The sequence below is a fragment of the Primulina tabacum genome, chromosome 13 (genome assembly GCF_025594145.1).
Source record: "Primulina tabacum isolate GXHZ01 chromosome 13, ASM2559414v2, whole genome shotgun sequence".
NCBI lineage: Eukaryota > Viridiplantae > Streptophyta > Magnoliopsida > Lamiales > Gesneriaceae > Primulina > Primulina tabacum.
Window position 1 is genome coordinate 28,470,901 of NC_134562.1, and position 125,881 is coordinate 28,596,781.

General features: G+C 35.5%; 2 protein-coding genes, 1 long non-coding RNA gene and 4 other non-coding genes across 7 annotated transcripts; 4 read left to right on the forward strand and 3 right to left on the reverse strand.

Moving 5' to 3' along the window:
• Positions 1 to 24,340: 24,340 nt before the first annotated feature.
• On the reverse strand, positions 24,341 to 24,446 carry LOC142523552 (small nucleolar RNA R71). Its single transcript, XR_012814743.1, has one exon. It is a non-coding gene; the product is annotated as a small nucleolar RNA R71 (small nucleolar RNA).
• An 18,064-nt stretch (positions 24,447 to 42,510) lies between these two features.
• Positions 42,511 to 43,290, forward strand: LOC142523182 (uncharacterized). Its single transcript, XR_012814594.1, has 3 exons — positions 42,511 to 42,819; positions 42,910 to 42,979; positions 43,077 to 43,290. It is a non-coding gene; the product is annotated as an uncharacterized LOC142523182 (long non-coding RNA).
• Positions 43,291 to 55,146: 11,856 nt separating this feature from the next.
• Positions 55,147 to 55,253, forward strand: LOC142523512 (small nucleolar RNA R71). The gene has a single exon (XR_012814702.1). It is a non-coding gene; the product is annotated as a small nucleolar RNA R71 (small nucleolar RNA).
• A 7,286-nt stretch (positions 55,254 to 62,539) lies between these two features.
• Positions 62,540 to 62,646, forward strand: LOC142523513 (small nucleolar RNA R71). Its single transcript, XR_012814703.1, has one exon. It is a non-coding gene; the product is annotated as a small nucleolar RNA R71 (small nucleolar RNA).
• A 7,278-nt stretch (positions 62,647 to 69,924) lies between these two features.
• LOC142523514 (small nucleolar RNA R71) lies at positions 69,925 to 70,031 on the forward strand. The gene has a single exon (XR_012814704.1). It is a non-coding gene; the product is annotated as a small nucleolar RNA R71 (small nucleolar RNA).
• A 21,935-nt stretch (positions 70,032 to 91,966) lies between these two features.
• Positions 91,967 to 92,988, reverse strand: LOC142522521 (putative calcium-binding protein CML15). Its single transcript, XM_075625960.1, has one exon. The coding sequence runs from the start codon at positions 92,793 to 92,795 to the stop codon at positions 92,307 to 92,309; it is 489 nt and encodes a 162-aa protein (XP_075482075.1). The 5' UTR covers positions 92,796 to 92,988; the 3' UTR covers positions 91,967 to 92,306.
• A 10,241-nt stretch (positions 92,989 to 103,229) lies between these two features.
• On the reverse strand, positions 103,230 to 104,945 carry LOC142523237 (uncharacterized). The gene has a single exon (XM_075626930.1). It carries the CDS (start codon positions 104,553 to 104,555, stop codon positions 103,479 to 103,481), a length of 1,077 nt encoding a protein of 358 aa, XP_075483045.1. The 5' UTR covers positions 104,556 to 104,945; the 3' UTR covers positions 103,230 to 103,478.
• Between the last annotated feature and the right edge of the window lie 20,936 nt (positions 104,946 to 125,881).

Genomic DNA, 125,881 nt, shown 5'->3' on the forward strand with positions numbered 1-125,881 from the left:
TTTTTTATTCCAAATTTAATCATTTTCATCTTTTATTCAAATCTACAATTATTAATTCAATTAAGCACATAATTAGGGATAAAAATATTAGATAAGGGCAAATATTATTAAATAAAATCCCTAAAATCTTTTCAAGATTTGGCCTTATCAATCCCCCCACACTTAACCTTTGTTCGTCCTCGAGCAAATCAAAAGAATAAAAATATTATGAAGGAATATTCAATGATTCACCACACAAAATGACACAATCAACACTTTTCAACCTACCAAATTCTGTCACACTCAATCAAAATATCACACTTTGAAAATCATAAAATTCACACTCGTTGCAACATCCAAATTCAAGCATTCCCTAGAAAAGATCAAGATAATGAGACGTGTGTAGTGTCGAAGTCAAAACTCATATTCCTCAAAGGTGTTTTAGATCAAGGAGTGCTCATATTTTCTGAATTTTTTTATATAAAGAAACTCTCCATAAGCTTGTCTTTCATACCTTTCTCCACTAAATGTTGGAGGAATATGACCAGGTCAATAGGTCTTTTCAAGCTTATAAAGTTAGGCCATGGCTCACGGCTACAATAAAGATAGGGAATTCAAAATGAGAGAAAATAAACAATTTAATCATATAACGCACTCTTTCATCTCTTATCTTCATTCCTTTATGGAATTTCATCATTCATCCACCTATCTTTTTCATCTTCCTTGTATTTTCATTCATATTCCCCCATATTTTCTTTCTCTTCCTCCATTTTTTTTTCGATCTTCAACAACATTCCCTTTTAGGTTTTTCAATCACCACATCATACAACGTTCAATCCTCCTTCTTTTCTTTTATACTTATATATATATATATTTTTTTTTTCCATCAATCCCCTTCTCATTTTTCATGATTTTTTTCAAACTCCTCCAATTTTTCTTATCAATTATCAACACATGGGAGTTATTGAAAATTTTAAAGCGCTAAAGAGTTTATTTCTCTCAAAATTAAGGCAGAGAAATAGTGTATGAGCTAAAATTAGGTAGTTGGTGTGTGATTTTGAAGGAATACGAATGGGGGCTAACTGTATGTCTTTGACACACTCCATTCGATTTTTTATAGGCTCAAAATGGTGTACTAGGGATATAAATGATGCATTGGGTAGACTCGAAAGGTTCAAACGGTCCAACGATCGCCTAAATCATCCCTAAGTCATTCTCCTCCGTATTTTCGCCTCGAAAGATAATCAGACAAGTTCTAGATTGTTTCTTTTCTTTCTCTTTTTTTTCATGAGCTCATATCTTGCTAATTCACAATTAATTCATATAAGTATGACTCAAAGTGCATAGATGATGTCTCAAAACATGATACAAAAGTAGTTTGTGCTCAAATCCTTCGGCTACAACTACTACTCATCTCAATCAATTCTAGGTGTGATTCAATCTCTCGAGTGATCAAAAATCTAGAAAGTCAATTAGTGCGTCATGTAATCACAAGTGCAGTTTCTCAAAGAATAACCAGAAAAAATTTCCAAGAAAAATTTTCCTGCTCGAGGATTAAACATTGAAGCGCATGCTAAGTGTTGTTCAGTAATCCCCCCCCCCCCCCCCACTTAAGATTTACACTGTCCTCAGTGTCATGTCATTTAAAAAGTATATAGAATTTGGATATAAAATAGTAAGAGAGAACTTCCCTGACAGTGTTGCTTTGAGATCCATGAAGTGCTCTATGGGGCTGGTAGAATTCCTCCATGCCTGTAAGATTTTATTTCAACAGTTTAAACATTCCAGAGTGTGAATCATCTTGCTTCATTCCAATACTCCCTACACACACCAAAATCACCGAGGATTAACCTAATAGAATGAAAAAGTAAAAAAAAAATAAAAAAAAATGAAACGAAATAAAATAAATCACTAGGTTGCCTCCCAGCAAGCGCTAAATTCATTGTCTATAGCTTGACTACGGAGAAGCATCCATCAAATAGCGGCTTCCGCCCATAGTAAATATCATACAATATTACATATGGGTCTTGATTATATGTGCCATCAAGCTTGGCATGATATTGACATTGCACACTCGTCGCTCCAACAACACTCGGCAAAGACTGATTATTAGGGGAATAACAATCTAATCTATGATAAAGCTCGTAGAGGATGTAATATTCTTGAGTTTGCATTGATGGAAATAAATAATCTGCTGGTGGAATATATGTTAAGACCATATATGAGTTCAAATCCTTCGACTTGTGTTCTTCTACATCCTCCAACTTCTCTTCTGCCTCATCTTCGCATAGGAATTCCTCGAAGAATTCTTCTTCCTTCAAAAATAAATATTTTAAATGAGGAGGAAGTGGTTTGAGTTCGAGGAATTGGGGTTCTTCTATGGATGGTTTAAGTGATTTTGGTATATGTCCAAGCTTCCCAATCTTCGAATTCACAGATCTTGGCAGAGGCTTTGATCCTTCCAAGTAGTTCATACATTCCTCCACCTCTTCTCTGTCTGATTCCGTGGACTTTGGGTTCACCAAAAGCATCTCCAGTGGGTCTTCAATAAAAGTATCCTGCACACTACACTCAACAATATCATCAATAGCATCTATTCTATAACAATCAGAAGATCCAGGATATTTCATACTACGAAAAACATTAAAAGTTACCTTATCATCATTCAACCTCAAAACTAACCCACCTTTTTGCACATCTATGAGAGCTCTTCCAGTAGCTAAGAAAGAACGACCTAAAATTAGGGAGATCTCACGATCCTCCTCCATGTCTAGCACAACAAAATCAATTGGAAATATAAATTTATCAACTTTAACCAAAACATCCTCTATAACCCCTATAGGATATTTAATAGATCTATCAGCAAGTTGAAGGAAAATAGTGGTTGGTTTAACTTCTCCAATCCCCAATTTCTCAAAACAAGAATAAGGCATAAGATTTATGCTAGCACCAAGATAACACAATGCTTTGTTAAAATTAGAATTACATATAGTGCAAGGAATGGAGAAAATACCTGGATCCTTAAGCTTTGGAGGTAATTTATTTTGCAAAATAGCTGAACATTCATCAGAAAGCGTAACAGTTTCAAAATCAACAAGTTTCCTCTTTTTAGTCAAAATATCTTTCAAAAATTTAGCATAAGAAGGCATTTGAGCCAAAGCCTCTACAAAAGGAATATTTATGTGCAATTTCTTAAAAACTTCAAGAAATTTCGAAAATTGTTGATCCAATTGTAGTTGCCTTGCTCTTTGAGGAAAAGGAAGTGTATTAATATCAATATTATCATTAGAATCAAATTCCTTACCTTTCTTACATGTCTTCCTGTAGGGGTGGTGTGAGTGTTCTGTTCCTTAGCATCTTCCATTTTTGGTTTTATTCCTCCATCATTCTTTGCCTCCATATCTGTAGAATTCTGCCTCTTTGGTTCCTCTTCCTCGGCCTTGATCACTGTATTCACTGCATTCACTCCTTTTGGATTTTTCTCAGTATCACTTGGTAGTGTTCCAAGGGATCGATTTGCTAATTGATTGGCTATTTGACCCATTTGAGCATCCAACCTTCGTAACATAGCATCATGATTCTGCAGTCTCGTCTCCATTCCCACAACATGTTTCATCATAAAATACTCATAAATTGGTCTTTGATCTTCTTGCTTGAATCCTGGAGGTGCTGCAGGTACCAATAATCCTTGTTGTCTCACTTGTTGAGGAATGGGCAGTGGAAGAATATGTGTTGGATTAAGGGAATTCTCCACATTCTTCCAAGACAAATTAGGGTGATTCTTCCATCCTGGATTGTATGTGGAACTGTATGGATTGGATTGTTGTCTCCATTGATTCCCCACAAAATTCACTACTTCTTCATCAAAGATGGGTTGTTCCTCGATGAATATTCCTTGGACCTGATTTGCTTGATTTGATTTCAGCTGAGAGAATTGATGGGCCAACCCATCAATCTTAGCAGTAAGTGCATTCAACACATCCATTTCAAGAACTCCAGCCTTCTTTTCTCGTTTAATATCTGTCCAACCCGCACTATTTTCAGCCATATTTGAAATTATTTCAAGTGCAATTCGTGGAGTCTTCCTGTATAAGCTACCATTGGCTGCCGCATCTAGCATGGAACGCACGGAAGGATCTACTCCATTATAGAAAATCTGAACTTGCTCAGATGAAGAGAAACCATGTTGAGGACACCTCCTCAACATCTTTCTAAATCTTCCCCAAGCTGTATGTAATGTCTCCCCATCCTTCTGGCGAAAAGATGAAATATCCATACGCAGTTGTGCTAGCTTGGTGGGTGGAAAATATTGATTCATGAACATTTCCACCAAACCATTCCATGTAGTAATAGAGCCAGCTGGTAGATCTCTAAGCCATTCTGCTGCTTCACCATGCAAAAAGAAAGGGAATAGTCTCAATCTTATGGCATCCGTGCTCACTCCATTGAATTTGATTGTGTCACAGATAGATAGAAATCCCTCCAGATGTACATTAGGATCCTCGGTCTGCGATCCTCCAAATCTCACTTGATACTGTATCATTTGAATGATGGATGACTTCAACTCAAAATTATTTGCTTCCACAGTAGGGCGAGTGATGCTAGAACCATAACCTCCAGTGGTTTGTCTAGTGAGATCATAGACAGTGCGATCATCCTCCTCGTTTTCCATTGCTTCAATCTCCGTTGTTTCAACTTTCTCCTCTTGTTTTAATTGTTCTTCCACGTCAAAGTCTGAGGATTTCTCCCTTTGTGCTCTACGTCTCCGTCGAAAAGTATTCTCAATCTCTGGATCAAATGGCTCTAATTCTGTGTCTCCTCTAGCACGGCTCATGCACAGTAAGATAATTCCTGAAAATAAACAAACTTTAAACGTACGAATATGAGTAAAATCAACAAAATTAAATAAAAACCTAATCTCAAGAAAATAATAAATCCTAATATTAAACAATTCAATCCCCGGAAACGGCGCCAAAAACTTGACCGACGATTTCGGTTGGGAATAAATATAGCAAGCGGACTAGGTCAAGTAATAGTATTTGGAGATGAGTCCAGGTATCGTACCCACATAGATCGATATTTAAGTACTAGAATATGAATTATTTTTCCTAATTTAGGTTAATAAAATTCAAATGATGGGAGATAAATTAATTAAAACTAAATAAAACAATTTAAATAAATTAACTAAAGCAAAAATAATCCAAACTATTAATTTAGACGAAAATTCAAATTTTTTAGAAACGACTAAGGCAAACAACGGTACCGAGACAACTTATAATCTATGTGTCAAATTCATATTCATTAAATTAATTATTTAATTCACGACGGAATTCCCAAAATTATTTATTAAACGATTCCTCGAATTAATAAACCTAATTAAATCTAACAGTCCAATTATTCCTAACTGAATTTAATTAGATTCAACCGCATTAGATCGCTGTGAAATTCCAGTTTTTCAACCTAAAGTCGCACACTGAAATAGAATACTATTTCTAGTCAATTTAACCATGTGTTGATTGATGTGTGAAGCAAATATTAATCTATCGCCTTGCGGTTTTAGATTAACCAACAAATGTGCAATTTAATTGGCCAGATTAAAAGAACACGTGATAACGACATCAATCAATGAATAAAATAAATAATCTAATTGAATTAAACTCAAAACATCAAAAAATAATATGTCTCGGCCCTATTATGACCTTAGTCTATAAAAATCTACTCCATAAACTTAAAATAAAAGTCAAAATCAGTGTTTAAATTCAATGAAGAAAACATAGTTAAGAAAGAAGGAAAGAATTCTCAGTGATTTGTAGCGTGCGTGAGGAATTCCTCCAGCTTTTGTCTTCTGTCTTCCTCCCTTCTTTTCCTTCTTCCGCGGTCTTCTGCGCTTCTTTCTTCCTGTACGTTCCGTTCTTACGGCTGCTCCATGTACGCTTCTTTTATCCTTATCAATGGGCCTCTTCCTCCAAATCTTTTTAAGGCCCATCTCAAATAAAAGAAAACGCAGATAAGATCTTTATCAATATTTACATAGATTTTTCAAGATTTCAATATCATCAAAGAATAAAAATATTTTATTTCCTTTCTTTTGATATTTTTTTCTTTGAAGTCTTGTAAATTAATATTTTATTCCAAATTTAATCATTTTCCTCTTTTATTCAAATCTACAATTATTAATTCAATTAAACACATAATTAGGGATAAAAATATTAGATAAAGACAAATATTATTAAATCAAATCCCTAAAATTTTTTCAAGATTTGGCCTTATCACCTTCCAAAATAGAAAAAAAAAGATGACCTAGGAATTTGAGTTTTCCAAACATCCAGAAACAAACATGCGTACTTTCCATCTCCAGTTTATCTAGCCAAGTCATTATTTGATTTGTTATAATATGTTAGTTTGACTTCTTTCCGCAATTATTTGTTAGTTAACTGACATTGTCAACCGAAAATACATAATTCAGTTGTCAACCCAACTAAATTAATTTTAAAGAAGTAGATTGGGTCTAATATTTATTCAATCCTTTTCTAAACACTACAATCGATCCCATAAAGTAGTATCCGATAAAAATTTATTGACTCTGAACATTTCTTTTCAAATGGCTTCATTCATCAGAATTTCGATGTTCTCCAAGAAAGATTTTGATGACTAGAAGATAAGAATGCATGCTCATTTAGCTGTCCATGATGATGACATGTGGTTCGTTATCACGGATAGATCGGTGAAGATATTGAAAGCCAATACATCTATAGTCATTAGTGATAGTGCTCCTCAAATGATAGAAAAACCAAGAAGTGAATAGACAAATTATGATAAGAAGAAAGTCAATCTTGATAATGTGACTAAGGATATTATGTACAAAACTCTTAATAAGAACATATTTAACAAAATCAAAATGTGTAAAACTACTGGAGATATTTGAAAAAAATTGATTCAGTTGTACGAAGGTAATGAACAGACCAAAGAAAACAAACTCTCTGTGGTCATACAGAAGTTTGACAATATCCAGATGAAACCTGGAGAATTAATATCCGACTTTGATGAGAGAGTCAGTGGAATCGTGATTGAACCCAAGTGTACATCAACCAAGATGTGATCTCGAAGGTAATGAGAGGACTTCCAAAATAATGATATGTCAAAACTATAGCAATACGTGAATCCAAAGATTTGAGCAAGATGAAACTTCATGACTTGTTTGTGGACTTAAAAGCTTACAAATTTAAATTTCAAACCAGATAGGATGATCAGTCTAACTCTCAATTGACTAAGGCTCTAACTTCTGTGAAATTGGAGCCATCAACTTCACATGAAAAATCAGCTAAATAACTGAGCAGGGATGCCATGTCATTGCTTGTTAAAAATTTTGAAAAATTCAAAAGGAAGAATCAAGGATCCACTGAAGATCTTACCGAAATAAGGGGTCAATCGAAATGTATGTTTCAATTGTGGCAAGACTAGCCACTTCATAGTAGACTGCCCTAAACCAAGAAAGGATGACAGGGGTCATCTGAGAAGGGCAAGAGATATTTTGACAGAAGAAGATCCAAGGATGAGAAGAAATTATTCAAAAATAAGTATAAGCAGAAGGTGTTAGTGGCCGAGAAAAGCAAGTCAAAGTGGGTTACTCGGACTCTGAGTCACCGGAATCAAAAGAGTCAAGTAGTAACATTGTAGATAAAAAATGGAAGTGCTTGATGGTCAATGATGCTGAACTGGAATTTACCAGTGAGCAGAAATCTGATTTTAGCTCAACTGACTTTTCCCGACATGACATTGTCAATACACTTTATGACGTAGTTAATGAGTACCAAAGACTTTCATAATTATTCGAGGAAGCTAAAGCAAAGCAAATTGACATGCTAAACAAAAAACTGAAAATGATTGTCAACAATCTAGTGAAATGTTGAGTCTAAAGGAATATATTGCTAAATTGAAAATCGAGAATGAAATATTACAGGATGAGAACCCGAGATTAAAATCTAAGAATAAGAAGCTAACTGAACTAGTTTCATCCTGGAACAAGTTTTCAGTTACCCTAACTGAAATGCAAGAGTTGCAAAAGCCTATTAGAGACAAAATTGATCTCAGTTTCAGCAAAAATGAAAGCATTTTTGACACAAGTACTCGATCAAAACTGGATATGTGCAAAGAAAAATACATTCATTTTGTTAAATCCAGTCTGGTATATGTACATCAAGAAATCATCCCTCAAGTTGAAAATATGGGTAAAGTCAGAAAGTTCAGTGTTGGTTACGTATATGAAGTTACAATACTAAGCCAAACCAGTTCGAGCCTTTATGGATCATGAGAGAGACAATCTATTGTTTAGATCTTGATTTTTTATTTTGAAAACATGGATATATCTTTAAGGGAAATCTTAACCAATATTCAAGATGTTTGAAAATCAATTTCATTTTGAAGTTATACACTACGAACCCTTTATCTCTCTCATAAATAAAAAAAACAAAACAAAACAAAATGAATATATACACACAAAATGATAAAAAAAAATATAAAAAGAGAGACATTTTACAAACATAATAAATATTTGGTCGAAGAGCATAACCTAGTTTGATTACATGATGTTATGGATGAAAAAATAAAATTCAAAAGAAGATCGAAAAAATAAGAATGACTAGATTTTGAAATTATAGATTTCATGTCTTATGATTAATTTGGCTCATTTATCAGTCTCATTTAATAAGCATTTTCCTTGAGAGTTTGTATGAATTCATACTTCATAAGAGAAATTGTTCCAATCAAAACATTTACTATCCGTGAGGATATGAAGTTGAGACTTTTATTAGAAATTTCTTAAGGCTATGAATATTTAATTATCTGGAAAGAAGCTTTGAATTGATCAAATCACTTTATTTCATTAGTTATAGTTATATTGATTTTCATATATTTTCGCTGGTCTTCAAATTTATTTTAAACACATGGATTTACATTTTTGTTTAAATCAATCAATATGTCTTGTTTTACTATTAACCCTTAAATTGCTAGGGACTATCAATAAAATGGTTGGAGTATGATAAACATAAAAAAATGTATATTTATAAAATATTTTTATAGTTTAAGTTTTATTAAATATATAAGTTTTAAAAAATTTATAATAATTTGTATGAAAATATATGTTGTTATATACTTGTAATTTTTTTCTATTTTACAGATTCGGTAAAAGAAGAATAACTTTGGCTTTGGAAATGGTTATGATATGATTCTTAAACATGTGAGAAATTGATTTCAATATTACAGTGATGAAATGCATGAGATAAAAATTTTCTCAAAATTGGGATGAAATTAAGCAACAAATAAAAATTGTATCAATGTATTTATAGTTTGATCATACATGAGTATTTTGACAACTCTCAAAATACTTGTTCAAAGAACACAAATTTTTACCATAATTCATACAACACCATTATTTAAAATGTTTGTTTTATTTGTAAGATTAATATCAGATAGAAAGTTGTCGAATGTGAATTGCAAATTTTCATAAATACTTGGGCCATATATGGAGAGTACGTGCTAAAATTATTTGTACAAAATAATATTTTATTTGTTATATTTTTAAATAATATTTTATTTATTGTATTTGTTAGACTTAAATTTGTTGTGGAGATGCTAGTAAAAGTAGAGATGCTAGTAAAAACCAGTAGATGCTGACTTAGTACAAAACCAGTAGATGTAAAATGGCAGAAAAACAGAAACACTTGTAGCACTTGTCAAGTACTGTTTCTTAGCTAAAACCAGAACTAGAAGGATACAAAATTCGAAATATACACTAACAGAATCTTGCGTATCTCAAAGTCTCTAAATATTACCGTTGATCTATTAACGTGACACCAGCATTTATTGCTTCATTAAATGCCATTAAATGCTATACAAGAACATTTAAGACGGTATACCATTTTTGGTATGAACTGCGACTGATTACTTTTGATGTATTCTGCAGGGTCCATTTGAAGCAATAAAGCTGAACCACCAAAAAGAAAAGAACCGTTCAGTTTTTGAACGTTGAATAGAGCCTATATATGGAGATGAAGGATTTCGTGAAGTAGTACGTTGCATTGAACAAAAATCTGAATTGAAAAACATCATTCGAGCATTGTTAGAACTTTCAGTTATCTAAAGAGCTCAAACACTGAAAAAGCAGCACACGCTTCATTGCATACTCTTGATCATTGAGATCATATTGTGCTAGCTATTTTTCGTTATATCTTCTCAAGCTATTCACTTCACTATTTCATTGATAGAAGAATTTGTAACTGGAAAAGAGTCTTTTCCAGAACTTAAAATCATTCAAGAAGTTGAGTTGTAAAGCTAAAAGTTTCAATAGGCGAAGGGTAAGTCCTGTTGAAGTGGGTGTGTACAATTGTTGTGCTGTATTCACCAAAGTCTTTTAGTGATACCTTCTGGAAACAGAAGAAGGGGAGACGTAGAAGATTCATCTTCGAACTTCCAGAAACAAACCTTGTGCTATCTACTGCTTTTCGGCTTTATTATTTTTCACCCACTAACCAACAGATCGTTTTTCACACATTATCTTGTGATCTGCTGGTCTTTATACTTGAACAAGAATCGTTAAAATCTCTAACATGATTTTAGCACATCATTCGAAAGAATTTAATAAGTTGGCCATTGAGTTTATTCAACCCCCCCTTCTAAACTCAACCCGATCCTCAACAAGTGGTATCATAGCAGAGTTATTCTTGTTCTGAAAAATATTTAATAGACATGGCTCATTTCAGCAAAGTTCCTATGTTCTCTAAGGAAGATTTTGATGATTGGAAGATTAGAATGCAAGCTCATCTTGCAGCTCAAGATGATGACATGTGGTATGTCATCACTGATGGTCCATTAAAGATCTTAAAGCCAAATCCAGCTATTGTTATTACCGAAGGTGCACCTCAGATGCTTGAAAAACCAAGATATGAATGGACAAGTGAGGACAAGAAGAAAGACAATCTTGACAACGTTGCGAAGAACATTTTATACAAGACACTCGACAAAAATACCTTCAGCAAAATCAAGATGTGCCATACTGCCAAGGAAATCTGGGAAAAATTAATTCAGATCTGTGAAGGAAACGAAGAAACAGAGGAAAACAAACTGTCTGTAGCCATGCAGAAGTTTGAGAATATGAAGATGAGGGCTGGAGAAACTATGAATGAATTTGATAAACGATTCAGCAGCCTCGTCAATGAACTCTCAGCTCTTGGGAAAGACTTTGGCAATAGAGAAATTGCATTAAAGGTAATGAGAGGTCTACCCAGAGAATGGGATGTCAAAACAATGGCAATGAGAGCTTCCAAGGATCTCAGCAAGTTAGAACTACACGACTTGTTCTCGGATTTAAAGGCATATGAGTTTGAACTTGAAGTTCGAAGTGGAGAAGAGCCCTTAGCAAATCCACCAACCAAAGCTCTCGCAGCTACTGTTAACTCTACTACTATAGTTGCTCCAAGTTCATCTTCTGCTACTGCTTTAGAGAACACTTCTGAGAGAAGTGCTGAACAGATAAGCAATGACGCAATGTCATTATTTGTTAAGAAGTTTTCCAGATTCATGAGAAAGAATCATAGAACATTTCAAAGTCCCAATCGCAATTTCAAAAAGGAATCATCACCTAGTGATATGGCATGCTTTAACTGTGAAAAAGTTGGGCACTTCATTGCTGATTGTCCAAAACCAAAGAAGGATGACCAGGGGAAGAAGGGTGTCAAACGCAATGATAAAAAGACCAGAAGAGACAGGAAGGCAATGGTTGCAGAAGAAAGTAAGTCCAAATGGGCAGACTCAAGTTCTGAATCTTCTGGTTTTGAAAGCCATTCGAGTGAAAGTGATGAAGATGAGATCAAATGTCTGATGGCAAATACTGAGTCAACCTCGACATCCGGAGAGGTATTTGACTTTGACTCTGATGAATTTACACGCAATGATTTAGTCAAAGCATTACACGACATGGTAGAAGAGTATTCTAGACTTTCTTAATCGTTCGAGGAAGTTAAGATCAAAAATCAGGACTTAAAATATCAGAACAGTAAGTTAACTTGCTTGCAAGTAGACAGCTGTAATGATTTACAAGTTGAGATGAGTAAATTAAAAACGGAGAATGAAAGAGCAAAAGCAGAATACCAGAAGATGCTTTCTGAAAACCAGAAGTTATCACTACTAGTAAATGTTTGGAACAAGTCCTCTATTTCACTGGAAAAGATGCAAGAATTACAAAAACAATCTGGAGACAGGAGTGGTCTCGGATTTTGTAATAATGATGGCACTTCTGAAACGAATACTAAGCCAAAACTGGATATGTGCAAAGGGAAGTATATTCACTTTGTGAAATCCAGTGTGGTACAGAAACCAGAAGCACCTACTGTTTCAGTAGAAAGGAATGTAAATCAGATGAACAAAAGGATGCATTATGGCCTGGGTTATGATGAACCTAAGGAAAAAGTTGACCAGAGTTCTAGAATCAGAAGAGGATTCAACTCAGGAAGACAACCTCCTATGAAGGTTAAAAACTACCAGTACTACAATTCTAGACCTGTTCAGAAGAGATACAGGCTAGACAACAGAAACAGAAGGGAAGAACAACATACTAAGATGCACAATGTTAGAAACAACAGACCCTCTGTTGCACACACCTCCATGGATACCTGAAGTATAAAAATTATACAAATGTGGGTTCCAAAAGGACTAATAAGGCTTGGACCCAAATAGATTGGGTACCAGATACTAAAATTTGTGCTTGCAGGAACAGGTGAAGAAAACCAAGATCAGTAGCTCAACGTGGTATTTGGACAGTGGATGTTCAAGATATATGACTGGACAGAAAAGTTTGCTATCAGAAGTAGTAAGTTGTGCTGGACCAGAGATAACCTTTGGGGATAACTCAAAAGGTAAAACCGTGGGTAAGGGTAAGATTATCCATGGTAACATCACTATTAAGGATGTGCTCTTAGTTGAAAATTTTTGTTATAACTTGATCAGTATTAGTCAATTATGTGATAATGGATTTTCAGTAGCATTCCAGAAGCACACTTGCACAGTTAAAAATGCTGATGATTCTACTGTTATAACCGGAGTACGAAAAGGCAACACCTATAAAATCTCATGGAACATAGATCATATCATTGCTCCTACATGTTTAGTTGCATCTCTAAGTAATAAACACTGATTGTGGCACAAAAGACTGAATCATCTAAATTTTAAGTCTATCAACAATCTCAAAAAGCAAAACTTAGTCGATGGATTGCCAGACATAAAATCTATTAAGAATCATATATGTTCTGCATGTCAACTTGGTAAGCAAGTAAGATATAGCTTCAAAAATAAAGGTAGCAAATCATCCTCAAGATGTTTAGAATTATTACATATGGACTTATTTGGTCCAATCCCTATCATAAGCTAAGGGGGAATGAGATACACCCTTGTTGTTGTTGATGATTTCTCTAGATTTACTTGGGTAATTTTTCTTGCTGGAAAAGATCAAACCAGTAACCTCCTGATCAAACTTTTGAAAAAGATTCAAAATGAAAAATCAGTTTCTGTCATTAGAATCAGAAGTGATCGAGGTACTGAATTTACTAACAAGATTCTTGAGATATATCTAGATGAACAGGGCATTCATCATGAATATTCAGCTGTCAGGACGCCTCAACAAAATGGAGTAGCTGAGAGGAGAAATAGAACACTTAAAGAAGCTGATAGAACAATGCTAGCAGATGCAGACATCTCTCAGCGCTTCTGGGCAGAAGCTATTAATACAGCTTGCTACACACAAAACAGAACGATGATCAACAAGAGAAACAATCAAACTCCGTATGAAATATGGAAAGGAAGTAAACCGAACGTATCTTACTTTCATGTTTTCGGTTGTAGATGCTTTGTGCACAATAATGGCAAAAATCATTTAGCTGCTTTTGATTCAAAATCTGACATTGGTTTATTTCTTGGATATTCAGCAGTTAGTAAGTCTTTTAGAATTTTCAATAATAAAACTCTTAATGTTGAAGAATCTATTCATGTTGTCTTTGATGAAGACAGCAGTGTTCCCGAGATTACTAACATATCTAATTTAAGTAAAAGATTAGACAGGATTTATCTGGAATTAGACAGTGAAGATGATGCAGAAGCAAGTGTCAAGGATATTCAAAATCCAGAACCAGACATTCACATTCCAGAACCAGCAGCTGATACTCCAGAACCAGCAACTGACATTCCAGAACCAGCAGTCGATACTCCAAAACAATCTACTGTTTTATATTAAGACAATCTAAATCCTCTTATTTGGAGAAAATCTCATCCTCCATCTTTGGTAATTGGAAATCCAGCAGCTCCACTAAGGACTAGAAGACAGATGATAAATGAATACATGCATGCTGCTTTTATTTCTCAAGATGAACCAAAGAAGATTGAAGAAGCTCTTCTGGATCCCAGTTGGATAGAAGCTATGCAAGAAGAGCTGAATCAATTTGAGAGGAATAAATTTTGGTTTCTAGTACCTAGACCTTCTCACCAAGCTGTCATTGGAACTCGGTGGGTATTCAGAAACAAACTAAATGAGGAAGGAACAGTTGTAAGAAACAAAGCAAGACTGGTTGCACAAGGATTCAGACAAGAAGAAGGGATAGACTATGATGAAACCTTTGCACCAGTAGCTAGGCTCGAAGCTATCAGAATATTCTTAGCCTTTGCTGCTTTCAAAAACTTCAAAGTATATCAAATGGATGTAAAGAGTGTGTTTCTTAATGGTCTACTACAAGAGGAAGTCTATGTTGAACAGCCTCCAAGTTTTTCTAATCATTTGTTACCAAATCATGTTTTTAAATTATATAAAGCATTGTATGGTCTGAAACAAGCACCTAGGGCTTGGTACGACACATTTTCACAATTTCTCATTAATCATGGTTTCACCGTTGGTACTGTAGATAAGACTTTGTTTACCTTAGCCAAAAACAAACACATGTTGTTAGTTCAGATATATGTTGATGATATCATATTTGGGTCAACTAACTCCAAATTATGTGCAAAGTTTGCTAAGTTAATGCAGGATCAGTTCGAGATGAGCATGATGGGAGAATTAACATTTTTATTAGGACTTCAAATCAAGCAACTTGATACTGGAATCTTCATAAACCAAACTAAGTATACAAAGGAACTACTGAAAAAGTTTGGGATGGAAGCATGTGCTGCTGCTTCCACTCCTATGAGCTCATCTACTAAACTTGATAAAGATGAAGGGGGAATTTCAGTAGAAGTAACTCAGTATCGTGGTTTGATTGGTTCATTGTTATACCTTACTGCCAGTAGACCAGATATCATGTTTGCTGTTTGCATTTGTGCTAGATTTCAATCAAACCCTAAACAATCACATTACATTGCTGGAAAAAGAATTTTAAAATATCTTAAGGGTACTCAAAATGTAGGCCTCTGGTATCCCAAGGACTCGTCGTTTAATCTTATTGGATACTCAGATGCTGATTATGCAAGATGTAAACTGGATAGAAAAAGCACAAGTGGTTTTTGTCAATTTCTTGGTGATAGGTTGATCTCCTGGTTTAGCAAAAAAGCAGACTTCCATAGCCACGTCTACTGCAGAAGATGAATATCTTGCTGCTGGAATTTGTTGTTCTCAAATACTTTGGATATAACAACAACTCAAAGACTATGAAGTTCAAGCCTCTGAATCACCAATATTTTGTGACAATACCCGTGCAATTGCTATATCACATAATCCAGTACTCCATTCCAGAACTAAGCACATTGATATCAGACATCATTTTATCAGAGATCATGTGCAAAAGAAGAACATTCGTCTGGAATACATTTCTACTGATCAGCAAGCAGCAGACATTTTTACAAAACCTCTGCCTGAGAATAAGTTTTCTTACTTTCGAAATACACTTGGATTAATAGATTTAAATTGATTATTTATCATCATCTGATATTATGGCTTAACTTTTCCTCTGTGATTATTCAGTTTTTAATTTTGCAGAAGGTAAAAGCTGAACGATAGAAATAATCAGTAGACATAAAATTTCATTAAAAATAATAGAAGCGGGGGCGTACGTTTCTCACTTCTTTTTTAACGTACTCCCTCCAGAATGCCAACCAAGTGGTCAGTTCTCCGGTGGAGGTACGTAGAAACTCCTCTGAAAAAGCAATCTTTTTCAGAGTCTTTTGCTCCTTTAAGAGCATGAGAAGGTAGACGCCATCATCAGAGACGACGTCTGCACTATCAGCACTATGGAGACGTCGATAATATTTCTTCATCATTAACAACTCCTTGGTGGAAGATGCTCGCCCACTCTCGAAGGAGGACTTAAGCTCCTGGATTTTAGTCCAGGTAGCAAGTGTCTTCTTCATCACTTTGTCTTCTATTGCTTTCTTTCTTGCAGCGGTCACCTTCCTCATAAACTTATCAGCCAAATCAGGACTATTATCTCTTGCCATTTCTCTTAAAGAATGATTATCTGGTTTACCCCATGTTCATATTTATAGATGAAAATCAGGCACCAAAGCTCGAGAAAGTCTTGACTACAGTAGATATATATATGAAACATCCCATATCAAGCTATCATCGGTTCGGTTACCAAGTATTTTAATTTAATAATTGCACTAATTTAGGTAGAACTTTATTCTGATCTTCTGTGATTTTGTGTCAGATGCAGAAAGTATTTTGTCTCATTAACAAAACAAGGCCTTCTTCAGTTTCCAGTAGAAGCTATCATAAGACGACTTACTTCCTTCTGAACTTAATCATTTATTCATTTTATTCTTCTAAAATTGAGTTGTTTGCAGAAAGGAATAAAGGAACATCAAGTACTTCAACTGAAATTTCATTAAAAATTTTCCAGTACATTAAACAAAATGAAAGTTACAGAAATCTCAAAACAATCGAAACGTCTTCTGAAATTCTAGACTAATCAAGCTCATGTCTTCAGTAATATCAGGAGCTTGTAGTATTCTTGCAAAGTACTTCAGCAGAAGAAGGGCATTATAGATGATATTAGCATTATCGATCCACCAGCACTCTCTTATTGCATTAGCATGCTTCTGGAAGGGATCGATGCTACATATCAATCTCAATGAAAGCAAACAATCTTTTTGATTGTTAATATTACAACTCCAGGAGTATGATCCAAGGATCATTATGTGCAGAACGAATTTTTCCAACATCTTCTTAGAAATCGCAGCAAGCTGTCTTCTGAACATTCTTGCTGCTGCTTCCGGATCAGTTGTTACCTCTTCTTTCATTTGATTTTTATGTTTACTTAACCTTATTTAACCCTTGCAGGTATTTATAGTGATATTCAAAGGAGATAAGGATCCTTGCGACTGTTCAAATTCAACGGTTTAAATTGAAAGATTGCCAAGAGTCGTTTAGTATTTAATATCCATTACTACTGCATTAATTGAGGGGGAACATCTTTATGGCATTTATATTAGAAACTGATTTGTCTTTTCGATAAAACAGTATACCTACCAGAAGTTGTTAAAAGTGCTGCATTTGTTTCAGCATCTTATCCACTTCCAGTAGATATTATCATAAAATGACAAATCAGCTTCTGTTTATTTAGCAACCGCCTCGGACAGCCCGCCAATTTTTCAAAATTTTTTAAAATGAGTAGAGTAACTGACACTTTTGTCTCTCTCTCCTAACATATCGACACGTGTCCCTATGTTCACTGACGGCTGTATATTTTGCTTTAACCGTTCATTTTTTTTACTACGCTTTACGAACTCAGATTATTTCCTTGTCTCTACTGCTTTTTCGCATCTACTGCTAACATACTTCTATTCTCTTTCAAATTTAGAAATGGCCGCAGCATATACGTTGAATGCTTATCAGGTGAATTTTGCTTCTGTTCTCACTATTAAGGATGAGAATCTTGTCAAGATGTTCAAATCATTGGAAAAGTCCGGGCTTCGAATATTCTTGGAATCACCTGCTGTTATCTACAAGTCTGTTCTTCTGGATTTCTATGCCAAAGCAGAAGTTGTGGAAGGCAAGATTACCTATACACAGGGAGATGCATTGATCTCTATTGATGCTGAACTTCTGGGTTCCACTTTCTTTCTACCGATTTCTGGCCTTTCCGAGCTCTCGGACATTTCAAAGGAAGACATGCCATCGCCTTGACAAATTTTTCAGCCACTGGAGAAGAACTTTCACCCTCTTGCTTCAAAAAGCTACTGAAAATTGAGTACCAGGTACTCGCTGATATAGTAGCAAAAGCCTTGTTAGTCAAGGTTGGAACCTTTGACAAACTAACAAAAGAAAAGGTTCAAGTGATGGTGGCCATCACATCAGAAAAGAAAGTGGATTGGGGACGTTTTCTGTTTCGCATTATGAAGGATATGATTCTCAGGAAAAGTACTGGATTTGCTGTGCAAATCAGTAAAATGTTGAAAGATGCTGGTTTTCCTGGAACAGCAGAAGAGGATGGCTCTTCGGTAACAATGACTGATGCTGATAGCGTGCTTGCTTTAAGACCAAAGCTAACCGTTGGTGAGTTTGTGGCCATTAAGAAGGAAATTGGAGAATCTCAAATTGAGGGGCAGAAGAAAATTAAACGAAAAAGGGTTGTGGTCTTGTCTGATTCTGACAAAACAGAATCTGGAGAATCAGCAGCACCCACTCAGCAAGCTTCACTGCCTCCCACACCAGCTAAGAAGAAGCCTCGCACAACAATCCGCATCAAGAAAACAGCGGTTCTGTCTGAACTGGAGAATGTTCCTCTCTGCCAAGTTTTTCCATCTGTTGTTTCGTCTACCAAAGCCAAACCGATTGAATCAGGGCCCTCACCTGCTCAAAGCTTCAGACCAACTTCTGGTGTGGTCATTAGAGAATCTGCTACTGGTTCTTCTGCTTTTAAACCAGTAGTCTCTGCTACTTCTGAAAAAGGGAAAGAAAATATTACTGAGTTGTCTCAGTCACCGGTGGCAACATCAACCATTCAAACAGCAATAAATCTACATCTGGAAGAAGTTGAAATCTCAACCAGAGAAGATATGAAATTTTTTGACGATTGGCTTAAGGTACGTGTCTACCACCAAATCACATTTTTGAAAACTACTGGTGTTTATGCTCAAACAGTAGAAAATGAGAAAAAGGTTTTTGATGCTGCCGGGACACGAAATGTGATAGAAGCTATAAATCGTCGCAATTACATTCTGGAAAAATTCAAAATGCAGAAGATGGACACTGTTCTGAAAACCTTAAAGTCAAATTTTGACTCTGCAAGTCCTACTGCTTTTCATGACCAGAATGTCATTCAAACTTTGTCGGAGCAGCTGACAATTCTTTCTGAACAAACTGCTAATAAGGAAAAGGCCTTTTCTCGGCCTCCAAAGTTCAGTCTCACTTCTGTCTCCGCAATTTTGAAGAATCAGACAGTTGAGGAACCGACCAAAGCTTCTCCTGAAGTCAAGGTCTCTAGTACTCCTACACCTCAAGAAGTTCCTACTCAATCATCCTCTCTGATTTCTGTTCATGATCTGGCATCGGTTGATGAGGTAATCGAATCGATTATGCCGACCCAAACAGCACAAGATGAATTGCTTCAAGCTATTCCTACTACTACTGATCCTTCTCCAGAATCTGCTACTGCTACTGCAACTGCTGCTGCCAGTGCTACTGTTATGACTACTGCTTCATCGTCTCTTCCAGAGCTTGAGCATTTTTCAGAAGCTCATCAAGCTGAAATGGCAACTTTGTTGCATACTTCACCCTCTGTTGTTGAGCCACAAGCTATATCTGTACCTGCTGCTGTTTTGCAGCAACCAGACGAAGGGCCAACAGATCAATCTACTGCTTCAGAAGGACCTTCTGCTGAACCAGAACCAGCTGTTACGACTCAAGCAGAAGCTGTACCATTCTCTATTCCTTCTTTGCAGTCTCCTGAGCGCATTGCCCGAATGGAGGAAATTAAACAAAGATTGCAAGCAAGGACTCCTTCCCCAGCTATGGAACCATTTGATCTAGAATTCCAAATCGATGCTCTTCAAAGGGATCTTGTAAATCTTTCAGACTTTGTCAAGCGGATATCTTATGAAAATGCCGTCGAATTTCATGATGCTCAATTCTTCCGAGAACGCATGTCTAAGGAAATACAGAACACTGCGGAATCTCTGAGTAAAATGCATGCTGAGACCATCGTCTTTCGACAGGCCATATCCAAAAGATCCAGTCAGATCGCGCTTGCTCAATCTGATATATTTACCAGGATCACCAAGCATGATGAAATGTTTTGATCAATCTCCACCACCATGGACCTGATGGATGCCAAGGTTGATTCTCAATCTCAAACGCTCACTGCTATTAATGATCGAGTTTCTAATCAGACTCCTTATCTGGAGATGCTGACAAATGGAATTCACAATTTATCTGGGCGAATGGATGACTTAATTGCTAGGGTCATTGCCGATGATGCCAAAAAGGGGGAAGAAGATAGAACTGGAGATAGAACTGGAGCGAGTAGCAGCAGACCTCATTCTTCTGGAAGGGATCAAAATCCAGATGAAGCTACTTTCAGAGATATTGGAACAAATTAGTTTTATTTTCTTGTCTTAACTAATTTGTGCTTTACGTGATTTTTCTGGATAATAACTGTTTTTATCTGCTTCGTAATCTGTTTTATCTATTCATCTTAACGTCTAAGGAACATCTAGGTTTTGGCATCACCACAAAGGGGGAAATTGTTAGACTTAAATTTGTTGTGGAGATGCTAGTAAAAACCAGTAGATGCTGACTTAGTACAAAACCAGTAGATGTAAAATAGCAGAAAAACAGAAACACTTGTAGCACTTGTCAAGTACTGTTTCTTAGCTAAAACCAGAACTAGAAGGATACAAAATTAGAAATATACACTAACAGAATCTTGCGTATCTCAAAGTTTCTAAATATTACCGTTGATCTATTAACGTGACACCAGCATTTATTGCTTCATTAAATGTCATTAAATGCTATACAAGAACATTTAAGACGGTATACCATTTTTGGTATGAACTGCGACTGATTACTTTTGATGTATTCTGCAGGGTCCATTTTAAGCAATAAAGCTGAGCCACCAAAAAGAAAAGAACCGTTCAGTTTTTGAACGTTGAATAGAGCCTATATATGGAGATGAAGGATTTCGTGAAGTAGTACGCAGCATTGAACAAAAATCTGAATTGAAAAACATCGTTCGAGCATTGTTAGAACTTTCAGTTATCTAAAGAGCTCAAACACGGAAAAAGCAGCACACGCTTCATTGCATACTCTTGATCATTGAGATCATATTGTGCTAGCTATTTTTCGTTATATCTTCTCAAGCTATTCACTTCACTATTTCATTGATAGAAGAATTTGTAACTGGAAAAGAGTCTTTTCCAGAACTTAAGATCATTCAAGAAGTTGAGTTGTAAAGCTAAGAGTTTCAATAGGCGAAGGGTAAGTCTTGTTGAAGTGGGTGTGTACAATTGTTGTGCTGTATTCACCAAAGTCTTTTAGTGATACCTTCTGAAAACAGAAGAAGGGGAGACGTAGAAGATTCATCTTCGAACTTCCAGAAACAAACCTTGTGCTATCTACTGCTTTTCGGCTTTATTATTTTTCACCCACTAACCAACAGATCGTTTTCCGCACATTATCTTGTGATCTGCTGGTCTTTATACTTGAACAAGAATCGTTAAAATCTCTAACAATATTTTAGCACATCATTCGAAAGAATTTAATAAGTTGGCCATTGAGTTTATTCAAACCCCCCCTTCTAAACTCAACTCGATCCTCAACAGTATTTTTCCCATATTTGCTTATAAATATGTGTGTATTGGGATGATTGATGATATCCCTTATTCTATAAACTAAACTTTGAGTTCATAATTTTTATTATATTTATTCACTTATAAAAAATTATCATGTAAATTATATATTCCTCATGAGTATCTAATTTTTCAAAGCCGATACTAAAAGTGAAGCTCTTGATATTATAACAAAGATAATTATCTTTATGTATATTATTTAATCTTTATTTATTATTTATATTATATTTAATTTATTTTATTTAAACATTATTACATCATAATTATGAGTGAGAGTTTTGATCTGTTTTGTTGTATATTACACCAAATTCTTTATACTATTTAAATGTTAGCTTAGTATTACCAGCCATTTAAAGTCATTATCTTGATTTATTATATATGAATTATAATGTAATATTAAATTTTGGTACCATTTAAATGTTTGTTCAGTGTTACCAGCTATTTAAAATGATTACCTTGATTTATTATATATGAATTTTATCATAATATTAAATTCTTGATAACATGATAGGTGTTATTTTTACCTGTTTTATTGCAATAGTTTTGTGTGTTTGCATTGTGTGTGCGTGCATTTCATATACATTTTGTTCATTTTAGAATTAGCATATGCATATGATCGTGTCTCACTCGTACGTGATGAATTTACAGGTGAAATGGACGAAGAGCTAAAATCGGGAGAGAAATACACAAGCCACGCGAGAAGGAGAAGAACGGGGCATAAAAGCTGCGAGATGTGCTTTTCGAAGACTGGATTACATAGTACTCGGCGCTCGCACAGTATAATATTACCGCTCGAGTGCGAGTACCGCACATTGCGAGAAAAATTACAGAGGAGTTGGCGCTCGGGCAGTAGAATCTTACCGCCCTAGCGGTACTCAATTTGGTAAAGATTTTGAGGATGATTTCTTGCCTTCCGCGGGATGTTGCCAAATGGTGGTCGCAAAAGGAACCCTAAGGGACAAAAATCAACACACTTTACAGCAGCCAATGAGTTGGAAGGAGAGATAAAAGTCTTGGACAAAGCTTGGAGTTGAATATTTCAAGATTTCCGAGCAACATTCTTGGCGTTTTCTTCACGTCTAGTATTTTAGTTTAATTCCTCTTGTTTAAATATTGTTTTGATTAGTCTAATCATGAATTATAGTAGCTAATTTTCATTTTTTGTTGGGATTTAAGGGGATCCTACCCTGAAACCGAGTTTAGTTAATTCATCTATCGACTTTTCATTTATTCTTGATTGTGCTATTATTTTCATTGTGTTGTTGAAGCATAACTAACTTTAATAACGATTTCATATTGCGAGTGAGTTAGAGAGAATAGCCCGTGATAGGAACGAATAGCATAATCCATGGATTTACAATTTACATAGAAATATGAAGTCGGAAACACGTCGATAGTCATAGTCCAGCAGGTCAAAAGCTAGGGGATTTCATAGAACGACATTCAATTCACCTTTGATAAATAATTAAAGAGATTTAATTACTTAACTGCGTTGAATTAGTTTGGCATAGCTTGAGAGGGCGTTTTCAATTGGATAGGAAATCATGTCGAATGCATAGATTATTGTCGACGAATTAAGTAAATTAGCGAGGGGTAGGTGAACCGAGATTCCCAACAAATTCATTTCTCATTGAATCTTTACTCAATCATTTTAGCTTATTTATTTCATCATTTAATTTGTGAATCATTTTGTTGATATTTTATTTAATCATTACAGTAGTAAACAATCATCCGAATTATCATTGCTAAATGTGTAATAACTGAGAATGACAATTGCGAAATACAGTCTCTAGAGGAACGGTACTCGTATTATCCTACACTATATTATTACTTGACATCTTGCAATTGCGATTATTTCGAGCTTGAATATTATTAATTTTTACTAAGGATTTTAGAGTGCAAGTTTTTGGCGCCGTTGCCGGGGACTGTTAATCCACAATTTTATTTTCAGTTATTTACTTGAGGTATTCATCCCGCGCCGTTACACCTTCAATTTCTTTGCTTATATCTCTTTTGGTGCATGCCAAAGTCTCTTGAATCTGAATTTGAGGTATTCGATCCTGAGATTGAAAGAACCCTCTGCAGGCGAAGACAACAACAACAGCTTAAAGACATGATGAACAGGAACGAGCGTGAAGAAGAGCATCATGAAGATTTACGTGTCGAGGAGCCAAGGCGTATACCCATGCTGGGGTATGCAACATCCTTCGCTTGATGGAGCACGTTCGGTTATAGTGCGACCAACCATCAGGGAAAACCATTTTGAGATCAAGCAGTCATTATTCAGATGATTTAGAAAACTGTCCAATTTGGGGGAACTGTGGTAGATGACCCAAACACTCACATCGCAGACTTTCTTGAAATTTACGATACTTTTAAATTCAATGGAGTTTCTGATGAGGCTGTTAGATTGCGTTTGTTCCCTTTCTCTTTACGTGAAAAGCTAAAGCCTGGTTAAACTGTTTGTCTGTAGGTTCCATCACTACTTGTGAGGACATGGCAAGAACATTTCTCATTAAATACTTCCCTCCCTCGAAGACCATGAAGTTGCGCGCAGACATCACTACCTTCGCCCAATTCGAGTAAGAGTCCTTATATGAGGCATAAGAGCGCTACAAAGATTTATTGCGGAGATGCCCACATCACGAACTGCCTCTAAGGTTAGTAGTTCAAAATTTTTATTATGGCTTTCTCACTGCCAATCGTACTATGAAAGATGCTGCTACCTTTTTGAATTTGTTGAGAAAAACTGTCGAAGAAGGATATGAATTGTTAGAGGAGATGACTGTCAGCAGTTATCATCCTCAATCTGAGAGGAACAATCAGAGAAGGAGTGCAAGAGTTCACCAGGTAAGTGATTTTTCTGTGGTTGCTGCACAATTAGAAGCTTTGAGTAGGAAAATAGATAATAGAATGTTGGTGGTACGGCCATGAGAATGCAAGAGATCTTCTGTGATGGTTGTGGAGGTGAGCACTTGACGAAGGATTTCCAGACAAGGAATCTGAATTATGTGCAAAATGAGGCACCAATGAACCATGTGAGAACTCAGAACCATCCTAGAAATGACCACCCATATTCCAACACATTTAATGCTGGATGGAGGCAGCACCCAAATTTCTCATGAGGTGTCAAAACAATCAGGGTCACCCACAAGGAGGCCAACCGTATGGGAAGCAACATATGTATAGATCTGAGCCTCGAGATGAGAAATCTAATTTAGATCAGATGATGAACAATTTATGTCTGCATCGGAAACTGACTACAAAATCAAGATGCAACTCTCAAAGGTTTGGAAACTTAGATAGGATAGCTGGCCAAGATAATTTCGAGCAGAGATCCGGGCACCTTACCAAACAACAATGAGACTAATCCTAAAGAGCAAGTGAATGCCATTGAGTTAAGGAGTGGGAAAACTTTAGAGTAAGAGGAGGACGCAAACAAGCCACTCGCAAGAGGAATAGGTCCAAAAACCCAAGGGTAAGTCTTCTAACTCTACACCTGCACCAACTACACAATCTAGAATTGTTATTCCTCCGCCTTTCCGGCAGCATTGGAAAAAGATAAAATTGATGCGCAATTCGGTAAGTTTCTTGAAGTATTTAAGAAATTACACATTAATATTCATTTTTCTGATGCTTTGATGCAAATGCCTAGTTATGCTAAATTTCTGAAGGACATCTTAACAAATAAGAAGAATTTGAAAGACATATGACGGTAAAATTAACTTAAAACTGCTCTGCAATGGTGCAAAATAAGATCCCGCCAAAACTCAAGGATCCAGGGAGTTTTTATATTCCTTGCATGATTAGTGATGTTGTTTTTCATAAAGCTTTGTGTGATCCTGGTACAAATATTAACCTTATGCATTTGTCTGTATGTAGGAAACTTGGATTGGGAGAGCCTAGCTAACGAGGATGTCTTTGCAGTTAGAAGACAGATCTGTCAAATATTCACGAGTGAAAGTGGGGAAGTTTATATTTCCTACAGATTTGTGGTGCTTGACATGGAAGAGTACAGGGAGATGCCTTTGATTTTAAGGAGACTGTTCCTTGCAACTGGCAAGGCCATGATTGATGTGCAAGAAGGGAAGTTGAGATTGAGAGTGAGAGAGGAGAAAATCACTTTTAATGTTTTTAACGCTCTTAAGCACACACTGCAAACTAATGATTGTTTTATATTTGATTCTTTGGATTCATTTGTGTGTCATTTTGTACAGGATGTTGTGAAGGATTCATTGGAAGCCACTCTCACCACTGAATTGAAGGAGGATGAACTTGATGAAGAAAAATCTGAAAGAGTGGCATACTTTAACACCAACCATTCATGGAAGAATCCAGTAAGGATGAAATTGGAAGATTTGGGGGATCAAAGAGACTTGACCCCTCCGAAGTCAAGCACTGAGGAACCGCCGAAACGTGAGCTCAAACCACTGTCTCCACACCTGAAGTACGTGTACTTAGAGCGTACAAAGCTAGCACCCAACAAGCGCATCACGCCGAGTGAATTCAAAGAAGGTGAAGCGATGCTGCTATACAACTCCAAGTTGCGCCTGTTTCCTAGCAAACTAAAATCAAGGTGGACTGGCCCATACATGATTACCAAGGTGTTCCCCTCAGGAGTCATGACTTTGAGAGATGGGAGGAATGAGCCCTTCACAGTCAATGCTCAACGATTGAAGCACTATTTGGGTAGCACAATGGAGCAAAAAATTGGAGTCGCTCGATTCCAAAACAACCTGAACTGAGGAGAACCTACAGTCTAGCTCTCGACTATAAATTGAGAACTAATTTCTTTCTCTCCCTAATCATTTTTTTATTTATCCATTTAGTGAGTTGAGTTTTTGTGATAGACTTTTGTTTTTGGTTTTTTATACCCCCGCTCTACTTTCAATATGACTATCAGCAGCACGTGGATGCACCTGAGATACCACCGTCGGAACATGACGAGAACGAGCATTGATCAGGGGAGTTCACTGTTTCCCCTTCTTTTCGTTTTTATTTTCTGCTGCATTATGATTTTTTGTTATCATTGTTGTTTCATTATGTCATTCATATTGTTTTTGTTTCTGTGTTATGCATCCCGTGTGTCGTTTATGTTTTTTAGTCTTTTGTGCAACGGGGACATTGCACACACTTAGTATGAGGGGGTCGGGGGTTGTTTGTGTATTGCATGTATTGTCAATTGATGTTGAAACAAGTAGGTTGGTAGTTGATGATATTTTTGGCTTGATGAATTACATGTTTCTTAGTCTTGTCACTCGTTATTAATACCCCTTTAGCATGAACTGTGAATTTTTATATGCACATATAGTGGGTTTTTGTAGTTGTGTGAATGATAGTCGAATTTAAAAATTTGTGGGGGAAACTCGAGAGACGTGAGTAGCGAGTTGAACTTGAATGAATGTCTGTTGAAAGGAGTGACTGCCCAGTAAAATTAACTCGAGTAGAAAACCTTAGTAAACCTGAAACAATCTTATTCCCAATCGTGCATAGAAGCTGGAAATTCGTCCCGAGGCCAAATACACGAACATTCCTTATATTCAGAGCCTAGAGTGTACACATGGGAAAATTATTCACTTATTCATAGAAAAAAAACAACAAAACAAAAAACAAAAGGGGATGTAAGGTGAGGGGGGCCAAAAAGGGATGAAATCATATCCCTAGGCTGAAAAGATGGAGATGTACGGCGTTGAGGAATGTTGAATGAAAATTCTGACAAGTGCATAATGAAAATGATCAAGAAATGTTAAGAACATCTGGATTAAATTCCAAAATGCCAATACCCAGTTTGATGATTTAATAGCCATGATTCAATTTTCCATTAATTATAATGTTCCCTGGATTATTCGATGGGAATATGGACTGCAGGACCTGCCTAAAGAAAAATTTGAAATCAAATTTTCTCCTACTGTATTAATAAGGAAAATTCTTATAAAATGGTGGGGAAAAGAAGACTTCTTTGCAGAAGGCAAAGTTTATGACAGACAAGGGGTAATAGCTCTTGGAGTTGCAAGAGAAACTATGAAGAATTTAAATCATGACACTCCAACACAAACCACATTGCTAAAAGAACTTTTCCAACATCTGGACAAAGATACCATTACCTCTATGTTCACAGAAGTTTTTGGAGAAAAATCAAATATAACCACTCAAGAATCTACCTCCTCAAAAGGAAAGGAAAAAATAGAAGATGATACACCGATGACCGATCAAGATGATCTACAAGATGCCCAGGACCCATATGAGGGTGATGACATATTTTCATTATTGAATGCATGAGACAGTGGAGGTGTGAGCTGGAAGTCACTGATATTGTGGGTCTTGACTAAAAAATCATGTATTATTGGTGTGTATTATTAAGTTTGTAAGTTTATCTTTTAAGTATTACGTGTCATATTTTATAGGTAGAAGGTGGAGCTACTATTTTAGTTTTTTGGTTATTTAAGGAGTGGATTCCCTTTGTGATCCACACACGAAAAACACTACTATCTTTCTATCAATAAAAATTTCAAAGTTCTCTCCATTTCTTCTCCAGCTTTTGAGTTTCGAGTTTCATTAATTCAACAATTATGTAAGTTTATGTCTTATGATTATATTTATGATCCACCTTTCGATTATATCATGCCATCTACAAATTATTTGCTGAAACTTAAAAAGAAGATCAAATTAATAAAATCTCAAATTGAGATTCTTGAAAATCAATTAAAAGATCCAGAAGTTAATCTTGTTTATAAACAGTGGTTCACGTATCCTAGTTTGGAAAGATCCAAAATTACCTTAAAGGCATTCGAGAAGCAGAGCTCACAGCTTGCTGCTTAAAGTTGAAGATTTGAAGAATAATTTTAATTGTTCTACCTTCATTAAGGTTTGTTGTATAAGTGGTATCAGAGCCATTATTCTGAAGAAAATATTCAATAAAGTTTTATTCTTGTAATATATCATATTCTTTTATCTTATTAAAGAAGGCAGTAGCTCTACAAGTCGGGTTCCATAAATCCTGTAAAGCCAAAGGGTAAGGTAGGGGTAAATCCTTAACCGTATCTACTAAATTCTTGAATGGATAAAATAATAAGATCTTTTAACAAGAATAAATCTTCAAGTAGTAATACTAAAAATAAAGAATTAATTATTTCCGAAAATTTTGAGAAAAATATTCAAAACTGGAAATTACCAGTATCTTCTAATACGAAGATATATAAATCTAAATGATTTAATTTTAAATCTGACTATATTATAAAAACTATAGAAGAAGCTATTCCTCTAAAAGGAGGTTATGATTCTTTCAGTTTGCTATCTCAAAATCTAATTAATATTCATATGAAATCTTATAGATTTATGCATTTGAGTATGATTCAAGTAGGTTTAAAACCACTCACTAGATTAGGTTTAAATATTTCGGCCTTAATTTTAGTACGAGATCAAGGCATAACAAATTCGAAGATTCCTTATTATGAATAATAGAGTCCTCATTATGTGAAGAACCAATACATTTTAGTTGTTTTCCTAATTTTCCAATTTCTCTTTCTGATCCAAATATCATGAAAGCTCTCACTTTAAACATAAAGACTGAAGGCTTCGATATGATAGATGGAACAGAAAATGTTGTTCTATTATATAGAATATGTTATAAAGTAATGAATTCTACAATATCTAATTTCAGAATTAATACTAATCAAATTAGTTCTAAAAGAGGTGAAACTACTCTCTTTATTACTGATATTAATAAAAGTAATATTATGATTTCCAAAACAATAAATTGGAATCAAGTCACTTTACCAGAAATATGGAAGATAGAGAATATTGCTCCTACTATAAAGGAAGAATCTAGAAAACTAGATAATATAGTTCAATATGTAGATGGTGATGTTGAAATAAAATTCTCATCTCAAAGACATTTAAGAATTAAACTCCCAGAAAAAAGTAGAAATTCTACTTCTTCTATATCTGATTTTGAAAAAATCAGTATATCTGGTCTTCAAAAGACTAAGGATAATATATCTCAACCAGAATATAAGGTTGATCTTCCTGAATCTAGCACTTCTCGTTTTCAAAGAAGTTATTCTGTTAATAATAGAAAATCAGATTCTCCTACTTTGTCTGATATGAGTTATAATGTTATGGTTATTAATAATAACAAATCTATTCAACAAAGTTTAGAAAAGATTAAAAATCTAAATAAGAAAAAATGGTTTTTAAGTTGTTTAAATTCAAAACAACAAAATTTATATTCTTTAAGATATACCGAATGGGTAGAAGAAACTAAATTAAATTTGGATTTCTTCAAATGGATGGAAAAATTATATTTTCCAGCTAGAAATAAAATATTTCCAAATTTTAAAGATGAGTCTTTTATAAATACTCTTGAATCAACATATAAATTATATGTTCATGAAACAGGAGAAGAATCCTTTGAGATTCATCCTCCATTTACTACTCTACAAATTAAAAAGGGCAATAAAGAGATATTTGCTGCTCCTATAAAATCCGAATTAGGAAATGGTAATTTTGACCATATAATTCAGCAAAATAATTTTACCAATTTAACTTTACATTCTTTAAGAAATCAAACTACAAGAATAGAAGAGATTTTATCTAAATCTAAACAAGAAATTTCTTGTGGAGAAAGTTCAAAAACTTTGATGATAAAACCTCCTCCTAATCTTAAACAAGAAAATTTTCTTTTAAGTTCTAAAAAAGACGAAAATTTTATGGAATGTCTAATAGACCGATTACAAAAAATAAATTTAAAAGAAAAAGGTTCTATTTCAGTTATTACCAAAGATGAACAACTTGAAAATTCTTCAAGTTCTTCTGAAGAAGAAATGCAGATTAATAAAATGCATAAAGTATCAATTGTAAAACCTTTTTATAAAAAGGGAACACCTATTGATCTTCAAATTGAAGAAAAGAAATATTATGTTCAGTTTAATGGTGAAGCCATTACTGAATGGAATAAAGATGGTAAATCTGAATATCAGATTAAAACTGTTATTAAACAAATGTTAATATACTCTTCTGCCGCAAAAATAAAAGGTAATAATGATAGGCAAATTGCTCAAGCCATTATTACTGGTTTTACTGGCCAACTTCAAGGTTGGTGGGATTTTTATCTCTCAAAAGATGCAAAAAATAAAATTATTAATTCTTCTATAATTGATCTTAATGGAAGAGAAGAGTCTGATGCAGTTAATACACTGATTTATACCATTCTATCTAATTTTATTGGAGCTAATGAACTTCAATTAGATAGATCTCAAGAACAATTAATGAATTTGAGATGTCCAACATTATCTGAATTCAGATAGTATAAAGATTTATTTATGACAAAAGTTTTAACTAGAAATGATTGCAATGCAAATTTCTGGAAAGAAAAATTTATTTCAGGACTTCCAGTTCTTTTTGCTGAGAGAGTTAAAAATAGATTAAAATCTAAATCTCCAACAAACTCTATAGATTAGAGTATTCTGACTTATGGAGATTTATCTGCAGAAATAACTGCAGAAGGAATAACTCTTTGCAATGATATCAAGCTAAAAAGACAACTTGATATGCAAAAAGAAGAAAATCGTAATATTATTGGTGACTTTTGTGAGCAAATAGGCTTTCAACCAATACAATATCCTAAAAGGAAAAAGAAAAGAAAAAGATTTCCTTTTAAAAGGAAAAACCATTATAAAAAGGATAGAGAAAAATCTAAAAAAAATTATAAGAAAAGGTTTAAAAAACCTATAAAAAATGATTCTAATAAAGTTCCAGTATGCTGGAAATGTGAAAAAATTGGGCATAAATCTAATAAGTGTTATGTCAAGAAAAAGATTAATAATCTTAATATAAACAATGATTATAAAAGAATCATTGATAAATATTCTTCTTAATAAAGAAAAAAATTTAAAACAAAAAGATTTTTATATCAATATTATTGATAATGAAATCTCTGAATACTCTAATAGTAGTTCAGATAATGATTCTGAAATATCAAAACATAAAATCTGTGAACCAGATTGTGATTGTGATACTTGTCTCATAAATTTTATGGGCTTAGAAATAAATGTTATATCAAATGAAGAAAATTTCATTTTAGATCTCATAGATCAAATAAAAGATCCTATAGTAAAAAGAAAAGCTATAGAACATTATTTAAATATGACAAATCATAAGCCTACTAAACTTGTACAAAATACGGTACAAGAACATGAATTATATTCTTATAATAAAATATTAGAAAAAGCTAAACAGAAGGAAAGAGAACCTACGATATCCGAATTAAAAGGAGAAATCGATCAGATAAAATCTGAGATCAAATATTTAAAAGAAAGAGTAAATACTCTTAGTATTAATAATAATCATATTTGGGAAAAAGATTATACTTCTGATGAAGAAGAAGAAGAAATTTTACCCAAAGATGATAATGATAATGAAATAAATCAAATGATTTGGATCAATAAAATTTATCAGATTATTTCTCAAAAATGGTACTCAAAAGTAACATTAATTATTAATAAAAAATTTAAAATTACGATTGAAGCATTATTAGATATAGGAGCTGATGTAAATTGTATCAGTGAAGGAATTGTTCCTTCTAAATATTATAAAAAGACTACTCAGTTTATAACAGCTGCTAATAAGCAATCTCTCATAGTAAATTACAAATTGTCTGATGTGGCAATATGTAATTCTGGAGTTTGTTTAAATACTACTTTTATTCTTATTAAAAATATTTCTACTCCCGTTATTTTAGGAACTCCATTTTTCCAAATGTTGTTTCCCATTAATAAAATTAATGAAAAGGGGTTATATATCAATATCAAAAGAAATGATTTATTCTTTCCTTTTACAACAATACCAGTTTCAAAATCTATTAATATTTTACAAAAAATAGTAACTAACAAAGAAAATTTTGTTACTTCATTAAAAGATGAAGTTCTTTTTAAAAATATTAAAGAAAAAATAAATTCTGATAAAATTCAAGAAAAAATAAAAATTATTTCAGAAACTATATCTAAAGAGATATGTGCAGATGTTCCTAATGCCTTTTGGAATAGGAAAAAACATCAAGTTAGTCTTCCTTATACCGATGATTTTAATGAGGAAAAAATTCCTACAAAAGCAAGGCCTATTGCAATGGGGCCTAGACTTTTAAACTATTGCAAAGAAGAAATAGATAGTCTTCTTAAAAAAGATTTAATTAGACCAAGTAATAGTCCTTGGAGTTGTCCAGCTTTCTATGTAGAAAATGCAGCTGAAATAGAAAAAGGGGCTCCAAGACTTGTTATTAATTATAAACCGCTTAATAAAGCATTAAAATGGATAAAACATCCATTACCAAATAAAAGAGATCTATTAAATAGATTATTCAAAGGAAAAATATTTTCTTCTTTCGATTTAAAATCAGGATTTTATCAAATTCTTCTAAAAGAAGAAGATAAATATAAAACAGCTTTTACTGTACCATTTGGACATTACGAATGGAATGTAATGCCATTTGGACTAAAAAATGCTACTATGGAATTTCAAAATATAATGAATGAAATTTATAATTCATATATTGATTATATTATAGTATATATAGATGATGTCCTTATTTATTCTGATAATATAGATCAGCATTTTAAACATCTTAATATTTTTATTCAAGTTACTAAAAAAGCTGGTTTAGCAGTAAACCAGAAGAAGGTAAAACTTTTTCAAACTAAGATAAAATTCTTAGGACATTATATTGAAAATTGAATAATGATTCCTATTGAAAGAGCAATTGTTTTTGCTGATAAATTTCCTGATAAAATAACTGATGTAAATAAATTACAGAGATTTCTTGGAAGTCTTAATTATATAGGAGATTTTTATAAAGATCTAGCACAAGATTGTAAATTATTATTTCAAAGGTTAAGGAAAAATCATCAACCATGGACTAATAGTCATACTTTGGCAATACAAAAAATAAAAGAAAGAGTTAAAAGAGAACTCCCTTGTTTATCTATTGCTAATCCTGAAGCATTTAAAATAGTTGAAACAGACGCCTCTAATATTGGATACGGAGGAATACTTTAACAAAAACTAGATAATACATCTAAATAAATTATTGTCAGATATACTTCTGGAACTTGGAATAATACACAGAAAAATTATTCTACAATAAAGAAAGAAATTCTTTCAATTGTTAAATGTATTACGAAATTTGAAAGTGATCTTTTAAATAAGAAATTTTTATTACGAGTTGATTGCAAATCTGCCAAAGATATTCTTTTAAAAGATGTTAAAGTTATAGAATCGAAACAAATATTTGCTAGATGGCAAACCATATTAGCTTGTTTTGATTTTGATATTGAACATATATCTGGAAAATCTAATTCTCTACCAGACTTTCTAACTAGAGAATTCTTGCAGGGATCAGCCTTGGAAGACAGTCAGTAGAACCCACAGCACACACACGAACATATTTTTTGTCCAAATAAAAATGCTAAATAGTGATTTAAAAAGGGGTGTTAATTGAAGTTTTGATGTGACTAATGAGGGTATCTCAAAAACCCATATAGGCATGAGACGCCAGTTGCTGTTTCGCCATCGTTTTGGTTGTTTTGGTACTTTTATTTGGTGTCTTAATTTTGGTATATGACTTATTTTGCTTGAGGGCAAACAAAAAGTCAATATGAGGGGGTTGATAGGTGTTATTTTTACATGTTTTATTGCAATAGTTTTGCGTGTGTTTGCATTCTGTGTGCGTGCATTTCATATACATTTTGTTTGTTTTAGAATTTGCATATGCATATGATCATGTCTCACTCGTACGTGATGAATTTGCAGGTGAAATGGACGGAGAGCTGAAATTAGGATAGAAATACACAAGCCATGCGAGAAGGAGAGGAACGAGGCAGAAAAGCTGGCCCCGAGCGGTAGAATCTAACCGCTCGGGCGAGAGATGTGCCTTTCGAAGACTGGATTACAGAGGACTCGGTGCTCGGGCGGTATAATCTTACTGCTCAAGTGCGAGTACCGCACATTGCGAGAAAATTACAGAGGTGTTGGCGCTCGGGCGGTAGAATCTTACCGCCCGAGCGATACTCAATTTGGAAAAGATTTTGAGGATGATTTCTTGCCTTATGCAGGATGTTGCCAAGTGGTGGCCACAAAATGAAACTTAAGGGACGAAAATTAACACACTTTTCAGCAGCCAAGAAGTTGGAAGGAGAGAAAAAAGGCTTGGACAATGCTTGGAGTTGAAGATTTCAAGATTTCTGGGCAACGTTCTTCACGTTTTCGTCACATCATGTATTTCTAGTTTAATTCCTCTTGTTTAAATATTGTTTTGCTTAGTTTGATCATGAATTCTAGTAGCTAATTTTCATTATTTGTTGGATTTAAGGGGATCCTATCCTGAAACCGAGTTTAGTTAATTCATATATCGACTTTTGTTTTATTCTTGATTGTGCTATTATTTTCATTGCATTGTTGAAGCGTAGCTAACTTTAATAATGATTTCATATTGCGAGTGAGTTAGAGAGAATAGCCCGTGATAGGAACGAGTAGCATAATCCGTGGATTTATAATTTACATAGAAAGATGAAGTCGAATACACGTCGATAGACATAGTCCAGTAGGTCAAAAGTTGAGGGATTTCATTGAACGACATGCAATTCACCTTTGATAAATAATTAAAGAAATTTAATTACTTTACTGCGTTGAATTAGTTTGGCATAGCTTGAAAAGACGTGTTCAATTGGATAGGAAATCCTGTCGAAAGCGTAGATTATTGTCGAACGAATTAAGTAAATTAGCGAGGGGTATATGAACCGAGATTCTCAACAAATTCATTTCTTATTGAATCTTTACTCAATTATCTTAGCTTATTTATTTCATCATTTAATTTGTGAATCATTTTGTTGAGCTTTAATTTAATTATCGTAGTAGTAAACAATCATCCGAATTATCGTTGCTAAAGGTTTAATAACTGAGATTAACAATTGCGAAATACAATCTCTAGAAGAACGATACTCGTACTCTCGTACACGTGTACTTGCGATTATTTCGAGCTTGAATATTATTAGTTTTTACTAAGGATTTTACAGTGCAAGTTTTGCTCGATCATAAAATTTAAATGTTCTTTCGATGTTACCGGCCGCTTAAGGTGGAACCATTTATCAAGTGGATTCCAATAATGTTCATTCATGATAACTTTATTAAAATATCAAGTGTGGATCTTCTAATCTCAACTATTTAGTTAAAATTTAAACACATCATCAAAAAGGCTCAAATGTTAAAAAGAAAATTACAAAAAATACTTATTTAAATGCATTTGTAATTTTCTTATCTTCCATGTAGGTATGACATTCAGGCTCATAAAATTGTACTTCTTGTTGACAACCTGTTCTTAGGTACGCAACAATCAAAGTTGATTTAATTTGTAGCATAAATACACCAACAATCAACATTTGGTACCCAGATCTAGTTTGGTCATGATTTGATTAATCTTTTCGAGATCCACACGTAAGATAAAAAAATTTCCTCACAATTGGGATGAAATTAAACAACAAGTAAAAGTTGTACCAATGTAATTATATTTTGATCATACATAAGTATAATTTTACCACAATTCATACAACACCATTATCTAAAACTTTTGTTTTATTTGGGAGATTAATATCAGATGAGAAAAGTGTCAAATGTGAAATGCAAAATTTCATAAATACTTGGGCCATTTATGGAGACTATCTGCAAAAATTATTTGTACAAAATAATATTTTTTTGTTGTATTTCTAAATAATATTTTATTTGTTGTATTCTCCCCAAATTTGCTTATAAAAGGTGTGTCTTGTGATGATTGATGGCTTATAAAAGGTGTGTCTTGTGATGATTGATGATATCCCTTATTCTATGAACTAAACTTTGAATTCATAGTTTTTTCTCTTATTTATTCACTTATATAAAATATCATGTTAATTATTATATATTAAAATTTCTTTATTTTCATCATTAGTATCTAATTTTTCAAAATCGAGATGAAAAGTGAAGCTATTGATATTATAATAAAGATAATAATCTTTATGTATATTATTTAATCTTTATTTATTATTTATGCTATATTTATTTTATTTTAATTAAAAATTATTACATCATAATTATGAGTGAGAGTTTTGATTTGTTTTGTTGTATGTTAAACCAAATTCTTTCTACTATTTAAATGTTAGATTAGTATTACCAGCCATTTAAAGTCATTATCTTGATTTATTATATATGAATTATAATGTAATATTAAATTCTTGGTACTATTTAAATGTATGTTCAGTATTATCAGCTATTTAAAATGATTATCTTGATTTATTATATATGAAATTTATCGTAATATTAAATTCTTGGTAACATTTAAATGTTCTTTCGGTGTTACCGGCTGTTCAAGGTGGAACCATTTATCAAGTGGTTTCCAATCAAGTTCATTCATGATAACTTTATTGAAATATCAAGAGTGAATCTTCTACTCTCAATTATTTAGTTAAAATTTAAATACATAATAACTAAAAAGGCTCAAATATTAAAAGAAAATTACTAAAAATACTTATTAATATGCACTTCTAATTTTCTTATCTTCCCTATGGATATAACATTCAGGCTCATAAAATTATACTACTTGTTGACAACCTGCTCTCAGGTGTGCAACAATCAAAGTTGATCAAATTTGTAGCATAAGTACACCAACAATCAACATTTGGTATCCAAATCTAGTTGGGTCATGATTGGATTAATCTTTTCGAGACCCGCACTTGAATTAGCTTAATTGGCCTATCAGTGTATATATTCAAAAATGTTTGAGATTGTGCATAATCATGTGTAGTTGTGTGTTGTGTTCTCTGTCTCACCGGATGTCTAGGCCTTTCATCTCTACCATTTACTTTGTATCTCTTTTGAACTGACTTGTAATAATGGGATCGACTAGATTTACCCTTCATAGATTTATGTATGGCCGGACTAGGTTTTTTGCAAGACCGACTCGATCTGGTTTGATAACCATAACTAGTTGGGCTTTGTCAACGCTTGAGCCATGTCTGGCTATGCTTAGAACTATCAGGTTTAACATAGCCAAGTCCTCTATGCTTAGCATTGTTGTCATAAAATATAGCTTGGTTGGTTTTGAATTCATGCTGATCATATTCATATTTCGTATTGTAACAAATAAAGTATATCATTTTAGACTTCTCTTTTTCCAAACACGATCAAGTACTTCCATGAGAGAGATTGAATTCATTGTTGCTAAACTCTAAGCCAGTTCTATCATCATATGGTTTTTGCATCTCATGCATTTTCTCCACACAAGTAGAATATTTGTTCCAAGAATTGATTATATGCGTCAATTGTTTATTTTAATTGATAGTTAATTTGAACACTCTATGAAAATCATCATTCTCAGCTATTACCTTAGATTATCCAGTTCTTTTTGTTACATGCAATTAGAGTCACTATAATTTTTTGTAAGGCTTTTTTTTTCAGATTTTACTCCTCGACTGATTGCGAAAGTATTTTGAACTCATATATCATTCCATGCAGTGCAATGATAAGATTCTCTAGTATAAATTCACTAGAACTGAAGTCGAATACCATGTCATCAGGATTATCCTTGCATTCTTCGTCTCAATATCAGTTGTAAGGAATTGTACTTGTTCTTCCTCACTCTCACTGGATTAGGTTTCCGATCTGAATGGATCCAAACGTGACTCTGCTCTCTTGCATTTGATTTCTCACCAACAAGTGTTTTCTGGTCTTTCTTCTTCTTGAATGATCTCTTGTCATCCATCAACCTCCTCTTCTGATAAGGCTTCTTTTTATCTTTCTTGGGTCTATTGCATTCTACAATAAAATAACTCTTCTTTCCACAGTCAAAACAAGCTTGAATATCATCAAATTGATCTTTTTTGTGATAATAATTAAATGTAGGTTGATTCTTTCTCATAAATTTGTTGAATTTCTTGACAAATCTTTTTCTGTTATGATGCACAACTCAAATTCATAGGTTTTAAGATCTGTAAACAAATCATGAAACTTGTGCTTTTTGAGGTATTGGCGAGGTTGACTTTATTTTTGTCTTTAGTGGTTCACTCAGACCGGTGCTTTTGCAAAATTTGAGGTGCATCCTCAGAGATAGCTATAACAGTGTTGGCCTTTAAGATATTCATTTGATCATCTCTGATAAAATATACCACATGTCAGCATCATGGACAAATAGATGTGTCTGCATGCGAATTTTTCAGTCATTATAATCTTCTTTAAAAAAATATTAAAAAATATTGAAATCTTGTTAGATGGAAAAATTCTTCTCTGTCTCCTGTTTTTCCATTCAATGAAGTAATTCACTAAAAGACTTTGGTTTTACCATAATTTGTATCAACTCACTTCAGCAAGGAATTATCGAATGAATACTATGAAAATCATAGTATCTCTACAACACAATCACAAAAGCACCATTGTATATTGAACCTTGGGTCCAGATAGAAACCAAACGCAACTATCTTGAAGAGATATCTTGAGCTACTTCAGTTGATAGTGCAGCACAGATAGATTCTTGATGATCAGATAAGAACAAAAAATATGTTTTATTAAGAAACTTGAAGATATGTAGATAAAAAAGTGCTCGAGATATTTGATAAGACAAATTATGATAGCTTCAATATTCTTCTTTAGTTTTGAATCCACCTTTAAATACAAGAACCCTTTCAACGGTCAAATATTCAATAAACGGGTACTTGTTCTGATATCCGACACAAAAACAAGTTGTTTTTTGTCTAATGTCTGTTCATATTACGTCTCAATAAATACACATTGGCATGTATCCAAAAATATAAAATATCGGCTTTTGAAAAGTTGATACATTAGAAAGAAAGCATGTGTGTATCTTTGTTTCATTGGGAGCCATTCTTGGACAGCTCTCTATGTCGGATAATGTTCATTGATCTTCTGATTTGTTGAGCTGGTATGCAGATATGTTGTCTTGATGCATGAACATGCCAGCTAGAGATCAATATACAACTTGATTTTACATTACAACAATAAATGGCTATTGTGACACTTTTTTGTAGACGGTTTTAATTAAATTTTGTTACAAATACTTTATAATGACACTTGTAAAAAATTAATAATGTGTAAAATAAAAAAAAAACATATTAGATTAGTTATCCTGACATTTTTAATTGATGTCATTTTTATATGGAGGGAAATAATTATCTTCCCTCCTCTAATATTTATCCAACCCAAATATTCCCACCTTTATTTTATATTTTTCTCCCCAATTTATATGTGTATATATATATATATGATTGGCTATAATTTTTTTCAAATTTTTAAGTTTTTCTCTCATTAATTTTTAGTGTTATTTGCTACTTGTTTCTCAATATTTTACCATTAGCCCATCACTTTATTTGCTCTGGTCCATATATGGACTTGGCTTACAATTCCATTTATATATCGTAAGAAAGAGAAACAGGCGCAAACCCTATCCAACGCGTCACCTCTCTTCCTCCTCATCGATCTGTCCACTGCGCCATCGAGAATCAGTGCTCCGACCACCATGGATTGCAGCTGAGGTCCCCGCGACTTGACCGGACAGGTCGATCCCCGTAATTTTCGCAGTGGTAAACATTATTCGTTATCGGTAACTAAAACGATGCTATTAGGACTAACAAATAAAAATAGAAGTAAAATTTAGGTTATCTCATTTTTATACATGATTTTTATTTGTTTAAAATATAATGATGTATGAATAAGTTTTTTGTATTTAAGTTTTTTTTATTTATTATGTGGTGTTCTCTTATAAAAATGTTGGGAACTCAAAAGGTAGTTAAGCTGCAAGCTGAAAGTTCATTGCAGAAGCCAAAAGCTAAAACAAGGTTGAACTCAAAAATAGTTTGGAGATCCAATTTGATGTATAAAATCAAATATTCATCATAGATGTACAAGTAAATTAACACAAGGTGACATTTATCTTTTTAAAAGTAAATGTGATTACCACTGTTTGCAAAATAAGATGGCCGTGGGAGTTTATAACTTTTTCTAATTGTGGACACACACTATTTATCCTCAAAAAAGAATACCAATAGATCGTTGTATCCTTAAATTAACACAAGGTGACATTTATCATTTGTAAGCTATGTTTTGTGTGAGCTTATAATTATCTCGAGTTAGCCATTTATTGATTTAGATAGTATATTTTGGTTGAGAATATATATTACATGTATTTTTGCTTTCATGAGTTAACTAATTTGAATGATCACTACAACAAAAACGCTATATGACAACGGATAAAATCTATTGTCGTAGGCACTTTTACAACTGTTGTAATTGGCGGTGTTGTTGAAAGTGCGTTCTACAACAACGGTTTTAAACTGTTGTCGTAGCTTCAATTAGCGACGGTTTTTTACATTCAAAACCGTCGCTAATTAGCGACGAATTATGGCTAAACCATCTAAAATATTAGTGACAGACTATGAATAACCGTCGCTAATTAGCGATGGATTTCGACTAAACCGTTGCTATAAGTAGCGACGGTTTAAGTAATACCGTCGCTAAAATTAGCAACGTTTTATTACAAACCGTCGCTTTCACAAAAATGTCGTCAATTAGCGTCGGTTTTAAACTTAACTGTCGCTAGTTTTGACTAATAACGTCACTAATTAGCGACGGTTTAATCATAATCTGTCGCTAATATTTTAAGTAAAATAAAAAAAAAATTACGCGTATTCATGAACATCCACATCCGTCAACAAATGAGGATTCTCTTTAACATGTTCAATAACAATTTCTAGCAAATCGTCGTCGTTGTACCAAAAATTCATAATCTTAAATAAAAATTTACCAAGAATTGAAACGAAAAAACATACCTTAAATCGAAACTAAAATGGTACCAGAGAGGAAAATGTATTGTAGATGTGGGAAGAAATGGACCGAAAATGCGAGTATTTATAGACAATTGTGCGACGGCTTTTGGTATAACTGTCGGTATTGGCGACGGTTTTCGGTATCATAGCGAAAGTTTTTTTTATTCATCGCGCATAGCGATGGTTTTTTAACAGTCGCTGATTTAAAATAGCTACGGTTACAAAATCGTCGCCAATTTACAATAGCGACGGTATAAAAAACCGTCGTCGATATAAAATAGCTACGGTTTCAAAACCGACGTCGATTTACAATAGCGACGGTTTTAGTACGACGGTTTTTGTCAAACCGTCACTAATTTGAAATCGACGACGGTTTGTGAAAACTGTTACAATTTTAATGTAGCGACGATTTATGTTTTAAACCGTTGTTTATCCAAAAAAAACGTCAATCCACAACGGTTTTTATAAAACCGTTGTGGTATCCCAAAAAAAACACGTTCATAGACAACAGTTTTAAAAACCGTTGTTGTAGCCCAAAAAAACACGCTCGTAGATAAAGGTTTTTAAAAACTGTTGTTGTATCCAAAAAAAAATCGCTCATAAACAACAGTTTTTAAAAACCGTTGTCGTCGACATATCTAGGACAACGGTTTTTAAGAAATTGTTGTCTATGAGCGGGTTTTTTGAGCCTACGACAACGGTTTTTCTTGAAACCGTTGTTTAAAGATAAAGCACAACGGTTTTTTATAAAAAAAAATCGTAAAAAATCGTTGTCTTTGACGTGTTGTTGAATTAAGATTTTCTTGTAGTGGATGTTTCTTTATGCTTTTTTGTTTTCTGGCTAGCTGGACATACTCATTGGCATAATGGTTGTTGATGATTGTACTTTATAATTTTTTTTTATCAAAACCTTCTCTTTTGCACTTTCACGTAGATTGGATGTTCTGTCTCAATAAAAAATATATTTGACTCGACGAAAATTGTGGCAAAAGGAGTGGTTCGCAGCATGGATCCAAATACCGAAGTAGGAAGACAGACGTTGGGACCAAATTGGTGTGAAATACAAGTTCTAGTTATCCTAGAACGGGAAGAGAGTTTGATTAGGCCATATGATCTTTTACAAAAGGTTGGGGATACACTTGGAGGAGTGATAGCTTGGCCTTGTCATTTGGTATGATATTCAACTTTTCAATTAACTAGTATTTATTGTTATGGCCGTCATGTTAGTATCTTTTTAAACCAATATAAATTATATTTGCAGTTGACAGTTAATGAGCAAGATTTCTACTAGGTGCATTTGGATAAATAATAATTTTGCAGTTTATCATTTGGTATGATATTCACTAGTTTGAATTAAATTTTAATCTCTTTATTTTGTGCTTCTTTAATTTTATTTCATTCATACAAATATATGAATTTTTATTGCAGGTAACAAGAATATTGGATTTTGATTAAGATGAGATTGTTGAAAAATGAAGATGTATCACAAGTTTGCTTATGTTTTGTTTTACAAGACTTAATTGTTTGTTAGTTCTTAAACTAAATACATTTGGTACATTTTTTGGGGTATAGATATTTTTCGAGGTAACAAATTTGTCAGTCTTATACATTAATGATTGCAAAATTAATGACAATTATTGATTAGCAATTTAATTTCTATTTTAAAATTTTTTATTTTTATTTATGTTAATTTGTTATATCCTTGAATATTATATCATGAAAATATTGAAAGTCGATGACATTTCATAAAATATGACATTTTTTTATGTCACAATAGAACATTAAATCATGTACATAAAAAATGTCATTGTAAAACTCATATGGAGACATTTCAACAAGTCATTATAAACTACTATTAATGACAATTTTCAATGTCCTTATATACGAGTATAGAAGACATTTGTAAGTGTCATTACAAATTATATAATGAGATATTTTAAATTAACCTTATAACCTATCATTAGTGACATTTTTTATTGTCACTATAAATAACATACACGACACTTTTATTTGTCATTATAAATTATTTTAACTGACATATAAATTTGTCATTATTACTATAATAACAAGGAATGTATAAATGTCTTTAAAACATGAATTTTCCAGACATTTAAAATTGTCATTATATGACTAATTAGTAACACATATGAAGTTGTCATTAACATCTTATAATGACATTAAAAAATGTCAAGAAGTTTAAGACGACATTAGAATAGAGGGCATTTATTGGAGATGTCACTAAAACTTAAATGTCACTAAATATTGAATATGATGATATTTATGAATGTCACCATAAGCATTTATTCTTGTAGTGATAATAGAATAGACCAGCGAGAGTCTTGAACGCAGCTTGGTCTGTAAGATAGATAAGCAACCTGACCGTATGAAGTCTAGCAAAGAATATATCCAGTTCAACTAGAGTCTTCAAGCGATCTGACTAGAGTTCAAGATATCCATATTAATACCTATACATACATTAAAATAAAAGTAGAATCTTGACACAGTTTATTATCGTCAAAATTCACGAATTATCTAACAAACAGCTTCAAGATCGATCAGAGTTAATAGCAATCTAAGAAAAGTATTTACAAGATCAAGAAAACGAATTATTATTAAGCTCCATTGACATATTAAATTACGGCTATTCTCAATTAGGCAAAAAACTTTTGTGAGACGGTCTCAAGAGTCGTATTTTGTGAGATCTCTTATTTGGGTCATTCATGAAAAATTATTACTTTTTATGCTAAGAGTTTTATTGTGAATATCGGTAGGGTTGACCCGTGTTAGAATTAAATTTATTGTGGAGATGCTAAGGAAAAACCAGTAGATGTTGGATTAGTACAAAACCAGTAGAACCAGTAGATGTTGTAAACCAGAAGTACTTGTATCGCGCTAAAACCTGCTTAAATAATTTCTTAGCTAAAACCAGAACTAGAATGATACAAAATTCGAAATATACACTAGCAGAATCTTGCGTATCTCAAAGTCTCTAAATATTACCGTTGATCTATTAACGTGATACCAGCATTTATTGCTTCATTAAATGCCATTAAATGCTATACAAGAACATTTAAGACGGTATACCATTTTTTGCATGAACTGCGACTGATTACTTTTAATGTATTCTGCAGGGTCCATTTTAAGCAATAAAGCTGAACCACCAAAAAGAAAAGAACCGTTTCAGTTTTTGAACGTTGAATAGAGCCTATATATGGAGATGAAGGATTTTGTGAAAAAAAATGAAGTATTGAACAAAAATCTGAATTGAAAAACATCATTCGAGCATTGTTAGAACTTTCAGTTATCTAAAGAGCTCAACACTGAAAAAGGCAGCACACGCTTCATTGCATACTGTTGATCATTGAGATCATATTGTGCTAGCTACTTCAGTTATATCTTCTTAAGCTATTTATTTCATCAATTCATTGATAGAAGAATTTGTAACTGGAAAAGAGTCTTTTCCAGAATTTAAGATCATTCAAGAAATTGAGTTGTAAAGCTAAGAGTTTCAATAGGCGAAGGGCAAGTCCTATTAAAGTGGGTGTGTACAATTGTTGTGCTGTATTCACCAAAGTCTTTTAGTGATACCTTCTGGAAACAGAAGAAGGGGAGACGTAGAAGATTCTTCTTCGAACTTCCAGTAACAAACCTTTTGCTATCTACTGCTTTCCGGCTTTATCATTTTTCACCCACTAACCAATAGATCGTTTTCCGCACATTATCTTGTGATTTGCTGGTCTTTATACTTGAACAAGAATCGTTAAAATCTCTAACAGGATTTTAGCACATCATTCGAAAGAATTTAATAAGTTGGCCATTGAGTTTATTCAACCCCCCCTTCTAAACTCAACCCGATCCTCAACAAGTGGTATCAGAGCAGAGTTATTCTTGTTCTGAAAAATATTTAATAGACATGGCTCATTTCAGCAAAGTTCCAATGTTCTCAAAAGAAGATTTCGATGATTGGAAAATCAGAATGCACGCTCATCTTGCGGCTCAAGATGATGACATGTGGTATGTCATCACTGATGGTCCATTAAAGATCTTAAAGCCAAATCCAGCTATTGCTATCACTGAAGGTGCACCTCAGATGCTTGAAAAACCAAGATATGAATGGACAAGTGAGGACAAAAAGAAAGCCAATCTTGACAACGTTGCGAAGGATATTTTATACAAGACACTCGAAAAAAATACCTTCAGCAAAATCAAGATGTGCCATACTGCCAAGGAAATCTGGGAAAAATTAATTCAGATCTGTGAAGGAAACGAAGAAACAAAGGAAAACAAACTGTCTGTAGCCATGCAGAAGTTTGAGAATATGAAGATGAGGGCTGGAAAAACTATGAATGAATTTGATGAACGATTCAGCAGCCTCGTCAATGAACTCTCAGCTCTTGGGAAAGACTTTGGCAATAGAGAAATTGCATTAAAGGTAATGAGAGGCCTACCCAGAGAATGGGACGTCAAAACAATGGCAATGAGAGCTTCCAAGGATCTCAACAAGTTAGAACTACACGACTTGTTCTCGGATTTAAAGGCATATGAGTTTGAACTTGAAGTTCGAAGTGGAGAAGAGCCCTTAGCAAATCCACCAACCAAAGCTCTCGCAGCTACTGTTAACTCTACTACTACAGTTGCTCCAAGCTCATCTTCTGCTACTGCTTTAGAGAACACTTCTGAGAGAAGTGCTGAACAGATAAGCAATGACGCAATGTCATTATTTGTTAAGAAGTTTTCCAGATTCATGAGAAAGAATCATAGAACATTTCAAAGTCCCAATCGCAATTTCAAAAAGGAATCATCACCTAGTGATATGGCATGCTTTAACTGTGAAAAAGTTGGACACTTCATTGCTGATTATCCAAAACCAAAGAAGGATGACCAGAGGAAGAAGGGTGTCAAACACAATGATAAAAAGACCAGAAGAGACAGGAAGGCAATGGTTGCAGAAGAAAGTAAGTCCAAATGGGCAGACTCAAATTCTGAATCTTCTGGTTCTGAAAGCCATTCGAGTGAAAGTGATGAAGATGAGATCAAATGTCTGATGGCAAATACTGATTCAACCTCGACATATGGAGAGGTATTTGACTTTGATTCTAATGAATTTACACGCACTGAGTTAGTCAAAGCATTACACGACATGGTAGAAGAGTATTCTAGACTTTCTCAATCATTCGAGGAAGTTAAGATCGAAAATCAGGACTTAAAAGATCAGAACAGTAAGTTAACTTGCTCGCAAGTAGACAGCTGTAATGATTTACAAGTTGAGATGAGTAATTTAAAACGGAGAATGAAAGAGCAAAAGCAGAATACCAGAAGATGCTTTCTGAAAACCAGAAGTTATCACTACTGGTAAATGTTTGGAACAAGTCCTCTATTTCACTGGAAAAGATGCAAGAATTACAAAAACAATCTGGAGACAGGAGTGGTCTCGTATTTTGTAATAATGAAGGCACTTCTGAAACGAATACTAAGCCAAAACTGGATATGTGCAAAGGGAAGTATATTCACTTTGTAAAATCCAGTGTGGTACAGAAACCAGAAGTACCTACTGCTTCAATAGAAAGGAATGTAAATCAGATGAACAAAAGGATGCATTATGGTCTGGGTTATGTTGAACCTAAGGAAAAAGTTGACCAGAGTTCTAGAATCAGAAGAGGATTCAACTCAGGAAGACAACCTCCTATGAAGGTTAAAAACTACCAGTACTACAATTCTAGACCTGTTCAGAAGAGATACAGGCTAGACAATAGAAACAGAAGGGAAGAACAACATACTAAGATGCACAATGTTAGAAACAACAGACCCTCTGTTGCACACACCTCCATGGATACCCGAAGTATAAAAATTGTACAAATGTGGGTTCCAAAGGGACTAATAAGGCTTGGACCCTAATAGATTGGGTACCAGATACTAAAATTTGTGCTTGCAGGAACAGGTGAAGAAAACCAAGATCAGTAGCTCAACATGGTATTTGGACAGTGGATATTCAAGACATATGACTGGACAGAAAAGTCTACTATCAGAAGTAGTAAGTTGTGTTGGACCAGAGATAACCTTTGGGGATAACACAAAAGGTAAAACCGTGGGTAAGGGTAAGATTATCCATGGTAACATCACTATTATGGATGTGCTCTTAGTTGAAAATCTTTGTTATAACTTGATCAGTATTAGTCAATTATGTGATAATGAATTTTCAGTAGCATTCCAGAAGCACACTTGCACAGTTAAAATGCTGATGATTCTACTGTTATAACCGGAGTAAGAAAAGGCAACACCTATAAAATCTCATGGAACATAGATCATATCATTGCTCCTACATGTTTAGTTGCATCTCTAAGTAATAAACAGTAGTTGTGGCACAAAAGATTGAATCATCCAAATTTTAAGTCTATCAACAATCTCAAAAAGCAGAACTTAGTCGATGGATTGCCAGACATAAAATTTATTAAGAATCATGTATGTTATGCATGTCAACTTGGTAAGCAAGTAAGATCTAGCTTCAAAAATAAAGGCAGCAAATCATCCTCAAGATGTTTAGAATTATTACATATGGACTTATTTGGTCCAATCCCTATCATAAGCTTAGGGGGAATGAGATACACCCTTGTTGTTGTTGATGATTTCTCTATATTTACTTGGGTAATTTTTCTTGCTGGAAAAGATCAAACCAGTAACCTCCTGATCAAACTTTTGAAAAAGATTCAAAATGAAAAATCAGTTTCTGTCATTAGAATCAGAAGTGATCGAGGTACTGAATTTACTAACAAGATTCTTGAGATAAATCTAGATGAACAGGGCATTCATCATGAATATTCAGCTGCCAGGACGCCTGATCGAGCAAAACTTGCACAGTGAATAATCCCAAAATTTATTTTATAAATGAAAGCTCGATTTAAATATCGCAAGTGCACGATAGTCAAGTTATAATAAACGTAAGTCAATACGAGTATCGTTCCACAAGGACTGCGTTACACTATTTTTATTTTCAAGTAAAATTTCTTTAGCAACGATAAATTGAGTTGATGATTAAACTAATGTAAAGTAAACAATTAAAATAATTAAAATGCAAAGAAAACGTACTCAAGAACGCAATGATTAATTTGGATTAAATCAAATGAGAAATGAATTTGTTGGGAATTATCAGTTCACCTACCACTCGTGTTTAAATAATTACACTCGACTTTTACTCGTGCGTTCGACGGAATTCCCTAGACTAATTAATATACTCTGTCGAGCTATATTAATACTAATAAAAAACATGCAGTACTCAAGTGTCCTCAAATATTTAACAGTTCAAGATTGCATTACATTCTATGGAATCCACTAGCTTTCATTCGGGTGAACTATCACTATCGACACGTACCCAATTCCGTATATCTACTAGAATTGTAAATCCGTGGTTTATACTATTTGATCGTATTGTTAATTATTCTATCGAAATCATTAACAACATGAAATAATCAAAGGAAGTTAGCTAGGCTTCGATTGAAACAAGAAATAACAATAGCATAAACAAATCACTAATAAAAACGTCGAGAAATAATGTTAAACACCGAGTACGGGGTAGGATCCCCTCAAATCCCAACAAATCTAGAGTTTAGCTACTGAAATTCATGATAAAAACCAACAATCAATGTAAGAAATAAAATACTGAATAATGAAAATACTAAAGATGACGATGGATGACGGCCACGACGCGTGGAAATCTCGAGGTCTTCGAAATCTCCTTTGCTCCTAGCCTCCTCTCCAAGAAAAATGATGAAAAGTCTGATAAAGTGTGTCAAAAACGGCTGATCTCGTGTGTTAGGTCTTGGTGTAGGATAGAGTCCCTCAAAATTTGGAAAAAAATCTTTCTCAATCTCGCTTCTCGCTAGGGCGGTATATTTTGACCGCCCTAGCGAGAGGTCCTCGAATAAGCTTCCTCGAGCATGTCTCTGGTTTCGCTGGGGCGGTCACTTTTGACCGCCCTAGCGAGACACTTGCGCAAAACAATCCTCGGCCAGACCACAATGCTCGCTGGGGCGGTCACTTTTGACCGCCCTAGCGAGACCTCTTCGATATTATGCCAAAGTTTCTCCCACTTTTTGGTTCAATTCCTACAAAATAACCACAGAATACACGAGATTAGTCAAATGCTCAATAATGCTAAAAAAAATGCAAAATTCAACTAAAACAAACTAATATGATGCATGAACGCGACTCAAAACCAACACTAAAAACACGTAAAAACGAGTCCTATCAACCCCCTCATACTAACCTTTTGCTCGCCCTCGAGCAAAATAGGTTAAAGCACGAGATTCTAAACAAACGAAACAAACACAAAATACTCAAACAGGAAATAACCAACACAAGTAAATGTCAATGGTGAGTTAACAACTGTTATGCTCATGCCTCAGTGAACTTTCCCACATACAAATTATAATCAAGTCAAATCACAAACGAATACTCATTCTCATCTACACATAAATCTCGACACTAATTTGAACGTGTGTGTGTGTCATGATGGGTCTAGTCATTCGTACTTCAAATATATCAATCATCCGATCATGCGAGTCACTCAATTAGCACTTCAATACAAGTCTCACTAGCATGCACCCCCGTGTCCATTTATCACTAACCATAATTTGAACTTTATTCGATTCTTAAGTGCAGAGAAGGGTGTCGAAAAGAAGGAAAATAAGCTCAAGTGGCTAACAGTCAGGAGTACACCGATCATTTTCATTGTGCAATCGTCAAGACTTTTCGTCTGACTTTCCTCGTCTCCTTACATCTCCACTTTTTAGCCTAGGAATAGAATTTCATTCCTTTTATTTCGGCTCCCCCTCACCCTACATCTCCACCATTTTTTTTCTCTTTTTTTTTTGAATGCACAATTTTCACACATGTACTCCTTAGGCTAAGAATATATAACTTTGGATTACAGCTGGTTAGGGGTATGATATTTTTATTCAGTGCATTGAAAAAGGGGTATATGTAAAGTTCAAGGCAAATCACAAGTTCTCATTCAAGGTCCCAATTAGTGACTTATTTTCACGTGTTTACATGCTAAATCAACTCATAAATGATGCCTTTCAAGTTAACCACACAAAACCTTCAAATTTCACCATTATTCCTACAAAATTCTAGTCCCCACACATATGTGCTCAAAAAGTTCAACTTTGTGCCAAAATTCATGCTTTAACAATCAAGAGTACCATTCATGAGGTGACCCAATCAATACTTTTGTATACTATCAATTCAACATCATCATTGGCTCATACACTATGTCTTCTCACCATAAACGACACCAAATAAAAGAAATGCAACAATTTAAAACCAATTAACTAAGCAAACATAACAATCTACCCCCCTCATACTAGAGTTGTGCAATGCCATCAGTGCACAAAACGAAACAAACACTAAAAACATAAAAAAAACTCATGAATTTAAATGCAAAGATAGAATATGCAAAATAAAAAGAAAGGGGAAACAGTAAACTCCCCAAATCAAAAATCGTCCTACTCCTCATTCTCAGGCGGTGGGACTCCCTCTTCAGCCACTGGGGGCATAGGATAATGGTATTGAAACTGGAAGGGTGGCGGGTATGCTGGTGTAGGTGGCCGTCCGGAGAAGAAAATCTTGTAGCCTAAGTGCTTCCTTGTGGAGGGTATGGACCAAGATGGAGTCTTTACCCTGAAAAATCACCAAATAAAACGGATTTAGCACAAAAGATGGTGGGGGCGCCGAAATTTGGAGAGGAAAAGAGAAGAGGAATGTTTTTATAATCTGCGCGACTCGCTAGGGCGGTCAATTGTGTCCGCCCTAGCGAGGGGTTCTCGCCGACAAAATTTTTATGATCTGCGCGACTCGCTAGGGCGGTCAATTGTGTCCGCCCGAGCGAGGGGTTCTCGCCGACAAAGTTTTGAAAAATGCGAGTTCTCGCTGGGGTGGCCACTGTTGACCGCCCTAGCGAGGCGTTCTCGACTTAAAATCTTTTAAAAAAAAACATATCACTCGCGGGGGCGGTCAATTATGACCGCCCTAGCGAGACATTCTCGGTTTTTTTTTTTTTTTGAATGAATGCAATGCCATGCAACTACCTAAATGCAAATGATGCGATTAATAACGAAAGAAAATATAATTAAAATCAATATAAGGAGTAGAAGTAGTTCTCAATTTATAGTCTAGAGCTCGACTTTTCACCCATGTCCTCAATGACTGTCATGGAGCCGAGTGACTCCAATTTGTGGCTCAATTGTGCCACCGATATAGTGCTTCAACCTTTGAGCGTTCACAGTAAATGTCCCTTCCTTGCCATCATGCAACACCACTGCACCTGATGGGAACACCTTGGCTATAGCGAATGGTCCTGACCACCTTGACTTTAGCTTGCCCGGAAAGAGTCGTAAGCGAGAATTGTATACCAACACCGCTTCACACACTTTGAATTCCCTTCTTATAATGTGTTTGTCATGGGCTCGTTTGGTGCGTTCCTTGTAATATAGTGCAAGATCATAAGCTCTTCCCCCAAACTCATCTAACTGATTCAACTGCAGCAATCGTTTTTCACCTGCAAGAGCAAAATCAAAGTTTAGTGCTTTGGTCGCCCAATATGCTCTATGCTCTAATTCGACTGGTAGATGACATGCTTTACCAAAAAGCAACCTATATGGTGTAGTGCCTATAGGTGTTTTAAAAGCAGTACGATACGCCCACAAAGCATCATCTAACCGAATGGACCAGTCCTTCCTATTCACATTAACCGTCTTCTCTAAAATCCTCTTAATTTCTCGATTGGATACTTCAACTTGTCCACTAGTTTGGGGATGGTATGGAGTGGAAACCTTGTGTCCTAGCACAATCCCCTCTTGAACCATAAAATGACACTTCTCCCAATTCAACACCAAATTGCTCTCCTCACATCTAACTAACACCAAGTTCAAATTCTCTAAACATTCATTAAATGAGGAGCCAAAAATAGAGAAGTCATCCATAAAGATTTCAAGGAAATTTTCAGTCATGTCATGAAAGATAGCGGTCATGCATCTTTGAAATGTTGCAGGTGCATTGCATAAACCAAAGGGCATACGCCTAAACACAAAAGTACCATAAGGGCAAGTGAAAGTAGTTTTCTCTTGGTCCTCAGGTGCAATTGTGATTTGATTGTATCCCGAGTATCCATCTAAAAAGCAATAAAATTCATGACCTGCTAATCGTTCAATCATTTGATCGATAAATGGCAAGGGAAAGTGATCTTTACGGGTTGCATCATTCAATTTCCTATAATCTATGCATACACGCCAACCCGTAACAGTTCTAGTGGGAATCAACTCACTTTTTTCATTAGTAATAACAGTAATCCCACCCTTTTTAGGCACACATTGTACAGAACTTACCCACGCACTATCAGAGATAGGATAGATAATACCTGCATCCAGAAGTTTAATTGTTTCAGCTTTTTCTACCTCTTGCATCTTTGGATTGAGTCTCCTTTGTGGTTGTGCTAGAGGTGAGTATTTATCTTCCATCAGAATTTTGTGCATGCAGATCGAAGGACTTATCCCTTTTATGTCCGAAACCTTCCAAGAGAACGCTCCTTTATGCTCCTTGAGGACTCCCAAGAGCTTACTCTCCATATCATCTGTCAAAGAAGAGGAAATAATAACAGGCAATTTATTATTTTCTCCTAGATATACGTACTTGAGATGTGGAGGTAATGGTTTGAGCTCCAAAGTAGGTGGCTCCTCTAGGCTTGACTTTTGAGGCATTAAATCTTTTCTGTCTCCCAATTCCTCTAGTCTAAGCCTCACTTGCTTTCTCCAAGGTGGAATGGCATTCAAATGAGCTACCATCTCCATCTTTTCCTCGTCTAGCTCGTCCTCCTGCTTTTCAGTAGTGAGAGTGGCCTCCAATGGTTCTTTCAATCCATCCTGCACAAAATCACAAACAAGCGAATCCAAGACATCAATACGAAAGCAACTGTCATTGTGCATTGTGTGCTTGAGAGTATTGAAAACATCAAAAATAATTTCTTCTTCTCCAACTCTCAGTCTCAATTTCCCCTCCTCAACATCAATCAGTGTTTTCCCTGTAGCCAGAAACGGTCTCCCTAGGATTAAAGGCATCTCTAAATCTTCCTCCATGTCAAGTACCACAAAGTCTGCAGGAAAAATAAACTTATCCACTTTCACCAGAACATCTTCGATAATCCCACGTGGATATTTGACAGATCTGTCAGCCAGCTGCAACGACATCCTAGTTGGCTTGGGTTCACCTTATCCCAGTCTCCTAAACACAGAAAAAAGGCATCAGATTAATACTCGCACCAAGATCACATAGAGCTTTATGAAAATTAATGTCACCAATAATGCAAGGTATCGAGAAACTCCCTGGATCTTTTTGCTTCGGAGGCATCTTGTTTTGAACTAAAGCGGAGCAATTTTCGGTCAAATTCACCGTCATATGATCTTCTAGCTTCCGCTTATTTGCTAAGATATCTTTCAAGAATTTTGCATAACTTGGCATATTCAATAAAGCATCAGCAAAAGGAATGTTAATATGCAATTTTTTAAATATCTCAAGAAATTTACCAAATTGTGCATCTAATTTAGCTTTCTTCATTGCTGCAGGAAAAGGTGGAGGGATAACAATTTTATTCTGTGCAATAGGTGTAGATGTAGAGTTAGAAGACTTACCTCCTTGATTTTTCACCTCATCCTCACCGTGCTTGGTCTTTTCCTCATTAGACCCGAGTGTTTTTCCACTACGCAATTCCACCGCCTTCACATGTTCTCTTGGGTTAGTTTCCGTGTTGCTTGGTAAAGTTCCTTGCTCCCTATTAGCAATCAACTTAGCCAATTGTCCAATTTGATTCTCTAACCCCTTTATGGATGCATCTTGGTTCTGAAATCTCGTCTCTGTTGCAGAAATAAATTTAGTCATCATTTGCTCTAAATTGGACTTCTCCTCCCGAGACGGTTCTGGCTTGAATCCTTGGTGCATTGCATATGGTGGACCTCTTTGTTGGCGATGTTGGTTGTTTTGACCTCCCCATGAAAAGTTTGGGTGATTCCTCCATCCCGGATTATATGTGTTCGAGTAAGGGTCATTTCTAGGACGGTTCTGGAATCCCACTTGTTTTACCGGTGCTCCCTCAGGCACATAGAATGGATTGCCATCTTGGCAATCCTGCACATCATGCTCACCCCCACACTTATCACAGAAAATTTCTTGCAGACGCATAGCCGACCCACTCATGCTCATCCCATCATTCTTTCTATTCAAAGCCTCTAACTGTGCTGAAACCGCCGACAAATCATTAACTTGATTAACTCCAGCACCTCGTCTCTGCCTATCAGACTGAGGATGATAGCTACTAGCAGCCATCTCCTCCAATAACTCATATCCTTCCTCCGCCGTCTTTCTCAGTAAGTTACCACAGACAGCAGCATCTATAATAGTACGGTTAGGAGTAAGCAGACTGTAGTAGAAAGTTTGAACAACTAACCCAAGAGGCAGCTCATGGTGTGGACATCTCCTCAACAAGTCCTTGTAGCGCTCCCATGCCTCGTAAAGTGACTCTTGCTCATATTGAGCAAAAGTAGTAATGTCGGCTCTGAGCTTCATAGTCTTCGACGGAGGAAAGTACTTGATCAGGAACGCCTTTGCCATATCTTCCCATGTAGTAATAGACCCTACAGGCAGGCAGTTTAACCACGACTTAGCTTTATCTCTCAGTGAAAATGGAAATAAACGCAAACAAACAGCGTCATCAGACACGCCATTAAACTTAAAAGTATCACAAATTTCAAGAAAGTCAGCTATATGAGAATTAGGGTCGTCAAGTGCACTTCCCCCAAATTGGACAGTGTTCTGAATCATCTGAATGATAGCTGGCTTGATCTCAAACTGATTAGCTCGGATGACTGGTCTTACGATGCTTGGACGTGCTCCATCAAGAGACGGCTGTGCATAATCCAACATCGGTATACGCCTTGGCTCCTGTCTTTGTTGATCGCCTTCCATTCTTTCCTTCGCTCTTTGCTGCTGTAGTCGACGTCTAGCTGTGCATTCAATCTCGGGGTCAAAAGGCTCAAGCTTAAACTCGAGTGATCTTCGCATGCACCACAAGAAAAATCTGCAACACAATGAGAGTATCAAATAACAATAAAATAAATAATACTAAATAATTTAAATGAAAAATAAAAAATTGTGAATCAACAGTCCCCGGCAACGGCGCCAAAAACTTGATCGAGCAAAACTTGCACAGTGAATAATCCCAAAATTTATTTTATAAATGAAAGCTCGATTTAAATATCGCAAGTGCACGATAGTCAAGTTATAATAAACGTAAGTCAATACGAGTATCGTTCCACAAGGACTGTGTTACACTATTTTTATTTTCAAGTAAAATTTCTTTAGCAACGATAAATTGAGTTGATGATTAAACTAATGTAAAGTAAACAATTAAAATAATTAAAATGCAAAGAAAACGTACTCAAGAACGCAATGATTAATTTGGATTAAATCAAATGAGAAATGAATTTGTTGGGAATTATCAGTTCACCTACCACTCGTGTTTAAATAATTACACTCGACTTTTACTCGTGCGTTCGACGGAATTCCCTAGACTAATTAATATACTCTGTCGAGCTATATTAATACTAATAAAAAACATGCAGTACTCAAGTGTCCTCAAATATTTAACAGTTCAAGATTGCATTACATTCTATGGAATCCACTAGCTTTCATTCGGGTGAACTATCACTATCGACACGTACCCAATTCCGTATATCTACTAAAATTGTAAATCCGTGGTTTATACTATTTGATCGTATTGTTAATTATTCTATCGAAATCATTAACAACATGAAATAATCAAAGGAAGTTAGCTAGGCTTCGATTGAAACAAGAAATAACAATAGCATAAACAAATCACTAATAAAAACGTCGAGAAATAATGTTAAACACCGAGTACGGGGTAGGATCCCCTCAAATCCCAACAAATCTAGAGTTTAGCTACTGAAATTCATGATAAAAACCAACAATCAATGTAAGAAATAAAATACTGAATAATGAAAATACTAAAGATGACGATGGATGACGGCCACGACGCGTGGAAATCTTGAGGTCTTCGAAATCTTCTTTGCTCCTAGCCTCCTCTCCAAGAAAAATGATGAAAAGTCTGATAAAGTGTGTCAAAAACGGCTGATCTCGTGTGTTAGGTCTTGGTATAGGATAGAGTCCCTCAAAATTTGGAAACAAATCTTTCTCAATCTCGCTTCTCGCTAGGGCGGTATATTTTGACCGCCCTAGCGAGAGGTCCTCGAATAAGCTTCCTCGAGCATGTCCCTGGTTTCGCTGGGGCGGTCACTTTTGACCGCCCTAGCGAGACACTTGCGCAAAACAATCCTCGGCCAGACCACAATGCTCGCTGGGGCGGTCACTTTTGACCGCCCTATCGAGACCTCTTCGATATTATGCCAAAGTTTCTCCCACTTTTTGGTTCAATTCCTACAAAATAACCACAGAATACACGAGATTAGTCAAATGCTCAATAATGCTAAAAAAAATGCAAAATTCAACTAAAACAAACTAATATGATGCATAACGCGACTCAAAACCAACACTAAAAACACGTAAAAACGAGTCCTATCAACCCTCTCATACTAACCTTTTGCTCGCCCTCGAGCAAAATAGGTTAAAGCACGAGATTCTAAACAAACAAAACAAACACAAAATACTCAAACAGGAAATAACCAACACAAGTAAATGTCAATGGTGAGTTAACAACTGTTATGCTCATGCCTCAGTGAACTTTCCCACATACAAATTATAATCAAGTCAAATCACAAACGAATACTCATTCTCATCTACACATAAATCTCGACACTAATTTGAACGTGTGTGTGTGTCATGATGGGTCTAGTCATTCGTACTTCAAATATATCAATCATCCGATCATGCGAGTCACTCAATTACCACTTCAATACAAGTCTCACTAGCATGCACCCCCGTGTCCATTTATCACTAACCATAATTTGAACTTTATTCGATTCTTAAGTGCAGAGAAGGGTGTCGAAAAGAAGGAAAATAAGCTCAAGTGGCTAACAGTCAGGAGTACACCGATCATTTTCATTGTGCAATCGTCAAGACTTTTCGTCTGACTTTCCTCGTCTCCTTACATCTCCACTTTTTAGCCTAGGAATAGAATTTCATTCCTTTTATTTCGGCTCCCCCTCACCCTACATCTCCACCATTTTTTTTCTCTTTTTTTTTTGAATGCACAATTTTCACACATGTACTCCTTAGGCTAAGAATATATAACTTTGGATTACAGCTGGTTAGGGGTATGATATTTTTATTCAGTGCATTGAAAAAGGGGTATATGTAAAGTTCAAGGCAAATCACAAGTTCCCATTCAAGGTCCCAATTAGTGACTTATTTTCACGTGTTTACATGCTAAATCAACTCATAAATGATGCCTTTCAAGTTAACCACACAAAACCTTCAAATTTCACCATTATTCCTACAAAATTCTAGTCCCCACACATATGTCCTCAAAAAGTTCAACTTTGTGCCAAAATTCATGCTTTAACAATCAAGAGTACCATTCATGAGGTGACCCAATCAATACTTTTGTATACTATCAATTCAACATCATCATTGGCTCATACACTATGTCTTCTCACCATAAACGACACCAAATAAAAGAAATGCAACAATTTAAAACCAATTAACTAAGCAAACATAACAATCTACCCCCCTCATACTAGAGTTGTGCAATGCCATCAGTGCACAAAACGAAACAAACACTAAAAACATAAAAAAAACTCATGAATTTAAATGCAAAGATAGAATATGCAAAATAAAAAGAAAGGGGAAACAGTAAACTCCCCAAATCAGAAATCGTCCTACTCCTCATTCTCAGGCGGTGGGACTCCCTCTTCAGCCACTGGGGGCATAGGATAATGGTATTGAAATTGGAAGGGTGGCGGGTATGCTGGTGTAGGTGGCCGTCCGGAGAAGAAAATCTTGTAGCCTAAGTGCTTCCTTGTGGAGGGTATGGACCAAGATGGAGTCTTTACCCTGAAAAATCACCAAATAAAACGGATTTAGCACAAAAGATGGTGGGGGCGCCGAAATTTGGAGAGGAAAAGAGAAGAGGAATGTTTTTATAATCTGCGCGACTCGCTAGGGCGGTCAATTGTGTCCGCCCTAGCGAGGGGTTCTCGCCGACAAAATTTTTATGATCTGCGCGACTCGCTAGGGCGGTCAATTGTGTCCGCCCGAGCGAGGGGTTCTCGCCGACAAAGTTTTGAAAAATGCGAGTTCTCGCTGGGGTGGCCACTGTTGACCGCCCTAGCGAGGCGTTCTCGACTTAAAATCTTTTAAAAAAAAACATATCACTCGCGGGGGCGGTCAATTATGACCGCCCTAGCGAGACATTCTCGGTTTTTTTTTTTTTGAATGAATGCAATGCCATGCAACTACCTAAATGCAAATGATGCGATTAATAACGAAAGAAAATATAATTAAAACCAATATAAGGAGTAGAAGTAGTTCTCAATTTATAGTCTAGAGCTCGACTTTTCACCCATGTCCTCAATGACTGTCATGGAGCCGAGTGACTCCAATTTGTGGCTCAATTGTGCCACCGATATAGTGCTTCAACCTTTGAGCGTTCACAGTAAATGTCCCTTCCTTGCCATCATGCAACACCACTGCACCTGATGGGAACACCTTGGCTATAGCGAATGGTACTGACCACCTTGACTTTAGCTTGCCCGGAAAGAGTCGTAAGCGAGAATTGTATACCAACACCGCTTCACCCACTTTGAATTCCCTTCTTATAATGTGTTTGTCATGGGCTCGTTTGGTTCGTTCCTTGTAAGGTAGTGCAAGATCATAAGCTCTTCCCCCAAACTCATCTAACTGATTCAACTGCAGCAATCGTTTTTCACCTGCAAGAGCAAAATCAAAGTTTAGTGCTTTGGTCGCCCAATATGCTCTATGCTCTAATTCGACTGGTAGATGACATGCTTTACCAAAAAGGAACCTATATGGTGTAGTGCCTATAGGTGTTTTAAAAGCAGTACGATACGCCCACAAAGCATCATCTAACCGAATGGACCAGTCCTTCCTATTCACATTAACCGTCTTCTCTAAAATCCTCTTAATTTCTCGATTGGATACTTCAACTTGTCCACTAGTTTGGGGATGGTATGGAGTGGAAACCTTGTGTCCTAGCACAATCCCCTCTTGAACCATAAAATGACACTTCTCCCAATACAACACCAAATTGCTCTCCTCACATCTAACTAACACCAAGTTCAAATTCTCTAAACATTCATTAAATGAGGAGCCAAAAATAGAGAAGTCATCCATAAAGATTTCAAGGAAATTTTCAGTCATGTCATGAAAGATAGCGGTCATGCATCTTTGAAATGTTGCAGGTGCATTGCATAAACCAAAGGGCATACGCCTAAACACAAAAGTACCATAAGGGCAAGTGAAAGTAGTTTTCTCTTGGTCCTCAGGTGCAATTGTGATTTGATTGTATCCCGAGTATCCATCTAAAAAGCAATAAAATTCATGACCTGCTAATCGTTCAACCATTTGATCGATAAATGGCAAGGGAAAATGATCTTTACGGGTTGCATCATTCAATTTCCTATAATCTATGCATACACGCCAACCCGTAACAGTTCTAGTGGGAATCAACTCATTTTTTTCATTAGTAATAACAGTAATCCCACCCTTTTTAGGCACACATTGTACAGGACTTACCCACGCACTATCAGAGATAGGATAGATAACACCTGCATCCAGAAGTTTAATTGTTTCAGCTTTTACTACCTCTTGCATCTTTGGATTGAGTCTCCTTTGTGGTTGTGCTAGAGGTGAGTATTTATCTTCCATCAGAATTTTGTGCATGCAGATCGAATGACTTATCCCTTTTATGTCCGAAACCTTCCAAGAGAACGCTCCTTTATGCTCCTTGAGGACTCCCAAGAGCTTACTCTCCATATCATCTGTCAAAGAAGAGGAAATAATAACAGGCAATTTATTATTTTCTCCTAGATATACGTACTTGAGATGTGGAGGTAATGGTTTGAGCTCCAAAGTAGGTGGCTCCTCTAGGCTTGACTTTTGAAGCATTAAATCTTTTCTGTCTCCCAATTCCTCTAGTCTAAGCCTCACTTGCTTTCTCCAAGGTGGAATGGCATTCAAATGAGCTACCATCTCCATCTTTTCCTCGTCTAGCTCGTCCTCCTGCTTTTCAGTAGTGAGAGTGGCCTCCAATGGTTCTTTCAATCCATCCTGCACAAAATCACAAACAAGCGAATCCAAGACATCAATACGAAAGCAACTGTCATTGTGCATTGTGTGCTTGAGAGTATTGAAAACATCAAAAATAATTTCTTCTTCTCCAACTCTCAGTCTCAATTTCCCCTCCTCAACATCAATCAGTGTTTTCCCTGTAGCCAGAAACGGTCTCCCTAGGATTAAAGGCATCTCTAAATCTTCCTCCATGTCAAGTACCACAAAGTCTGCAGGAAAAATAAACTTATCCACTTTCACCAGAACATCTTCGATAATCCCACGTGGATACTTGACAGATCTGTCAGCCAGCTGCAACGACATCCTAGTTGGCTTGGGTTCACCTTATCCCAGTCTCCTAAACACAGAAAAAAGGCATCAAATTAATACTCGCACCAAGATCACATAGAGCTTTATGAAAATTAATGTCACCAATAATGCAAGGTATCGAGAAACTCCCTGGATCTTTTTGCTTCGGAGGCATCTTGTTTTGAACTAAAGCGGAGCAATTTTCGGTCAAATTCACCGTCATATGATCTTCTAGCTTCCGCTTATTTGCTAAGATATCTTTCAAGAATTTCGCATAACTTGGCATATTCAATAAAGCATCAGCAAAAGGAATGTTAATATGCAATTTTTTAAATATCTCAAGAAATTTACCAAATTGTGCATCTAATTTAGCTTTCTTCATTGCTGCAGGAAAAGGTGGAGGAATAACAATTTTATTCTGTGCAATAGGTGTAGATGTAGAGTTAGAAGACTTACCTCCTCGATTTTTCACCTCATCCTCACCGTGCTTGGTCTTTTCCTCATTAGACCCGAGTGTTGTTCCACTACGCAATTCCACCGCCTTCACATGTTCTCTTGGGTTAGTTTCCGTGTTGCTTGGTAAAGTTCCTTGCTCCCTATTAGCAATCAACTTAGCCAATTGTCCAATTTGATTCTCTAACCCCTTTATGGATGCATCTTGGTTCTGAAATCTCGTCTCTGTTGCAGAAATAAATTTAGTCATCATTTGCTCTAAATTGGACTTCTCCTCCCGAGACGGTTCTGGCTTGAATCCTTGGTGCATTGCATATGGTGGACCTCTTTGTTGGCGATGTTGGTTGTTTTGACCTCCCCATGAAAAGTTTGGGTGATTCCTCCATCCCGGATTATATGTGTTCGAGTAAGGGTCATTTCTAGGACGGTTCTGGAATCCCACTTGTTTTACCGGTGCTCCCTCAGGCACATAGAATGGATTGCCATCTTGGCAATCCTGCACATCATGCTCACCCCCACACTTATCACAGAAAATTTCTTGCAGACGCATAGCCGACCCACTCATGCTCATCCCATCATTCTTTCTATTCAAAGCCTCTAACTGTGCTGAAACCGCCGACAAATCATTAACTTGATTAACTCCAGCACCTCGTCTCTGCCTATCAGACTGAGGATGATAGCTACTAGCAGCCATCTCCTCCAATAACTCATATCCTTCCTCCGCCGTCTTTCTCAGTAAGTTACCACAGACAGCAGCATCTATAATAGTACGGTTAGGAGTAAGCAGACTGTAGTAGAAAGTTTGAACAACTAACCCAAGAGGCAGCTCATGGTGTGGACATCTCCTCAACAAGTCCTTGTAGCGCTCCCATGCCTCGTAAAGTGACTCTTGCTCATATTGAGCAAAAGTAGTAATGTCGGCTCTGAGCTTCATAGTCTTCGACGGAGGAAAGTACTTGATCAGGAACGCCTTTGCCATATCTTCCCATGTAGTAATAGACCCTACAGGCAGGCAGTTTAACCACGACTTAGCTTTATCTCTCAGTGAAAATGGAAATAAACGCAAACAAACAGCGTCATCAGACACGCCATTAAACTTAAAAGTATCACAAATTTCAAGAAAGTCAGCTATATGAGAATTAGGGTCGTCAAGTGCACTTCCCCCAAATTGGACAGTGTTCTGAATCATCTGAATGATAGCTGGCTTGATCTCAAACTGATTAGCTCGGATGACTGGTCTTACGATGCTTGGACGTGCTCCATCAAGAGACGGCTGTGCATAATCCAACATCGGTATACGCCTTGGCTCCTGTCTTTGTTGATCGCCTTCCATTCTTTCCTTCGCTCTTTGCTGCTGTAGTCGACGTCTAGCTGTGCATTCAATCTCGGGGTCAAAAGGCTCAAGCTTAAACTCGAGTGATCTTCGCATGCACCACAAGAAAAATCTGCAACACAATGAGAGTATCAAATAACAATAAAATAAATAATACTAAATAATTTAAATGAAAAATAAAAAATTGTGAATCAACAGTCCCCGGCAACGGCGCCAAAAACTTGATCGAGCAAAACTTGCACAGTGAATAATCCCAAAATTTATTTTATAAATGAAAGCTCGATTTAAATATCGCAAGTGCACGATAGTCAAGTTATAATAAACGTAAGTCAATACGAGTATCGTTCCACAAGGACTGTGTTACACTATTTTTATTTTCAAGTAAAATTTCTTTAGCAACGATAAATTGAGTTGATGATTAAACTAATGTAAAGTAAACAATTAAAATAATTAAAATGCAAAGAAAACGTACTCAAGAACGCAATGATTAATTTGGATTAAATCAAATGAGAAATGAATTTGTTGGGAATTATCAGTTCACCTACCACTCGTGTTTAAATAATTACACTCGACTTTTACTCGTGCGTTCGACGGAATTCCCTAGACTAATTAATATACTCTGTCGAGCTATATTAATACTAATAAAAAACATGCAGTACTCAAGTGTCCTCAAATATTTAACAGTTCAAGATTGCATTACATTCTATGGAATCCACTAGCTTTCATTCGGGTGAACTATCACTATCGACACGTACCCAATTCCGTATATCTACTAAAATTGTAAATCCGTGGTTTATACTATTTGATCGTATTGTTAATTATTCTATCGAAATCATTAACAACATGAAATAATCAAAGGAAGTTAGCTAGGCTTCGATTGAAACAAGAAATAACAATAGCATAAACAAATCACTAATAAAAACGTCGAGAAATAATGTTAAACACCGAGTACGGGGTAGGATCCCCTCAAATCCCAACAAATCTAGAGTTTAGCTACTGAAATTCATGATAAAAACCAACAATCAATGTAAGAAATAAAATACTGAATAATGAAAATACTAAAGATGACGATGGATGACGGCCACGACGCGTGGAAATCTTGAGGTCTTCGAAATCTTCTTTGCTCCTAGCCTCCTCTCCAAGAAAAATGATGAAAAGTCTGATAAAGTGTGTCAAAAACGGCTGATCTCGTGTGTTAGGTCTTGGTATAGGATAGAGTCCCTCAAAATTTGGAAACAAATCTTTCTCAATCTCGCTTCTCGCTAGGGCGGTATATTTTGACCGCCCTAGCGAGAGGTCCTCGAATAAGCTTCCTCGAGCATGTCCCTGGTTTCGCTGGGGCGGTCACTTTTGACCGCCCTAGCGAGACACTTGCGCAAAACAATCCTCGGCCAGACCACAATGCTCGCTGGGGCGGTCACTTTTGACCGCCCTATCGAGACCTCTTCGATATTATGCCAAAGTTTCTCCCACTTTTTGGTTCAATTCCTACAAAATAACCACAGAATACACGAGATTAGTCAAATGCTCAATAATGCTAAAAAAAATGCAAAATTCAACTAAAACAAACTAATATGATGCATAACGCGACTCAAAACCAACACTAAAAACACGTAAAAACGAGTCCTATCAACCCTCTCATACTAACCTTTTGCTCGCCCTCGAGCAAAATAGGTTAAAGCACGAGATTCTAAACAAACAAAACAAACACAAAATACTCAAACAGGAAATAACCAACACAAGTAAATGTCAATGGTGAGTTAACAACTGTTATGCTCATGCCTCAGTGAACTTTCCCACATACAAATTATAATCAAGTCAAATCACAAACGAATACTCATTCTCATCTACACATAAATCTCGACACTAATTTGAACGTGTGTGTGTGTCATGATGGGTCTAGTCATTCGTACTTCAAATATATCAATCATCCGATCATGCGAGTCACTCAATTAGCACTTCAATACAAGTCTCACTAGCATGCACCCCCGTGTCCATTTATCACTAACCATAATTTGAACTTTATTCGATTCTTAAGTGCAGAGAAGGGTGTCGAAAAGAAGGAAAATAAGCTCAAGTGGCTAACAGTCAGGAGTACACCGATCATTTTCATTGTGCAATCGTCAAGACTTTTCGTCTGACTTTCCTCGTCTCCTTACATCTCCACTTTTTAGCCTAGGAATAGAATTTCATTCCTTTTATTTCGGCTCCCCCTCACCCTACATCTCCACCATTTTTTTTCTCTTTTTTTTTTGAATGCACAATTTTCACACATGTACTCCTTAGGCTAAGAATATATAACTTTGGATTACAGCTGGTTAGGGGTATGATATTTTTATTCAGTGCATTGAAAAAGGGGTATATGTAAAGTTCAAGGCAAATCACAAGTTCTCATTCAAGGTCCCAATTAGTGACTTATTTTCACGTGTTTACATGCTAAATCAACTCATAAATGATGCCTTTCAAGTTAACCACACAAAACCTTCAAATTTCACCATTATTCCTACAAAATTCTAGTCCCCACACATATGTGCTCAAAAAGTTCAACTTTGTGCCAAAATTCATGCTTTAACAATCAAGAGTACCATTCATGAGGTGACCCAATCAATACTTTTGTATACTATCAATTCAACATCATCATTGGCTCATACACTATGTCTTCTCACCATAAACGACACCAAATAAAAGAAATGCAACAATTTAAAACCAATTAACTAAGCAAACATAACAATCTACCCCCCTCATACTAGAGTTGTGCAATGCCATCAGTGCACAAAACGAAACAAACACTAAAAACATAAAAAAAACTCATGAATTTAAATGCAAAGATAGAATATGCAAAATAAAAAGAAAGGGGAAACAGTAAACTCCCCAAATCAGAAATCGTCCTCCTCCTCATTCTCAGGCGGTGGGACTCCCTCTTCAGCCGCTGGGGGCATAGGATAATGGTATTGAAACTGGAAGGGTGGCGGGTATGCTGGTGTAGGTGGCCGTCCGGAGAAGAAAATCTTGTAGCCTAAGTGCTTCCTTGTGGAGGGTATGGACCAAGATGGAGTCTTTACCCTGAAAAATCACCAAATAAAACGGATTTAGCACAAAATATGGTGGGGGCGCCGAAATTTGGAGAGGAAAAGAGAAGAGGAATGTTTTTATAATCTGCGCGACTCGCTAGGGCGGTCAATTGTGTCCGCCCTAGCGAGGGGTTCTCGCCGACAAAATTTTTATGATCTGCGCGACTCGCTAGGGCGGTCAATTGTGTCCGCCCGAGCGAGGGGTTCTCGCCGACAAAGTTTTGAAAAATGCGAGTTCTCGCTGGGGTGGCCACTGTTGACCGCCCTAGCGAGGCGTTCTCGACTTAAAATCTTTTAAAAAAAAAACATATCACTCGCGGGGGCGGTCAATTATGACCGCCCTAGCGAGACATTCTCGTTTTTTTTTTTTTTTGAATGAATGCAATGCCATGCAACTACCTAAATGCAAATGATGCGATTAATAACGAAAGAAAATATAATTAAAATCAATATAAGGAGTAGAAGTAGTTCTCAATTTATAGTCTAGAGCTCGACTTTTCACCCATGTCCTCAATGACTGTCATGGAGCCGAGTGACTCCAATTTGTGGCTCAATTGTGCCACCGATATAGTGCTTCAACCTTTGAGCGTTCACAGTAAATGTCCCTTCCTTGCCATCATGCAACACCACTGCACCTGATGGGAACACCTTGGCTATAGCGAATGGTCCTGACCACCTTGACTTTAGCTTGCCCAGAAAGAGTCGTAAGCGAGAATTGTATACCAACACCGCTTCACCCACTTTGAATTCCCTTCTTATAATGTGTTTGTCATGGGCTCGTTTGGTGCGTTCCTTGTAAGATAGTGCAAGATCATAAGCTCTTCCCCCAAACTCATCTAACTGATTCAACTGCAGCAATCGTTTTTCACCTGCAAGAGCAAAATCAAAGTTTAGTGCTTTGGTCGCCCAATATGCTCTATGCTCTAATTCGACTGGTAGATGACATGCTTTACCAAAAAGCAACCTATATGGTGTAGTGCCTATAGGTGTTTTAAAAGCAGTACGATACGCCCACAAAGCATCATCTAACCGAATGGACCAGTCCTTCCTATTCACATTAACCGTCTTCTCTAAAATCCTCTTAATTTCTCGATTGGATACTTCAACTTGTCCACTAGTTTGGGGATGGTATGGAGTGGAAACCTTGTGTCCTAGCACAATCCCCTCTTGAACCATAAAATGACACTTCTCCCAATTCAACACCAAATTGCTCTCCTCACATCTAACTAACACCAAGTTCAAATTCTCTAAACATTCATTAAATGAGGAGCCAAAAATAGAGAAGTCATCCATAAAGATTTCAAGGAAATTTTCAGTCATGTCATGAAAGATAGCGGTCATGCATCTTTGAAATGTTGCAGGTGCATTGCATAAACCAAAGGGCATACGCCTAAACACAAAAGTACCATAAGGGCAAGGGAAAGTAGTTTTCTCTTGGTCCTCAGGTGCAATTGTGATTTGATTGTATCCCGAGTATCCATCTAAAAAGCAATAAAATTCATGACCTGCTAATCGTTCAATCATTTGATCGATAAATGGCAAACGAAAGTGATCTTTACGGGTTCCATCATTCAATTTCCTATAATCTATGCATACACGCCAACCCGTGACAGTTCTAGTGGGAATCAACTCATTTTTTTCATTAGTAATAACAGTAATCCCACCCTTTTTAGGCACACATTGTACAGGACTTACCCACGCACTATCAGAGATAGGATAGATAATACCTGCATCCAGAAGTTTAATTGTTTCAGCTTTTACTACCTCTTGCATCTTTGGATTGAGTCTCCTTTGTGGTTGTGCTAGAGGTGAGTATTTATCTTCCATCAGAATTTTGTGCATGCAGATCGAAGGACTTATCCCTTTTATGTCCGAAACCTTCCAAGAGAACGCTCCTTGAGGACTCCCAAGAGCTTACTCTCCATATCATCTGTCAAAGAAGAGGAAATAATAACAGGCAATTTATTATTTTCTCCTAGATATACGTACTTGAGATGTGGAGGTAATGGTTTGAGCTCCAAAGTAGGTGGCTCCTCTAGGCTTGACTTTTGAGGCATTAAATATTTTCTGTCTCCCAATTCCTCTAGTCTAAGCCTCACTTGCTTTCTCCAAGGTGGAATGGCATTCAAATGAGCTACCATCTCCATCTTTTCCTCGTCTAGCTCGTCCTCCTGCTTTTCAGTAGTGAGAGTGGCCTCCAATGGTTCTTTCAATCCATCCTGCACAAAATCACAAACAAGCGAATCCAAGACATCAATACGAAAGCAACTGTCATTGTGCATTGTGTGCTTGAGAGTATTGAAAACATCAAAAATAATTTCTTCTTTTCCAACTCTCAGTCTCAATTTCCCCTCCTCAACATCAATCAGTGATTTCCCTGTAGCCAGAAACGGTCTCCCTAGGATTAAAGGCATCTCTAAATCTTCCTCCATGTCAAGTACCACAAAGTCTGCAGGAAAAATAAACTTATCCACTTTCACCAGAACATCTTCGATAATCCCACGTGGATACTTGACAGATCTGTCAGCCAGCTGCAACGACATCCTAGTTGGCTTGGGTTCACCTTATCCCAGTCTCCTAAACACAGAAAAAAGGCATCAGATTAATACTCGCACCAAGATCACATAGAGCTTTATGAAAATTAATGTCACCAATAATGCAAGGTATCGAGAAACTCCCTGGATCTTTTTGCTTCGGAGGCATCTTGTTTTGAACTAAAGCGGAGCAATTTTCGGTCAAATTCACCGTCATATGATCTTCTAGCTTCCGCTTATTTGCTAAGATATCTTTCAAGAATTTTGCATAACTTGGCATATTCAATAAAGCATCAGCAAAAGGAATGTTAATATGCAATTTTTTAAATATCTCAAGAAATTTACCAAATTGTGCATCTAATTTAGCTTTCTTCATTGCTGCAGGAAAAGGTGGAGGAATAACAATTTTATTCTGTGCAATAGGTGTAGATGTAGAGTTAGAAGACTTACCTCCTCGATTTTTCACCTCATCCTTACCGTGCTTGGTCTTTTCCTCATTAGACCCGAGTGTTTTTCCACTACGCAATTCCACCGCCTTCACATGTTCTCTTGGGTTAGTTTCCGTGTTGCTTGGTAAAGTTCCTTGCTCCCTATTAGCAATCAACTTAGCCAATTTTCCAATTTGATTCTCTAACCCCTTTATGGATGCATCTTGGTTCTGAAATCTCGTCTCTGTTGCAGAAATAAATTTAGTCATCATTTGCTCTAAATTGGACTTCTCCTCCCGAGACGGTTCTGGCTTGAATCCTTGGTGCATTGCATATGGTGGACCTCTTTGTTGGCGATGTTGGTTGTTTTGACCTCCCCATGAAAAGTTTGGGTGATTCCTCCATCCCGGATTATATGTGTTCGAGTAAGGGTCATTTCTAGGACGGTTCTGGAATCCCACTTGTTTTACCGGTGCTCCCTCAGGCACATAGAATGGATTGCCATCTTGGCAATCCTGCACATCATGCTCACCTCCACACTTATCACAGAAAATTTCTTGCAGACGCATAGCCGACCCACTCATGCTCATCCCATCATTCTTTCTATTCAAAGCCTCTAACTGTGCTGAAACCGCCGACAAATCATTAACTTGATTAACTCCAGCACCTCGTCTCTGCCTATCAGACTGAGGATGATAGCTACTAGCAGCCATCTCCTCCAATAACTCATATCCTTCCTCCGCCGTCTTTCTCAGTAAGTTACCACAGGCAGCAGCATCTATAATAGTACGGTTAGGAGTAAGCAGACTGTAGTAGAAAGTTTGAACAACTAACCCAAGAGGCAGCTCATGGTGTGGACATCTCCTCAACAAGTCCTTGTAGCGCTCCCATGCCTCGTAAAGTGACTCTTGCTCATATTGAGCAAAAGTAGTAATGTCGGCTCTGAGCTTCATAGTCTTCGACGGAGGAAAGTACTTGATCAGGAACGCCTTTGTCATATCTTCCCATGTAGTAATAGACCCTACAGGCAAACAGTTTAACCACGACTTAGCTTTATCTCTCAGTGAAAATGGAAATAAACGCAAACAAACAGCGTCATCAGACACGCCATTAAACTTAAAAGTATCACAAATTTCAAGAAAGTCGGCTATATGAGAATTAGGGTCGTCAAGTGCACTTCCCCCAAATTGGACAGTGTTCTGAATCATCTGAATGATAGCTGGCTTGATCTCAAACTGATTAGCTCGGATGACTGGTCTTACGATGCTTGGACGTGCTCCATCAAGAGACGGCTGTGCATAATCCAACATCGGTATACGCCTTGGCTCCTGTCTTTGTTGATCGCCTTCCATTCTTTCCTTCGCTCTTTACTGCTGTAGTCGACGTCTAGCTGTGCATTCAATCTCGGGGTCAAAAGGCTCAAGCTTAAACTCGAGTGATCTTCGCAGCACCACAAGAAAAATCTGCAACACAATGAGAGTATCAAATAACAATAAAATAAATAATACTAAAGAATTTAAATGAAAAATAAAAAATTGTGAATCAACAGTCCCCGGCAACGGCGCCAAAAACTTGATCGAGCAAAACTTGCACAGTGAATAATCCCAAAATTTATTTTATAAATGAAAGCTCGATTTAAATATCGCAAGTGCACGATAGTCAAGTTATAATAAACGTAAGTCAATACGAGTATCGTTCCACAAGGACTGTGTTACACTATTTTTATTTTCAAGTAAAATTTCTTTAGAAACGATAAATTGAGTTGATGATTAAACTAATGTAAAGTAAACAATTAAAATAATTAAAATGCAAAGAAAACGTACTCAAGAACGCAATGATTAATTTGGATTAAATCAAATGAGAAATGAATTTGTTGGGAATTATCAGTTCACCTACCACTCGTGTTTAAATAATTACACTCGACTTTTACTCGTGCGTTCGACGGAATTCCCTAGACTAATTCATATACTCTGTCGAGCTATATTAATACTAATCAAAAACATGCAGTACTCAAGTGTCCTCAAATATTTAACAGTTCAAGATTGCATTACATTCTATGGAATCCACTAGCTTTCATTCGGGTGAACTATCACTATCGACACGTACCCAATTCCGTATATCTACTAAAATTGTAAATCCGTGGTTTATACTATTTGATCGTATTGTTAATTATTCTATCGAAATCATTAACAACATGAAATAATCAAAGGAAGTTAGCTAGGCTTCGATTGAAACAAGAAATAACAATAGCATAAACAAATCACTAATAAAAACGTCGAGAAATAATGTTAAACACCGAGTACGGGGTAGGATCCCCTCAAATCCCAACAAATCTAGAGTTTAGCTACTGAAATTCATGATAAAACCCAACAATCAATGTAAGAAATAAAATACTGAATAATGAAAATACTAAAGATGACGATCGATGACGGCCACGACGCGTGGAAATCTCGAGGTCTTCGAAATCTCCTTTGCTCCTAGCCTCCTCTCCAAGAAAAATGATGAAAAGTCTGATAAAGTGTGTCAAAAACGGCTGATCTCGTGTGCTAGGTCTTGGTGTAGGATAGAGTCCCTCAAAATTTGGAAACAAATCTTTCTCAATCTCGCTTCTCGCTAGGGCGGTATATTTTGACCGCCCTAGCGAGAGGTCCTCGAATAAGCTTCCTCGAGCATGTCCCTGGTTTCGCTGGGGCGGTCACTTTTGACCGCCCTAGCGAGACACTTGCGCAAAACAATCCTCGGCCAGACCACAATGCTCGCTGGGGCGGTCACTTTTGACCGCCCTAGCGAGACCTCTTCGATATTATGCCAAAGTTTCTCCCACTTTTTTGTTCAATTCCTACAAAATAACCACAGAATACACGAGATTAGTCAAATGCTCAATAATGCTAAAAAAAAATGCAAAATTCAACTAAAACAAACTAATATGATGCATGAACGCGACTCAAAACCAACACTAAAAACACGTAAAAACGAGTCCTATCAACGCCTCAACAAAATGGAGTAGCTGAGAGGAGAAATAGAACACTTAAAGAAGCTGCTAGAACAATGCTAGCAGATGCAGACATCTCTCAGCGCTTCTAGGCAGAAGCTAGTAATACAACTTGCTACACACAAAACAGAACGATGATCAACAAGAGAAACAATCAGACTCCGTATGGAATATGGAAAGGAAGTAAACCGAACGTATCTTACTTTCATGTTTTCGGTTGTAGATGCTTTGTGCACAATAATGGCAAAAATCATTTAGCTGCTTTTGATTCAAAATCTGACACTGGTTTATTTCTTGGATATTCAGCAGTTAGTAAGGCTTTTAGAATTTTCAATAATAAAACTCTTAATGTTGAAGAATCTATTCATGTTTCTTTGATGAAGACAGCAGTGTTCCCGAGATTACTAACATATCTAATTTAAGTAAAAGATTAGACAGGGTTTATCTGGAATTAGACAGTGAAGATGATGTAGAAGCAAGGGTCAAGGATATTCAAAATCCAGAACCAGACATTCACATTCCAGAACCAGCAGCTGATACTCCAGAACCAGCAGCTGACATTCCAGAACCAGCAGTCGATACTCCAAAACAATCTACTGCCTTATATGAAGACAATCTAAATCCTTTTATTTGGAGAAAATCTCATTCTCCATCTTTGGTAATTGGAAATCCAGCAGCTCCACTAGGGACTAGAAGACAGATGATAAATGAATACATGCATGCTGCTTTTATTTCTCAAGATGAACCAAAGAAGATTGAAGAAGCTCTTCTGGATCCCAGTTGGATAGAAGCTATGCAAGAATAGCTGAATCAATTTGAGAGGAATAAAGTTTGGTTTCTAGTACCTAGACCTTCTCACCAAGCTGTCATTGGAACTCGGTGGGTATTCAGAAACAAACTAAATGAGGAAGGAACAGTTGTAAGAAACAAAGCAAGACTGGTTGCACAAGGATTCAGACAAGAAGAAGGAATAGACTATGATGAAAACTTTGCACCAGTAGCTAGGCTCGAAGCTATCAGAATATTCTTAGCCTTTGCTGCTTTCAAAAACTTCAAAGTATATCACATGAATGTAAAGAGTGTGTTTCTTAATGGTCTACTACAAGAGGAAGTCTATGTTGAACAGCCTCCAAGTTTTTCTAATCATTTGTTACCAAATCATGTTTTTAAATTATATAAAGCATTGTATGGTCTGAAACAAGCACCTAGGGCTTGGTACGACACATTTTCACAATTTCTCATTAATCATGGTTTCACCGTTGGTACTGTAGATAAGACTTTGTTTACCTTAGCCAAAAACAAACACATGTTGTTAGTTCAGATATATGTTGATGATATCATATTTGGGTCAACTAACTCCAAATTATGTGCAAAGTTTGCTAAGTTAATGCAGGATCAGTTCGAGATGAGCATGATGGGAGAATTAACATTTTTATTAGGACTTCAAATCAAGCAACTTGATACTGGAATCTTCATAAACCAAACTAAGTATACAAAGGAACTACTGAAAAAGTTTGGGATGGAAGCATGTGCTGCTGCTTCCACTCCTATGAGCTCATCTACTAAACTTGATAAAGATGAAGGGGGAATTTCAGTAGAAGTGTATCGTGGTTTGATTGGTTCATTGTTATACCTTACTGCCAGTAGACCAGATATCATGTTTGCTGTTTGCAGAATATTCCTAGCCTTTGCTGCTTTCAAAAACTTCAAAGTATATCAAATGGATGTAAAGAGTGTGTTTCTTAATGGTCTACTACAAGAGGAAGTTTATGTTGAACAGCCTCCAGGTTTTTCTAATCATTTGTTACCAAATCATGTTTTTAAATTATATAAAACATTGTATGGTCTGAAACAAGCACCTAGGGCTTGGTACGACAAACTTTCACAATTTCTCATTAATCATGGTTTCACCGTTGTTACTGTAGATAAGACTTTGTTTACCTTAGCCAAAAACAAACACATGTTGTTAGTTCAGATTTATGTTCATGATATCATATTTGGGTCAACCAACCCCAAATTATGAGCAAAGTTTGCTAAGTTAATGCAGGACCAGTTTGAGATGAGCATGATGGGAGAATTAACATTTTTCTTAGGACTTCAAATCAAGCAACTTGATACTGGAATCTTCATAAACCAAACTAAGTATACAAAGGAACTACTGAAAAAGTTTGGGATGGACACATGTTCTGCTGCTTCCACTCCTATGAGCTCATCTACTAAACTTGATAAAGATGAAGGGGGAATTTCAGTAGAGGTAACTCAGTATCGTGGTTTGATTGGTTCATTGTTATACCTTACTGTCAGTAGACCAGATATCATGTTTGTTGTTTGCATTTGTGCTAGATTTCAATCAAACCCTAAACAATCACATTACATTGCTGGTAAAAGAATTTTAAAATATCTTAAGGGTACTCAAAATGTAGGCCTCTGGTATCCCAAGGACTCGTCGTTTAATCTTATTGGATACTCAGATGCTGATTATGCAGGATGTAAACTGGATGGAAAAAGCACAAGTGGTTTTTGTCAATTTCTTGGTGATAGGTTGATCTCCTGGTTTAGCAAAAAGCAAACTTCCATAGCCACGTCTACTGCAAAAGCTGAATATCTTGCTGCTGGAAGCTGTTGTTCTCAAATACTTTGGATACAGCAACAACTCAAAGACTATGGAGTTCAAGCCTCTGAATCACCAATATTTTGTGACAATACCAGTGCAATTGCTATATCACATAATCCAGTACTCCATTCCAGAACTAAGCACATTGATATCAGACATCATTTTATCAGAGATCATGTGCAAAAGAAGAACATTCGTCTGGAATACATTCCTACTGATCAGCAAGTAGCAGACATTTTTACAAAACCTCTGCCTGAGAATAAGTTTTCTTACTTTCGAAATACACTTGGATTAATAGATTTAACTTGATTATTTATCATCATCTGATATTATGGCTTAACTTTTCCTCTGTGATTATTCAGTTTTTAATTTTGCAGAAGGTAAAAGCTGAACGATAGAGATAATCAGTAGACATAAAATTTCATTAAAAATAATAGAAGCGGGGGCGTACATTTCTCACTTCTGTTTTAACGTAAACTCTCCAGAATGCCAACCAAGTGGTCAGCTCTCCAGTAGAGGTACGTAGAAACTCCTCTGAAAAAGCAATCTTTTTCAGAGTCTTTTGCTCCTTTAAGAGCATGAGAAGGTAGACGCCATCATCAGAGACGACGTCTGCACTATCAGCACTATGGAGACGTCGATAATATTTCTTCATCATTAACAACTCCTTGGTGGAAGATGCTCGCCCACTCTCGAAGGAGGACTTAAGCTCCTGGATTTTAGTCCAGGTAGCAAGTGTCTTCTTCAGCACTTTGTCTTCTATTGCTTTCTTTCTTGCAGCGGTCACCTCCCTCATGAACTCATCAGCCAAATCAGGACAATTATCTCTTGCCATTTCTCTTAAAGAATGATTATCTGGTTTACCCCATGTTCATATTTATAGATGAAAATCAGGCACCAAAGCTCGAGAAAGTCTTGACTACAGTAGATATATATATGAAACATCTCATATCAAGCTATCATCGGTTCAGTTACCAATTATTTTCATTTAATAATTGCACTAATTTAGGTAGAACTTTATTCTGATCTTCTGTGATTTTGTGTCAGATGCAGAAGGTATTTTGTCTCATTAACAAAACAAGGCTTTCTTCAGTTTCCAGTAGAAGCTATCATAAGACGACTTACTTCCTTCTGAACTTAATCATTTATTCATTTTATTCTTCTAACATTGAGTTGTTTGCAGAAAGGAATAAAGGAACATCAAGTACTTCAACTGAAATTTTATTAGAAATTTTCCAGTACATTAAACAAAGCGAAAGTTACAGAAATCTCAAGACAATCGAAACGTCTTCTGAAATTCTAGACTAATCAAGCTTATGTCTTCAGTAATATCAGCAGCTTGTAGTAATTTTGCAAAGTACTTCAGCAGAAGAATGAGATTCTTTTTCGAAAAGAATCCAGCAAGCTTAGGTCTTGCAAAGAATCTAGCAAGTTTGGGTTTTGTCAGCACTAATGTATAATCAGATACTTTACAGGGCATTATAGATGATATTAGTATTATCGATCCACCAGCACTCTCTTATTGCATTAGCATGCTTCTGGAAGGGATCGATGCTACATATCAATCTCAATGAAAGCAAACAATCTTTTTGATTGTTAATATTACAACTCCAGGAGTATGATCCAAGGATCATTATGTGCAGAACGACTTTTTCCAATATCTTCTTAGAAATCGCAGCAAGCTGTCTTCTGAACATTCTTGCTTCTGCTTCCGGATCAGTTGTTACCTCTTCTTTCATTTGATTTTTATGTTTACTTAACCTTGTTTAACCCTTGCAGGTATTTATAGTGATATTCAAAGGAGAAAAGGATCCTTGCGACTGTTCAAATTCAACGGTTTAAATTGAAAGATTGCCAAGAGTCGTTTAGTATTTAATATCCATTACTACTGCATTAATTGAGGGGGAACATCTTTATGGCATTTATATTAGAAACTGATTTGTCTTTTCGATAAAACAGTATACCTACCAGAAGTTGTTAAAAGTGCTGCATTTGTTTCAGCATCTTATCCACTTCCAGTAGATATTATCATAAAATGAAAAATCAGCTTCTGTTTATTTAGCAACCGCCTCGGACAGCCCGCCAATTTTTCAAAATTTTTTAAAATGAGTAGAGTAACTGACACTTTTGTCTCTCTCTCCTAACATATCGACACGTGTCCCTATGTTCACTGACGGCTGTATATTTTGCTTTAACCGTTCATTTTTTTTTACTACGCTTTACGAACTCAGATTATTTCCTTGTCTCTACTGCTTTTTCGCATCTACTGCTAACATACTTCTATTCTCTTTCAAATTTAGAAATGGCCGCAGCATATACGTTGAATGCTTATCAGGTGAATTTTGCTTTTGTTCTCACTATTAAGGATGAGAATCTTGTCAAGATGTTCAAATCATTGGAAAAGTCCGGGCTTCGAATATTCTTGGAATCGCCTGCTGTTATCTACAAGTCTGTTCTTCTGGATTTCTATGCCAAAGCAGAAGTTGTGGAAGGCAAGATTACCTATACACAGGGAGATGCATCGATCTCTATTGATGCTGCACTTCTGGGTTCCACTTTCTTCCTACCGATTTCTGGCCTTTCCGAGCTCTCGGACATTTCAAAGGAAGACATGTCCATCACCTTGACAAATTTTTCAGCCACTGGAGAAGAACTTTCACCCTCTTGCTTCAAAAAGCTACTGAAAATTGAGTACCAGGTACTCGCTGATATAGTAGCAAAAGCCTTGTTAGTTAAAGCTGGAACCTTTGACAAACTAACAAAAGAAAAGGTTCAAGTGATGGTGGCCATCACATCAGAAAAGAAAGTGGATTGGGGACGTTTTCTGTTTCGCATTATGAAGGATATGATTCTCAGGAAAAGTACTGGATTTGCTGTACAAATCAGTACAATGTTGAAAGATGCTGGTTTTCCTAGAACAGCAGAAGAGGATGGCTCTTCGGTAACAATGACTGATGCTGATAGCGTGCTTGCTTTAAGGACAAAGCTAACCGTTGGTGAGTTTGTGGCCATTAAGAAGGAAATTGGAGAATCTCAAATTGAGGGGCAGAAGAAAATTAAACGAAAAAGGGTTGTGGTCTTGTTTGATTCTGACAAAACAGAATCTGGAGAATCAGCAGCACCCACTCAGCAAGCTTCACTGCCTCCCACACCAGCTAAGAAGAAGCCTCGCACAACAATCCGCATCAAGAAAACAGCGGTTCTGTCTGAATTGGAGAATGTTCCTCTCCGCCAAGTTTTTCCATCTGTTGTTTCGTCCACCAAAGCCAAACCGATTAAATCAGGGCCCTCACCTGCTCAAAGCTTCAGACCAACTTCTGGTGTGGTCATTAGAGAATCTGCTACTGGTTCTTCTGCTTTTAAACCAGTAGTCTCTGCTACTTCTGAAAAAGGGAAAGAAAAGATTACTGAGTTGTCTCAGTCACCGGTGGCAACATCTACCATTCAAACAGAAATAAATCTACATCTGGAAGAAGTTGAAATCTCAACCAGAGAAGATATGAAATTTTTTGACGATTGGCTTAAGGTACGTGTCTACCACCAAATCACATTTTTGAAAACTACTGGTGTTTATGCTCAAACAGTAGAAAATGAGAAAAAGGTTTTTGATGCTGCCGGGACACGAAATGTGATAGAAGCTATAAATCGTCGCAATTACATTCTGGAAAAATTCAAAATGCAGAAGATGGAAACTGTTCTGAAAACCTTAAAGTCAAATTTTGACTCTGCAAGTCCTACTGCTTTTCATGACCAGAATGTCATTTAAATTTTGTCGGAGCAGCTGAAAATTCTTTCTGAACAAATTGCTGATAAGGAAAAGGCCTTTTCTCGGCCTCCAAAGTTCAGTCTCACTTCTGTCTCCGCAATTTTGAAGAATCAGACAGTTGAGGAACCGACCAAAGCTTCTCCTGAAGTCAAGGTCTCTAGTACTCCTGTACCAGTAGAAGTTCCTACTCAATCTTCATCTCTGATCTCTGCACATGATCTGGCCTCTGTTGATGAGGTAATCGAATCGATTATGCCGACCCAAACAGCACAAGATGAATTGCTTCAAGCTATTCCTACTACTACTGATCCTTCTCCAGAATCTGCTACTGCTACTGCAACTGCTGCTGCCAGTGCTACTCTTATGACTACTGCTTCATCGTCTCTTCCAGCACTTGAGCATTTTTCAGAAGCTCACCAAGCTGATATGGCAATTTTGTTGCATACTTCACCCTCTGTTGTTGAGCCACAAGCTGTATCTGTACCTACTGCTGTTTTGCAGCAACCAGACGAAGGGCCAACAGAACAGTCTACTGCTTCAAAAGGACCTTCTGCTGAACCAGAACCAGCTGTTACGACTCAAGCAGAAGCTGCACCATTCTCTATTCCTTCTTTGCAGTCTCCTGAGCGCATTGCCCGAATGGAGGAAATTAGACAAAGATTGCAAGCAAGGACTCCTTCCCCAGCCATGGAACCATTTGATCTAGAATTCCAAATTGATGCTCTCCAAAGGGATATTGTAAATCTTTCAGACTTAGTCAAGCGGATATGTGGGGACCCGGACGCTAATCATCTTCTTATTCATCTTTGGGATTTAATTATCAATTAAGATAAACAGGGTCTAAAAATTTTTCTTTAAAATGCGGAAGGTAATGGAATCAATCTATTATACATCTCAGTATAAAAGTACAATAATGTACAGCAATTATTCAACTAGTCTAAGGTTCCACTACTAAATTTCAGGTATTAAACCAAGTCGACAATAAGTCCGGAATCACCACTCTAACTCATCTTCTCTCATCATCTTCTTGACCCCGATCTTGTCCCACCTGTTGTCATGCACACATACAAAACAAGACAACAGCCAGATACTCCGGTGAGAATAAATCCCAGTATAAATAATGTATACATGCAGTTAACTGAATTAACATAAAAGCATGAATTATATCTTATCACATGTAGCATAATCACACAACATGTATCCATGCCAGTCTGTAAATAAAACATGAATCGTAATCTACGAAACATAAATCAATACGGATCTGTAAATCAAATTCTAGTCTCAATATCTAAAACTCGACTCCTCTCTCATTCTAATCTAGGGATCCCGGTGAATAAGAACGTAACAAGTCTCCCACCTACTACTACCAGTCGCAGTGGCGGTACGTTCTTATTTCTGGACTTTGGTCTAATCTATATCGAATAGAATGCTATCTGTATCTGAAGCATAACGATATACCAAACGTCCAGTGCCTTGGCGTATCTACCAAGACTAAGCCTATTCTGACAATGTGCAATGGGTCAGTGACAAGTCTGTCAAAATCTAACCCCTCTGTCAGTGACTCTTACCTAATAGCTCTCTGCTTTCTACGTCTAATTCAATAGAATAAACATACTCATTAAAACACAAAGGTATAAAAACAATACCAGACAAGTATGTGATTTAGGGAAACTCGAGTTAAATCTAACTCAAGTCGATCTCCCAATGAACATCCATTTATACCTTTCTCTTCTCGGTCTGATGAAGACGAAGTCTGGTATTCCAATCTGTCCATATCCAAATCTGATAATGACGATCATATAAATACCATATCAGTATATAACTCAATTCAAGACCTGTTCTGATCAATACTCACATCAGTATATAATCTGATACATATCTAAACAAGGTACAATCTAATTCATATCAATGATATCACGGTACAATCGAAATCATTACTGAATCTGATCAATATCAATCTACTGATGTTTCGACGGCATAATAATACAGTCACGATAACCCCGTCTATCTCAACATCACAGATATAATACCAGAATTCATAACCAGTATCAGTACAACTCAAAATCTGAATAATAACACAACTCTGATATAGAATCTCAACTAAATCAACTCTGAAATTCATAACAATTTCATAAACAGTCTATTCTTTAATCTGACTTCAGTTATACAATGTCTACTGTAGCAGAAACATCATATCTGATGCATATTCATTCTGACAATATCATAAATTCAAATCATGCCTAAACGTAACGAAACTTACGTCCAGTTGTAGCCTGCGTCGATAGGAACACAGTACTGCAGTCGAATTCAAAAACAGACGGACGGATTTCTCACAAAAGGCGTAAGAATATTTCAATTCTTTTTTTGCACTTCTCTCGGCTCTTTCCTTCATTCTCCTGAATTGCGTGTAGGTATATATATCTATATACACGTTTCTTAGGTTGGAGGCAAGTGGCTTAATTTTCATACTGCACCTCGCACCGCGGGTGCGCTCACTTTTGCACCGCGGGTGCGCTCCATGTATTGATATGCATCAACTTTCCCCGAAGCTTGGACCACGGGTGCGCTCTGTCTTTTAACGCGGGTGCGCTGACCCTACTGGTACCACACCGCGGGTGCGGTCTGTCTAGCACCGCGGGTGCGGTGTCACTTCTGTAAATAATCTCCAACTCTCTGTCCATCAACCGCGGGTGCTCTGCTTCTTGGACCGCGGGTGCGGTGACTCTACTGTAAAAATGGCCATCTTTCTGTCCATGCACCGCAGGTGCGGTCTTGTTCGTAGCGCGGGTGCGGTCTAGACTTTATGCAACCCTTCATAATCTCATTCAGTGCCTCTCATTACATGTCATGCATACTCATATCTTCCGAATATCACATCAATGAAGATTAATCAATCTCGAGCCTTACATTTCTCCCCCTCTAAGAAATGATTTCGTCCTCGAAATCGCAAGTAATCAATTCAGACATCTCAGAAGGAATGTATACAGAGTTTAAATCAAAACTCATGTCAATGAATCCATTCTGAAATCTTAATCTCATGACAAGTTCTGTTTTCCAGGTAGTCTCTTTGAGGCCCTGTCACTTACTGTATTTTCAATAATAGAATAGCCTTTATTATGAAATATCTTTCTTGTACGGATCTGTGATTCTAAATTGGAATAATAATTCAAGAGCATAACATCATAATACCCTTGAGATACTCTGACAGAATCAATTTCATAATACTGGCTATACCACATCCGTATATACCAATCAATGGCTCATACCAAATCAATATCATCAGCTGATATCAGATCTGTTTATCCCAGTCAAGGATATATTGAATCTTCGGCCCCAAATACCAATCGTCATCATCCGACGTTGGCGTATTAAATCTGTCTGGTCTGAGCTATCTCCGTTCTCTTCTGAATTAGCTACATTTTCTTTGTCATATCTCTAACCGTATCAACTCCTATCTCCGGTATCTTCGAGATATTATTCTTATAACAACGAAATCTGCAGTACTCACTGTACCATATATTGTCTGTAACTATCTCATTACTTTTCTGATGGCTATTATCATACTATAATTCACACAGTGACAATATGTCATATCAACTGGTGCTAGCATCCAGCACTGCCACTCCCTGGATATCTTTCAATATCCGGATAGTACACTCTGGCTATCTGTCAGTCTGTGGATAATATATGAATGAGTTCATGGTGTATTCTGCCACCATTACAAACTCAATCAAAATCACAATCTGATCTAATCTAGTTCTCCATTCTGATCAGTCTGACCATTTCTTTGACATCGATCTTTGTCATCTGGTCATGTTTGTACATCATCTTATACAAACTAATAGATATAGATTGAACAATCTGTCAATCACAATCATATTATATCACAATCTGGAAAGTATTATAGTGATCTCATTACGAAATTCATCGAATTATACTCTCCATGTCTAATCAGAATATACAAATTCTGTAATAATTCTTCTGATCTCTATCTTTCTATCTTCATTTATTGGCGGTTCAGACATTTCAGTACAATTCTGCCAACATTTCAGCATAAATTCTGTCATAACTGATTTAATCGGTCTATATCAAAACTATCTGTTCGAATTATCATATACTTTCTGTTACCTGAATGACTACTGAATCCATTTCTGTGCGCTTCTGACCCTATCTGTCATTTCCAATTCGAACTATTTGGTATAAACAATCAGTTAATAATATAAATTAAAGAAAAATACCTACCTGGTATTCGGTTCTGATTGTCGATATCAAATTCTGTTGTACAATTCTGAAACATTTGACATCACAAGATAATCATTCTCATATCATAACAAAATCACATATCTGCCACTCTGATCGATGCTTTGTTCTGATTATTGAAATTAAGCTCTGAACATTCTGATTATATCCCTGAACTGCCAAAATTCTTGAATTCAGTTCTGATTCGGTTTGAATAATCTATATCAAACACTGACTCAGAATAACAGCACTATCAAATCAGATTCATAATATCAATAATCTATACGGATCTAGTGAGTTCAATAAACTCATAAAACTGCAATTTCTGGCAATACTGTCAATTTTGACTAATCAATCATATCTTCATGTCGCTCAGATCAACTGCTATATATCATCTGCAAATATAATATGCCCCCAAACAATATAAGCCGTCTCAAATACTGTTTTAGAACAATAACAATACTCAAGCAGATACAAAACAACAATCATATACGATAATCTATCAATTCAGACCAAAATAAATTCCTGACAATTCTGACATTTCTGAAATTTCTGATCTTTCTGATATCGGTATCATTCTCAGCCACTGATCATAATCTCAACTGTGTCAAATTCAATCAGTATACTAACTTCAGATATCATATACTCCGAATACAATCTGTTTCAAACAGGATTCATATCTGAAAATTTCTGTATACAATAATCATAGTTCTCAGAGTATTCAATACAATCTTCAGATATTCGATTCAATCAATCAGATGCTACAAATATATCAAAATGTCATAGATACAACGAGCATGAAATCATCAGAATATCTCTGAACATACTGCAATATGCCACCGAGAAACACTAGATCAAATGTAACTCCTGGCCCGTACTCTTCTACTGATCTTTCAATTCTTTCACTTCATTCAGTGACATTCTGCATATTCAATATCATTCTGTACTGAATTCTAATAAAACAAACAGTACTTGATCTCAGTTTAATTCTGAAGTCTATCTTTCAATCAGAAGCAAATCCAAAATCTCATCTGGAAAATATCAGCAACTCATACATTATTGGCAAATCTGCCAATTCTAGGCTCGATTTCAGTACATCTACTGAATACATAAGGATACCATCTGCTCCTTTTTGTATCAATCGAGTCATAAAAAATACAGATATCAAAGAAATTCTAGATCTAGAATCCTTATCGTGAAATCTCTACTCATCAGCCATATCTGGTCTAAATCTTATACTCTCCTGACAAGAATCTATAATAGTTCTGTACTTGTTCAGCATATTAATATCAATAATGCGGTCAACTCAGAAATACAAGTACATCATAATCTAACTCGACCTCATTCTCATCTTACTGTAGTATACAATATTTCACAGAAATCTCTGATATCAATCTTTCTTTTCCAACAAGTAAGGGAATCAATACTACAGTACCATCAAACTCAACGGATACAACATATCTCAATGCAACTCAATCAAAGATAATCGTAGGAAATGCATTAGTATATATCAATACATATGCAATATAATCATAAAAGAACAGTACCTGCCACTATATCATCAAGTTTCTATTGGGTCTGTTCCTCGGTCACTACCACCAGATGGTCCTGATCCCTGAAATCTTCGGGAATCTCTCTGTGGACAAACTTTAGCAAAGTGTCCCCGTTGCTTGCAGATATTGCATATACCAGTCACTCCCTGGCATTGCTCGGTAGAATGTCTTCCTCCACAAGTTCTGCGATACCCTACAATGTAATTCGAGCTAGAACCACTTGAGCTAGATGACCCGCTCCCTAACTTCTTGAACTGCTTCTTTCGAGCTTGTAATTGTTCTTTCATCCCACTACTGCTACTGCCCATCTCAACTCTGTGGGGCAGTTGCTGTGAACTCGATATTGGAAGAACATACGATGCTCTCTTTTGTCCTCTCAGAACTGTTTCTGCTCTTTTGGCTCTGTTCAAGGTATCAGCAAAATTAATCGATCGTTTAACATTTACCAATGTACGTATCTCCGAATTCAATCCCTGAATGAACTGATCAGATATAGCTTCATCATTTCTAGCAACATGAGGGACAAAACGTAGCAAGGTAAAGAACTGGCCCAAATACTCATCAATACTCAAGTGACCCTGTCTCAAATTTGAAAACTCTGCACTTTTGTCTTGTCTGTATGATACGGGAAAAAATCTTTGATAGAATTCAACCTTAAAAATTTTCCACGTAATTAGTGAACTACGTTGTTCCAAAGACTCTTTAGTTATTAGCCACCAACTTCTTGCAATCTCTGTTATCTGGTTCCCAATCAGTGTAACTCTACAATCATCTGTGAAACCCAGAAATTCAAATAGCATTTCTATGCTTTCAAGCCAATTCTCACAATCTACTGGCGTCTCAGTACCTTTTAAAATCGGCGGTTGAAACGACTGAAACCTCTTCATCTGTGTTTCCATCGGAATTTCTGATACATCTATCTGTTCAGTCGAAGTACTACCCCTTTCTGGAATTCTCCGTGGAGGTATATCTGCTTATCAAAACATTAGTATTCCAATACTACAAATCTGTTCCAATCTTTCTCTGATCATCTTACTGCTGATCATGAATCAGATCTGATTCATACTCAATAATACATACTACCAACTCAAATCAGATAATCAGGTAACCATGTATTTCAAAGCAGTAAAGCATAATGTCATGCTAGCACACACCATGTAAGCCAACATTAAAATAAATCTCATGCTAGCAATCACATGCAAGGAAAGAAAACTAAATCTACCCCGCTCATTCTCTTCTATCTCAGTCTAAAGGATCTATCGCTCTGATACCACCTGTTGTGGGGACCCGGACGCTAATCATCTTCTTATTCATCTTTGGGATTTAATTATCAATTAAGATAAACAGGGTCTAAAAATTTTTCTTTAAAATGCGGAAGGTAATGGAATCAATCTATTAGACATCTCAGTATAAAAGTACAATAATGTACAACAATTATTCAACTAGTCTAAGGTTCCACTACTAAATTTCAGGTATTAAACCAAGTCGACAATAAGTCCGGAATCACCACTCTAACTCATCTTCTCTCATCATCTTCTTGACCCCGATCTTGTCCCACCTGTTGTCATGCACACATACAAAACAAGACAACAGCCGGATACTTCGGTGAGAATAAATCCCAGTATAAATAATGTATACATGCAGTTAACTGAATTAACATAAAAGCATGAATTATATCTTATCACATGTAGCATAATCACACAACATGTATCCATGCCAGTCTGTAAATAAAACATGAATCGTAATCTACGAAACATAAATCAATACGGATCTGTAAATCAAATTCTAGTCTCAATATCTAAAACTAGACTCCTCTCTCATTCTAATCTAGGGATCCCGGTGAATAAGAACGTAACAAGTGTCCCACCTACTACTACCAGTCGCAGTGGCGGTACGTTCTTATTTCTGGACTTTGGTCTAATCTATATCGAATAGAATGCTATCTGTATCTGAAGCATAACGATATACCAAACGTCCAGTGCCTTGGCGTATCTACCAAGACTAAGCCTATTCTGACAATGTGCAATGGGTCAGTGACAAGTCTGTCAAAATCTAACCCCTCTGTCAGTGACTCTTACTTAATAGCTCTCTGCTTTCTACGTCTAATTCAATAGAATAAACATACTCATTAAAACACAAAGGTATAAAAACAATACCAGACAAGTATGTGATTTAGGGAAACTCGAGTTAAATCTAACTCAAGTCGATCTCCCAATGAACATCCATTTATACCTTTCTCTTCTCGGTCTGATGAAGACGAAGTCTGGTATTCCAATCTGTCCATATCCAAATCTGATAATGACGATCATATAAATACCATATCAGTATATAACTCAATTCAAGACCTGTTCTGATCAATACTCACATCAGTATATAATCTGATCCATATCTGAACAAGGTACAATCTAATTCATATCAATGATATCACGGTACAATCGAAATCATTACTGAATCTGATCAATATCAATCTACTGATGTTTCGACGGCATAATAATACAGTCACGATAACCCCGTCTATCTCAACATCACAGATATAATACCAGAATTCATAACCAGTATCAGTACAACTCAAAATCTGAATAATAACACAACTCTGATATAGAATCTCAACTAAATCAACTCTGAAATTCATAACAATTTCATAAACAGTCTATTCTTTAATCTGACTTCAGTTATACAATGTCTACTGTAGCAGAAACATCATATCTGATGCATATTCATTCTGACAATATCATAAATTCAAATCATGCCTAAACGTAACGAAACTTACGTCCAGTTGTAGCCTGCGTCGATAGGAACACAGTACTGCAGTCGGATTCAAAAACAGACGGACGGATTTCTCACAAAAGGCGTAAGAATATTTCAATTCTTTTTTTGCACTTCTCTCGGCTCTTTCCTTCATTCTCCTGAATTGCGTGTAGGTATATATATCTATATACACGTTTCTTAGGTTGGAGGCAAGTGGCTTAATTTTCATACTGCACCTCGCACCGCGGGTGCGCTCACTTTTGCACCGCGGGTGCGCTCCATGTATTGATATGCATCAACTTTCCCCGAAGCTTGGACCGCGGGTGCGCTCTGTCTTTTAACGCGGGTGCGCTGACCCTACTGGTACCACACCGCGGGTGCGGTCTGTCTAGCACCGCGGGTGCGGTGTCACTTCTGTAAATAATCTCCAACTCTCTGTACATCAACCGCGGGTGCACTGCTTCTTGGACCGCGGGTGCGGTGACTCTACTGTAAAAATGGCCATCTTTCTGTCCATGCACCGCAGGTGCGGTCTTGTTCGTAGCGCGGGTGCGGTCTAGACTTTGTGCAACCCTTCATAATCTCATTCAGTGCCTCTCATTACATGTCATGCATACTCATATCTTCCGAATATCACATCAATGAAGATTAATCAATCTCGAGCCTTACAGGATATCTTATGAAAATGCCGTCGAATTTCATGATGCTCAATTCTTCTGAGAACGCATGTCTAAGGAAATACAGAACACTGCGGAATCTCTGAGTAAAATGCATGCTGAGACCATCGTCTTTCGACAGGCCATATCCAGAAGTTCCAGTCAGATAGCGTTTGCTCAATCTGATATATTTACCAGGATCACCGAGCATGATGAAATGTTTCGATCAATCTCCACCACCATGGACCTGATGGATGCCAAGATTGATTCTCAATCTCAAACGCTCACTGCTATTAATGATCGAGTTTCTAATCAGACTCCTTATTTGGAGATGCTGACAAATGGCATTCACAACTTATCTGGGAGAATGGATGAATTACTTGCTAGGGTCCTTCTTGATGATGCCAAAAAGGGGGAAGACGATAGAACTGGAGCAAGTAGCAGCAGACCAACTGGAAGGGATCAAAATCCAGATGAAGCCATCTTCAGGGATATTGGAACAAACTAATTTTTCTTTGTGTCTCTTATATATTTATGCTTTATGTGATTTTCTCTGGATATAAATTATTTTGATTATCTAATCCGTTCTTATCTCTATTTTACTAACACAGAACATCTAGGTTTTGGCATCACCACAAAGGGGAAAATTGTTATAATTAAATTTATTGTGGAGATGATGAGGAAAAACCAGTAGATGTTGGATTAGTACAAAACCAGTAGAACCAGTAGATGTTGTAAACCAGAAGTACTTGTATCGCGCTAAAACCCGCTTAAATAATTTCTTAGCTAAAACCAGAACTAGAATGATACAAAATTCGAAATATACACTAACAGAATCTTGCGTATCTCAAAGTCTCTAAATATTACCGTTGATCTATTAACGTGATACCCGCATTTATTGCTTCATTAAATGCCATTAAATTCTATACAAGAACATTTAAGACGGTATACCATTTTTTGTATGAACTGCGACTGATTACTTTTAATGTATTCTGCAGGGTCCATTTTAAGCAATAAAGCTGAACCACCAAAAAGAAAAGAACCGTTCAGTTTTTGAACGTTGAATAGAGCCTATATATGGAGATGAAGGATTTTGTGAAAAAAATGAAGTATTGAACAAAAATCTGAATTGAAAAACATCATTCGAGCATCGTTAGAACTTTCAGTTATCTAAAGAGCTCAACACTGAAAAAGGCAGCACACGCTTCATTGCATACTGTTGATCATTGAGATCATATTGTGCTAGCTACTTCAGTTATATCTTCTTACGCTATTTATTTCATCAATTCATTGATAGAAGAATTTGTAACTGGAAAAGAGTCTTTTCCAGAATTTAAGATCATTCAAGAAGTTGAGTTGTAAAGCTAAGAGTTTCAATAGGCGAAGGGCAAGTCCTATTGAAGTGGGTGTGTACAATTGTTGTGCTGTATTCACCAAAGTCTTTTAGTGATACCTTCTGGAAACAGAAGAAGGGGAGACGTAGAAGATTCATCTTCGAACTTCCAGAAACAAACCTTGTGCTATCTACTGCTTTTCGGTTTTATCATTTTTCACCCACTAACCAACAGATCGTTTTCCGCACATTATCTTGTGATCTGCTGGTCTTTATACTTGAACAAGAATCGTTAAAATCTCTAACATGATTTTAGCACATCATTCGAAAGAATTTAATAAGTTGGCCATTGAGTTTATTCAACCCCCCCTTCTAAACTCAACCCGATCCTCAACAACTCGTCTCACAGATAAAGATTCGTGAGATCGTCTCGCAAAAGACCTACTTTCTCAATTATTGCATCCTGGAATCGAGTACTTTAAATTATAGTGAAAAAAATATCGATATTTTAGTTTAGGCATGGGATAATTTTTTAAAAAAAATTAACCTATTTTTTTGTCGTTACCCTTTTTATGATGTTTCTGTATTTTTCCTTCCTGTAGGTTATTTTATTTTGAAAATTAAATTAAAATATTATATCTTAATTGTCTTCACTTAAGATAATTTACTTTCAAGTTTTGCTGTTTATCTTTCAACATTCAAGTTCTTTCTTTGATCTGAGATTAACTTTAAGTTTTCAATTTTGGGATTTAAACATTTAAAATTATGCTATTATTTTTCTGATAATCTGGTCTGATACATTTAAAATGAGAACAAGAATGTAAGATTCACCCTCTGAATCATAAAAGCCATAGGTGTAATATACTATAGCGTACCCAAAATGCATATCGTATATCGTACAGAAATTATGATATTAAAGATACTTATACCGAATATTTCAGTACGTTATCATTATATAATGTTTTATACCGAAAAAACATTATATTTTTTAAAATTTTGAACTTTATTATTTAAAAATATTGTATATTTTTAAATTTATATATATTATTTTGGTATTTTGGTATATGCCGAAAATTTGAAATTCATACTGAATATTTCGGTATTGATATCATATTGTACCGAAAACAAAAAATTCTGTATTTTTCGGTACAATAACCTAGGTATACCGAAAATTTAGTATTTTTCTTTGTCCATGTGTAGGATTAGTGTGCAGTCAATCAAGGGGTAGCCAATTGATTGTTAGAAAAATATTGATCTTTGTTAACATGTTATCTTTAGCTATCTTCTATCAAAAATATATATTCATAGTTACACGATAGATTAATGAATTTGAGCTAGTCATAACTTAAGATGCACATTTTCTTTTTCTTTTTTTTTTCTTTTTTTTTTTTTCTTTTTTGCTGCAGGGCTGCTCTGTTATGTGATGCTTGAGAATTTGAATTATTTATATTATGTTTTCAAGCAATCGATAAAAACATTCGTTACATCACAATTTTATTCCTCAAGCATGTAGCAGTTGAGATGTTTTATCAACTATTTCAAGAGACGTTCCTGAAATCATTCTTTCTGATTTGAAACAAACCAGCTAAGCTAAAGCCGCTACTTTGTTAATATGTTTTTGTAGTCGAGTTTGTTTCTGGATTTTCGAAGACTTTAATTACTTGCTACGTCACTCTTTCTTCTTTACAGAATGATTTTATTAAAAGACATTGACAATTACAATACTTTTCAAGTAGGAGTTATCACACAACGTAACTGAAACTCTTAGTAACTCACTCGACAAAAGTGTTCAGTACACTTACTTTCAGATTACAAGTATTTCAAAAATAAAATACTAAGCACAAAACATCCTGAATGATCTGATAAAAACACTCAAGTGTGTGCTAAGAACTTTGATCAGTTTGATTCTTGAACGCTTTAGAATATTTCAACTTTTTCAAAGATGCGAAAGAGCTAGACTGACTGATATCTTCCTATATTTGTAGACTTTTATCCAACGGTCAGTAAAATCAAGTCCAATATATGTTAAAAATACAGTAGTCGTTTTCAACGTACTATCTTTTCTGACAATATACAGTACCATGAGAGTAGTGCTCGTGGAATTCTATTGTTCTATATAAAAAATTTGATTCTGTTAAAATACGGAAAACTTTATTCTACAATTAAGTTGGACTCTGATCCTCAACACGGAGTAAACTAATTGATTTTAAGAAATGTTTTTATGAGAAATCTGACCCATTGATTTATGAATTGGTGTGCTTCTCAAATAAGTCATCCTCAATTTCAGATAGTCTCGTGATTCAGTTTTGGTACACTCCGAAAAAAGTTAAGTAAATCCAGTTGTATTTTTGTTAAACCATCAAAACTAAATTGATCTAACAATAATAATTACAATTTAATAATCGTTATTATTTAATAAAAATTATAATTATAATAACCATAAATAATAATTATGATAATAATACCAAATAATTATCATTCCATTCTGATTTTCATTCCATTCCAAAATTAATACATTCTAACCTTATTCCATTCCATCATATCCCACCATGTTCTTATAATATGTTATGTATAATAAATCTAGCTGGTGACATAAAATGTAAATTAGGTCAAACATCATTTTCTTGTGAAAAAATTATAATTTTAGTACTTGAGTTAGTTTGTTTTGAATTTTAATCGTCCAGTAACTTAGATTTTTTTATTTTGGTCATTTTTTCTGCTAAAAGTCACTAAACTCACCAAATATTATGCATTTAATATTGATGCTCTCTTAGTCGAAAATAAACTTATATTACACAAAGTAAAATAAATCTAAATAAAAACAAAAAGAAAAATAAATATTTCAAAATATATTAGAGAAAAAAGTTTTTTTTTTATTTACTTTTGCTTATATAAATTTTATTATGTGTATAATATTGACTTTATTTATATGGATTCATTATAAATTAAAATTGCAATTTTTCGGTGATTAAATATTACCGGGTAGGAACAACAAACAAGCAAAATTTGATTTCTCCTACGAAGCAATTCATGTCCATCTTCTTATTAAATGCCACAACTTGCTTATCCTGTAAACTTCTTCGAATTATTCTAACCAATCAATCAATTATTAAATTCATCGAAATATACACTAATTTCAAGAACTCCACTTGCCATTTTTCTATTGCCACTGATTCAATCAAACATATACAAAACAAAAGAATATGAAACACCCATACCGAATCATCCCTACATCAGCAAAACCCAATCAGCAAGTCCAGTCAACGTTAGTGTTTTACAGATGAATTCGAATTCGAATTTGAATCAAGCCGAGTCGCGAGGCTATTAGGACACAGAAGCAAGGCCAAGATAATCTGCGGCTGATCTTCCAAGCACATTAGCGAACTCACTAAAACTGATAACCCCGTCGCCGTTGGTGTCGGCGCCTCGCATCATGGTACTCAGTTCCTTGTACGTCAGAGGATGTCCCAACTTCGCCATCTGCCCCGCCAACTCCGCCGCCGTTATGTAGCCACTTCCGTCGCGGTCGAACGACCGGAAAACCTCCATGAGCTGATCTTGGTTGATCAAGAGCTCTTCGTTCATGTCAGGCAGAAGGGTTTCCACCAGCTCGTCGAATTCGATCGAGCCATTGCCATTAGCATCCATGTTGGCTAAAATGGCATGGATTTGATCGCCGGTAGGCTTCAGGCCGAGGGAGCGGAGGAGGGCCGCCAGCTCCAGGTGCGTGAGGCTACCATCCCGATCCATGTCGAACCGGTTGAAGATATCTTTCAGCTGTTTGAGCTGATCGGATTGGATCTTGGACAGCATTTCGGTGATGGGATTTGGGAGAAAGATGAAACGAAAAATGGATTTGTTGATGTTGGCTCAAAATCTTGGATTTTTGGGGAGTTTAATGTTGTGGGGTTGGTGTTTGTATTTATCGTTGGATGAATGCATTGTGATCTCATCCAGAAAGCGCGTTATATGACGAGGGGGAAAGAACCGATTGAGTGAGTGACGGTGTCAAAAGATAATATTCCAAATTTTATATTATTTTTTAATAATAATAATAATGGTAGTGGTGGAAATAATTATATTTTATTCTTTTCATTGTTTGGATATGATGAAAATTTTTTCATACAAGTTAATTTTCCAACCTGATTCGATTTAAAAAAAATTATTTTTTTATGTTAAAAATATTAATTTTCACTTTAAATATAAATCAGATTAATTCATCTCATAACAAAAAATATACGAGATTATCTCAAAAAAATTATACTTTTTAAAAAATGAAACTGCTTTAATTAAATTAGGTCAATTAAAAGGTTTCATATACAAAGGAATAGGTGTCTGAAAGATCAAATCACATCTAAGACTGAATTTCTTCTAGCAAAGTTCATGCATGCACCACGAGATTGGTCAATCAAAGGCAATACCGTTAGATTTAAAAAAAAAAAATTGATGGTAGTTTATAATAAAAGGAAAAGAAATAAAAAAAAAGTTGCATGTGAAAAATTTAAGAGGAGCTAAAACGTTCTTGGTCTAAAAAAATATAAAAAGGTATTTTTCCTATTTTATTTCTGGGGACTTGTCGTTAGTTTTTTCAAATTAGATCGAGATTTTACTCCTACTATTACTTATTCATTCTTATTCGTTTAGAAAATAACCTACATCGGGGAATGGCTAATTAGCAGATGAGGAATTAGCATACCAATTCACTTCCATCCTTCCCGTTCATAGTACAGGAAAGTTTTTTCTGATTGTGTTCAAACAATCAAGGGATAGTTCATATTTTATAACTATAAATAAAATAAATTATAATTTGAATTTTTTGTGTAGAATAATTCGTAAATCTAGATCGGCTAATTGTTCTCGGATAGCACCTGTAACAGTAGATATGTTTACTCGATTTCGAAATGTATCGAAGTTTTGGATAGTAAAAAAAAAAGATGTTGTATTTCCAATATTCGATTTCAATTTTTTTTAGAAAATTAATGTGGTATATATGGGGTGCACTTATTTTTATAAGTTATCATTTAATGACGAATTAATATCGGGATCAAAATCATCTGAAATTCATGGATAAAAAATTTTTTTGATACATCAGAAACAGACTTCTATACCATATATAACACTTTAGTCATAATATAAATATATAATATTTTAGTCATAAGAGCGACAAAATAACGTCCTGGTGTAATTTTTAAAATTACCAAAATTCTATTCTTTCTTTTAACCGCTTTTTTTTTTTGCATAAAAAAATATTATGTAAGAAAATCTAAAAAACTTATTTAAAAAATAAATATAAAGAAAAACAACTTAGACATTGACACAATGCGTGCACAAGAGGCTAGTACTATTCAGATTTGGTCCAAAAATATTGTGATTTTTTAATAATAGTAGTATTTATTTAAGGGCAAAAACTTTTTTGAGACGATCTCACAGGTCGTATTTTGTGAGACGGGTCTCTTATTTGGGTTATCTATGAAAAAGTATTACTTTTTATGCTAAAAGTATTACTTTTTATTGTGAATATCGGTAAGATTGGCATGTCCCACAGATAAAGATTCGTGAGACCGTATACCTATTCTTATTTAAGTTACTTGTGTCAATTCCCGGATGGAGTGGGCAAATATTTTGAAATTATAATTTCGTACGGCTCGATTATTAATTGTCATATTATGAATTGTTCTCCAACAGACAATATTGTATACATATTTATACAAATTTAAAATATACTATTGCATGCATAGACGAGGTTCAATGTGTGCTGGATGCACATGCCCTGATATATATTGGAAAAAAAATTTATTTAAATAAATTAAAATTTTAGTGCATTAAAAAAAATTAATTTTTTTTAACATTGTTATATAATTACATTTTAGCCAGATGCAATGCTCCTAATGAAGCACCACATCCAGCAGGCCAGCCCTTAATTTTTTAAAGCACCGGCATGATTCTGTGCAGCTTCTTGTCAAGTTCATTAGCAATTGTTGGCTATTTTTTATGCATTCATGCAAATGTTAATTTGTTCTTACGCTCACTTTTCGCAATTTGATTGGATCAATCGCTTACTATTAAGGTCATATAGTATAGTTGTTAGTCAAAGCACAAATTTATTTTTTTATATCCGTGACAGCACATAATGCAAATATTTGAGTGCTAATGGATTGGGTTGTTAGATTCATCAATCCGGGAAGATGTGTGTCTATCTACTAGTGCTATCTGATATTCCTTAAAGATCAGTTTTACTATTTTTCTATCGTCGACCATATATTCAGCAGAGACATAGTTACTAGTTAAGATCTGACGACACTCTTTTACGACTCACTAGTCAACCAAATCAAACGGCGCAACGTCAATAACTTAATGCATTAGAACTTCCAATGAGCTCAATAATCCCAACACCACTCTAATTCAAGTACACTTGACCCAACACAACTCATTTTGATATATGATATTTCTATTGCTGAAGAAAAATTGAAACGTGGATAAAAAAGTTGTCTCAAAAATATGTTTCTAAAATTCTCATCTATGATATTAAAACGGAAGTATTTTGTTTTGAACCTTAGAGGTGAGAAATTGTGAGAACCACGATTTGTGGACATATAATTATTTATTTAATTATAGACATTTATAAGTTTGTATTTTCGAAATTTTGATATTATTGTAAGAAATAATAAATTCAAAAAATTAAATAATAAAAGATATTCAGAATTTTCAAGCCAATTAATATATTAAATTCGAAAATCCAATACAATTTATTCAAGGATTTCGATATTTAGGGTTAGAGTATCAATCAAATTTGGAAGAAAACAATATATGCAAGATAACTTTTGCCTAACAAGGAAGCAAATAAATTCAATGTAGTCTATTTACGTCATGAATCTGCAAAAAAAACATCCACGTTCAACCACTCAAGATAGTATATTTTTGAAATTCATGCAAATTTGGTGCACAAGTTTTTCGAAAATATGTTAATGCAACAGTTAAGGAAGAAATATCCTTAGGATCTCGAAATTATGGAAAAATTGTCTCAAAATTATGGAAGAAATATCAATCAAATTATGGTAAGATTTTCACATTATTTCTATAAATAACCAAGACCCTCATTCTCAAAAATCACACCTATATTTCACTCTATTTCAAAATTCTCTCCCCAAGTGCCGTCAATTTTCAAGACAAAGTTATGAAAACTATCAAAGTATTGCCCAGACGTTGTCTGAATACCTGCAGTGGTTCTTCAAGGATTTTGAATCATGCTATCCATCTACACGTTTTTAAAATCAAGTTTGAGGTAAGTGGGCTTATGTTTTAAAAGAATTTGTATATGAATTGTGTCAGTTCGTTTTTGAAAGTTTCGGTCGAGCATTATTATTCTTCTTCCCCTTCTTATGATATGATACCCAATGTTTTGGCACTGTGAGGATTCCACTGGTTATGAGTGAGAATCCCAACATACGATGAATTATCTCCTTACACGGTGGGATTGTAACCGTTATTTGGCTTCGTCTCCTTAGAGAAGTAAAAATTAGGGACTGATATCAATAACCATATAAAGTAGATGAATCTCAGCGCTTATGCCAATGTTAGCCTTACTTTTAAGCTTATGATAAATGTTATACAAAATATTTCATGCGTGATAGGCTACTTTTCGAAGATCATGTGTATTTGTTATATATGTGCTCGAGCGGCCCCCGCTTACTAAGTGACGACTATATCGCTCACCTCTTACTTTACCATCCCAGATAAGTCAGAAGAGGAAATCGAAGAATAAGAATAAGACCCGTTTTGGGGGTGGTAACAAGATGAATCATGATTTTAATTTAGTTTTCGCTTATTTATGTTTTTAATTCAAGTAGTAAACACTTCCGTATCGTTTTCGAAATTTAAGTAGTAAAGACAATTCTATTTTATTGTATTTATGAAATAAACTGGTTTTGATTTATAGTATGTTATATGAGGCTTGTTGTTTGGCGATTATGTAATTGTTGAATAGCGTCAGATATTCACGTTTGGTATTTGGTTTATACTGAGCTAAAAATTTCAGAAAATAGCTCCATCAGCTCCCTTGAAACCTCGCACTCGTGCACATGCTGCCATCAGCATGAAGCAGCTTTCCCTCAACAATCAAGATCTTCTTATTAAGCGTCTTAGAGCCCTACTAGGTGAGCAAAGGAAAGAAAATGAAGTGTTGATCGCATCCAAGGTAGAATTGCAGGAACATATAAACAAAGCTATCCATCAATATGAGCAACTAAGAGGAGACAACATCACATTGAGGGATGATATTGATACTAGTAATTACCGGGAGAGAGACTGTGTAGAGACACCTAGCAACCGAGGAAAAACAACATATTGACCAGAGGAAGTCTATGGTACCATGATTTATATCTCAAATGTCAACCACAGTTTGATCAAGTAAACTGAGTACCTAAGGATCAAGAATCAGCAAGATCGAGCTGAGTGCCACCAACACGGTTAGTGCACCTGCTAGTTATTAATCGAGGCTGATGCAAAAATTCATGGGATGAAGAATCAAGTTGCACAGCTCATAGAATAGAATACCCAACTTATGCAGTTGATTGAGCAAATACAAGAAGACAAGCATGATGACGAGGACCCCAAAGAAATTGAGGCAGAGCTCATAAAAGCAGTAGGAAATGTAGAAATATTGGAATATGATGTTCTTGTCGTTCTAGTTTTATCTTGGTAATATGAGTTTTACTTTCGATTGTTGCTATATCTTTGTTTAGTACTACTGCTTATTTATTCCATTCAGTTTGACTATGTTACTTTACTTTTATAAAATCAATAAAGAGGTGTTTTTTTTATTTATTCATTGATTTCAAATTTACTCAGCGCAACCTATTCCATGATTTTTTGCTGATACTAAACATGCAACAAATTCTTATAAACTTATTATTTGTAGGAAATGACCGGCATACCACCATGGCAAAACTTTAATCCACGTTACGCCAACCGTAATAACCACAACAACGAAGACAGGAATGGACCTCCACCACTACCATCAGGGTTTAGCCTTAACCAAGTATGCCTGATGGCCATAGCCACTATAATGGAAACAACAATACAAGAGTTGGTAAACCCTAACAACAATCAGTAACCTTCACATCTACTGTCGAATGGGATCAAATATCATTGAATCCCTCCGCAAGAATAGGTATCCAACATTCAAAGGAGATTTCGACCCTGAAGTTTTCAAGAGCTGGCTGAAGAGTATCAAAACCCAACTACGACCTTTGGAGGTTCCCAAGGCACTTAAAGTGGATGTGATAGTGTCTTTCTTAGAAGACAAAGTAAGCAAGCGGTGAAAAACAATATCGCCAAGCATGACAGCTACTGGACAAATCACGAGGCAGCGACTCTGAGATGCTTTCTTAAAGCAATATCATCCAGCCGAAGTCAAACTACAAAAATTGAGCAAGTTTGAAACTTATGCCCAACTATTAAGGCAGATAATGTTTTGAAGTTGCATCAATTCAAGAAGGGATTGAATAGCTGAATCCAATCAGCCTTAGCAGTCTACTAGCCCACGAGTTTTGTAGACTTGATGGGCGCAGCTATCTCAGCCGAGATTGATATCTAATGAAGAGAAGTGGAAAACGATAACAAACATCCCTTTAGTTGTCAGTCGTCTCATAATGGGTGGAAGTTTAAGAGGCAAAACCATTCTGGCGGACCATCCAAGGGACCATCTCCCACTATGAACTACCAAGAACTCAAGTCATGCCCGACCTGCCATTTTCGGCATACTAGAGAGTGTCGTAGAGCAAGCGGCATTTGTTTTAGCTGGGGAAAACATAGACATCATATCACACATCGTCCCGAAACTGCCAACAAAGCATCTGAACCCAACAAGGGAATTGGGTCAAACACAAAAGAAAATCCCAGCAAGCCAAACAAGAACAAGCTGAATGCATGGGTGTTTTCCATTACACAAGAAGAAGCACATGATGCTAACAACGTCATGACATGTCCCGTCCTAGTCCAAAAAATTGTCTGCTTACATTCTGTTTGATTGTGGTTGTACACAATTCCTTTATATCTAAGATATTTGCTTACAAATTAGGAAGAAAACATGAGAAATTAGTTGAACCTTTCAGATTAGCAACACCTACAAGTAAGGATATTGAAACTTATGAGATTCGTATAGATTGTTGAATCAGCTTTGAAAGTCATACCTTCAGCAACGACCTGATACAACTTGTTATGGTCGATTTTGATGCCATACTAGGAATTAATTGGTTAGTAAGGAATAACATTATGGAAGAATGTAAGGGCAAAAGTGTCAGACTCCAGACCCTGAACCAAGAGGAGATCGTGTACCATGAAAAATTCAAGAGACAGAAGTCATTCCTTTTCACTTCCCAAACATGGAAAGCCATGAAATAAGGAGAATAATATATCTAGCAATGGTCAGTGAAGTGAAAGAAGAATTTGAGCTCAAGCTGGGAGATATCCCGATAGTACGGGAATTCCCAGACATTTTTCCAGAAAAACTACCTGGAATAATCCCGAAGCATGAGGTTGAGTTCGAAATCAACCTGGTTCTCGGTGCTGCACCAATTTCAAAGCACTATGTCGAATGGCACCAACTGAACTCAAGGAGCTAAAAGAACAACTTCAAGAATTTCTTGACAAGAAGCAAATTCGACCAAGCGCATCTACGTGGGGAGCTCCAGTATTGTTTGTTAAGTTGAAGGACGGAATTATGAGGTCATGCATTGATTATAGATAAATAAATAAGATCACAATAAAGAAAAAGCACATCTTTCCTAGGATAGAAGACATGTTCGATCAGCTTAAGGGATTTGCAGTGTTTTCCAAACTGGATCTGAGAACATGCTACCACCAATTGAAGGTCAGGGCTAAAGATATTCCCAAGACAGCCTTCCGCACAAGGTATGGGCATTATGAGTTCATGTAATGCCTTTTGTCTTGACAAACGTGCAAGGAACTTTCATGGATATAATGAACAGAGTGTTCAAGTCATTCCTTGACAAATTTTTAATGGTATTCATCGATGACATCCTTGTCTATTCTCCAAGTGAGAAATACCACGGAGAGCACCTCCGCCTCTTTATACAAATATTAAGGGAGAGAATTTTATATTAAATTCAAAAAATATGAATTCTGGCTAAGAAGTGTATCTTTCTTAGGTCATGTGATCTTTGAAGTAGGAGTATCAATGGATGCAAAGAAAGTAGAGGCGATTATAGATTGGTCGAGACCTAATAATGCGACCGAAATTAGAAGCTTCCTTGGATTAGCAGACTATTACCGGAAATTCGTCAAAGGTTTCTCTCCAATAGCCGCATCACTGACATAGCTAAGATAGAATAACTCCAAATTCATCTGGAGCGAAGGATGTGAGAAAAGCTTCCGGATATTGAAAGAGAATCTCACATACACGCCAATGTTGGTGTTTCTTATTGAGGATAAGAATTTTCCCATCTACCGTGAAAAATCAAAAGAAGGTCTAGGATGGATACTCATGCAAGAAAGAAAAGTAATTGTCTCAAGACAGTTGAAATAGTATGAGCAGAACTACCCTACTCACAATCTCGAGTTGGCAGCAGTGATCTTTGCCTTGAAAATTTGGAGACATTATTTATAATGTGCCAAGTGTGCAATCTTCACATCTCATTAAAGCCTCAAATATTTGTTCACCCAAAAGGAGTTAAATATGAGGCAAAGATGGTGTATTGAACTTTTGAACAACTACGACTTGGCCATAAGCTACCATTCGGGTAAAGCAAAAAATATGGTTGATGCTTTAAGCCAAAGAACATGAGTAAAGTGATCTTAGCTTCACTCTCTGGTCAGCCATGTCTGTGCGAAACCATCATGTTAAATCAGGATTGAGACCAAGTGTGGACAATACTTAAAAAGCAAGTCAAATAAGGGAAGTCTCAAGATCTTTAGATTGACGACAAAGGAGTCCTATAGATAAAAGGATGCCTTTGAGTACCTAACACTGTTAACCATTGCCAGGAGGTGATGACCGAAGCACATAAGTCAAAATTCTCGATTTACCCTAGCGGTACAAAAATATACAGAAACCTCAAGAAGAATTTTTGTTGGCAATGAATGAAGAGAGATGTAACAGAATTTGTCACTAGATGCCAAGTCTGTCAGCAGGTCAAGCAAAACATTAACGACCTGGAGGATTACTGCAACAGTTAGAAATCCTAGAATGGAATGAGAGCATATTTTCATAGATTTTGTTGTATGCTTAACAAAGTTAAGACATAGTCACGATAGAACATGGTTAATCGTAGATAGACACACAAATATGCCCATTTTCTGCTCTTCCACATGAACTATAACCCGGACAAGCTGACTACCTTGTACATGAACAATATCGTACGATTACATGAAGTTCCGACCAAAATCTTGGCCGACGGAGATCCAAGATTTGTCTCACGCTTTTTGAAGAGCACTCAAGAAGCCATGGGACGAAATTTACTCTTAGTACAACTTATCACCTCCAACTGATTGCCAAACAGAAAGAACAATTCAAACTCTAGAAGACATGATGAGGGCATGTATCCTAAACTTCACTAATAATTGGAGTGAACATCTACCTCTAATTGAGTTTGCTTATAATAACAGTTATCACAACAGCATTGGAATGACTCCATATGAAGCTCTGTACAGACGAAAGTGTCTATCACCATTGTAATGGGACGAAGTATGGGAGAAAGCCATAACTAGACCAGAAATAATCCAAGCGATGGTGGACAAAGTGATCATCATCAAAGACAGACTCAAGACTGTATAAGACCGGAAAAAGAGTTGGAGCGATCTTAAAAAGAGACCAGTTAAATTCACAGTTGGTGAAAAAACTAATATAAGTGTCTTATTGATGAAATGAGTCGTTGGATTCAGTAAAACTAGAAAACTGAATCCTCGATACGTAGGAATATTCAAAATTTTGGAGAGAGTGGACACATTAGCTTACATACTAACATTGCCACCAGATATACCAAGGATTCACAATTTCTTCCACGTGTTTCAACTAAGAAAATACATCCAGACCCAATCTATGTTCTGGAAATTGAACCGCCCCAGCGCGCTTTGTACTGCCCAAGACGGTGAAATGTCCAAAAGAGTCTGTGCTAGGGCGGCCAATCATTACCGCCCCAGCGCGCTTTGTACTGCCCAAGACGGTGAAATGTCCAAAAGAGTCTGTGCTAGGCCGGCCAATCATTACCGCCCCAGCGCGCCGTTTACGTGAAGGAATCATAGTTTCCTAGTTAGAGTCATTATTAGTTTGGTAACTAGATTTTGCAATCTTTTAAGTTGGTAATTAATATATACACGAAAAATTGGTCATTGTAAACATTAATTCTTGAGTTTTATGTTATTGATTGAGTTTTTCTCTCAAATTTCAAAGCTTAGCTTTGTATACACCTTTGTGTGTTTCTCAAATCAAACTTATCAAAGTTTAATTCTTTATGACGTTTGTCGATTGTTCTTCACTCGAATTGTCAAACACGAGTTCTTTGAAGGTTCGTTTGAATTTCGATTGTTATCTTCGTTAATATTTGTTGCTAAATTTTCGTAATTTAGAGGTGAATATTACAAACTTACTTGTTCAAAAAGATCGGAACAATACAACCGTTTCTTTATTTCAACGAATCAAAAGCATGACTCCGTTTTTTAGCGTGTTTGCTTTCCGTGGTCGAAAAATCGCATCAAGAGCTGTATGAATTTGTTTACATTTTCATGAAATGATTTTAGTTTATAATCCAATATTTTGTTTCTAATTTCATCTTAAATCCATTGTTAAAGTAAAAATTTGTTCTATTGTAAGTTTGAACACAAATAAAACTAATTCGAACTTTAAGTTTTCGTTATATTTGACTCGATTCAATTCGTAAGAAACAAAGACTTCTGTTTTTAAAATTATGCCCCCCAAACCCTATACTATGTTATATGTAAAGGTGATATGAATAGATGTATTTATTGGATGTCAGATCCGTCGGGACTGTTGGGGCTCGAACCCGAGCTTCCGCCTTATTAGTGACCACCAATTGAACTACAATCTCAATAAAACAAGGGTTCTGGCAGTTACCAATTGAACTACAATCTCAAGAAAATAAGAGTTCTGGCAGTTTTAGCTTCGTATGCGATATTTATAAAGGTCATACATCCTAAGGTACGAGAAACATTCAATAGTGAAAGTAATAACAATATTAATGAACTATGGCCATTAAATATGTTGGAAGAAACAATAACCAAGAAAATGCCGAAATAAGATAAATATATGTTCTCAATTACCTGTGCAATAAGATAAACTAAAGAAAGCAAATGCTTCATAGTACTTCAAGAAACTAACCAGAAAAGGCAACCAGAATGGCTTCTATGTACACTCTAACCATCCATTTCAACCAACAAACACCATTGATCTAAGAAATTTCATAGAGTTCCAATAATTTAGTATTTTATCAAAAATCCCAGATATTTTTCACCATTTTCTCACTACTTCTTGATAGGATTATGGTGCTTGAAAATCCATTTCCAAACTCTGCGGCTTCTGCTCCCCCTCTTCCACCCCCTCTCATTCATCGTAATTCCACAAGATTCACCATTATCAAAAGCTCCATTGCCTTTCAGACTTGCAAGATTTGCAAAACCACCATGATCAGAAGATTCAGCTGCGGAGGATTCTTGCTTCGATTCGGGCAATAAATCAAGCTTTAGATCGATGAAAGCCGACTCATCCATGGCGCTGAATTCACTTTCTTTAACTGGAAAAACACAAGAAGTTTGGATACTGTGAGCCCTGTCAGGATCAGAGGGATTTTGAACAAAGTCCCTTTTAGTACCTATGAAATCAAGGCCATTTCCAGGACCAAATGCAGCTTTCAATCCACTTTTTCTTGGCTCCGATTGACTGAAAGGTTCACATTTCATTTCATGACCAAGAAAAATCCCACTCGTGACATCGGAAATCTTGGCACTCGAAAGGCCCAAATCGCTGCCTTCGTCAAGAAAACTGAACCTCTTCCCACCTCGGAGACTGCAGAGGGATCTTGATCTTGACACGATATCAGACAACCACATCTCACTTTTCCCGTCGCAAAATTCACCATTTTTGTCCACACCCTTGTTCCTTTTCCTCCTAAACAGCCTGTTGATCCTCCAAAACCCCCTACTTTTCTTAACTTCCACGCAACTACTGCTGCTCCGCCGCAGCATAATAACCTCCTCTGTTTTCTCAACTCTCTTCTTGGAACTCGAATGCTGATGATTTTGTTGGGACTGATCCGTTTTCTCGTTCTCTATCAGAAATGAGACCCTCCCCACACTCCCAACCTCCATCGTGCTGCAAGAATTGCGATACGAGGAAGAAATATCAGAGCAGGAACACGAAGAGAGGCGCTGTTCTCCACACTCGGAGCACACCAATTTCACCAATCTCTCTCTCAAACAGTACGCGCAGATCCCCACAGAAGAAGGGTTCGGGTGTTTCTTGCATGATATCTCCGATTCACAAAAGTCGAAGTTGTAAGAGAAATTGTGAACAGCGTCCACAGCTTTTCCCCTCTCTCTCATGGCTGGCTGGCTGGACTACCTTCTTCAAATGTGCAGAGAACAGAGCCCAAACCAGTAACAGACACGTTATTTAATGGGGTAAATTCGTGAATAACACTGAATGAATATAAATACCAAAAGTGAAAAAATTTCTGATCAAAAATTTTAAAATTTAAGAAAACCACTTGAAATTCAGGAGGCAAGAATGGAGTAAAGTTCACGTTATTTGATGGCAAAAGCAAGAGTGTGGAAGAAAATGAACGGGTGTTGTCCGTATATCTGCATCATCATTGTGTGGGGGAATGAAAAGTTTGAAGTGATTGAAAATTCACACACACACATCCCTCTTTAAAAGGAAATGAAAGGACAAGTCCTGTGATATTTCTGCTGCCCAAATTTCTGTGGGGGACTTCCCCTTTTATCTCTTTCTAGGTGTCGTGCTGGTTTAACTTTCCAAGATTTTCAGTTGACATTTCTTGACACTTTGATGGACTGTGCGTGGCTTCTTCTACTTGTTTTTGTAAGGATATGTTTATGACTCACGAATGGATTTATTTACAAAGTCCAACCAATGAATTGATTGAAAAAGACACTATTAAAATTTAGAGTAAGATTTTTTATTAGACGGTCTCACAAATCTTTATATGTGAGAGTAATATTTTTAGCATAAAAAATAATATTTTTTCATGGATAACTTAAATAAAAGATTCGTCTTACAAAATACAATCCGTGAGATCGTCTCTCATAAATTTTTGCATAAAACATAATTAGTATTTTATAACAGAAGATTTCTCCATTACTAGAATGAAATTCTTCCAATCCATCTCTATTTACGTTCTCCGATTTAGAGTATCAAATAAGAAGATGTCATAAATTACAAAAATATCATCCTCGAAAATTGTAAAAAGATCTTTCTGTATTTTTTTGGGGTCCATTTCATTTTTTGAATTTTTTATTAATTTTAGTGTTCAATTTTTTATATATTTTTTAAATTTATTTAAATTGTTTTATTTTTCGTTAATTAAATATAATTTTATTGTTTATAATTCATGTCAAATGAAAATAATGAACAAGATCATGATAAAAAATATATATCACATAATTTATTACAAACACTTATTAACGACTTAATTTAACTTGATAAACATGCAATATTTTTTGACATAGAAAAATAGACAATATTAAATGACATCATATTGAAATTGCGAGTGATGATCATGTCCGATTTCAAGAGTTTATTACACGCCATAGTCAAATAATAGATAAATCGGCTCAATGTGTACTTTGGATGCTCTTATCGACCATTTGTGGAAAGAGCAGCAGTAATTCGGATATTAATATTTTAAATGGTCAATTTGTGTGTTGTTCTTTAATTCATAGTGTTGTTTATGTTTGTCTTGATTTATATTTTATGTCTATATAATTAACGTTGTGTGTTGTTTAAGCTTATTGAATTAATTAAGTTCAGATGAACAATATATTATTTAATTACTTAATTATATATATGCGTGTGTGTTTGAAAACGAAAAAAATAGAGTATTTGATAATATTTAGATGAAATAGATTAGAGATCGCCTAATATTTAGCATGTAAGAAATCCACGTTAATATCTCGCAACAGTTTGTACAAAGCATTTCGGCTTATGACATAATTATCTTGGTCATCAATTATGATATATATCAAGAATATCAGTATATGTTTATTTTTTATAGTGTCTGTATTAGATCACGTTCAATTATGTGTGTAAGTAGATTAAATAAATTAAATTTTAATAAAAAAATACACAATTGTAAAAAATTCACATAGACAAATGCTTGAATTTTACAATGTACCAATTAGTAATTTTTTGAAAAAAATAAAAATTTCATTTTTAATTTTTTAAAAATATTTAAAATGATCAAATTAATCTGGCGGTTGATTTTCAACGTCCAGATGAATCCGGCCGTTCAAAATTTTTAATAAAATAAAAAAATAGTTGGCAAGCTTCATCGCAGTTTTTACCTTCTAGATTGTTAAAGTTCAATTTTAATTTATAATCATTATTTTTTTTTATCATTTTTTTGATATAGTGCTTATAAAATAGTAACATGATATCAACGCAACACAAATATGTGCAGTTTTCATATTAACATTGTTTATGAAAAATAATTAAAATTATAGTTAGACAAAGATATAGTATTAAATTTTCCATTTCTCATAATAAAAGCAAAAGAGTAAGGAACGGTTTGATCAATATCTCGGTCGAAAATGAATTTATGGCTCCCTACTTTAAAATTTTTAATATGTCAGTCGAAACTATTATTAAATTTTTTGTTCAATTCCACAAACGATGCATACGTATAAATACAGAAGCAAATTATCAATTGAAATTGAAAGCCTCTTAAAAAGTGTGGAAAATTCAAAATGATAGTAACCATTTAGGGGATACCAAATTTTTCTTCCAATTTTACCCTTATATGATACTAATATTACACTTTTTTTTATGTTTTTTAATTTCAAAACACTTTTATTTTTATTTTTTTATTTCAACAATTTAAATATCAATTTATTTCCTCCATAATTTGTCAAATTTCACTTTAGTCCATCTATAATGATAAAAAAAATTATACACACATATCGAATGTGCAGAACAACTAGTATATATTAAGTTTGAGAGGAGTTTTCGAACTTCGGTGACTATAACAAATCCTCCGGTTGAAAAATAGAATTAATGAAATAGAAAAACCATGATGGATGGCAACACGCAGCAAGGCACGCCGGATCCGATAAAAACATCAATCATAGTGTTAACCTGTGCATTGTCTCATTCAATGGGATTAATTTGGTTTTTACTCTAATCATTATGTTTCCAAATGGCCATGCACCAAAAAAATGTAAATAATTGCTCGCACTTGTATATTATTATTTAAATATTTGTCAAACGTTTAGTTATCAAAGTAAGTTTTTTGTGAGACGGTCTCACGAATCTTTATTTGTGAGATGAGTCAACCTTACCGATATTCACAATAAAAAATAATATCACTAGCATAAAAAGTAATATTTTTCATGGATGACTCAAATAAGATATCCGTCTCACAAAATACGACCCATGAAACCGTCTCACACAAGTTTTTGCTTGATAATTATTATTTGCTAGAAGCAATCCGATGAATAGAAACTCAAGTATTTTAACAAGTTAGACGAAGAAAATAGAAGAAAAAAAACACTTTTCCCAAGTTGGAGTATATTCGTACATCTAAAATATGTTTTTTTTTATGTAAAAAAACCCACTTATATGATAATATACAATGGAAAAAATGCTACAATTATCGAATCGATCGACGTATCAATCCTGAAATTTCACTAAACAAACTGAGATAGTCAACATTCAGGCAGCACCGTTGCCTTGCAGATCGGGCAAGCATTATTTTCTTGTAGCCAACGTTTGATGCAATCCGCGTGATACTCGTGGCTGCAAGCGAGAATGCGGATCAACTTGTCTTCGTCCTCGCACAGGTCCTGCTGGCACACCACGCAGATGTTGTCTTCCTGACCAGTTCTCCTCTTCTTCATGTAACTCGAATCTGTTTCCTCGCGTAACCTATTCGGCACGCAGCCGACGTCGGGTGCAGCAGTAGTTCGTTGAGGCCCACACATAGGGGGCCAGTCACGAGTCGCGAACACAGGCGGATGACGACGACCATCACGATCAGTACGGAGCTCCCTAGCCATGCCCAAATTACTATGATATATCTAGAACGGGCCGGGAGAAATTTGAAGACGTAACTAGAATGAAAAAATGACTTGTTTTACTCGAATCAATGGGAATTCTTCTGTTTCTTGCCTGATATTATTGTAATTTATTGATCTATTAATTAAGATATGTTCTTAATATATAACTAGAGTTGGTTTTGGATACTGAAATCTATCGGAAACGTGATCAAGTTTGGATTATGTAATCTTATATAATCTTACATATATATTCTTCCGACTGGTATTGTTTTTATGTGATTGTGGTATATTTTAAAATTCATCTTGTGATATCGCGATCAATTTTAAAAGTTGTCTTATTAATCATATACTTCACTCTAGATAATATCAGAAAGATTATTTGTGGATAATATTAAATTATCTTAATATAATTTTATGATTAATTATCTCAAAATTTATAATCTATCCAATTATACCCGTCAAACCATTCACTAATAGAGCAGGTCTCTTGTTAGACGGTCTCACGAATATTTATCTGTGAGACGGGTCAATCCTATCGATATTCACAATAAAAAGTAATACTCTTAGCATAAAAAGTAATAATTTTTCATGGATGACCCAAATAAGAGAGATGTCTCACAAAATACGACATGTGAGACCGTCTCACACAAGTTCTTGCCGTTGTAAGGCGGTCTCACGAATCTTTATTTGTGAGATGGGTCAATCATACCGATATTCACAATAAAATAAAAGTAACACTCTTAACATAAAAAGTAATATTTTTTCATATATGACCCAAAAAAGAGATTCGTCTTACAAAACACGACCTGCGAGACCGTCTCACGCAAGTTTTTGTCTCACTAATAATATCACGTTTTTCAAAATATTTATGATTTGCGTTTCATAAGATTGGGAAGCGCTTGCAATGGAACAAAGAAATAAATCAAAGGCCAATGTAATTTTATAGGTCTCTTTTGAGACGATCACACGGATTTATATCCGTAAAATTAGTATAGGAGTGCAAAGTAATATTTTTAGCATAAAAATATTTTTTTAATGGGTCGTGTCGAATAGGCGTCCGTATCACAAAATTGACATGTGGGACGGTCTCATTTTATAATTATCTCAAAATTTATAATCACTCCCATTTATTCATGTCAAACCATTCACTTATTATAATCATGTAATTCAAAATATTCACTAATTATATCATGTGATTAAAAATATTTATGATTTGCATTTCTTAAGATCCGGAAGTGGTTGCAATGGAATAAAGAGAAAAATCAAAGGTCCAATGTGAAATAAACAATAGGCTCTTGGTCATAACTAAATTGATCATCTCCCCATGTCCCTTTCTTTTAAAAAAAATACGCACAAATGTTATTATTAAAAAGTAAAAATTTGTGTGAGACGATTTCACATGTCGTAATTTGTGAGACGAATATCTTATTTGGTCATCCATAAAAAATTATTACTTTTTATGCTAAGAGTATTACTTTTTATTGTAAATATCGGTAGACTTGACCTGTCTCACAGATAAAAATTCATGAGACTGTCTAACAAAAGACATGTCTTTTGTTAAAAATATCATTATTGAAAGGGAGTGCAACTGTTCTAATCGTATTCCTTGTTGGTTTTGAACAATCTTTTGCTGAGTTTGTGGCGGTCAAGTTGTTTGATAGATTGCTCACAAGAAATTTTCTAAGTTTCTAATACTTACATACGTTAACATATTTTTACATTTTCTTGATTTGTTTACCATTTGATATCATCGCATACCTCTTTAAATTGAAAATCAAATATTGTCCTAACTTTACGTTGTGATGAAATTGTGAAAAATTTTCTGCACATTTCCATTTTTATTACTTTATTAGTTTTTTTAGGCATCGTTTGAGTAACATACTTTTTCTTTAAATTAATAAATAAATTATATTTCAAGCTGATGATAGAAACATTTTATGATAAAAATTCTTAGCTGAAAGAATTTTAATTCAAATTAATCACCCTTATGTTTCTTTTGTTTTTTCTGGTTTTTTCTCGAATTCCTGCCTGGCTTTCACGCATGAGCTTACTGTGATGTGGACTTTGTGAAAAATTCACTTAAGATGTATGTGAGTTGAATAAAGAAGAGGTTTTTTCTTTGTCACATGGAATTTGCCTTGGTTGTAGTTTTTATTTGGATTTTCACTTATTTGTATTGTGTTGCTTCTCTGTAAGTAGTTGTTTGCTTCACTATAAAGCAGATTTTTAGAATTGATGTAAAGTAACAAAATATGCGAGAGCTCCATTTTCTTTGGTTTCTTTAGTTTGTCAAACAAAGCTGATTGGGATAGAAATATACACTTTATTCTTCATGAATTTTGGCTTAATTTATGAAAAGTTATAGTGGACAAGTTGGTACAAAAAAGAGGCATAAAGATAATCATGCAAGCAGTAGGTTATTAGTTTGATGCTTTCTAAATCCATGTAAATTGATCAGACCACCCTCATTTTCCTGGTTGGTCTGTATTGGTTAAATTTATTTTAACCTGCATATCGTTTAACTTAGTTTTTCTGACAGTAATCTGCTCATGATATTTATCAAATGTCATATTTTGGTTCACATACAAATCTGAAATTTAATCTTTGCAGAAACACTTTGTCTGTTTCTTTGCTTTGCCAATTGTATTAACTACTATGAGATGCCATGTTGCTGCTCTCAGGGAAACATAATTCTCATACTACATTTCAATATTTTTAGGTGACAACTGTTGTATTATTTTTTGTATTGTCCGGTACTGTGAAAGGTACTACCTATTTGGTGAGTCCTTGTGTTTAACTAGAAACAAGAGTTCTTTTTCCTGTTGGAAATTTTAATAAAATTTAGAGTTTGAATGAAAGTTATGACTCATGAATGTGGGAGTGTCTTTTGGCTCTCCACATTCTTGAGTTGGTTGTGGCTCATTATCGTGGAATGTCTTTTGATTTTCCACATTCTTGAGTTACTTGAAGACCTTTGGTTCTTCATATTCTTGAGTTAATGGGAAGATTAATTGAGTTAATTAATCTTGCATGACTCTTAGTGTGCATTTTGAGGCTTATATATAGTGGGTTCATTTCCTCATTTCATACACATGATAATCTTTTATCTTTCAAGTATTCTCTTGCATTTCATATTGTTAGCTTTTCATTTGTCCCCCGTTAAATCTCGGTGATAAAGTAAAAGTACGTTTTCAGTTCGCCGTAGTAGTGTCTCGTGATAAGTCACTGATGGTTGTTCCGTTGTATCCTAGGAAACAGACGTCCAAGACGATCCTCGAAGCACATACATGAGGGGACGAATCTGTTTTAAGGAAACTGTAAATGCTACAGGCCTCGGTTTGGTTTTGTTTTCTTTTACACAATAGTCATACTGTAAACATCACACTTGTTTCGATTATTGCTTTATCTCTACAAGTTCATTTCTTCGCAACTATTTTTAGCAATTTTATCTAACAAACTTAAAACAGATTACTCATTACGTGGTTTGTTTCAGATATGGCTACTGAAACCAGGGTGCAAAGGGAAACTGGTTATGTTGTCCCTACTGTGGCTCAAGTTGTCCCTCATGTTACCCCACGTGCTGCTGCAGTTTCTATCCCAGCGAGTCACGGTGAATGTGGTCGAGAACATATCTCAAGAGGTTTCGAATATGAATCTCTGTGCTGTAATATCAGAAGTTAATCTGGTGGGTTCGAACCCAAGGGAGTGGTGGATCGACACTGGTGCCACTCGTCATGTTTGCTCTGACAAGGAGATGTTTGTAACTCTTGAGGAATCAGAGAATGGTGAAAAACTATTCATGGAAAATTCCGCCACTTCTGAAATTAAGGGTCAAGGAAAAGTCGTCCTAAAGATGACATCTGGAAAAGAACTGACTCTGAACAATGTGTTGTATGTACCTGACATCCGCAAGAACTTGGTGTCCGGGTCGCTTCTTAACAAGCATGGTTTCCGCATTGTCTTTGAGTCATATAAAGTTGTTTTGTCAAAAAGTGGAATGTTTGTTGGCAAAGGTTATGTTTGTAATGGGTTATTCAAACTCAGTGTTATGGCTGTTAAGCCCGTGATGAATAAAGTTAATACTTTTACTTACTTGCTTGAGTCTTCTTGTTTATGGCATGGTAGACTTGGACACGTTAATTATGATACAATACGTAGATTAATTAACATGAAAAGCATTCCTGCATTCCAAATTGATAAACAACACAAATGTGAAACTTGCGTTGAGGCAAAACTAACGAGATCATCTTTTCGAACTATTGAAAGAAATAGTGAACCACTTGATCTAATTTACAGTGATATATGTGATCTAAAAAGTGTGCAAACTCGTGGTGGAAATAAATACTTCATCACTTTTGTTGACGATAGCACAAAATTTTGTTATGTGTATCTCCTCAAAAGTAAGGATGAAGCTATTGACAAATTTGTCCAATATAAGAGTGAAGTTGAAAACTAACTTAGCAAGAAAATTAAGGTGCTAAGAAGTGATCGTGGAGGTGAATATGAATCACCATTTGCTGAGTTTTGTGCTCAACACGGTATCAAACACGAAAGAACTGCACCTTATTCTCCTCAGCAAAATGGCATTGCAGAGAGAAAGAATCGCACATTGAAAGAAATGATGAATGCGTTGTTATTAAGTTCTGGTTTACCACAGAACTTGTGGGGAGAAGCTATTCTAACAGCTAATTACCTTTTAAATAAGATACCTTGAAATAAGCTAGATAAGAGTCCATACGTGTTATGGAATGGTAGAAGTCCTTCTTATCAATACTTGCGAGTGTGGGGGTGTCTTGCTAAGGTAGCAGTACCCAATCCAAAGAAAGTAAAGATAGGTCCAAAAACTGTTGATTGTATTTTCATTGGATATGCTCAAAAGAGTACTGCGTATCGTTTTCTTGTACATGAATCTCAAATACCTGATATTCATAAGAATACGATAATGGAATCAAGAAATGCTTCGTTCTTTGAACACATGTTTCCATACAAATCTAAGGAAGAACCAAGTTCATCCAAAAGATTGTATGAGACAATTGATAAAGAACAAGAGCTTGATCAAGATATTGAACCTAGACGTAGCAACAGAGCTAGGACTGAGAAATCCTTTGGTCCGGATTTCATCACTTTCATGATGAAAAGTGAACCTCAAAGTTTCAAGGAAGCAATCAGTTCATCTGAGGGACCTCTATGGAAAGAGGCTATCAATTCCGAAATGGAATCCATTTTACAAAATCATACGTGGGAATTAGTAGATCTTCCTCCGGGAAGCAAACCACTAGGATGTAAATGGGTTTTCAAAAGGAAAATGAAATCAGATGGAACCATAGATAAGTATAAAGCCAGATTGGTAATTAAAGGTTACCATCAACGTGAAGGGCTTGATTACTTTGACACATATTCTCCTGTATCGAGAATAACCTCTATTCGTGTGATACTTGCGATTGTCGCATTGCGGAATCTTGAAGTACACCAAATGGACATAAAGACAGCTTTTCTAAATGGAGATTTAGAAGAGGAAATTTACATGGAATAACCTGAAGGATTTTCTGCGACTGGGCAAGAAAACAAGGTTTGTAAACTGGTGAAGTCTCTGTATGGCTTAAAACAAGCGCCAAAGCAATGACACGAAAAATTTGATAAAGCCATGATAGGAAGTGGATTTAAATTCAGTAAATGTGACAAATGTGTATACATAAAAACCACTGAAAATGGATATGTCATTTTATGTCTTTACGTAGATGACATACTTATCATTGGTAGTAATGATAAGATGATCAAATCCACCAAGAAGTTATTGAACTCAAGATTTGACATGAAAGATTTGGGCTTAGCCGATGTAATCCTTGGAATTAAAATTAATAGAACATCAGAAGGGCTAGTTCTAAGTCAGTCACATTATGTTGACAAAATACTTGAGAAATTCACTAAGGATGACTCTGCATTGGCTAGAACCCCGATTGATATCAGTCATCATCTATCAAAGAATCGAGGTGAGAGTATGTCTCAATCAGAATATTCTCGAGTCATTGGAAGTCTGATGTGCTTAATGAGTTGTACAAGACCAGACATAGCTTATGCAGTAAGCAAATTGAGTAGATTCACGAGTAATCCAGGAGTTGAACACTGGAAAGCAATTATCAGATTGATAAGATGCTTAAGGTATACTCGTGATCATGGGCTGCACTATACCAGATATCCTGCTGTTATTGAAGGATACAGCGATGCAAATTGGATATCTGATATGAAAGACTCAAAATCTACAAGTGGATTTGTATTCACTTTAGGAGGTGCAGCAATTGCGTGGAAATCTTCTAAACAAACTGTAATAGCCAGGTCCACAATGGAATCTGAGTTTATAGCTCTTGACAAGTGTGCTGAAGAGGCTGAATGGCTGCGTCACTTATTAGAAGATGTTCCAGGATGGGAAAAACCAGTGCCAACTATATGCATACATTGTGATAGCCAATCTGCAATTGGGAGGGCACAAAATAAAATGAATAATGGTAAGTCTAGGCATATACGTCGTAGACATAATACCATTAGACAACTACTCTCAACTGGAGTTAACTCTGTTGACTATATAAAGTCAAAGGATAATGTAATGCCCGAGATTTTGATTCTATTAATCTGAGATTATTGATTATGAACTAATGTGATTATAGCCGGGCCATTTCGAAAACCAGATTGGGCAAAGCATATGAATTGTACAAGTTTTGGACAGAACTATTGGCGCCCGAGCGGTAGAAAGTGACCGCCCGAGCGCCAATGTTCAACAAAATATGCTGCGCACAGACGATGTGGCGCCCGGGCGGTAGTTTTTGACCGCCCGAGCGCCAATGATGATTGTGGAGGACAGAACCTCCCTCGCCCGGGCGGTAAGTTTTAACCGCCCGAGCGCCGAGCAAGCGCCCGAGCAGTAATTCTCGACCGCCTGAGCGCCGCCTGAAGGTTGTGAAAAATGATGTCACGTATCATTACATGCAATTGGATATATATATATACAAATCCTTCAGATTCCTGCAAAAGAAAGAAAGGAAGAAGAACGAGCAAACCTTTAGAAAATCCTTACGCCTTTATATTTCGATCCGTCCGTTAGATTTTGAATCCGACTTCGATATAGTGTTCCTATCAACGCAGGCTACAACTGGACGTAAGTTTTACTACGTTTTGACATGTCTTGAAATTATGATATTGTCAGAATTGAATGGAATTCATATATGATGTTCTTGACATGTTAGACATCATATAATCGAAGTCAGATTGGAAAACGGACTGATTATGGGATTGTTATGATTTTCTGATTATATTAATTTGAAATCGGACAGATTTGGATTATGAATGAATTACAAATTATATCGGATATGAGTTATGATTTGTAATTGATGTCTGGTGATTTGGTATTGACGGGGATACTGAGATTGTGTCGTTCTGTCGTGAATTGGATTAAATCCAGATTAATCAGATTCAGTGTTGAATTAAGAATAGAATATTGATATTATGATTCTCGACATGTCGTTTCAGATTTACAGAGATAGTCTTGAGTTCAGAACTGAGATTGCGTCAAACCGAGACCACAAACGAAAGGTATAATTCAATGTGGTATTGGGAGATCGACTTGAGTCGGTTTAGACTTGAGTTTCCCTAAAGCACATACTTTATTTTATTGCATTGATATTTGCATTGATTTGATTGATATACTTGTTCTCTTGAATTATAGATAGCAGGTATTAGACGAGTAATCTTGTGACAGAAGTGCCTGATAGTGGTGGGATCGCCACGGGCACATTGCACGATGTCACTAGATGGTGTAGAAATCTTGGGACAGATGTGCCTGATAGTGGCGGGATCGCCACGGGCACATTGCACGATGTCACAAGATAGGATATTGGCGATAGACCCATAGTCCATGACGGTTATGTCAGGACACTGGATGTTTGGTTATATCGACGTGGATAGAACTGGAGTCTTTTCTATTACTGTTGGTCGATATAGGAATACCACATCTGGAAACCGGGATCCCTAGACTAGGATTGAGTCTAGTCTGAGTCGTGGAGTCACGAGCATTGTCGACAGTTTGATATTGATTATGTTTCTGATTTTGATACATATTACTGATATTTGTTACATGTTTTTATACTGTTTATATGATTGCATGTTCGTTGATTTATACTGGGATTTTATTCTCACCGGAGTTATCCGGCTGTTGTCTTGTTTGTATATGTACATGACAACAGGTGGGACAGGATCAGGGTTCAGGAGATGAGGAGAGATCGTGATAGAGTGGAGAGTTCGGACTTTGATGTATATAGAGTTTGACACTTGATATTTAGATGTTGAACCTTAGTTTTTACTGATTTGTAGACGGTACAGGACTTGTACTTTATTTTATACTGAGTTGTATATTAGTTTGATTTCACTACATTCCGCATTTTAAAAAGAAAAAAAATTTATGACCCTAATTACTTGATTAGTAAATTGATCCTGATGACGATTAAGAATTGATTAGCGTCCGGGTCCCCACAGATAATATAGCGGATCCGCTGACCAAGGGGTTAAACAGAGAGTTAGTTGCGAAATCGTCAAGGGGAATGGGGCTCGAGCCTATAGAATAAATTGGTGCGAAGGAAAACCCAACCTACGCTGACTGGAGATCCCAAGAACTAGGTTCAATGGGAAAACCTAATCGCACTAATTTGGAAAATCACTGTGGGGGTTATCCCTAGTCCATTCCTATTATGAAACAGTGAATGTTGAGGATAAGCTTACGGCTTTTAATGATTCTGATAAAAAGCAATATAAAATCACCTATGTGAGAGAGAAGTGGGGCCGCTTTGAAGGAATTGCAGGGCTCAATTCTAGACCCTCTTGCAGAACCAGGCGTGTGTTCATGGCCAAAACGAACACGATCATGAGAACTGAATAGTATCAGGGAGAGTCTTGTGTGAACTATATCTTAATTTACATAAACGACAGAACAGTTCAAGGACAACATGTCTACTGGTCAGCTAGTAAAGCAAATATATTTCATAAGGGAAGGTTCAAAGGGTAACACCTACCTATCCTATGCAGGATTCAACTGTAGAACTTTGTCACCAAGATTTGTATCAATTTTCATTCATGAGGGGGATTGTTGGAAATTTTAATAAAATTTAGAGTTTGAATGAAAGTTATGACTCATGAATGTGGGAGTGTCTTTTGGCTCTCCACATTCTCATTATTGTGGAGTGTCTTTTGGCTCTCCACATTCTCATTATTGTGGAGTGTCTTTTGATTTTCCACATTCTTGAGTTACTTGAAGACCTTTGGTTCTTCATATTCTTGAGTTAATGGGAAGATTAATTGAGTTAATTAATCTTCCATGACTCTTGGTGTGCATTTTGGGGCTTATATATAGTGGGTTCATTTCCTCATTTCATACACATGATAATCTTTTCTCTTTCAAGTATTATCTTGCATTTCATATTGTTAGCTTTTCATTTGTCCTCCGTTAAATCTCGATGATAAAGTAAAGGTACGTTTTCAGTTCGCTGTAGTAGTGTCTCGTGCTAAGTCACTGCTGGTTGTTCTGTTGTATCCTGGAAACAGACGTCCAAGACGATCCTCGAAGCACATACAGGAGGGGACGAATCTGTTTTAAGGAAACTGTACATACTACAGGCCTCGGTTTGATTTTGTTTTCTTTTACACAATAGTCATAATGTAAACATCACACTTGTTTCGATTATTGCTTTATCTCTACAAGTTCGTTTCTTCGCTATTATCTAACATTTCCGACCGTAACTATGTCTCGTATTATCGTGCCTTTGGCTTCTTTCAAGGTTTTAATTCTTGTCATCTGTATCCTTTTGATAGTTTTGCATCGTTTGATTAACTATGACTTCAAGTTTTGTTTTTGGCTAGTTATTGCATGGCTTGCTTGGTTTCACAATGGGCACTATTTGGAGGTAGTTTTACGTAGAATCTAATTTTTACTTCGACTCCTTATGTTTTGTTCATTATCCCAAAAAATTTGACCATTGCCCTTCTCTTTTTTTGGCGCTAGCATATTTTTTGTCTGATCCTCGAAGGCCGGTTGGGATACCTCGGTAGTCTTGTGCTCGATGATATCATTCCCCCTGAAAAGATTTCTTATCCCAGAATCTATTTATATCCATTTGTCACTGGTAAACCATTAAGCAACTTTCTTGTGCAGGTTCGAGCCATGGAAGCTCTAGTTAACGTTTGAATCACCTCGGAGAAAACATAGTTTATTCGAAGATCGAACTTTCTATATTAAAGAAGTATTCGAAGATCGAACTTTCTGGTAAGATTTGCTTCTCTTTTTCTGTGTACTTGTGTGTGTAGATGGGAAGAAGCAACAAGATTGTTATTCTGATTCTGTAAATTGAATGTATATTTCTTGCAGCACAAGTGATCGTTGATATATGAATACCGGATACTCCTCTGTTTGTAGGGCACTATGTTCCATCCAAATATTATATATAATCGAGAAAAAGTTCCTTTTTTCTGCAAATTGACTTTAAATCCTCAATCACAAACCAAACTTACCATTTCACACTCCCTGACACAGATTACTTCTTTGTTTCATCTCCGTTTTAGGATCCAAAGTACCAAAATGCCTTTATTTTTAACAAAAATCCACTGACACCCTCTATACTAGAAATAGAATAAGAATTAGTAATAAAACAAAATTCCCAAGAAACGATCTAGTTGAAGAACATCGATGGGGATAATGACAACGGGCTGTGGAACTTTAAGTGCAGAAGTGGAGATATTTGAAAATCAAAACCAAAAACCCTCCCAAGACGAGAAAAAAGTACGATGAATTAAGTCTTTTTATCAAAAGTTATATTTGGTTCTAACAATTTACATCTAATATTTTAACTACATAAGCAATTATTTCATCCCAAAAATCTCCTTATTAAGATAGCAATCAAAGCATGACGTTTGGGATGTTACATGATTTAGTATATTGGAGTTGTATATATACTGTTAACTAAAGCTTTTGGTAACCGAAAAGCGCTCAATCTTACCATAACTATAAAATAAATGCCACTAATAATAGGATACGAGGCATAAAACATAAAAATTATGGTATTATATCTCGTAATTTAGGTGCTTTATTTTTTAAATTAAGCACAAATTATTGATATTTAAATATGAAACTAGAGGGATAGTGTGGTGGTTTTGATTTATCATATATGCTTCATGAAAATTAATTTTATCATTTATTTGTATTTACCAAATAATATCATTAACAATAGAATCTTTGACATAAAATATGAAATCATTATATTATTTTGACTTTTAGGTACTTGGAGCTTTAAATTAGGTACTTGCTACGAATTTTTAAGTACGAAACTAGAGGAGCACTATGTTGATATTGATTCAACTTCACATATAGTTTATGAGAAATGATAGGTGAAAATAATTTATAACCATTTATTTTTATCCATCAAGTAATGCCACTAATAATAAGATTAAAACAAAAATTTGTCTGAGACGTTTTCACGGGTCTTATTTTGTGAGACAGATATCTTATTTGGATCATTAATGAAAAATATTACTTTTTATGCTAAGAATATTACTTTTTATTGTGAATATCGGTAGGGTTGACCCGTCTCACAGATAAAAATTTGTGAGACCGTTTCACAAAAGACCTATTATAAGATTAATGACTTATAACATGAAATTTACAATATAATGTATCAAGATTTAAGTATGATATGCCTTGAGTTGGGTATAAATTACAGATACTTAAGTATGAAAATAGATGGGCACCATGGTAATCTTGATCAAACTTAAAATATAATTTATGAGAAAAGCGTAAGGAAAACATGTTCCTACCAGATACATCATAGATCCATGTGCACCAAAACATGGAAATTACAATATAATGTATCAAAATTGAGATACTATTTGCCTTAAATTGAGTACAAATTATGGATATTTAAGTATGAAGTTAGAGGGGTTACAAATGAAAAGAATTAGGAAAACAAGTTTTTACTATTTGTTTATATTAACCAAGTGTCATTATCTACCAAGTAAGTGTCACTAATAATAGGTGTAAAACACGCAAATTTCAAACTCGGTATATTATTTTTGTATTCGAAATTCTCTTAAAGTTATCAAGTCTTTTTAGAATTATCAAGATTATATAAGCTGTGTGGGATAATTAAATTTTTGTGTACAATTATTCAATGAGTTCAAAATTTAAGAAGATAATATATCTATATTTCTATTTTGGGATATATAAATACAAGTTATTGATATAAGATAAGAGATAATTAATATAGATATTTGGATAAGGATAATAAGATAGATAAGAGATGATAATCTATTCTAAATTTAAGATTTAATTCAAATGTTTAAACGAAGAGATAATATACGATTTGGATAACAAATAAATAGGAGAAGCTTACATTCAGAATTTACACCTCAATTTTCTAGTTTCTCTCCATTTTTTTCGATATTTATCTCCCAAATTCCGCACAAGTCAACAAAGTTATGTCCAAGTTCAAAAAATTATTTCTCTCGCTCAAGTGCTTAGAATCCGATCTCCACCGTTCAGAATATGTTTCTATATGTTTAAAATAACATATCCATATTTCGACCAAATCCAACGGTTAGTTTTTCTTTATAGCCTTCGCAAAGAATTGCTCAGATTCTAGGCGGGAACAGTATACCTACAGTTTTTCGTCCATAAACAGGTCAAAACGACTTCCAAACCCAATCTTCACCGTTCATAGTTTATTTGACGTACTTTAAAACGTATTGCAAAATTTTAAGTCCGATCCAATGGTTCAATAAGGCGCAACAATTTCTCGGACGTTTTTCCGAAAGGATTACCTGGGATAGTCTCGGACCACGAGATTGAGTTCAAAATCAATTTGGTTCTCATTGCTGCACCAATTTCAATAGCATCATACCGAATGACGTCAGCTGAACTCCAGGAGCTAAGGGAGCAACTCCAAGAATTGCTAGACATGAAGCAATTTCAACCGAGTATGTCTCCATAAAAAACTCTAGTACTATTTGTGAATAAGGAATATAGAAGTATGAGATTCTGTATAGATTATATAGAACTCAATAAGACCACAATCAAAAATAAATATCTTCTCCCATGGATAGACGGTCATTTCAATCAACTTAAAGGAGCTACAATATTCTTCTAGCTCAACCTGAGAACATGCTACTACAAATTGAAGGTCAGGGTTGAAGATATTCCCAAAACAACCTTCAGAAAAAGGTTGTTCAAATCATTCCTTGACAAATTTTTTAGAGGTGTTCATCGAGGAGATCCTCATTTACTCACCAAGTCAAGAAGACCACAAGGATCTTTTCGTCTCACTCTTCATAAGCTAAGGGAGAGAGAACTGTATGCCAAGTTAAAGAAATGTGAGTTTCGACTATAGAACGTCACTTTCTTATGTCACATAATATATGATGCATGAGTATTTGTGGATCCTAAGAAATTAGAGGCAATCACAGACTGACTAAGACCAAGGACATTGATAGAATTTCAAAGCTGCTTAGGATTGACAATCTATTATCGGGAATTTGTCCAAGATTTTCCCCAATATTAATACCGCTTACAAATCTCACAAAAGAACTCTAAATTCAATTGGATCAAAGAATATGAGAAAAGTTTTGAAATTTTAAAGAAGAAACTTACAACCACAATGGTGGTAGTGCTGCCTGATGAAGGCAATGATTTTTTTAATTACAGAGATGCGTCAAAGAAATGTCTGGGATATGTGCTCATGCAAGAAAGAAAAATAATTTCTTATGCATCAAGGCAATTGAAACTGTGTAAACAAAACTATCCAACCCCACGAGCTTAGTTAGCCTTAGTAGTTTTCACATAAATGAATTGGAGGCATCACCTTTACGATGCCAAGTGTGAGATATTCACTGACCATCAGAACTTCAAGCACTTGTTCACGCAAAAATAATTGAACATGAGATAGAGACGATGGATTGAATTATTAAAAGATTGTGAAGTAACGATAAACTACCATTCAGGCAAAGCGACGAGGTAAGACAATTCTAGCTTCACTATCAGCACACCGTAATTCGAGAAATTGTTAAGCAAACCAATGTCACGGTCCTGATGGGAAATTGAGATTTAGTAGAAAATAAGGAAATTTTGATATTATTGTTTCCGTGAGATGATTGATTGGAATTTTAATTTATATATTTTAGGATAATATTTTTTAGGTTTATTTTAGGTTGACTGTATTGGGTTAGAAATTGACTTTTGAGAATTTTATAATACTACAAGCGTTTGATAGGAAATAATAATAATTGGGAACCGGTGTATGCATTACATAGTCGATAAAATTTACGATATGATTTTCGGGATTTATATGATTGAATATGAGACTGGTCTTTATATTAAATGTTCAATGAAAAAGTTGATATTGATTTTTCGGATTTCAGTTAGATTTACATTATGAATTACATTTGGATTCAAAAGTTTTTATTTGTATTCAACTATTGGAGGGGAAACAAAAAACCTCCCAATAAAAAACTAGTTCATCAAATTATGATTCATGAGATATGTAACTATTGTATTATAGTAAGCTGTTGTAGATTCAATGATTATAACAATATGGTTCAATAGGAGTGCTATAATTGAATAAATTAATAGAAGTAATAATAAGAAAATATAGTGTTACGAGTATAATTCAAAGTATGAGTAACTCAGCTTTAGTTATTAAGATGTCTGACAAGAATAACTAGATATGATTTAGGAATTTTAGACGATTGTCTACTCATACCGAAAGAGAAATCACTTGGGAACTAAAATAAAAAATGCGCGAGTATTACTGTGATACCATTGTCCTACATCTTAAAAATGAAAGTTTTAAAATGAGTTTATAGTTATTTACAATGAACTTCTATAGCAACTTGGATTAATCATTTTCGTAAAGCGAGGACGGATATGAAATAGTTGCTATAGGGGCCCGTTGTGCAGTCACTCAGCCGCGGACCCGGGCTCGGGACGTGACAGAATGGTATCAGAGCCGGTCACCGGCATGGAACACCCAGAAATAAGTGCTATGCGGGGCAAAGTGCAACGTGCATGGGAGCCACCTCTTGCACCTGCGGGGAAAAGTTCTACATAACGGGAGCCACCTCTTGAACCTGTAGGAGCCACCTCTAGATTCTCGGCGCTGGTGGATCGAGGGGTCAGACCGCGACGAGGACATCGCGTTCTGAAGGAGGGGTGATTGTGATACCCTTGTCCCACATCTTAAAAATGAAAGATTTAAAATGAATTTACAATGGCTTACAATGAACTTCTATGACAACTTGGGTTAATCATTTTCGTAAAGCGAGAACGGATATGAAATAGTTGCTATAGGGGCCCATTGTACAGTCACGCAGCCGCGGACCCGGACTCGGGGCGTGACAATTACCCTAACCTTTCGAACACCAAGTCAACCTAAGTTTCGAGGAAGAAACTTCCCATAAGGAGTGAGGGATGTAAAACCCGTAAATTTCAAACTCGATGTATAATTTTTGTATTCGAAATTCTTATAAAGTTACCAAGTTTTTTTTAGGGTTATAAAGATTATATAAGCTGTGTGGGATAACTAAATTTTTGTGTACAATTATTCCATGAGTTCAAATTTTAAGAAGATGATATATCTATATTTCGATTTTGAGATATATAAATACAAGTTATTGATATAAGATAAGAGATAATCAAAATAGATATTTGGATAAGGATAATAAGATAGATAAGATATGATAATCTATCCTAGATTCAGGATTTAATTCAAATGTTTAAACGAAGAGATACTACACGATTTGGATAACAACCACCCTCCTATGAATAGGAGAAGCTCTCATTCAGAATTTACACATCAATTTTCGAGTTTTTTCTCCATTTGTTTTTCGAACTTACTCTCCCAAATTTCGCACAAGTCATCAAAGTTCTGTCCAAGTTCAAAAAATTATTTCTCTCACTCAAGAGCACAAAATCCGATGTCCACCTTTGACAATGTGCTTTCATATGTTTCAAATAACATATCCAAATTTTGACAAAAACCAATGGTTGGTTTTTCGTTTATAGCGTTTGCAAAAAAATGCTCAAATTCTAGGCGGGAATAGTATACCTACGATTTTCAGTCACTAAACAGGTCAAAACGACTTCCAAATCCGATCTCTACCGTTCATAATATATTTGACGTACTTTTAAACGTACTGTTAAATTTTAAGGCCGATCCAATGGCTCAATAAGGCGCAAGAAATTTTACAAGGCGACTGATTTTTTGGTAAATGTGCTGCTACGTTTTCGAAGTGTCGGTTGCGTGATTCTTCTATGGTTTCTTCTATGGTTTCCGAATTCTTCATGTTTTCTTTCAGGTATAAGGTAAATGGGCTCGTTTTAAATATTTAATTTTTGGTTATATGAATTTTCATTTTTGAAAATTCGAGTGTAAATTCTTATTCTACCCTCTTCTGGTTACGATTGTCGCATGATGTAAGTGTTGGCACTGTGAGGATTCGGCTGGATATGGGTAGACATCCCAATATGCATGATATGTTCATGGCTCTTATATGGTGGGATTATAATCGTTATACGACCTCGCCCATTATAAGAGTAAAAATTAGGAACTGATATCAGTACAACTATAGAAAATAAAGAAATCTTAGTGCCTGATCAATTATATGCATGTGGTATGAGTCATGTTATGCATGACACGTCTTTCGAATTTTTATGCATTTTGTTATGTTGTGCTCGAACGACCCCCATTTACTGGGTGATGACCATATCACTCACCCCTTACTCTACCCTCCCTAAATAAATCAGAAGAAGATATAGAGGAAGAACAGTCAGACATCAGTTTTGGGGCTGTTAGTGGACCATGAAGAAGTTTAATTAAGCTTATGTTCTTTTGAGTTTTTAATTCAAGTTATAAATAAATGCTTCCGTAAATTTTTATCGTTTTCAGAGTTATTATTGTAAAGACGATTTCATTCTTATGGTATTTCTGAAATAAACTGATTTTGGTTTATATTGTACTGCGAAGCTTGTTGTTTACAATTACGTCACATGTTGTATGATTACGTGGCGAGATTCGGGGCGCCACATAACCTCAGTCTCGAGACATGAAATTTAAGTGATACAAGTGCTTCTAGGTATTCAACAATGTGAACAACGTACTCCAAACATAAAAAAAAAAAAATGTTACACATCTTTCCTATGCATTACCAAAGAAACACCGTTCCATCAATACTGCAGCTAGATCGTATCTTATTTACATTTTTGCCACTAAATACCATACTACACTTGAAAGAAATTAAAAACACCATATCTATTATATAGAGGGCCAATGAAAGAACAAAACAGAATATTTGTCCTATTTTTGATAAATATACAAATGACAAATCAATTTAAATTATATTATCATAATTTGTCACAATCTTGAAATATCCTATAATTATGGAAAACTGACATCAAATTCATTCATTTATAAGCTTAAGGTCAGAAAATTCTGGAGGAAAATTTGAAATCAATTCAAATAACAAATTTAATAACTAAATAACATAGCAAATCAGTGAATAATTAAAGAGAACCAACTAAAATAGAATTTTTTTAGATTATTAAGAATTGAATTTTT

Bases quoted from the DNA above. Each gene is read 5' to 3' on its own strand.
- LOC142523237 (XM_075626930.1), bottom strand. From the start codon at position 104,555: ATGAGAGAGAGGGGAAAAGCTGTGGACGCTGTTCACAATTTCTCTTAC.
- LOC142522521 (XM_075625960.1), bottom strand. From the start codon at position 92,795: ATGCTGTCCAAGATCCAATCCGATCAGCTCAAACAGCTGAAAGATATC.